The sequence below is a fragment of the Metopolophium dirhodum genome, chromosome 1, assembly GCF_019925205.1.
Source record: "Metopolophium dirhodum isolate CAU chromosome 1, ASM1992520v1, whole genome shotgun sequence".
NCBI lineage: Eukaryota > Metazoa > Arthropoda > Insecta > Hemiptera > Aphididae > Metopolophium > Metopolophium dirhodum.
The window spans coordinates 144640860-144761253 of record NC_083560.1 but is presented as its reverse complement, the minus strand read 5'-3'; the positions used below and the strand labels follow the sequence as shown (position 1 = coordinate 144761253).

The window sequence follows — 120394 nt, the reverse complement described above, 5'->3', positions numbered from 1 at the left end:
TAACTAATCCTTTGGTTGAGGCAAAGCTGATTAACCTTAGTCCGTTATTATTGCTTTCACTATGCATACTTTCTTTTCCTATAGTGTGTCTAAAAGCATGCTCACGCCCTACTTGAGCGTTTTGGTCTCCAACTAGAATTCTTATGTAGCTTCTGGGTATCATGTCGTATACTCATTCTAGCTTATCGTAGAAAGAGTCTTTATAATCATTATCTGCTGTTTCAGTTGGTGCATAACAGTTGATTATTGCTATATTAGAGGTTTTCCCTTCAATTATTATATAGCATAATCGGTCATCAACTGCTTCGAATTTCTTTATTAGTTTTACTAGGGACTCTTTTACAATAAAACCCACTCCGTGTTCGTGTCTTCCATTACTGCTTCCACTATAAAATATTGTCATGTTATCTGATTTTAGATGTCCAGATCCTGGCCATCTCACTTCTTGGAGGGCAACTAAATCTATATAATATTTCTTGACTATACTAGTGATACATTTTAGTGCCCCAGGTTTATATAAAGATCTAATGTTCCATGTTCCAAATCGAAATACTCCAGGTTTTCCAGGCTTAGTTCCATTTTTATTTTCCAAAAGATCTGTCCGAGGCTTAGTAGTAGCAGGTTTCTTAACAATGTTTTTTTACTAGAACGGGTCGTTAGCCCGTCGCTAAACCCCCAACCTGGAGGACCAGACTACCCCAACTAATTAAAGTCAGGGTAGGGCTACTGCAGTGCACTTATTGAAGTACACTGGGCGATGGGAGCGCCAATTTCCCTACGCCGAATTGACAAGGTATTAACGAGGGGATAAGCCCCCCCCCCCCCCCCCGAAAAATTGTATTATTAAGATTATTATATTTTACTGTATTACATAGCCAATTAATTGTAACTAGTGGCGTAGCCAGGAATTTTGTATAGGTGTAGTGGTAACCATACAAATACAATATTATGTCTTTTATTTACACTTTTTATTCTTTTTACTATTCTTGATACAAATTTAAGGTCAACACGGTCAAGGGAGAGAAGGTGTTAAGCCCCCTAAGCCACTGATTGTAAGACGTTAAATAAATATAATAATGAATATAGACAATATTAAACTTTCACATAAATACATTATACATAGGTAATGTATATAATAATACTTAATTATAAACTATATTATCATACATACAACAAAATAAAATAATAATCTATACTACTTTATAAAATTAAGTCGCTTTTTTTTGTCCGGGCTAATCTCCGAAACTACTTATTCAATCGTCGTGCAATTTTTTTTAAATTAAAGAGGACATCACAGAGAAGGTTTAAGGCAAAAAATTAGTCCGATTAAGTTAATAAATAATTAGTTATTATTAATTAAAATAAACGTGTAAATTGTATATACCTATATATATATTATTGTACATATGGTACGGGCCACGGGTTTCCTGCTACCTGCAACCTGACCTTTTTGTTCGTCGAATTGTATTGTGTTTGATATCGGCGGGTGTTCCGAGAAGTTTATACACGTACACCAACAACATGTATATCCAATATTCGTATTAATATCTTAATAATATAAATGTATACTGCTAATAACCGAGGTAGGTATTGTGCGCTCGCGTCGTCTGGCGCCCCCCCACTCACTACTATCCACCGCATTCAATATCAATCATACGCCGATGTTATTTTCAGTCGTTACGTCAAGACAGTTGCCTTCAGTGTGTTACGTAGACTGCATCGCTGTTTGCCAATGTTTTCATTCTATATATTAGTATAGTCTATACTGTATAGATTTCCGTATTTATTTTAAAATCGCCGTACGCTGATATTATTATCGTTGTATGGACTGTGTAATAGTTTTCTATCGTTTTCGGTAGAACACGTCTTTTATCGATTTTGATTTTTATTTTATTAACTGTTGATTGTTGGCTGGTTTAATCATTTAAAGCCGTAATTGATTGTACTATTTATTAAATTATTTACTATTTATTTAATTGATTGTACTACTTTCATTTTTAAAATGCCTCGACGAAAGTTAAACATTGGTCGATCTCAGAATGATGCCAAAAGAAAGCGTGTAGTACGTAGAGAACGACAAACAAATAATGATGATGTTGTTAATGACAGAGGTTCATGGTCGAGAAAAGATTATTCTGCTATGAACTATGTGTTAACGGTGGATTACAAAAATGACCCATCAGTTTTTATAGGAAATCCTACAATAGTTTGCCAGTTTTGTTCTGCTCTGAGATGGAAAGACGAATGCAAAACCTTATGTTGCTCTAATGGCAAAGTAAAATTAGATGATATAATTATACCACCAGAACCATTGAATTCCCTTCTTAATGGAAGTCACACAAAACATAAACAATTCACACGCGAAATTCGTTCTTACAACAATGCTTTCCAAATGACTTCATTCAGAAGCAAGCAGGTAGTTCATAAAGGGTTTATGCCTACCTTTAAAGTACAGGGTCAGGTTTACCACGTTGCCGGCAGTCTTTTTCCACATCATCCTGATGACCATAAATTTTTGCAGATTTATTTTATTTCCGATCCTGATACACAAGTATCAAAACGATGTAACAGAGAGATCCTCGACAGCATATTAATAAGATCCCTACAAGACATGTTAAGTCTTTTAAAACAGCTATTGAAAGCGTTCCTTCTAATGTTACAGACTATAAATTGGTAATTCACTCTAACAAAGTTCCAATCGGTGAACATCGCGGTCGTTACAATGCTCCGTCAACGAGCGAAGTAGCCGTTATAATTACAGGACAACAATTCGACAAAAGAGACATTGTACTGCGATGTCGTGATGACAATCTTCAAATAATTTCTGAATTGCACCGATCCTACGACAGTCTTCAATATCCATTAATGTTCCCCTACGGTGAAGATGGATACTCGATAGATATCCCTCAAGTCGATCTTGTTACTAGAGTTCCTACTAAAAAAAAAAGTTTCATGTATGAACTATTATTGCTATCGCATAATGGAACGCCAGAACAATTCAAATCATTTACTTAGATATGGCATGTTATTTAACCAAGTTGATCAGTATGCCAAAATCGAATCTGAGCGTTTGGCGTTTATAAGACACAATCAAAAGACATTACGTGCTGAAAGTTATATTCATCTACAGGACGCATTGCGCTCAAATGAACAAAGCAATAACATTGGACAATTAGTTATATGGCCATCATGTTTTACGGGGGGACCGAGGTATCTTCATGAAAAAACACAGGATGCAATGACTTACGTAAAAAATTATGGTAAACCAGATTTATTCATCACGATGACATGTAATCCACACTGGCCCGAGATCTTAAATAATATCCATACTAATTCAAAACCTCAAGATAGATACGACATAGTAAATCGAGTTTTTCATTTAAAGGTGCAAAAGCTGTTAACTCTCATTAATAAACATAATATATTTGGCCCTTCACGGTGTTATATGTATACGGTTGAATGGCAAAAGCGTGGGTTACCACATATACACCTTCTTCTTTGGCTTACAAACAAAATCCAACCAGACCAAATTGACAGTGTAATTACAGCTGAAATACCAAATAAAGAAGAAGATCAAGAACTGTATGATATTGTTGTAAAGCACATGATTCATGGACCATGTGGGGCTTTTAACCATAACTCACCATGCATGATTGAGGGGAAATGTTCTAAGAAATTCCCAAAACAATTTCAGAGAAATACCTCTTCTGGTGACGATGGCTATCCAAAGTATAGAAGATTATCACCCGAAGAAGGTGGAAAAATATGTACTATTCCAAATCATGAAATTGACAATAGATGGATTGTACCCTACAACAAACTTTTGCTTAAAGTATTTGATTGTCATATTAATGTAGAATTATGTAGTTCTATAAAGTCGATAAAATATGTAACTAAATATATTAATAAAGGCAGCGACCAAGCTACGTTTAGCGTGCAGTCGAAGTGGACCAATATCAGTCAGGTCGCTACATTTGTAGCTCAGAAGCAATTTGGCGGATTTTATCATTTAGTATACACGAGAGAGCACCAACTGTTATCCATTTCGCAGTTCACTTAGAAAATGGTCAAAGGGTATATTTTTCAGAAAGTAATGTAAGTGATGTTGTTGATAATCCGCGAGATACGACACTAACAGCGTTTTTTAAATTATGCGCAAAAGATGAATTTGCTAAAACGTTGACTTATGATAAAATTCCAAGTTACTATACATGGAATCAGGTTGGTAAAAAGTTTAATCGGCGTAAACAAGGAACTGTGGTGGAAGGGCACCCTGGCGTCAAAAAAACCGATACTCTGGGCAGAGTATATACAATCCATCCTAACAATACCGAGTGTTTTCACTTGAGGATGCTGCTCCATATAGTTAAAGGTCCAACTTCTTTTCAAAGTCTTCGCACAGTGAAAAATTTCATTTATGACACTTTTCAAGGTGCATGCAAAGCGTTGGGTTTATTGGATGACGAGTCTCATTGGGAAAACACGCTATCAGAAGCGTCTATATGTTGTACACCTAAATCACTAAGATGTTTATTTGCTATCATGCTAACGTTTTGTCAAATTACTGATCCTTTGAAGCTTTGGCAAAATTATCGTGAAAGTATGGCCGACGATATACTGCATCGAAAACGACAGGAATTGTCATCAAATGATATTAGTTTTGACCAAAGTATATTTGATGAAGCTTTATTTGAATTAAACAAAGAAGTGGAAGTTTTATCGGGAAAATCTATAGTACATTTTGGTTTTCCCTTACCGATAAACATAAATAGAACAACAATTAATATTGAGTGTTTAAGAGAGAGAAGTTATGATCAACAGCAACTATTACTGTCCGTTCAAAATGAAAATCAATTAAACCGTGAACAAAGAATTGTATATGATTCAGTAATGTCGTCTGTTAACAATAATGAAGGCAAAATATTATTTTTAGATGCTCCTGGGGGCACGGGTAAAACTTTTTTGATAAATTTACTTCTTGCAAAAGTAAGATATGGTGGAAAAATTGATCTTGCGGTAGCGTCATCTGGCATTGCAGCTACGCTATTAGTAGGGGGCCGAACAGCTCATTCTACATTTAAACTTCCTTTGAAATATGATAGTGACGATATTACGAGTGTCTGTAACGTTTCAAAGCAAAGTGGTACTGGTAAATTGATGCAGGACTGTTGTCTAATTATTTGGGACGAAGCGTCAATGTCCCAAAAAACTTCAGTTGAAGCTTTAGATAGAACGATGCGAGACTTGCGTCATAATAATAGTCCTATGGGTGGCTGCACAGTGTTGTTCTCTGGAGACTTCCGTCAGATCTTGCCTGTGGTTACAAGAGGGACAAGAGCTGATGAAGTCAACGCGTCTTTGAAAAGATCCTACTTATGGCCTTATATAAAAATATTAGAATTTAAAACTAATATGAGAGTGCTATGTACAGATCAAGATAATATAAATTTTGTCAAAGATTTACTTTTAATAGGCAAAGGAGAATTTCAAGCAACGAATGATAAAATAAATATTAAAAGTTTCTGTAATTCAGTACCCACTATAACAAAATTGGTTCAAAACGTGTACCCGAACATTTAAAATATATCTTCTAAATCATTGAAATGGTTTCAAGAAAGGGCTATTTTGTCACCAACAAATGAGCAAGTCGACAAAATAAATGATTTGATTTTATCTAGGTTTGACGCTCAATCACAAATGTACTATTCAGTTGATACAGTTTTAGAAAAAGAGGATGCAGTCCATTTCCCAACTGAATTTCTTAACTCTTTAACACCTCCTGGAGTCCCACCACATAAACTGATTTTAAAAATAGGGGCACCTATTATTTTAATGAGAAATTTGAGCCCACCCACACTTTGCAACGGTACAAGACTACAAATCAAAAAATTAAGAAGTTCATTACTCGAGTGCATAATATTAACAGGCTGTGGTAATGGAAAAACTGTTTTAATACCAAGAATACCAATTATACCCTCAGATTTACATTTTAAGTTTAAACGTATTCAATTTCCCGTTAAATTAGCATTTGCAATGACTATAAATAAAGCACAGGGACAAACACGTTGCTGGAATTGACCTAAGCGTTCAATGTTTTTCTCACGGTAAACTATACGTCGCCCTGTCACGTGTGACATCCAAATTTAATTTGTATATTTTTGCCCCTGGTCCAGAAAAAGTTGATAACATTGTTTATAAAGAAATTTTTTAAGTCTTTGAATAATTATCAAAATACTGGCATAATTCATCTTTTGTTCCATCCATAGTTATACCTACAAAATGTACATACACAATTTACATACATCTGAGAAATCTTGCAATAGCGAAGCATTGCCGGATCAGCTAGTATAATATAAAAATAATAATAACAATAGTCAATAAGTATGTCTTAACAATATAAAAATTTTTTTTAATGAAACAATAAAATTACATATTCAACAAATTTGCCATTTTTGTATTCTTTTTGGACAATTCGTTTATTATTTCATTATTGTTTAAATTAACTAAAATATCTTTTTCGACAGACATAATCAAAACTGTTTCCAGTTTAGATTGACTTAAACAATTCCTTAGTCTATTTAAAACATACTTTAATTTTGAAAATGTGGTCTCACATCTTACTTGACTACATGAAAGCGTTAGACATACTTATACGCCATATACAAGTTTCTATATGCATTTGAATGTAAATTATATTTTTGTAGAACTTGGAAGCAACAAATAATGCAATTTTTACAAGCTAAATTTTCATTTAATTTCAAACACAAACTGGTTGAAGATGCTGTATTATTCTCTTCATTTTTATCTTCCTCATTGTTTTCCTGATCATCGTCATCATTTATAGTGATTGTAGCAGAAGCAATGTTTTTCATTTTTGGCTATTTTTCTATAAAATCTTTTAATTCAGACTGTATAGATCCTGGACTTATATTGGAATCAAATTTTCTAAACTTTTTACTAATCCATTCAAAGGCTGTGCTTGGTAAATGATTAGTGAAATATTCTGGAATTAAAAACTGTAAATCATTATAAAGTTGACTATGTGTTTCAAACCGTTTTTTTAAACTTGTTATTATTTGATCATAAATAACATTATATACATTAATATTGAATTTTAGCATTGGGTCTGTCTGAGCCTCATCATCAGCTATTTTTCCCGGCATCTTCTTTTTCTTTTTAATTCTTTTCATGGGAAACTTTTCTTCAATATTGTATTCTAATAATTCTATGTCATCCATTTTACAATTGGCCCATTCAATAAATGTCCTTGTCAAATCTTTAATATGATTAAAGTCTCTGGCTTTAGACTGAAAGTACTAATTGTTGTTTTTACCATGCTAAATGCATGTACAACATTCATTCCTTTTGTCTGTAAATATAATGATAATGGTGTAGTGTATACAACTATTTCTTGAAAAATATGTGCGGTTAGGACAGTTTCATATTTTAAAAGACCATCAATAAAACATTTTGCTTTAAAGCGCACATCTTGAGCAAATCCATTTGATTCATAAATTTCATTTAATGTCTGTATAATTTCAGCATACAAGCATTCATTAGGATTTAAATAGGTACCGAATACTTTAGTTAAGCATCTGTCTTTGGCCCACCAACGTGTATCTCCAATACAAGAAATAAATTTATACTTGCTATTTTCATGTCACTTGTTCACTTCTAAGATATGATTCTCTGACAAACACCGCTATTGAATTAAACAAACCAAATAATGTAGTACTTTCATTGCATACTTGAGTTGTATCAATCATAACAAGATTAAGCAAATGTGCATAACACCATACATGTGCTTGCTCAGGTGATTCTTTATTTAACCATGATGAAAAACCATTGTATTGACCCCGCATATTACTTGCACCATCAGTAGAGCTGCCAATACAGTTTTTAACATCTAAATTAAGATTATTCAATGCTTTACACACAATATCACATAGATTTTTACCTTTCCCGCTTTTACAATCAACAATAGCTAATAGTTTTTCATTTATATCATCAGTCACAAACCTAATAATAATTGCAAGCTGGTCATGCACATTAATATCTTGGGTAGAATCAATTTGTATTGTAAAAAACGGCGCTTTTCTAATATTTTCAGCAATAGTTGTTTTCATTAAAGATCCAATTATTTCTATAATATAATCTACAGTGGTTTTTGATAGAAAAGTTACCAGACCACCAGGTCGGCCTGGTCTAGATACAGTTTGACGATTTTTAGATTTTTGACTTTTGCAAATAGCTCTATCTGTATGTTCTTTAAGAACTGGATCATATTTAGATAAAAGCATAACCATCTCTAAAAAATTCCCGTGGTCTAATCAAGGATAATTTAATGTGTATGCCGCTTCTGCATCCTTGGCACCACGGTAACTTAGACCTCGCTTACCAATTAATTTTATAATATCGATTAGTCTTTCCAAAACCGCCTTGTTTCTTTCAACGTCATATCTCTTTCAACTAGTAAATCTTGAGTTAATGTCAGACATGTTAGAATTAAGTAAAAATGCTTCAAAATTGTTTTCATGATTTTTTGATTTTTCGTGTTCGCTTATTCTAGTATACAAATACTACGTCTAAACGACGAAGCCAAACAACTTATTGTAAACCGATTATCTTCAGCACTAAATGCTAAACAAAATGTACAGAAAAATAAATTGTTAGACTTTGAATAAGTAAGCCACGTTTGTTTGATTGTTAAATTTGTTTCTTTTCGAAAATAAGCCTTCATAGGATGAAACGTGATGCCACTTAATGGTTGTATAGGATGAAAATTAAAAAATGACTGCAAATTTTTTGTTAATGGTTTACTAAAATAATTTAGTGAATCTAAAACGTTATCAGGTGTCTTACTTCTTGTATCCACATCACTTGGATAACTCTAAAGTAATAATATTAATAAACATTATGTGAGATTGAATTTTTATACACTTTTAATTATTAAAAATATTATATAGTTTTACCTGATCAACTATAACTGTTTGGCATATGTTTGTTATGTTAGTATCAAATGAATTATCATTAAGCTCATCAATGTTTGTAGAAAGGCTGGAAGTCTATAAAATATAAATTATAAAAAAATAAATAACTAAATTTACTTGTTCATGTTATTAAAAACATTTAATATATTTACAGAGCTGTACTCAACTACAACGTTATCAGGTGCCGTACTTCTTGTATCCACATCACTTGGATAATTCTAAAGTAATAATTAATAAACATTATGTGAGATTGAAATTTTATACGCTTTTAATTATTAAAAATATTATATAGTTTTACCTGATCAACTATAACTGTTTGGCATAATATTATGTTTGTTATGTTAGTATCAAATGAATTATCATTAAGCTCATCAATGTTTGTAGAAAGGCTGGAAGCCTATAAAATATAAATCATAAAAAAATAAATAACTAAGTTTACTTGTTCATGTTATTAAAAACATTTAATATACTTACAGAGCTATACTCAACTACAACGTTATCAGGTTGCAATGCTTCACTAGATGTCTCAATTAATTCTAATAGTTAAAATAAAAATAATTTTGTATTAATTCAATTTTATTTATATGATTTAATATTTAATAATTAACTTAATAATGCAGTTTTTTTGAAAAATCACCCATGTTAAATTGAAAGTTTAAAAAAGAACAATTACCTTTACTTATTACTTACAAGTTACAAACCTAATTGTATAGTTAATTATAACCTAATTATACAAATTATAAATTTGTAATCATCGTTTTTAATTTAATTTAATCAATTTGCTATTGATTATAAATATAACAAAATATGTATACACCTCCTAATTGAGTAGGTATAAAAATATTTAGTACCTAAGCTAAGATAAGTCATGACAATTATACTGAAAAAAGTATTATCTATGTAATAGGTAACGTTTTTTTTATTATTCTAAAAACGGACATTTTAAATAATTTAAAATGTAAAATTATAAAATATTTAGTTTTTTTGATAGCAAATAAATGATTGGGCATGAATCTAGTTAAATGAACAAACTGCTTGTGCTAAATACTAAAATACTTGTTAAAATGTATTACTATAAATTAATGTAACAAAATTACCTGTCACAACTGTACCTACTATAAAAGTAGGTGAAGTAGCTGCTAATGGTTTTGCAGTTGAAAAACAAATTTTTTTTTGTTTTGGATCATTTCCAGCAGCTATTATGCCAAGTGACCATTTAAGTCTAGCCTTTTCTGCTCCTCCTTTCGGACGTTTTATTGTTTTCTCATAACAATTCATTTTTAATTTGTTCAATTTTACGAGTCAAAAGTAAAACAACACTTATGGATAAGAAATTGGAACTGATGACAAAATAATAAATATTATGGACTATGGTGGTCAATATGTTATCAACAGTCTATTTTTAAACATCGCTAAATGTGTCAGCACAGAATTATTCTGTGGTATCAGTGTAAACATACATTTGGATAATAAGACCTAATAACCGATAAAAATAATAATAATAGACAATAGCTTACACAACTAGCAACTGCCTACTAGATGTATATTGTGGTTTAATGGTTTACATTATGTTTATTGGTTTATTACAATATTATTACATCTTAAGTTGTTACGAACTTATCGTATATTAAACATGAATTTATTTTCACCCGTACTCTGACACGACGGCCCATCGCCCAAAATTTAAGCGGCCCACCGAGATTTTCTCGGTAGCTCGCCTACCCAATCCGGCCCTGGCCTCGTGTCGTTATTTTCCTCATATCGAATGGCCAAACAGTAGCACGCAAATTCTCTTAAAGTGTTTCGACTGCGGACATTATTCCGTCGAGGGCCCTCTTGCAAGTTCCCGTTATGCCAACCGGCCTCGCTGTACGGTAAAAACAGTGGGATCCGAGTGACACGATCCTCGAGAAAGATAATGAATTTTAAGTTAAACCAAAGGTCTGTAGTAGCTGAGAGTTAGTTTATTGAGATACATTTGTGTTGTGTGTACACAATTTGTATAACTCTAAGGTCGGCTATAAAATTGTTATATTAATTATGAAGTATATTATTTACTGTGAAATCAAAACTGTCAAAACTCTATGTAGGAGTTATTTATTTCTATATTTTTATTATTATGATTGTGTTATGTGTATAGCAAGTACCTACATAGTGTTTTGTAGAACCACAAAAGAAAGGTAATATATAAAAAATAAATATAATAATAGTGTGTATCATCACGGAATTTTTAGCCTTATTTATTATAATATTATTCCCCGAACACCTATTGCTAACGTTGTTGACAAGTCAACGCACTTTTATTATTATAACCATTATACTCTTTTTCAAATGAGAACGCACCGGGTCGCGCATCGTTATCAGAGGCGGAACCACAAGCCCCTCCCACAAAATTAGTAATTAATTTCTGATTAGTCGCCAATGATCGGCTACTTTCGACGCCGCCGGGCATACAGAATGTTCAATTATTATTATAATTATTATCTACCGCATCATACTGTTGCACGCCACAGAATATTATTATTTTTATACTCAAATACGTAAACACTTACGGATTATTATTATTCATTATTTATTGATGTATTTCTTATAGTATACATATTGTCGATATTATGGCATCGTGGTAATATGGTATCTATAATAATACCTATCTATTTTAATTCTTAAAACAAAATTATTAAATCGTCCATAGCAGTGTAGTAAGCAAGTTACTACTTAACAATAAAACAAATTACACAGGTACATAATTATACTATACTATAATTTAGATACTGTAATTCGGCATAAATCGGATAATAGAAACGGAGATAAGGGTTCTTTCTGGTTAGTAAATAATATTACACTGGCGCAGTCGAAAAAAGGAGGTTCAAGGAGTTAAAGACGAGGCGAGCAGTCGAAGCGGTGGATTTAAATTTCCAAAGGCGAGTCTAGCAGTCAAGGCGGCTACATTCAACTTCGAAGATCCAGTACCGACGCAGCGGCTACACCACGTCAGCAGCTCCACGGAGGTAACAGTTAAGGTCTGATCAACCAAGGCGACGCCGGAATCAACGAACAATTCAAGACGGGCCAGCAGACAAGCAAGGAAAATGAACACAGCAGTGGCGACAGCATTGTTGTGAGTATATTAATTAAGTGAAGATAGATAATTAAATTAAAATTGTATAGCTTGAAGTGCACGTCTCACGTTGATACATATATGTCAGCGTTAATTTTATACTTGGTGGTGGTGTAAAATATTAGGGAAAAATATTCGAATAAAAATAAATAAAGAAAAAAAAATAGGAAACAAGCTTGGGAAGAACTATATACGTATTTTATGATAGACAGCTGTAGACTGATCTAGGATTTTTATGGTAAATAGACGGCAAGGACCGATCTAAGATTATTTTGTGATAGGCAGCAGGGACTGACCTAATAAATTAAAGTAGACGGCGATAGGCTGATCTAGGAAATTGATGCACGCGCGTAGCATTTTTGAATTATATATGAGAATAATTGATTAAAGTGAAATATTGAATTTTGAATTGAAATATAGAATATAATTGTTGAAAGAAGTTAAGTGATATATATTGAAGAAAAGAGATTTTGAATTAAAAGGCAGTAGATGACCTTGTTAAAGTAATTGACGTCAAATTTTGAAAAGTTTTGAAAAAAAAAAGGAATTAATTATAGGGGGCCCCTAGGATAAGAAATAGTATAACGTTACTAAGAATAAGTTGATAGAATAATTATTAAAAAAAAAAAAAATAAATTGTTAGTGTTTAGATAATTAAATGGTAAAGCGCGTAAATTAGGAAATTAAATCATTTAGAAAAAAATTAGTAATAAGAAAAATAAGGGATAGGAAGTCGAATATTATTGGAGGTATTTACGGAATAGCTAACCGTGGATTGTTTCTTTTTGTTATAATATTCGAGCGTAGTACGAGCGCGTACGCATAAAAACATCGCGGAACATGGCGAGGGAAACGGGTGAGGGGATGCCGTATCGAAATTGAACACGCGTAGCATAGGCGATCGAACGTTTTACGTGTTATTAGATAGGTACTCATCCATATCCAACGTACGACGCGCGTTTACGTAATTTCTTTTTATTATTTGTGCATGATAGTTATTTTATAAGTAATAATTTTTACGTATTATTAATTTTGGTGACGGTAGTTACGTATTATTAGTTTATAAATCAATAATAGTATATACATGTAGAGTAAATACTTTTGGTAATTACTCACGCGGATAGGATATTAATAAATTTAGTAGATATCATTTATTAAAAATTATATATATGTAATGTTTAGATAAATATATGTCAGAATCCGATGGTTCAGATATTGACACTAGTTCTGCGGACAGTTCAATAAAAGTTGAAAAATATAAATCTAGGAAAGAATTATAAGAGGCAATTTTAAAAGACGCTGTAAAGAAAGAATTTTTAGAACAAACTAGGAAACACATAGTTAAAACTGAAAAAACTATTAAGGAAAAGTTAGTAGGAACACATAGTTTAACAGAACAGATAGGTACCGCGCCACGAAAACAAACCGTAGGTCGTTTAGGTACTAGGTACTAGACTCAAGCGTAATTCACGTGCAGTTAGAGTCAGTGGTTAAGAAAAAAATGAGTAAAATAGATTTAGATAAAGCAATTGCTACGATACCTATTTGCACGGGCAAAAAGGACGTAGCCGAATTTATAAATATTTGTGAAATCACAATTAAGGAGACAACGGAAGCAGATATACCGATATTGTTAAAAATAATTACTTCTAAGTTAACAGGAAATGCGTTAGAAGTAACAAAATATCGAAATTTAGAAACATGGGGAGCTATAAAAACAATATTAGAGGGGGCCCCTCTATTCGGACAAAAAGTATCGGAGAGGGCCCTATCAATAGCTTTAAACACGGCACGTATGGCCGAGGGAGAAAGTGTGGCAAAATTCGCTAGTAGAATCGAAGAGTTATATTATAAACTCTGCGCGGCAAGTACGGTAGGTCTATCTCAGGCCGAGGCAGATATAGTGAAAAAACAAACAAAGAAACAGGCAATGATCATATTTATGACAGGGTTACCTCATCACCTATATACAGTACTGAAAAGTCGAAATCCCAGTACATTGGAACAATGTTTCAAAACGGCGATCGATGAGATGCTCGAATATGAGTCAAAAGTAGAAATGGACAAATTGCAGAGACAAATTGGTAATGGAAAACAGGCAGACGTCAATAACGAGGAAAAACGACAAAATGGTGGTAATGCAAATAACGCAGTTAATCGCGGAGGAAACAGTAATTCAAATCAAAGCAATAGAAATAATAATTTCAACGGATATAACAACAGATATGTTAATCACAACAACCGCAATAATTATGGGAATAATAATCAGAGCGGATATGGCTCACACATGGTTAATCGCGGCGGTTATCGAGGCGGAAACGGCTACGGACGGAATTTCAATACCAATAATGTACAACAAAATAATATTAACCGAGGCACCGGATGCTACACTTGTGGCAGATTTAATCACATAGCACGAGATTGCTGGAGCAATCGACCTAATGCGCAACAAAATACGTAAGGTCAGGTGGGGTAAGAGCCTAACGGGGCTAGTGCCTAATTCGGTTATAAAAAATATAATAATTCAATTTTAAAGTTTATTTCATGAAAACTACAGAGTTTAGAAATAATCGAATGTTGTGTTATGTTGGCTACACTGTAAAATATCAAACACAGCAGTCATCACTATCCGAAGAGGTAATCAGTTATTTACTCGTATTTTTTTTAATCGACGATAATTCAGCGGACCTGTTAGTCCATCAAAACTGCTCAGAATTATTTAAAATTAGGTAAGTAAATGTTATTTTATGTTTGTAACATTATTTCATATACAAATTATGCTAATCATTTGATACAAATAAGTATTAGCCGATTATGCACTTCCCACGTACAAAACTTCACATGGAGAATGTGCGACATGATTTACGGGGAAAATGCGACATGCATTGTCGCACTTGACCCATTCATATTTATTTTGAATTCAATGTGGTTTTTTTTATTATTTAGGTTTTAAATGAAAAAATGGTTCGAAACTACGTACGAAAAAGTGACAGAGGAGCTACTTATTCAAAAGAAAATTTATTGTATGCGGTCGAGCAGATAAAGAGTGGATTAATCACAGTAAATGCTGCATCTGAAAAATATGCAATACCTCGACCTACCCTGTATGATCATATTAAGGGAAGACGTGGTATGAAGTCGGAATCAATGGGGCGTCCAACAGCACTGGGAACTGCTACAGAATCCAAGTTGGCTGGTTTACTAAAAGTAATGAACAAATACGGTTATGGACTGAGTCGCAAAGAGGTATTGAATTTAGTAGGAAATTATGTAACTAGTTGTAATATTAAAACTCCTTTTCGTAATGGATATCCTGATGAGGATTGGTGGCTTGGGTTTTCTAAAAGGCAACAACTTAGTATCAAAAAGCCTCAAATTGTTGAACATTCAAGAAAAAAAGCATGTGATCCGTTCATAATTTATGGGTATTTTGATTTATTATGGAAAACATTAGTTGAATTAAATCTTATACACAGACCGGATAGAGTATGGAACTTGGATGAAACGTCTTTTTGTCATGACCCATCAAAAACTAAAATTGTAGGTGGGATAGGGATATCTACTACACGTACTACACATGGCTCAGGTAGAGATAACACTTCAGTGCTAATGGCATGTAGTGCAAGTGGTCAAAAAGGTCCTCAACTTATTATATTTAAAGGCAAAAGTGTATGGGATAAATGGGTAGGAGAAACATCTTTCTTTCCTGGTACTACATTTGCAGCTACCACAAATGGGTGGATGGAAAAAGAAGTTTTTTATAATTATTTTGAAAAAAGCTTCATTAAAAGTACAACATGTGGATTTGAAACTAATTGATACTGCTATAAAAAATAATGTAACAATAATGTTACTTCCACCACATTCAAGCCATTTGTTACAGCCGTTAGACCTAGCTGTTTTTAAATCTATAAAAAATGAATGGGATAAAATATTATGCTCTTGGTGTAGAAATCACCAGGGACAAAAATTGCCTAAGTCAGAGCTTTCTAAAATAATTTGTAATATTTGGACAAAGCTTGATCCACAAATTATAAAAAATGGATTTAGAAAATCTGGGATATATCCAATTAATCGTACTGTTGTTGAACGTTCCAAATTTTACCCTCTGAAGCTTTCCAGATATGATGAAAATTGCCAATCAGACATATTATTACATGACTTGTCTTCGACAAGTTATACAACTACAGCAGAAGAGCCTTCTAAAAGTTATACAACTACATCAGTTAATATCGATACTGCAGAAGAGATTTCTAGAAATTATATAACTACTGATGTAGCAGAAGGGCCTACAGGCTATATTGATATTACAGAATGTTTAAGTGCTGAAAATTCAACTGTTTCCAGTAATAATTCGTTTGAAATACTTTTACTTAGTTCAATGAAACAAGCCACATTTGAAAAACAAACAAAACGAAAAATCACAGGTGGTGCTTCTGTTATTACTTCAGGAGAGGCAGTACAAATCTTAAAAGAAAAAGCAAATTTAAAAAACATCCCAAAACATAAAACTACAAAAAAAAAAATTGAGAAAGAATTTTGTACTGAGGGAGGTATAGATGATGATATTCAAAATATAATAGACATAAATATTGATAACTATAATGAAGATCAGAATTTAATATTATCTGACAATGAATGCAACCTATTAGATGATTTAGAACTAGAAGAACAAGAAATGGCTGAAGAATCTTATTTGCATCGTACAGTAGATAACATAGGTGACTGGATATTGGTGAAGTATATTGTTGGAAACAAGGGGAAAAAAATCAAACACTTTGTTGGCATTATTAAAGATAAGACGGATACTAATCTAATTGTTAAATTTGTGAAATTAAAAAAAGAACTTAAAAATAGCTCAATATTTGTGTATCCCGTTATTGAGGATATTGATAAAAATGTTTTAGTTGATAATATAAGTTGCCGTCTCCCATTACCTAAAGAGGGAAAAGGGGGTGAATTAATATTCATGGTAACATTTAGTCAGTTCAACTTAAAATAATTATTTAACGTAGTAAGTAAGTTACTATTTAACTCAAAAGTCTGAGTATAATTATGGGATATCGTTTTTTTTTAGATATCATTACATTTTATTTGTTATATATTATTTAATAATATAACTCAAAAGTCTGAGTATAGTTAAGGGATATTGTTTATTTTTTAGATGTTATTACATTTTATTAGTTATATATTATTTAATAATGTAATTCAAAAGTCTGAGTATAATTAAAGTAAGTTTTTTTATAGTTTTTTTTTATTTATATATGTTTTATTTATTTTATTTGTTATATATTGTTTAATAAAGTAGGTAACTCAAAAGTCTGAGTATAATTAAGAGATACAATTTTTTTTTTAGATTTTATATTTTTATTTGTTTTATATTATTTAATAAACTAACTCAAAAGTCTGAGTATTGTTAAGAGATCTATGTTTTATTTTTTATTTTTTGTTAAATACTTAAAAAGATTTTATAAAAATTGTTTGTGACTAAAATATGTATGTTTTAAAATACCTATACAGGTTTTAAGTATGTTATTAGTTAACAATTACACTTTTAATACATGTTATTATAACAATCAACACTAAAAAAAAACTAATGGTCTGTCAAATTTTGATAAATTAAAATAATTAAATTCTTTGAACGGAATTTTTTTACAGATTTTCATTAGTTTATGGCACTTGCCCCGGCTAAGGAATAGCTAGTATACAACTGTATAAAAATTACTGATTTTGCTCTTACCCCGGTAGCAGGGAAAGTGCAACATTTTTTTTTTTCATTCAATAATTATTTTTCAACCAAAAAAATTATCAAAACACTTTTTTGAATACAAATTTGAATTCCTGATACGTTCATTAATATATAAAAAAAAAAACAATGTTCCTAAAAAGAATACAGTAAGATATATGTTCCATTAAACTGAGATTTTGCAAAACGGCGTTGCTGTTACCCCACCTGACCTTATAACAATAATCGTGTAAGCGGCACGCGCAATGCGAACAACAACAATAATGTTCGTAGGGACAATAACAATACTCAGGGTGTACTTTGCAGTTACTGCAATAAGATAGGTCATGAAATTTCAAACTGTTATACAAAACAGAAAAACGAAAGAAGCACGTCGGGAAACGCCAACGGACCATCACCAGTGGGAGTCAGATTGGTCCAAGAAATAGTTCAAGACCCACACACAGGATTTTCCACATCACAGCAAAATTAATAGACAACCACATTACTTTAAAATCACCCAGTTTTAATAAGAATCAAATTAAATTATTAGTCGATACTGGGGCGGATCTAAATATAATTAAAATTAATGCATTAAAAGGAAACACTGAAATTAACGAAAACGAAAAAATATATTTGAAAGGTATCAATGAAAAAATAGTTTCTACAATAGGAAAAACAGAAATAGAATTAATAATTAATAATGAAGCATTCGAAACACAATTTTATGTTGTAAACAATATTTTTCCGATTCTGGCAGACGGAATTATTGATAATAAATTTCTAATAGATAATCATGCAGTAATAGACGTCGCTAATAACACGCTAACAATAAATAATAATAAAACCGGAAGCGATAGTGATATCTGTTTTACATTAAAACCGCGCTCAGAAACAAATCGATATACCCGATAAAGAAATGAATAATAAAAATATTTTAATTAATAAACAAGAATTAATACCGGGCGTATATTGCGCGAATATTTACAATCCAGTCAAAAACAACAAAATTACTATAAGCATATTAAATATAATATCTGAAATGACGCAGGAAATAAATGTAGGTCAAGCGCGTAATATTTCATACGACACGGATGTTTTGACAGATAGCGTACGGTGTATAAACACAATTGATACTTTTTTTTTTTTTTTTCAGTTAAATCGAGGACCGGAGGAGGAACCGCGTGAGCATTACTTCCCCTCCGGGAGCATTACTTCCCCTCCGGAGCATTACTTCCCCTCCGGGAGCATTACTTCCCCTCCGGAGCATTACTTCCCCTCCGGGAGCATTACTTCCCCTCCGGGAGCATTACTTCCCCTCCGGAAAGCATTACTTCCCCTCCGGCAAACACAATTGATACTGAACGCTCGCGTCGGGTCAGGGCGTTGATACGTACTGATCATCTTCAAGTTCACGAATATAATTCGATAGTAAAAATATGTGAACATTACGCGGACATTTTCTATTTAGAAGGGGATAATCTTACGTGTACTACGGCAGCAGAACACGTAATAAAAGTTCCTAAGGATTTGAAACCGATTTATAAAAAACCATATCGTTTACCGTTTTCACAACAACCGGAGATAGAAAAACAAATAGGTCAAATGATGAAAGATGAAATCATAGAAAGATCAATGAGTCCGTTTAACGCACCATTAATATTAGTCAAAAAGAAGGAGGACGCCTCGGGGAAACAAAAATTCAGAATAGTTATCGATTTTAGGGCACTTAATGAAGTAACTTTAAATGAATTTCACCCATTACCAAATATAACGGAAATATTAGACCAATTAGGACAATGTCAACTGTTCAGTTTGATAGATTTGAAATCAGGATATTTCCAGGTACCTTTGGCTAAAGAATCAAAAGAACTTACGGCATTTTCAACGGGACAAGGGCATTATCAATTTAAACGATTAGTTATGGGTCTAAGTTCAGCTCCGGCGACATTTCAAAAAATGATGACAAACGTGTTATCAGGGTTAATAGGAATGAAGTGTTTAGTATACCTGGATGACATAATAGTGTATGCTAAAAATTTACAAGACCACAATGAAAAATTAATAGACGTATTCGAGAGATTACGTATACACAATCTAAAAATAGAACCGGACAAATGTAGTTTTTTACAACGGGAATGTTTATTTTTAGGTCATGTAATTAGTGACGAAGGAATCAAACCGGACCAAGCGAAAGTTAAATCTGTAAAAGATTTTCCGGTTCCTAAAAATGTTAAACAAATAAAAAGTTTTTTAGGACTTAGTGGGTATTATAGAAAATTCATAGTAAACTATAGTGCTATTGCTAATCCAACAGTGAAATTATTAAGAAAAGATGTAAAGTTTAATTGGGACGAAGACTGTCAAAAAGCTTTCGATAAATTAAAAGAAATATTGTGTTCAGAACCAATTCTACAATATCCAGATTTTACAAAACAATTTATACTAACGACAGACGCTAGCGGTAGGGCGCTAGGTGAAATATTATCTCAAGGTAAAATAGGATCGGATTTACCAATAGCTTACAGTTCTAGAACTTTAAATAGGGCGGAATGTAATTATTCGGCAACGGAACTGGAATGTTTGGCGATTATATTCGGCGTAAAAACATTTCGACCGTATTTATATGGTAGAAAATTGTTGAGGCCTTTGTCATGGGTATTTAATTTAAAAGACCCATTATCCCGATTGGCAAGGTGGAGACTACAATTGGAGGTATACGAATATGAGATAGTATACAAAATGGGCAAGTTAAACACCAATGTCGACGCGTTATCACGTATGTATAATATTACGGAAATTAAGGACGAAAGTTATGATAATTTTATGCAAAAATTTGAAACAACAGTAATATCTAATAAAGACGTTAAGGAAGTACACGGCGAACAAATAAATAGTCCGTCGGAGTACCACATAGTATCTGAAATCGAAAAAAAAAAAAAAATTAAATGAATGAAAAAAAAAATTTCAAGTTAGGATTAAATTTTTATAAAATAATATGCAAATACTTAAAGGAACATATTAGCATATATTGGCGTAATTAACATGGTGATGGAATAAGAAATATATTAATCTAACTTATTTAAAATATAATTAACATGGTAATGGAAAAATAAAATATAGTACACACCACTATTTTATCATATATATATATTGCACGAAGAAAAAAATATATTGTAATAGATTTTAAGAATTCATGTTATATTAAAATATTATTACACATATTATATTAACACTAAGATAAGATTATTGATGTAAACAAAAACACAAAAAAGAATATATTGTTAATCACATAAGATACTAACCTAGATAATAAGCAAAATATATACTGTAATATTGTGGATTATAATCTGTATTTTGTCAATAATAATTAATATGGTGGAATGTACCATATAATTATAATGATGTATTTAATGTAAAACATAACATGTAAACATGTAATAATTGAATGTAATGTAATAATTGATATATGTAAAATTTGTAATCATAGGAAAGTGCTTGGACTAATGGAGGAAGTTTGAGTTAATTTTTCTCATTTTAGACGATAAAAATCAACTTTTAAAGGGGGAGATGTAGTAAGCAAGTTACTACTTAACAATAAAACAAATTACACAGGTACATAATTATACTATACTATAATTTAGATACTGTAATTCGGCATAAATTGGATAATAGAAACGGAGATAAGGGTTCTTTCTGGTTAGTAAATAATATTACATTTTAATGTCTTGTTTAAGAAACGGATATTAGGAACTCACTGAACCATATAATTGCTCTGTATACGACAAATGTTCAAATATAAAAATATGAAACAATAGAATGATTATTTTTATTACAACGCTGTACACGACGATAGTCATTATAAAAATATTAAAATTATATTAAAAAGATTATTTCAAATTTAATACACAGAATTATACTGGAAGTCATAAAATGCGTGGGCTGGAACGATGTTCACACAAATCACATCCGTGAGCCGAGATACAGTATCTATAGGCAAGGGGTACGGGGAACTTCATATAAAAGGGAGCCCGAATCGGCCTGTTTTCAGACGTGTACTACCACCCATTAGTGCGAGCACCTTCACGCCACTCTGTACAACATTATTTTGGACTTAAAAATTTATCGAACAATATAATAAAATTCACAATAAACAACATCTGTCTTTTATTTATTCATCAACCACGACTTCAACATCAAATATAGTGTCTGCGACCTGCATCTATAATATCTTGGCAGCCACTTATCTACTATTAGTACTACGATAGTAGGTACCAAGCGGCCAAGCATATTACAGCAGTCGTAGCAGGCTGTGGTGCCAGTTCACCACAGGGACTTGTTGAGTCCATCGTATTTACCTATAGCAGAGTAGGGCGTTATTCGAATGAAATTTTATTTAGATGATTATTGAGATAACATTTTATTCGAATAAATAATTAATCGAATACATATTTATTCGAATAATTATCTAGATAAAATTTGGCCCAACTCTGACCTATAGTATAATATATATTGTGTACGTCCGGCGGCGGGCCGCACGAGGTTATTGTGATGAGAATGTACGTTTTGAAATTCGAACATTCATAGCAGGTCGGCGAAGATTTCGTACACATTTTTGGCGATAATATACTTGGTGTGTTATTAATTATTATACAGGGTGATTCAAAATTTATGTTACAGCCATTTTAACATATAAATATTCAAATTAGAGAAAAATATATGATAAAAAAGTTTTTTGATTTAAAAAACATCTATTATGATTTCACAATTTTGTAATTGTTAACAACATTTTAGTGGGGTTTTGGGGGGTCAACTTTATAAATTCAAATAGAAACCTATACTTTTTTTGCAATCATAATGTGGGGGAATTTGTTTAATGAATTTTAGTGAATGAACAACATTGATTAATGCAAAGCTCGATGCTTGAGAGCTATTCAAAGTTTTAGAAATTGCGTTTTAAATGCTTAACCACACAACGCACGCCGACAGGTAGCAAAATAAATGGTGTTCTCATTTATTGCTATCATACGATTCGTATTTCTTCCGCAAACCCGTATATCAGAATAAAATTAATTATAATTATAATTTGTTTGTCAACGTTTAACCCCAAATACCAAATATTTATGCAGGAGTGCAAGGGTTGACCTGGGGTACTCCGTGAACCCAGCCAAAATAATGTTTCGGATCTCTGTTTAAAAAAAATACTTAAATCCATATTAAGTATTGCAAATTATATTTTCCTTAAAAAAAACCCTAGTCTTTAATACATTTTCCACTAGACTTAAAATTGACATTAATTAATAAACTAATAATAGTTTTCCTCGTCATATGAACATTGAACATTTAAAATTGCAATGGATCAAAACGTATAAAATAAAAAATATTTTAATCAATATTTTATTTTGCTGTTACTAATTGATTGAAATACCGTTTATTTATAGTAAAGAAATATGACATCGATAACAATGTTTGATCTTATCGAATAATAGTCTATTTAGTACCTACATACATTCATGTACCCGTTTGGAGATAATCTGTACATTTACAATCCGTATATGTATTTCTTAACCATTGCGTTTTATAAACTCAAACCGATTTCATTCGATTTTATTAGAATTTATACATATTTTCTAATATTTCGTTAGTCTTTAAAAGTTTTTTATTTTCAAAATGTTTGCGGCATATGTTTCCAATAACCCGACTTTTACTGGGTCCGAATTGGATTATTATGGTAGCAGAAGCCGCCGAGTCAATTGTCATTGAAAATGAGGAATTAAAGCAAGTAAGTACCTAGTCTATTATACAGACTACACAGTATTAGTAGTGTTACAGTTAGATGTAAACGAATAATTTAGGATTTAAATTAATTTAACGTTTTTCATCAAAAAATATTTTTTATTACTCGTGAATTAAGGTTTAGTTTTCAGTAGGTAGTTTTTTTTCTATATTATTAACTAGTTTACTCTATTTCTTTACAAAAAATAGTATATATACATAATTATTATGTACATAACCTGACAATATTAAGTCATAAATACAAAAAAAAAACGAACAAAAAATAAATAACAATAAACACTTAAATACACTTGTATTCTTAAAACATTTTTTTTAGAAAAATTATGAACTTATTTCCAAGTCAACTGTATTTTTAAATGAAAATGAGGCATACGCTGAAGAGGTCAGCAAGTTGGAATTGCAAGAAGTTAGTATTTCAAAATAAGTAATTATCTGTGAATTTAAAATACCAAATATGATAACTTTTGTTTACAACAAATACTTTTTATTTTGTTTTTTTTTGTTTATTTTTCAATTAGAAAGAACTTAAAAAAGAAAATTTAGAGTTACGCAATCAAATAAATATATTGGAAAAGAATATAATTTTTGAAAAAGAACAGGTAGTAGTAAGTATTAGTACAAATATACATAATATTATTCAATATGTATGTGAATACAAATACATAAAATTAAATAATAAACATTTAATTTATTTATTTAAATTATAATATGGTTAATTTTCAAATAACTTAGTAACTTCCTATACCTACAACCTGATACCTTTAATTTTTTTTAAGCAGACAAATTATTTGTATAAAAAACACTATCAGATTTATATGTATGTATATTATACATAAGTGTATTTATATGTTTATATGAATAGCATGACACAAATTATTATAACTATGATTTTAACATATATGTATGTATGTAATTTTTAATATTTAAATCTAGTAATTATCACATTTTAAATCCAAATAGAAGCAGTTTTAAATAAATGATTATACAAATATCAGTAGAGTAATAATATGATCTTTATATTCTTTGGTTTTGGCAATAAATCCAATATTTATAGTCAACTGTAATTTTATGTATGTTGTATCTAGGACTCTTTGAAGGACACAAATATCGAACCAATAATAAAAAATTCGATAATCCTAATTAATAAAATGGTCAGCGATAAGATGAACCAAATTGAGGATCAAGTTTGTGCTAAATTTGAAAATTTGAAATTTGGTCGATCATCAACTGTTAATAAGCCAAAAGTTCAAGAACATGTCAAAATTAAATTATTAAATTATAACTCAATAAATAAAAATGTAAATATGCTTATATGTATAGTGTGTTGAATGGTGGTGCCCAGTTCATTCAACATTTGAAGAAATAGTTAAAACGATTAAGCCTGAAACCGAAGATGACATTAAAATAATTCGACGTGCAAAAGCTAGAAATGCATACTGGAAGAAGGGTGGTCAGGTACACAAAAATGTGTAACATACTTAAAAAAAAATATCAAACAAAATATTGAATGTAATTATACGTGTGGTATATTGTATGCATTTTATTTTAGATTCGATGCTGTACAAATGACAGAATGAAAACTAACACCACATTGTACGTGTTACCATCATGTTGGCCAAAAGAAAATGCTGAACAGAATGCTTCTAAAAGTTAGAATAAATACATGCTTGTACAGGTTAAATATTTATATTTAAAAACCATGTTACAGGACAGTTAAGCGTAGATTCAACATCTTCAATAATGAAGCCCATGACCAAAAAAATTACAAATAGTGACCTTTTTGACGTTTTTAACTAACTTGTTAATATTATTTGTTTATTTTAATAAACACATAAATTATGTATCTTTGGCATTTTATATTTTATATTTATAACTAGAATTCTAATTTGCAATTAGAAATTTGTATTATAAATCAAACCTACATTAATACATTATTAAAACTTGTCAGTGGAAAAATGGTAGAAAAACAAATTAATTGTATTAATAGATTTATTTACAATGTATGTTGGAAAGTTATTTTGTCTTATAAATATGTATAAGCAAGTGCTCACATGAAAGTCATATCTAGGTTTTTACAATAGGAGATAATCAATGTAATCATGGTTTATTGAAACAGGGCATTCAATTTGTATGTAGTTACCTGGACATTTGGTTTACACAACTATGTAATACACACATATTATTATCCAAGTTTTAGTATAATTTTTGTAAGAAATGGTTAATTTTTCTTATGAAGAACAAATTGATATAGTTCAAATATTTTATGAGTGTAAAAAAAATAGTAGACATTCTGTGGCAGCATATAGGGAACAGTACCCAGATAGACGTATACCATCACACATGACGTTTAAAAGGTTAGTGGATTCCTTAAGATTTAAAGGTAAATTTCCTGATGGTAAGCATGATCTACAAAAAAAACAAAATACCAAAAACGAAGAAATTGAAAACCAAATATTTATGTATTTTGTCGAAAATCCACATTTTTCAATAAGGGAAGCTTTGGTTTATTTTAATATTTCATACAGTCGTAAACAGAGAATTTTGAAAAAACAAAAATGGCATCCCTTCAAAATTACCTTAGTACAACAACTAAGAGTTGGTGATACTGATAGAAGATTGAGTTTTATTCAATGGCTAATAAATAAAAAAGAATTAGAACCTTTAATATTTAATAGTATACTATGGACTGATGAATCAAAATTCAGGACAAATGGAATCTTGAATCGTCATAATGCTCATTACTGGACCGATGAAAATCCTCACTGGATAAGAGAATCCAAATTTCAAACCTTCCATGGAGTAAATGTTTGGTGTGGGATTATTGGCGATCAATTAATAGGTCCATATTTTTACAGTGGTCAGTATTTTTTTTAATTTTCAATAAAATATTAAAACTGACATGTTATGTAATAGTTATAGTTAACTTTTTGTAATAAACTAATAGGAACACTAACTGCTCAAAAATATCTTGAGTCTCTCCAGAATACACTTCCGGTACTACTAGAAAATGTACCACTAGCAACTTGTCAACATTTATATTTCCAACAAGATGGTTGTCCTGCACACAATGCTTATCTGATTCGACATTATTTAAATGAAATGTTTCCTGGAAAATGGATTGGTACTTATAGCTCTATACCTTGGCCACCTAGAAGTCCAGATCTAACATGTTTAGATTATTTTTTATGGGGATATTTAAAAAATAAGGTAGGTATTCAACATCAGGATTTTGTTGTCATTGTTAAATACACTTGTAATATAAAAAAGTTGATTTAATTCAATTTGTAATGATGCGAGTTGCAGGTTAAAATTATAATTTATGAACCTAATATTACAATTTATGTAGAACAAAACAAAAAATACATTTTAACAAAGACTTAAATATGTATATGTGTTTATATTGAAACATTTAATTTAAAGCAGAGATTGTCATATTTTCTACACATTTTTTAATAATTTATATGTATAATCAAACTATAATTTAGAACTTGTGTAATTGAAAGTATAACACTTCTTTAAATACATAGCATTCTTTTTTTTTTTTAACAAAGGTATATTTAACTCCACCAAGAGACATTATGGGACTTAAGGAGAGAATTATAACTGAATGCAAGAATATTCCACCAGAAGTAATAAAAGAAACCAGTATGAATAACTTCCAAAAAAGATTAAATATATGTTTTAATCAAAGAGGAAGACAATTTGAACACTTATTATAAATACATAGTAATTTATATTATGTAAAAATAAATTGTACAACAAATCGTTATTCTTAACATTATCTTACTTGTGTGAATAGACCATATACGATCTTAGAAAATAACCGAACAATGGACTTTAATTTAATATTAACTTATCAAAGATAATGAACACATCGATAATTGATATCTTTAGTAGATTTCGGCCAAATTTCCATAATGCTAATTATAACAAAATTCGGGTAAGACCAAAACTAATAAAAAATATCAAAAATGAACATATCCAAAATCCTAGATAAGATCATACAAATTAAAGTACATTTTTAATAATTCTATAATACAATATATAAAGAGGGCTAGAGATTTTTAGTATTTAAGAAACTATTAATTGTTGCTCTAAAATCTATATTTTTGTAAATGTCTTTAATCTTGACTATTTTACTTATTAATTTTAAGAGTTAAATTATAATTATCATTTAAAAAACATTGATTTTTACTATACAATATAAGCTTTTCATATATCTTTTATCATGACTTCAGTCTTTATTACTATCTTTATTACTTATTATTTTTTTTTATTGAGTGTTAGATTAGGTATGAGATGAAATTGTTTGAACATCAAAGTTAAACAAAAAATATTAGTATTAAAAAAAAAAAAAACTCTTAGCCCTACTTATAAGAAATAGTTATTATAATAATGCTTCAATATTTAGTTACACATTTCAAATATATAAAATTAATTATCAATTAAAATTTTGTCAAAGGTAAAAGTAAGTTATCTTGATTTGATTGAACCTGCCCATTATTATGAAATTTTGTTTTTCCCATATAATGTTGAAGAAAAATTTGTATCACATTCACCAGTCTAACATGTTCAAGGTGTCTTTCCAAATCATTTGTTTGCAATTGTAGGTTTTGTGTGTGAGAATTTTATTTTGATTAGTTAACTTTAAATTTACTAGCTAAATATAAAAAATTTAAAAAAAGTATTAAAAATTTAACTAAGTTTTTAATTAAAAATGTTCATACATACTTATTTTATTCTATTGTCAATCCATAATTAATATATCATGAAAATAAAGTATTATTATTTTTCATTATATCAATGCATATTTTGAAAATTTGTGTTGAAGCTTGCTAATTGAAATCTGGGTTATATTTGTATTGAAATGTAGAATCCCCAGAATTTGAATAGGAAATATTAAAATAATAATTCTTATAGACAGTGTCCAAGATGTCTGTTGTCTTGGGTGTTTGTATTGTATTGTATTATTATGTAGCTTGATTATGTTATTTTTCAATGAATATTGTATAATAAAACACTCATACTTGCTTCACTGGTATTTTTTTCTATAACTGTGTTTGCTTGTAAATAACCAGAAACCTATCACTCTTTATGAAGTGTTGTTTCTTCTGTAAAACTGTGCAAGTGACACATTTTCTCCGCAAGCAACAGACAATTTAAGTGATCCATATGTATAGGTACAATATTTATATAAAAATTGTATTTTATCCAGAATAACAGATTCGACTAAAAGAAAAACAGATTATAAAGCATAAGGTTATAATCTTAGTAAATATTCATTGATTTTTAACTGCTCAATTTCAAGGAAACTTACCAAAAATGTTGCAAAAGTTTAATTATAGCATATTTTAAATTGGATTATTTACAAATGAAATACTTTAAAAATTACAGTATTATAAAAAACGCATTTCCACATATTATTTATTAAATATATTTTCAAATTCAAATTTAAGTCATACGGAATGCGAATATGCGATGGTGAGTCTTATACAATATACAATATTAAATATTTGAATACTTATCAGTTATCATATTATATTAGAATTTAGAATACAACAATGAAACAGTTTAAGGTTAGCTTTATAGTGTGACCAGTGACCACAGAATTAATTTAATTTAATTTATTTTGCGGTATCACTGTGTGAAGCTATATCAAAAGGTAATAAGCATAGATATTATAAGCCGTGGGTTCTGTGGTAATCGCTGCCACTCGTAGGTACTTATCGATATTCGAAACGAACAATATTCTGCTTATCGGTCAATGGTCATTACTCATTATAAGTTATATTAAGGATATCACCTTTTGAGTATGATTATTGCTTACGAGGTGGTTGACGATTGATAGTGCAGTGGTTTATCTCTTTTTTCTATGAATAGGTTAACGGGTATGACAGTAGTTGTAAACGAGTTGATAGTAGTGACACTATTAGCTACCTACTTGTTGGCATGGGGTCAATTTATTGCAATTTCTAAAATGTGTAAATAGCTCTCAAGCATAGAGCTTTGCATTAATTAATGTTGTTTATTCACTAAAATTCATTAAAAAAATTCCCCCACATTATGATTGCAAAAAAAGTATAGGTTTCTATTTGAATTTATAAAGTTGACCCCCCAAAACCCCCCTAAAATGTTGTTAACAATTACAAAATTGTGAAATCATAATAGATGTTTTTTAAATCAAAAAACTTTTTTATCATACATTTTTCTCTAATTTGAATATTTATATGTTAAAATGGCTGTAACATAAATTTTGAATCACCATGTATATATACACACACACACCTATTATACCTAATATATAATATACCATGTATATCAACTCATATACAGGGTGATTCTTTTATCAAACAACACTCATTATTTGAAAAAGTATTGACTTTTTTCAAAATTTTTTTTTTTCAAAATTGTAGATTTATGCTGTTCTAGAATTGAATATTTTTTTTATATTTTTCACCCTTATATTTATTAGGTAAACCACTATCAACTTTTGATTTTCAAATGGTAACCTATACTTAAAATTTCATAATTGAATAAAACTATTTTTTTCATTAATTATTACGTTCAAATTTTCATTTTTCGTTAATCCGTTGATGAGATATTGTTTCTCAAAGTTGGGTGGTTTTGGGAGGTAGTTATTGTGTGTAAATGTGTTATACCTCGTCAGTAGATATTATCTCTACTAGGATTTTTCTGTCCCAGGGTTAAAAGATATTACACTTTTCAAATCAGTTCATAAAGTACTTAGAGCCCCTAAATGTATTTTATTATGCCGATTTTTCAGGGAGTCACACAGTTTTACCCCACGAAGGTGATTGCGGCACTGGTCATTGGTCGTAATAATTATTATCAATTATAAAGACCAAAAGTTATAAGTAATAAATTCGATATCGTTCGACCCAAGATATAGCGGTGATTATCTTTGTACCTGATAGCTGATACCTACATACAATAACAGACGATCATATTATTGGGTATACGTATACCTAGCTAATAATTATTAGACTGCTTCTGTTTGTAGATTTGATCACGATTTAATCTCTATTCTATGCCGACTACAACACACCATAGAGTAACATACGGAAATACAGAATTATTTTAGTCCATAAGTTGTCCATGGTTTATCACTCTTATAATCTAAGACCGTGATCATTACAACTGTCTATCATAAAGAAAATACAGTGTTACCAGTATGTGTATTTACAAAATAAAAAGTAGCAGTAACTTACTGTTAATTTATGTCACAAATAAAATCCTGTTTTTGTTACTCAATTAGACAGTCTGTACTACAGTTGCAACAACTAGATTACTGATAATAAAACTTCTAAAATTATTAAAAATCTGTATTTCAATGATAAATGTATACAATAACAATTAATAATAAATGTACAAATTATGATATAATGGACCATAATATTAACAATAAATTAACTTAATTTTTTTTTTATACATATTTTAATAATATACATATAACTGTGTATAGCTTTGGTAGATTTAACTAATACAAAATAATGTTTTAATTATTATTATACATTTAATATTTATATTTTCTACTGTTTACCATATGGATACTATAAACATGTAAATACCAGAATACCTATGAGGATTTAATATTTTTAATAATAATGTTTTTTTTTTTGAACAAATCAAATATTGTACCTCTTCTTATATAAAATATCATTTAGGCACATGCACATCGAATAAAGAAGTTTGACAAGTACATAACACTAGGGTCTGTGAGAATTTAACATTTTAACTTTTTTTATAGTCCCGAAGAATCAAGATAAAAATTAATTTTACACATAATATAACACTAATTGTACAGTGGTATTAAAATTACAATTTATTACAAATCTGGAAATACAATACCAACATAAATTTAAATAATATTTTCAACAAGTTAACATTATATAATACCTAATAAATATAACTGAACTAATTTAATATTAGGTATAAACAACTTTTTTTTATGTTTACAATTTCAATTTAATGCATTTACAATTCCAAATCAAATATTAGTATAATATAAATAATTCGCCATAGGTCACTTCAATAGTTGTAATATACTTGGTAGGACTAGGTCTTTTTGACCAATCACATGAATTTAATCAATAGGTAGGTATTTAAATAATAATGATATACATGCAAATACATAAGGCACTAATAAACTTAAATAATTATAAAAAAAATCATATTCTCAATGTCATGAACAGGGTTTGAGACCATTGTCACAGAAGGGTCTTTAGCACGCCAAGCTCTAATTTAGCACCCCTTGTTTTTTTAGATTTAACTATCATTATGCTATCAATTTAATGTTTTTAAAATATGAAATATTATAGCACCCCACATTTTAGAGTGTTCTTTTTAACACATTTTAAATTTTTTAATGTATATTTTCTACTTTAATATGATGCAAGTGATAACCACTAACAAAAACTAGGGAGAGAATTAATTTTGATTATTTAAATGTTTGATTTGATGATTTTAGGTTCTGTTTAGCCCTTAACCCTGTTCACGACCGAATTTCTCACATTTTATACTGATATTATCGTGAACCATTAAACAATTTTACTTTAATAAGCCCAGGACTATGAAAAATCTATTTCAAAATGATGATACAGTTTAATCAAAATGTTCGTTTTGCAGTTATGCAAAATATGAGTAAAGATAAAACATGTATTCAAAAAATTAAAACAAACTTTTCAATCACCCCAGACTTAGTAAAATTTAAAAATGGTGTTAATAATATTCTTATTTGAATTTAGTACTAATTATTATTTAATGACAACACCAATCATTGACAAAAGTAATTAAGTATTTATCATTATACAATGTAATACTAATATCATTAAAAAAAATATATGTATATTAATAATAATACATTTATATTTTTTTAAATACTTTACATTGAGCATTTATACTATTGTTAACGTAATAACTGAAAAATAATTATAAATCACATACCTATTTTATTTTTTTTTAAATTCTTTATTTGATTTACACAATCTACATATTATATTGTGTGTATTAAACACAACATACATTATTTTATCTTTTGATTTGTAATGATTGATGTTGTCACCTCATTTAAATTAATTAAAATATCATACAAAGTACAAAACATTAACATTCACAACATTTTTAGTTTCAATACACATCATTTGTAATATGTATGCACTTAGTCCAGCTACATTTTTCCCACTTCTTTGCAATTGTCTTGAATATCTAAAAAATTGAATTTTCAATATAATAATTTAATAATATTACAATTAAAAATATTTATACATACTTTATTTTGTTCTGTAGTCTGTTGAAATATTTAAATCCAATATGTGAAAAATTATTTTTATTTTTCACAGTTACCATTTTAAAATGTAATTAAACATAGCAGTATGAATATAATTTTAACATACAGGATCTTCTGAATTGTGTGTCATAGGTAGCTGATTCCATTATGGCATATTTAAATTAGGTAAAATGACCTATGTGAAACTGATTTTGAATCATCACATATTATGTAGATAAATAATTTTCTATTCACTTTTAGTTTAGGAACTAAAAAGTGGAGATTTTGATATAACATTTGTAGAGTAGGTATAGACTTTCATGAAAAACCCAGTGTCCAGCTGAGTATTGTAATGACTAATTTTAAATAATATGGAAATATTATCACAATATTTCTGTGTTGTCATATTATGCCACTTCATTGTATAACAACTCATGTATTATCCAGTAAGTACCAGTGTTCCTTGGTTAGGTATACATTTGAACAAAAATAGTGTATTATGTATAAATGATTAAACTGAAATCAAAATGTCTAAAGTTAATGACATACTCATTGTATTATTTATTTTAATTTTGACCACTACCAACTAGTAAAACTTAGTACTTACCAATAAATTGTACAAATGTAATCACCAAGCATCTAATTCAAGTGTAATAAGTAAATTTAGGTACTTATATGATTGATAAAGTATTAAATTATTAAATAAAATACGTAAAATACAATATGTGGTGAATAAGACAATAATTATATTATATTATACAAGAACTAATAGGTATTTCAAAAATAAAATACCTACGACCACGAGTCACGATTAAATTAGGTCCGAGTTATTATCTTAACCATTTGTCTACTAACGGATTGTTATGTGATTAACGCTAACCCAGTATAAGGTATACTTCCATATCATGTAACCACGGAACCACGATATCAGCGCAGAGCACGATAAACATAGTAGATGATAGTAGGTACTATCTAGTATCTGTTATTACCTAATCGCAAATCCACCATAGATATTATAAGATATATGCGCATATCAGTCTAATCACTAATCAGACAACAATCACGTATCGTTGTGTCCGTTGTCACAAATTGTCGGTACTCCATACTTAATAGGTATTTAATGGGGTCGAGGGAATTACACGCGAGTATGCGCAAGTGACACTAATGGTCCAATTACTTAAAATATGACATTATGACAATAAGTTATCAATTATCATTACCTTGGGTTCGAACGATATAGGATTTAAAACTTTTAACTTCTGGTTTTTATAATCGATAAGAATTATTATGACCAGTGACGAAATCACCTTTAGTGGGGCGAACGGCGGACACCCAGCCAAATGGATATTATACAATACATTTAGGGGCACAACTCAACCTTACTGCACCTACTTGAATTGATTTTAAAATGTAATATCTTTTAACCCTGGGACAGAAAAATCCTAGTAGAGATAATATCTACTGACGAGGTATAACACATTTACACACAATAACTACCTCCCAAAACCACCCAACTTTGAGGAACAATATCTCATCAACGGATTAACGAAAAATGAAAATTTGAACGTAATAATTAATGAAAAAAATAGTTTTATTCAATTATGAAATTTTAAGTATAGGTTACCATTTGAAAATCAAAAGTTGATAGTGGTTTACCTAATAAATATAAGGGTGAAAAATATAAAAAAAATATTCAATTCTAGAACAGCATAAATCTACAATTTTGAAAAAAAAAAATTTTGAAAAAAGTCAATACTTTTTCAAATAATGAGTGTTGTTTGATAAAAGAATCACCCTGTATAATACGCATTTATATAAGTACGACACTAATCGTACCTATATAATATTGAATTTAAAAATTTTTTTTTGGCTCTTCATGATTGTATAATTATTAGATATGTATTTAAATTAATCAAACGGTTTATTAAAGGACTATCCAAGGGAAAATTAAAAAAAAATATTATTACGAAATATTGTAGAATGAAAACAATTAGGAATTTTGGTAAAAATAGTTTTTGATTGCTTCGCTCCGTTCGGTTCTCATCGTCATTTTAAAATGACGCGTGACGTCACAGGTTCCATTGGTCGGCCGCCCGCCTATTGCAATACACGTATTTCTTCGACGCATTGTTAGTCATTTATTTATATATTAACTTATAATACTCATAATGAAAAGCGGTTTTCATATTACAAAACCTTAGATATTTTCCTACAACCTGATACTATCATCCTATTGAAATAATAAATATTAAACGTAGAAAACGTATATTTTATCCATAATTTATACATATTTTCGTTTGTTCATACTTCATAGTATTATACATATTATACCAACACAAACAATAACAATACAATCGCAGTTTATGGGTTTTCCTAAATACAACAGCAGACTACGTTTCGACTAAATTCGTTTTATTTTGTTATCTGTAATCATTAATCAATAGTATTACAATTTGTTACATATTATTAGGCACTTTGTGTCTTCGCATTCATTATCTTACGTCAAACGTGCGTTCTAAAATGTCTTTAAAACCATATAGTTTTGAGCCAAATGTTAGTGACATTGATAGTTTTGAACCAAATTATTCTGTATCTTTATGTTTACCAAATGTTCAGGGAAGAGCCCAAGTAGAAGTAAATGAGTGGTGTAATTGTGAAAATTGTGCAAAAATGTCGAACGATTTAGAATGCATGTGTTGTTCAGAATTTGATAACGTAAAACAATTATTGGATTCAAAAAAATGTGTTACTGCTACTGCTTCCTTTGAAAAAATTATTTTAGATGAAGAAATATTGAATATTACTCGCCAACAGATGATTATGAAAACTAAAAATAAATTGAAGAAAAAGCAGTTGAGCGCGTTAGAAGTACCGAATAAAACATGGAGATATATTTGTTATGTTCAGTTTACTCATTGGGTTAATTCATGGACTTCATTGGGAAAAGGTATATTTAAATTAAAATGTACCTATACATACAAAAATATACTAACTAAATTATATATTATAGCCTATTGTAGGGTAGGTAGTTACATTTAGTACAATAACCAAGTTTAAATATTTTTAGGAGTCAGAGTTGTCATTCCTGCATGTGTCATAAACAAAATAAGAAATAAATACCCGGAAAAAGATGGACTGTATGTTGGTTTCAAAAAATCAAATACATATTTACCCTCGTAATTGTATATATTTATTGTAATTTTTTTTATTATTTTCAATAAATAATCATTCTAAGTACAATAAATTCTTATTCAACCTTAAAAATTATATATGGTTAATAATTATGATAATAATAATAATAATAATAGTTAATAATAATTAATAATAATAATATTTAATTAATAATTTCATGATTTAAACAAAAAGGTCAAAATCATCAGTAATTTATTTTTATGACACTTTTTTATTTTTGAAACCTTGAATACTTTTTCAATCTCATTTCATCAACATTTGGCTTTGGTATTGAAACTATATTGGTCGGAATTCGCAAATTGTCATCGATTGTACTTGTTTCTGTATTTAAATTATTAACTGTTCTTGCATTAATTTTGATATTTTCAATTATAATTTGTCGCCAATTGTTTGATGGATTTTTGTAACGATTTTTTAATGTGTAACGGCCGATTGGCTTTGAAAAAACCAATTTATCTCCTATGAGTGTTTTGTTTACATTATAATTGTGATCGAGAATGGCAATTATCGAACGTAAATACATTCCATTAAACTTGAGATGTATTCTTTTGGGCATATATTTCAAGCGAACGTTATGGTAGGACTCCAAGCGACCAGTATGTACAAAATGTTTTGCGTGTTGTAAATCTTTTAACAAATCTTTAGCCATAATAATTTTTTTTAACGCAAAGTAAGACTCACTATTAGGATGTATCCAAAGCTTTTTTTTTAAGTCTTCATCGTTTAACTTTTCGTGTTCACATTTTTTTGTTTTGTCATTATCTTCCCATTCGTGCACATTACTAATGTGGTTAAGAACTGAAGTGAATTTTTCAACGAGTAATGATCCGTCACCGTTACAAGTTTGAGAGGACCACCATAAATGGTTATTTATGCTCGTTTTCCATAAATATGCATCTGGATATTTTTTGTCAAGTCCTTTCAATCTTTTCGACAAACTCTTAGACAAATGCCATACATCAAATTCATGTTCAATTTGAGGATATTTTGTACGTAAAAAATATCGAATACCTCTATGTCGATCCGTTAGAAATAGTTCTATATTACAATTTTCTTCTTCAATTAATTTATCGATTAACGATTCGCAAGCTTTTCGTTCCAAATCCCCAGAACCCATACCTTTTTGGACTAAATTAAAATCAATTATTTTACTGCTATGTAAGTCCATTACTGAGTAAGTGCAATATTTTGCGCAGAAACCCGGGGAATCAAATTGCCCAACTCCGGCCAACCAAATATTTTTTTCAGAATTTTTAATTTCATTTAAATTGTCTTTTCGGTGTTCACGCCACATATCATTAATAACTGGGCCTGTATGTAATTTAGTAATAAAGTCGTATGTTGTACGTGAAAAAAAAGCTAGATTTATTGATCGACAAAAAACTGACATTTGAGCGAATAAAATTCCCGAAAGCGTTAAAGCAGCTCCAATTACAATATTCCCTTCTGGGCGTTTTCCAGTCTTTTTTTGAGAAGTCCATTGAACAGTATGGCCCTCTTCGCAAACTGTAGTAACAGACAAAAATGTTCCTTGGATATAATGTTTCATAGATATATTTCTTGTTGAACATTCTTGACAGTGTTTAAACAAACATAAAATATTTTCCCAAAAAATTATAAAACAAGCATCGTCGTCAATGTTTGGTTTTGAAATTAATTCATTATCGTCAACACATGAATCAATATCATCTTCATCACTTTCTTCTTCACTGATATCTTCATGTAATTCAAATGACAATTCGTTATTAGTCTTTAGTAAATATTGAGCAACACTTTCGCTACCTAAATCACATTGGACACCAATATCATTAACATTATTTTCATGTTCTTGAATAAAATCTATAGAATTGTAACTTAAGTCAAAAGAATGTTCATTTTGCGATTCCAAACTGTTTAGTTCATCTTTAGATTTTTTGACTGGTGTGCTTGATTTGAATGAAGTTGATGTGAATTGATTTTCTCTTTTTCTATTCTGTCTTTCACATCTACTTGTAGATTGTAAGGTAAGAGTAGGGTCGTCAGATTTTGTTTTGTAAATGGTAGGGAAAACATTAGATTTTAATCTGATCACTACCTTTGTGTCTGGCATAAGTTGCTTACGTAATATATCAGACTCGTTGAAATCATCACTTTTAAAATAAGACGAACAAATTCTATTGTTTTTTCCTGGTATAAAATTTTTACGTTTACAAAAATTTACCCATACCTTATATCTTTGTGGAGATTTTTCACGCTTTGGAAACCTATAAAAATGAATTGTTTCTTTGTGGCTATAACACGTACAACCGAAAAAACTGAACACAACATTTTAAGTTTAACAATAATTATTATAAAAAGAAAAACGAAAACGAACTATATAATAATTTTCTGCTGTCGAATACGGGTTACACTACGAAGTAAATCGACGACTGATGTCTGATAAATGATAATGAACCGAAAAATATATTTATAAAAATTGTATTGGTGTACGCCGTACGGACAATACAAGTTTATTATAAAATAATAATAACTAAGATAAGGTGGCAGTCAAAACATTGGAAAGTGGTAGATATTATTTAACATGACGGGCTGGTGAAATAATTGTAAAATAGAAACAAACGAAAAGACGTATAAATTAAATGTTTTTTATCTTTAATAGTATAATATTTATTATTTCAATAGGATGTTAGACTCATGTTGTAGGAATATATCTAAGGTTTTGTAATATGAAAACGGCTTTTCATTATGAGTATTATATGTTAATATACAAATAAATGAATAAAGACGCGTCGAGGAAATGCGTGTATTGAAATAGGCGGACGGCCGACCGATGGAACCTGTGACGTCACGCGTCATTTTAAAACGACGATAACAATTAAACGGAGTGACGGATAATATTTTTAACGGCACCCAATTTTTAATTATACCAAATACTAAAGATTTAGCTTTTATCTATTTTTTCCTTGGATGGTCCTTTAAATTGATTTCGATCAGATAGGTAGTTAGTTTATAATTGTATATCACTTACAACAAAAAAACATTTAAACATTTTTTTTTTATATATATAAATGTATATAAATATATATACTTCATTATTTTATTTGATTATATTATACACAGAAACACATGTGTAAAATGATCAGTCGTTTGCCTTTCCCTGTTGGATTTTTCGGCCCTGTTGTGAGGCCTCGAACAAATGCATCATGGCACGATTTGACGGTTTTGTCTACCCATGTTTTGTTGGTACATTCTCCTGCATTGACCCACGTTTCGTCCAGGTAGTACACGTGTCTCCCTTCTTCCCGGTATTTCTTTATATCCTCCAAGTAATGTTGACGCCATACAACTATTTCGTCTCTTTCGACGAGAGCACTATTGCGGCTTCGTTTGGTGTATTCGAAATCCATGGTTTTTAAAAGACGATATAAATTGGTTTCTGATACATACGGTAAACTATCGTCGTCCTTAATATCTGCGTATATTTTGGCCAATGTAGGAATGGTTTTGTTGTACCAAAAAGAATGTACATGACGACGCACAGTGTTACGATGTAAATCATCGAAATCGTCTTTAAACGATTTCTTACATCGTTTTATGTTTGGAGACATCACAGTCTTTGAGGTATTGTACTCACTAATAGTGTTTGAAATTGTTCTTTGCCCAATGCCTAGGCGTTTGGAAAGAACTATCCGACATTCCCTAATAGTGATTTTCGGATTGTTTTTCAACTCCATTTTGTACGCATTGATAATCATCACTTTTTGACTTGATGAAACAAACTGGAATAAATAAATGTATGATAATAATATTATTGTATACATTGCAAATAACATATACACTATTCTAATCACCTGGAGTTTCGTCTTGTTTGAAAGCATACTGTTCGTATACTCCAAACGACTTTAATGCACTAGAAAATGCGGCCTGGGATTTAGCGATGGATAGCGAAGACAATAAAAATTTCATGTCCAACGATGTATTTACTGGGTTACAAAAAAATATTACTTAATTGTAATCAGCAACTGATTTTAAATCACGCATCTAGCGATCTTGATGCGATATACGTTGTTGGTGAGGGTGCGACTGCAACCGTTGATAAGAATAAAAAAATTTAAATTGAACTTACTAAGGTGACTTGGAAGATGCCTATTATCGAAGTCAGTGATAAAGAAAAATTAAGACTGATAAAAGTAATGGATTCACGTAGAACACTATCGTGTGCGTTCAGAACTTGGGACCTGTGCGAATATCCGATACTTCCTAGAAATACATCTCATTCGTGGACGGTAAAGTCTAGTCTGCTAGAAAAACCGAGATTTGTACTGTTTGGCAGTCCTGTAAAGAATACTTTTAAAAAGTACTTGAGTAAATACTCAAATACATTTTTTTTTAAGTATTTAAGATACTTCTCAAATACTTTAATTGTATAGTATTCCAAATACTACTCAAATACTTTGAAAAAGTATTTGGAATACTTTTCAAATACTTTTGGTTTTTAAAGTGGGTTTCTAATTATTATAATATAGACACATAGGTAGTAGGTTTATAATCATTTTTATCTATTATTTATTAAACAAATGTTTATTACATTTCAAAAACATAATGTGTTCAAAATTTTCATCGGTCATACTGCTTCTCTTTTTGGTCATGGTAGCTCCACCCACACTAAATACCCGCTCTACTGAAGCACTGCTTGGCAGTGGAGTATTGAATTTAATGAAGACCTATTTTAATTATGTAAATGTTAATATTAAAAAGTAAATACTAATACTAAAAATCAATGAATAATACCTATAAAAAAAATATTACAAACATTAAAAAGTCAGTAATTCTTACTTTTTTAATTGTTGGTAAAAGATTTAAACTGTTTATATCTTTGGTCGGTGATGTTCCCAAATATTGATCCATTTCTTTATTTAAAATAGTGTCATAATGACAGTCATCATCAAAGGTTTGAGACCAAAACTGAAAAAAATTAGAAGAAGGATCTTCCACATTCTTTTCAACCGTTTCAATCTCAAATGTATTATCTTCAATTTGTTTGGCCATCTCATTGAACTCATCTAAACATGCCTTTTTAAAATATCCTACAGCCAACTGTTTTTTTACTTCATCTTTTATCCAAGCTGTCTTAAATGAAGGGTGGCTTAAAGCAGCTATGATAAGAAATTTATCATTCAACAAATCATCAAACCTTTTATTAATGCCTAAAATAGTAAAATGAAATTATAATTACAATTTTTTAAATATGTTTAAATTATAGATACTATCTATAGTATCAATGTATCATTATGATTTAACTATAATATTTTTAATTGTTTACCATCTAATATGGCAACCAAAGTACCAAGTACCCAAAGAACATGTTATTTTCACCTTGCAATATATCCAAACTAATTGATAAAGGTTCCATAACTATCTGGTAATTAGTCAAAAAATCAATATCATTACGATTGAATCTAGATTAAACAAAACAATAATTAGTTAATGAAATTCGAATAATGCCATTTTTATAACTACCATAATTATAAAGAAAAAGTAACGTTTACCTCACTATGACCAGTTCATCCATTAATAGCCTGAATTTTGATTCATTCAGCTTTAATAATTTGTTAAGACATACTACAGCATCAAAGAGAGAATTCCAACGAGTGGCGTTGGGTGTTTTTAAGTATCTACCACAACATTTTTTTATGGCATCAGCTGACTTGGTTGACCGTCCTTGTGTGTTCCAAAGAGCATAACACTTGGAAAATGTACACCTAGATTGCTTTTTATAACTTCCATCCAACAAAGCTTTTTTTAAATCCTAAAAATAATATACAAGTAGGTATAAATGTATAATGTACAACATAAATTATAATAAATAAAAATAAAGATTATTAAGTACTGTGGTTGAAATTAAATTCAATGTATGAGCTGAACATCTATGATGTCTAGGTAAAGAGTAAGGTAAACTTTTATCTTCTATGTCTGTACCATTCACCAACATGTTTAAATCTATTGCTTCTACTTGATTGGTTTCATCATCCTCATTATTTTCAAGAATACATTGGTTTTCATTACCATCCATATCATCATTAAATAAATTACCATATACTCTAAAATTTGTATGAAATCTATATTAATCTGTTTAATTAAGATAATTATATTTAAGAACATTTTTTAAACTCACTTAAAGCTCTTAACAAAATTAGACCCATTGTCCGTAGTAGAGAAATCAATTTTGTCTGTAATATCAAATGTGACATACACACTATCCATCGCTTTTGCTAAAACTTCATATGTATGAATACCTTGAAGTCGCTTAATAGCTAGTAAACAAGTAGTTCTGGATAAGTCGTCATTAATCCATGATGCTGTAATACCTATGTATGACCTAAAAATGTATATATTGTAAAATTATTAAATTTCAAATAATATGTGAAATAATAAAATAAAAATAATAATAAAATACTTTTTAAAAATTGACCACGCATCTGCTGTAGTAGCAATATGATAACAATTTGACATATCTGTCTTGATTTGATTCATTAATGACATATTCAATTTCAATTCGTTTCATCAGGGTTGGTCTTGACATTAATTTCTTATTTGGAAAACCTCTCTCTATAATTTCTTTCAGAATAGGATTTTCAATTATAGAGAAAGGTATACCAGCACTAACTATAAAACGCTGTAAAAGCTGATATAAAGTACCTAAAACAAAATAAAATAAAATTGAACTAATAGAAGCTTAATATTTTAGTTTACAGTTAACGACCAAATCCACTTTAATTTAATAATTATTTAAAAAAATATTATTTTTTTGTTTGTTAACATAAAATATTATAAAACGATACTTGCCTTGGCTAGTAAAATTTTTATTCATAAAATCATCAACACAAGGCTGAGTTTTCACGTCTAATGTTTTGTTGCACAATTTAATTTTCTTGTGAGAATTTTCATTTTCAATTGTATTTATATCATCAATTTTTTTCAAAATTTGCAAATGCTTACTCTATATTTTAACGTGCATACAAATAAATATTATGACAGATTGAATATGTAAATACTTAATAATTTAATTATAATGTTTTAAAATATTAACGGTCAAACTAATAAAATAATTAAAAACAGATAAATTAATAATTATTAGGTAATTAAAAACGTATATTTTTTTATACGTATCTGCTAATTGGACATCTGGTATGTAATATATTAAATACTATCATCAATTAATAATAATAATTTATTGAGTATATAAATTATTTATATGCTAGGTATAGATATGTAGGTACTTACATTTAAATGTTTTCGTAAGTTCGAGTTTGATCGTGTATCAACTTTAAGAACTTTGGTACCCACACAGATCAAGCATTTAATTTCAAGTTTTTTGTAAAAAAACTTATCGTCTATTATTCGTAGCACTTTAAAATATTTGGAGTAATTAGGCCATGGTAAACAAAAATTTAGCAGAGAAATAGTGGAAATAGATGCATTATGCGGTTCCGCTGCACTTTCATCATCACCATTACTCATATTAGAAGTTAGAACTAAAAGTAATTAGTTTATATTTATGTAGGTAATTTAGTAATTATAAATTTATAAATTAGGTACTTCACTTGATTTCAACACTAAAAACTTAAAATTACACTTTCAACAGAGAGACAGAAACATTGTACACTACTGTCTACTACACAAGTCTTTAAATTAATTAATTAATAAATAAAACCAAAACGTTGCAGGCTTACAGGCTGCAGCTATATAGTGGACTAATCTATATTATTCGGTATTCCCGTAATCCAGCATAGCCATTAAGGCAGGCATTGTATCTGATATTATCGACAGTTATCTAATAGTTTAAAGGGAATATTGTTATTCAATAACTATTTTTAGAAATCTGGTTTTCACAAACCTTCGGGCTTCGGCGAACACAGAGATACAGAATATTAAATAAAACTATTATTTTATTATTGTAGACTGTAGTTGACAATAATATTTTTCCAACCAATTATTTCGAATAAAAATAAAATGTTCGAAATAAAAAACCAAAGTATTCAATACCAAAAAGTATTGAATACAAAAAAAAGTATTTAAAATACCATTCAAAATACTTCATGCTGAAAGTATTTAAAAAGTTATTCAATACTTAAAAAAGTATTTGAATACTTTTACTCAAATACTTTTACTCAAATACTTTACAGGACTGCTGTTTGGGTTACAAACAGATCGATTTATTTTTTTATTTTACACAAAAATGATGTACAAAAAATTAAAATAGTTGTCGCTTAACTTTGCGAACCGGTGTTGGATGCACGATGAATGTTGATGGTGGTGGCGTAATAAATTGAGATGGTGATAGTGCCATGAAAATATCTGGTCCGTCGTTTTCGTTGACCGATTGTTGATTAGAAATATCGTCGGGTGTCTGTGGGCCGTCAATATCATCTAGCGACTAAAGAAATAAATATTAAATAATGTTTTTATTTTAAAAATATGATTATATAAATTACATATGATGGTCTGGCTCCGAGTGTTGGTATGTAATCGAATCTTCGTGAATGCCGAATATGCTCGGTGGTAACATAGGAGGATCTACATTCTGCGACTAAAATAAACTTGTATTAAATATTTAAATAATAATTATATGAAGTGTATATTACCTTGGGCTTAGTGTTCGCCTGTGTAGGGTTAATCCCCTTTAAACATTCTCTGAACGACCTATCCTCTTCAGCTCCCTATAAATAATATGATTTAATAACATTTAATACTTAAATATTTTAATTATAAATTACCCGTGACTGTGAAGGATCATCTTCATCATAGCACGGAGACATACTCGAGTATACCACGGGTTCAACGAAAAATTAAAATAATTTTAAAAAAAATGTATTGTATTGTATTTTAACGAGTAAATAAGTTTTTAAAGACTTACCTCTGGTGAGTTTTCTCCGTACAAAGATTGCGCCCAACGTTCGGTTAATTGAATAGTTGCATTTATTTTGAGTTGACTGATGAAATTCATGTCTTCTTTAGGAGTGGATCCAATAATTTTATTGTCGCTTAAATTTTTGATAAAAATGATCATTTCTTCATTTGTTTTTGGAGGCGATTTCACATTGGTAAATTCCTGGTCTAAATAATTAGCAATAGTCTCAAACTGCTTTAAGACGACTGGTCGTATGATGGTCGACTTTCGAACGACTGTTTCGAAAATACTCCATTCTAAATATTGTAATTTCATTAAATCTGTACGATTTAGCAATACTTGACACCCGGCTTGTGTTTTTGATTCGATAACAAGCATGTTTTCCCCTTGATACACCATACTAGACAGAGAAATAATTTCTGTTTCCAGAAATAAATTTCGCTTGTATTTTTGTGGTGGGTTGAGTATAAAAGATAAAATGTTCCCCATAAGTGAGAATATACGTCGTAGAAAATCAGCTGGAATATTTACATATCGCGAAGGAGTAATTACTTGTACTATGGTGCTTAAGTCATCTGTAGGATCGAGCCCTACATTCAAAAATTTACGGCCTGTGAAGTTGAGGATGAAATTGCTGCAGTCAATCAGATCCGCGGGCGATGCTGGAGGCACATAAGTGAACGTCTTCTTTTTGTATAACGCAGCGTTGTCTTTGATTGATCCAGTCATGTTTACACACTTTTTAAAATAAAACTTTCAACATTTTTAAAAACGGCAGCGAATGAGCGAACGTGTATAATCGTTTAAGGCAGTAAACGGACTAAACGACTGCCGGCTCTTTCAGCCATGGGTCTCTAGACGTTGTATAAGTGGGGGCATTCCTGTTTTGAGTACGCATGCGTGGGTCAAACCGGGTGGGTTCAGAGGGACTGAATTCATTTTATTGTATTAATGTAACGTGTACATTGAATATTATTTGATGGGGGAACATCGGTCACGTTCAATAAATTACTAATGTCATAAAGGGTATCTGCCGTCAAAGGATGACCCATATAACGATAATCCTTTAAAAAAGAGACGACTACAGTCGTACATACTTATAACGGAAAATGATGGTGGTAGATGTTAACTGGGTGCCGAAAGATATTAATATGATTACACTAAACCTAATGTTAAATTTGATACTACATATAATATTTTATATTTATATTTTTATTTAACTAGTTAATTGAGTGAAAATAACTATAATAATTAATATATGTTTAAGAATTCAGGTATATTATAATCAATAAAATTAACTTACTTCTGTATTTATTTTGTCCCTTTTTTCATACACCGATTTCAAAAAATTTTCCATTTTTTCATAGGCAAACCAACTTGGTTTAAATACGTGGTCCGTACCTGCGCCTGATTTGTTGCTGGCCTTTTTTTTTGCCAAAAGTGGTCGAAATGTTGACATTAGCGATTCTTTTTTTTTCTTCAGCTCTTTGATGTCTACTGGTATGCTCATTGAGTCTTTTATTTTTTTCCATGAATCAAAAACTATATCACGATTTCTATGTAATTGATCTTTCGGATTCCAAATCGCAATTTCTTTTTCATAGAGATCTAAAAACTCGATTGTCAATTTGTTTGGCCACTCCACATTATAAACAATTTTTTATTTATCAAACTATTTCTAGTGAATAAAATAAATCACAGAACAATAATAAGGACGTAGGCACACACTGCTCGCACTAGATATGGTCAACGACTGATTAATGAAGATATTTTGTTTTAATAAAACAATGATTTGTTTGTTTAGGAAGTAAGGAAAAACGTAAATACACATATAATTAATTAACACATTTTTTAACTTCAATAAAATGTTTAACTTTTTTTAACTCGCACGGCCAGCTTCTACAAAATAACATGTTCTATACCACAATTATATAATAATTTTACGTATACAGATTATTATTTATATATTTATATTATTTATTTTAGTAAAAAAAAATTTCAAAAAACTCGCACGGCCAGTCAAACACCAGTCACCATGTAGTGCCATGTCGTGTGGGAGCAAACGCCAAGTTGAATGCAAACATTGGTGGTCCTTTGACTTGTGTCAGGTTTACCGACAATCCACCGGTACGAGCCAGTAACCAACAATTGCACTCGTGAAGCCTCCCATACGACTGGCGTAATGTCACCAGTGACAAATGTTGGCCAAGTACACCAGTCGTGTGGGACAGTCTTTAGCCATTGCTCATTGGCCATTTGTGCTAGAAGACGACTGAATTAAATACATTTTCTTTGCAGTTTGCAATATCGTATTATACTATTATATACCTTATACCTACTCAGTGCCGTAGACAGAAATTTTATATGGGTGGGAGGGGGGTTATTATAATAATAACATGTTATTTATTTATTTATTTATGTATAAACGGGCTAAGAGCTCAATAGTACAACACAATTTGTAGTAATGAAAATTAATATTATAACAAAAAATAGGTAAACGCCAAACAATACCACGGCGATTATATACAAATAAAAATAAAACAATAATTAAACAAAGGTAAAAACAGTAATAAGTAATAACAGACTAAGTATTAAAAAAAAAAAAAACAACAATAAAATAGAACTTACTAAGAGAAGCATAGGTGCTCATTACAAATGCGCATCATACGATGGATTGGATTATTTCTACCATAGTTGGTGCTGTGTTATAGTAAATTAAGAAAAAATAACACATTATTTATATTTTTATATCTTTATTTTGATAGTGTCTTTATAATATTAGATCTATTATTCTCTTTTTTTTTTGATAGTTCGTCCAGTACTTCTTCCGGTGTTATTTAAATAAGTCGATAGTAGCTCAAAAGCACTAATCCATTTAAACGATCCTGTTTTAGAGTAGTGTTTAATTAATAAAATGAAATTAAATATATATAATTATAATATACTTCTTTCATCCTATTTCTGAGATCTTTACTCTTTTTAAACTGGAAAAAGTTCTTTCTGGCGTGGCAGTAGAGACTGGCAGTGTGCACAAAATTTTTAACAGTATAAATATATTTGGAAATATTATAGGATCACAATGCTTAATAGCATCTAATGCATTTGATTTAATCACTTCATCACTACCAGCCGCTCCACAATTGCTCTGTTGTTTCCAAATTTGTAGCTCACAGATTGCCGTAGTTAAATCAATTTGTGGTAGATAAAAAGAAACCAGAGTCTCAAAATCCCTCAAATTAAAATATAAGTCACACTTTGTTATAAAATAAACAAAACAAAATAATACATAATAATATTATGTTATTATAAGTATAAAAAAACATAATAATATTAATAGGAACCATAGACATATATAAACAACTAGATAGCCGACTTCGGTTTATCTTTGAAGGCAAAATCGCCATATGCCTAAACGGCAATGTCTACATTTTTATGTGATAACAGTTTTTGATAACAACAAAAATGCGGTTCCAACTTCCAACTCAGACCTCAGTAGAAATAGTAATTTATAGTAAATTGTATGACAAATAATAGTTATTATATGTCACCAAATTCTATACATATGTATGTATTTATGTATGTGTATGTATGTATGTATTTATGTATGTTTGTTTGTTTGTACGTAAGTGCGTATGTAGGTAGGTATTTATAGATGTGATAACTGATAACATAGATATTGTTATGGATTTTACGCACAACACAAAATAAACGTACGCACCAAATTTAAGATTAAAATAATTAATGTATTTTTTATTAAAATTGGTAGTAAAAATCTTAAGTATAGCTACAAACTGTTAATCGAACACTCGTAATTCTACGACTGACTGACTCCCTGTGTGTTGTCGTGACGGTGCCCCGTCTCACATAAAAAACCCTTATTCAGCGGTTCCCACGGTAGCAGCGTCTTACAACACACACTCTGCATTATGATTGTCTATATATGTTGTTAACATATATAGATATATAAAAAAATAAAATATGTACTAATCAGGGGTTCTTAACACCCCCCAGACTAAATGAGACACGGGGGTCCAATGACCACAGTGTTTCACTTAAATGTTTAAGTTTCTGCAAAGTTTCGAATTTTCTGTTATTTGGGGGTCAGTTCAGTTTGACAAAAAAATAATAAAATATTAAAAGGAAAAAAAATAATAAAAGTAAGAAAAATAAATTACACTGTGTGTCTTCCTGAATACCATTAGGTTTTTCATGCTTCTGGTATTTCAGGGTTGTATATTTTTTCTTAAACTAAAACTTAATATACTAGTTGTTAATATTGTTAGTATTACAATAATATAAATGACAATAACGTGAATGTTAATGTTGAAAATTAATGAAGGTTCAGCTAGGGTATGTGAAAGTTCATTTAACTCAACTGCTTTATTAGTCAGTTGGTTCAAATTTTGAATTAGGATTTTATTAGTGAGGTTTTGAGGAATAATTGTTTTGACTATATCTGCCAATGTGTGTAACGGTTCATTCTTAGAATTTTCTGGTATAATATCTGAATGACTATCCCTACTAGCTTTGTTATTAGAAAATAATATAGAGTTTCTGAGATTAATTTTACAAAATGGGGGTATAGTTATTCTACCTACGCCCTCAATTTCTATCTTGGAATTTTCTGTTGGATTTGTGCAAGTGATGGTACCTACTTCCCGTTGGGTATAATAGATCCATGAATTAGTTTGCACTAACTGATGCCATATAGGGGCTTTTAATGAAACGAATTTGAATTTGCAATAGTCTGGATTAAATTGATTATTCACTAGTAATGAAACTACACATACATCTGATTCTGCACAATGCTGTACATGTTGATTACCTCTACAAACTTTATAGGGCTTTAATGTTGTACATTCTTCCCACTTTGCGTTATCTAAAGCAATAAAATTTTCGTTGTCTCTGCTTACACCTAAATAATCTATTTCAGGGTCGACTAAGAAAATGGTTTGTTCACTGTGGGGTATGGGTAAAGGTATAGGGTGGTATATACTATATTCCTCACTGGTAATTAGTGGGATTTCTATGACGTAGATAAGATAGTTGTCTTTCAAGAATATGTTTTTTTCAGAGATTCGGAGGATTTCATTAAGAGATTCTATATTAACTTCCAATGGAAAAGTATTTCCAATCGGCAAGTCTACCTTAATTTCGAGAAGTTCTTTAATAATGTGCTGTGGAGTAAAGACACTAGTGTGAATTTTTCCATCTAATGCTGTATTTATTATGGAGATAAGGTTCTGGGTTTCATAAGCGTACTTGTTTAAAACTAGTTCAAATAGTAATGATTGTTCTAATACTTTGGTTCGGAATGCCAATTTATTAAGGTTTTGGATAGTAAGATTTGTTTGTACTTGTAGGTACTGGAGGTTTTGTTCTACTTTTTGTTGTTGAAGTTCTAATTGTTGTGTAGAGTTATTTACTTCTGCTTGTAAGAATCTGATCTTTTCCGGAATATTGCTTTTGCTAGGTACTTTGCTTCGATTTAGTTCTGTTATTTGATTTATAATGAATTCAACATCAATCTTTGAGCATACACCATACAGAACGTTAGCCATACGCCTGAATGTCTGCCCCAATCCCCGTCGAACTCTATTATCATCATTATTAATGGCTAACATAAGACTTCTGTGATTAGCTTCGATCTCGTTTAAATAGGGCAAAGTTGCTCTAGAAAATTGTTGTATAAACAGAGAGCAAATCTCCTCAATTTCCACATTACCAAGTCTGTTCTTCATATTTTCACAAATGGTCGTGGTTGCTTGATAGTGAGCCATGATGACATGGTATTTTGAAATTAGTAATTGTACATCTAAGGAGATTACCAATTCCCAACTTACATGTGACAATCTGGTTACTCCACGTGACTCATAATAGATCCCTTGTTGGCTCTTGAATGACGTTAGATTAAATACTTGGTGGTGATTTCTTTGGTCCGAATCGTTGATGGAAGGTTCCGTGACGCTTATTGAAATTATGCTGAGTCTGAAACATAGTTATGTTCTTTCATGAAATTGTTTTAGAAGGTTCCGGTGTACCTTTACAGGTTTGGTTTTCTTAAGTATCGTGACATTTGGTGAATCTGGTTGGATTTCTACGATGGGGTAAGGACCTAACCATTTTGGAGCTAGTTTTCCCTTACGGGCTTTGTCTTGTACTAGGACCCTATCTACTTCTGCAAGGTTTAGAGGTGCTATTGATTTGTCATAACGCTCTTTAGATTTGTGTTTGCTTTCTAATAGCTCTGCTCTCGCTAATTTATGAGCTTCCTGCATTTGTTTCTTCATCTCAAAGTAATAGTCCTCATAGTTGTATTGAGGTTCAGGATCTCGTGTGAATGAATGAGGAACTGTTATCTCATTACCATAAACTAATTGGTATGGTTGAAATTTGGTTGCAGTATGTACTGTTGAATTATGACAAAACATCGCGAATGGAACATAAGTGTCCCAGTTTTGAGGATCTTTGTCAACGAAACTGCGGAAGTAGTCTCCTAATGTTCTGTGGCTACGCTCTAAAGACCCATTACTTTGTGGATGGTATGGAGTGGTCGAAGTTTGTTTGATCTTAAGAAGTTGACATACTTCTTTGAATACATGCCTCAGGAATTCCGTGCCACAGTCTGTGACAAGACTTTTCGGAAGTCCATGTAAGCACACAAATTGGGTTACAAAAATGGTATGCTACAGTGTTTGCTTCATGGTTTATCATAGGTACTGCCCATGCGAATTTAGAAAGGTCATCTTGAAGAGTGAAGATGAATATTCCCTTTATGAGATTTAGGAAATGGTCCTACAATATCCATCAAGATTTTCTCAAAGGGTCTGGAAGAGGTTGTGGTTATAACCATCGGTTCCTTTACTGATCGATTTGGTATTTTCTGACGTTGGCAAGTTTCACAGGAAAGGATATATGCTTTGATCATCTGTCTCATTCCCTTCCAATGATGCTGCTGCAATATTCTTTGATATGTCCGATTTATTCCTTGATGTCCCCCCAAAGGAGTCTCGTGGAATTCTCTAATGATTCGTAACTGGTCTTCTTTCGATAACTGTTCTTGTGTTACGATTTTTATTTCTATTTCCGAATTTCGGAACGTGTAGTAGAGCATGCTCCGGACGGTTTCCAATTTGATACCGTCTCGATTTATCACTAAACGCGGACAAGCGAGTCGAGTTACTTTCCGCTCGTGGCAAATTTTCTTGAGATTCTGTAGACTCTGAAAAATATCTTCGCAGGTCGGTTTTTGCCAGAACTATTCTTTAGTAATGAGGTAGAATATGTTTTAGGGATGCTACCTCGGTAACCTTTTTCTGTAGTCTACGTAGCTGTGCCAGGTTGCCAAATTTTCTTCTTATTTGTACAGCTATTCCGTGTGTCATCTCGAAATCCGCCGAAACGCAACATGCCAGGGAAATGCTAGGATCCATTTCAAATATATTTCCTGATACTTCGCTAATTTTTTTAGTTGGTTTCTTAAGACTTGAATCTGCTTGCAGAAATTCCTGATAATTTTCGGTGATTTGTATTTCTATAGAAGAACTAGCTTGATGAGAGCTGTGATCGTTCTGAGGTTCTGAAGTTTTTAATGGTTCTGTATTGTCTGGATGTTTTGAGTTCTTTGCGGCCTTTGATGATCTGGTGACGATTTGATTTATCCGACTTAAAGCATCTGCATTTGTGTTATTAGTGCCAGGTTTGTAATGAATGGTGTATTGGTGTTCTTCCAATTTTAAACGCCACCGCGTTAGCCGTGAACTGTGGTCCTTTAGGTTAAACAGCCACACCAATGCTCGATGGTCCGTTATAATATTAAACTGTTGACCAAAAAGGTACGGGCGAAAAGTTTTAACTCCCCATACTATGCTGGCTAATTCCTTTTCAGTGGTATTATAGTTTATCTCAGCTTTATTTAATGTTCTGGATGCATAAGCAATGGGTAGGTCCTTCCCAATTGGACCTTCAGAAAGTACACAACCAATTGCGTAGTTGCTAGCATCACAAGTGAGATTGAAGGGTCTGGTGAAGTCTGGATACTGAAGGATTGGATAATTTATTAGAAGGTTTTTCAGTTTTTCGAATGACTGTTGACATAGATCACTCCACTTGAATAGCACATCCCTCTTAAGTAACGAAGTTAGTGGTTTAGCGATCTGTCCATAATTTTGTATGAAACGCCCTGTAATACCCAGAGAGTCCCAAGAACGATTTGATACCTTTTACGTTTTGGGGTACTGGAAAATTCTGAACACATTCAACTAATTTCGGGTCAGGCTTAACGCCTTCGTCAGTAATTTGGTGTCCTAAATAAGTGACCTCTTTCCTCAAAAATTCACATTTCAAGGGCTGTAGTTTTAGATTGAATTGTCTGAGCCTTTCCAAAATTTCTGTAAGTTTTTGTGAATGATCTGGGAGGTCCTTAGCATAAATAATGATGTCATCAAGGTATACGAACGCTTTTAACCCATTCAGGCCGGAAAGTACCTTGTTCATCATCCTTTGAAATGTTCCGGGAGCACCCTTTAGACCAAACGGCATCCGCAAAAATTCAAAATGGCCTTTATCCGTAGAGAAAGCTGTCTTCTCGCGATCGGCCGGGTTCATTGGCACCTGATGATATCCTTGGGCCAAATCGAGTGTACTGTAGTATTTGGACTTGCCTAACTGATCCAAGATGTCCGTGATATTGGGAAGTGGAAAAGCATCTCCCACTGTAACTTGATTTAGTCGTCGAAAGTCAACGCATACTCGATATTTCACTACTCCGTTAACATCCGGTTTCTTCGGAACCACCAAAAGAGGAGCATTCCACGGAGAGTCACTAAGGGCAATTACACCTTCTCGCTCTAAAGTCTCCATTTGTTCTGTTATTTCTTGTCGATGTCGCTGGGGTAGTCGGTATGGTTTTTCATGAATTGGGTGAACGGCTTCAGAAGTCTTGATTTCGTGAGTAATGGCGGTTGTTGCGGTAATTTTATCCCCTTCCAATTGAAACACATCAGAGTATTCCTCACAAACAGTAATTAATGAGGATTTTTCTTCTGAGTTTAAACGGCAGGTTCGCAGGGCTGAATGTAAGAGAGATATTCTGGTCCCATCAACACAAGGTTCCGTATTTTCCGAAATTTGTGATAAGTGCACATTAGCTTCGTTGAAATCTTCGTGCTCGAGTTGCCCTAGTTGAGGGATTTGTAATTGAACTTCATTGTCTGTTGGATTAATAAAGGGAACGTATATAAGATGATTTCTCACTGTGGTAACACAATTTCCACAGGTGAGGGCATTGGTAATGCTTTGGCTTAAAATTAAAATGTTTGAACCCTCTGTTTTATTGGGAGCTGGAATGGCAACGAGAATTTCTGTTCTTGGTAGTATGGTTAAATTCACAAGAGGAGGGAGGATTAATTCCTTTGACTGGTAGTTGATTATAGTTCCATGTCCGATAATAAATGGTTTGCCTAAGATTCCTTCATTTGGTACTGGGAAATCAGATTTAACAACTTGGAATTCAACGCTTCTTTTTTCACTTCCAATTTGGAGTTCGATAGTGACGGATCCTAGAGTCGTCACAAAATTATCTGTTATTCCTTTGAGTTCGTACACGGTATGGTCGTATACTATTACTTCATCGCGCAATGATGAGAGTTTGATTAAATTTAAGTCACTGCCAGAGTCGATTAAAAATTTGCTGTTTGCTGGAATGGTCTGAGGGTTTTGAAACTGTACATGATCCTGTTCAATTTCTGGCGAGCCGTATTATTTAAGATATTTCTGCGAATGAGATTGCGGCTGTTTTCAGGCTTCCTGCCGGGCGCCCGCCGTCGGCACTCGACTGTGTAGAGTTTTTTGAATTGTGTGAGGTAGTAGCTGGAGATTCTGCGGATCGCTTTGAATTTACGTATTTTAGTTTCCTGCGTTCCTCCTTGGTGTGACCTGGTTTCTTGCAGTAACGACAAGTAATTGTATTAACGATCGCCTTTTGGGCGTTTTGAGGTGTCTGACCATTATTTGGCTTCACTTGGAGAGACCTGCAGTCTCTGGCCCAATGTCCCATTTTTCCGCAATGGAAACAAGGGGTACTAGGTTTCTTTGTAAGTGTTTTCCCATTGTTTTGTTTAGCAGACGGTTCATAGAAACGCTTGGACTCGTCGTGCGATTTTCTCACCCTTTCTTCTTCTCTTGCAGCTTGAATCGCTTTGTCAAGAGTTGGTGGATTCCGAGCCTTTATGAAGTCTTTCAGTTTTCCCAATCCTTCTATAAAGACTTGAATGGTCTGTGCTTTCAAACTGTCCTCCAATGCTGTGGCGACTTCTACTGATTTTCCGTTTGTTTCCTGTTCTAATATGAGAGTCTGTAAGGCCTCAATACGCGATGAATATGTCATTACGTCCTCATCTCCTTTCTGTTTGATAGAATACAGTTCTAAATATAAATGTGGCGTAGTTCGCTGGGGTTCTAGTGACGTTTTTAGGGTATCCTTGAGCTCAGTCCAGGATTGAATCGAACGAAATTTTACTGCGGCCCGGGCCTTTCCCGTAAGCCGAATAATAATGCCTTGGAGCAGTCGCTGCTTAGCTTTCTCATTGGCACACATAATCGCGAACTCACATGTTTCTAGGAACAGCTCGAGATCTTCTTGATTTTCCCCACTGAATGTCGATGGTAATAACTTCAAGGCTGCTTCTAGTCCGATGGTGTCCACGGATTTCCCAGATTGTGATAGGAGTTCTTGTGGGTTGTTCTGTGTTGAAGTGTTTGTCAGTGGATTTTCGGTCTGTCGGGAATTTCCTGTTTCGAGGTTGTTTGGTTGTAGAAGGGATCCGTCATCGGTCATCGTGATGGTCTGATCTAAAATATTTGTATGCAAGGTATGGTTCGTATGAACAAGCACGCTATCTACGGCAGCTAAGGTTTGGTTAACGTTTTGCAACAACGTCTCGTTAAATTCTATGATTTCATTGGTCTGGTTGATAAAAAGATTATCCCCCGAAATTTCCGCAACAGGTCGTTCGGATTCTGGAATTTGTGGATTTGCAAACCTAACAGGGAGACTGAGACGTGGAGCAGGGAGAGGGTCCTCGAAAGTTTCCTCTCTATCTTCCAATTCAGGGGTAGGGGTCCTACTATTAGTATCTCCCGGATCACTCATCAACTAAGTGTTACACAATAACGATTTATGCAAACTACTACTACTGTTGTTAACAGTTAAAATAAATTATTAAATGTTATCACTACTAGGTTTGATGACAATAATAATAATAATAAAAAAAAATAAAAAAAAAATTTTTCAATAACTAATTTAAATTGTTAGTATGTTAGTAAATGTTCTGTTACTCACAACACCGCAAACTGTATTGATGCCGCCATGAGTGTTGTCATTGGAAATGTGTGTTGTTGAAAGAGTCTGGATAAGTCGGGTTGGCTCTGAGTGTTGCTAGTGAAAAGAATTATAAACGACGTAAATCCTCTTCGACAGCTCTTGTTGAATGGACGTTCGCTTGCCCCGAAACTGCTGGCGCGAGGACCACTACAGGTAGTGGGTTTCAATTATTGCTCCGTTATTGTTATTGTTGTTGTAAACAATGTTATCAATAGTCTTATCAATTTTGATAACTCTTATCAATATTGATAACAATATCGATTGTGCCTATCGATTTTGATGTTGACTATCGATTTCGATTTTGACTATCGATTTCGATTTTGACTATCGATTTCGATTTTGACTATCGATTTCGATTTTGATGTCTTACCGTTGCTCGAACTGGTTCGACTGATGTCGGCTTCGGGCGGCGCACCAATGCCACGCCCAAGAATTTGCTTACGCCGATGGTAATAATAATAATAATAATATTATTTACGTAATTTTCAGGAATGTTCTGTAGAATGTCTGAATGTTAAAGGTCTGAATGTCTGAGTTGATCTGGAGTGTTTGAATTTTCTGCGGCTCGTATTTGAGTACATAGACGCAGTGCGCGATTTACTTAGCTATTTAAACACTTAAAACAAATTTTACTTTAAGCGTAACACCGGAATCTACGGATCCCACCGCTGCCACCAAAAATGTTATGGATTTTACGCACAACACAAAATAAACGTACGCACCAATTTAAGATTAAAATAATTAATGTATTTTGTATTAAAATTGGTAGTAAAAATCTTAAGTATAGCTACAAACTGTTAATCAAACACTCGTAATTCTACGACTGACTGACTCCCTGTGTGTTGTCGTGACGGTGCCCCGTCTCACATAAAAAACCCTTATTCAGCGGTTCCCGCGGTAGCAGCGTCTTACGACACACACTCTGCATTATGATTGTCTATATATGTTGTTAACATATATAGATATATAAAAAATAAAATATGTACTAATCAGGGGTTCTTAACAATATGATAACGCGGTGGCGGGCTCGCACGCGTTCGCGGCGGCCCTTTGTAAGGTATAGTTGGGGTGGTGGGGGGGGGGAATTATACATCTCGTACGTATGCGAACGATTGTCGTAAACACAAGTTAAATGAGATAGAATATACCTTTTAAACATAAGCGAGGAAGTTGTGCAGTGGTGTGGTTGTCGTTTGGGTTCGAATCCCGGTTCGGCAAAAAAATTTTTAAATTATTTTCCGCGGCTAATTGATAGGGAAGAGTGGCGGGGGGAAATCGTATAAGTGCGTGATTGATGGTTTGTGGGTATATGAAGAGCGGGGTAGCGGGGGGAATGCAGAGGTGTAGAGATGTATAGATGTATGCGGGGTGTAGAGTTGTATATTGGATGTGCAAACGGGTTTCGCGGGATGTGCTAGCAGGATGCGGTTCCAGAAATCTCTTTTTTACCCTACTACTACCAAAAATACTTTATATTGAAAATATTTAAAAAAAGTATTTATAAATAAATACTAAATAAATTTGTAAATAACTTAGTTTAATATTTTAAAAAAATGTCCAACTTACTTTTATTTCATCTTTTAGGATTTGAACTAAAGCACTGCAAACTTCGTGTACTATAGATGAAATAATCTGTTTTGATACCTTAAATAGGTAAGACAAACTTACAAAGCTATCTCCCGAAGCTAAAAACCGTAATATTATGGCCAATCTTTCCTGGGCTGGAATAGCTTTCCTCATATTTGTGTCTTTTTTTGTGATGAGAGGCCCTATTTTATTAATCGAGTTCTCAAAATCACTTGCATACATCCTACAAAAATTTTCGAATTTTCCCGATGGTTCTTTATTTAAATCATTCAGCATATTTGTAGCACTATACCTACGAGAAAAGTTTTAATACAAATATTAACAATTTTTATAAATATGTACTTTTAATTTTTCTAGGTACATGATTTTATTTTTTATTTATAAATATTAATATAATTGACTTACCTCTCACGACTTTGAAGAATAGAAACCATCCACCATCTTCTTTTACGTTTTTCTCTTTTGTCTTTTTTTTTAACGAGTACGCACAGCTCAAAGCAATATAGCTTGCAACAGCAACGACCTTCTTCTGTTCGGGATCCATTTCGAACTGACTTATTTAATTTAATTCACTGATGAGAGAACTTGATAAACGTATATGAACTGGTCAACTATACAATCCATGTGGAAGTATATACAATTGCCATGGCAAGTGTACCAGCGCTGGGCATTGATAAATATTAAATAAATATTAATGAATACTTGTGAATATACACCAGTCGTGTAGGAGCAAAGACCAATGTTGGTCATATATCACCAGTGACAAATATTGGCCAAGTACACCAGTCGTGTGGGACCGCCTTAATAACTAATAAGTCGTAGAAAAAAAATGTCAACAACGAAGCGATGAATACTGTGCATAATAATAATCTTGTTTCGTATCTTGAACTATTCTATGAATAGTATATCTATGTAAGTGGGTATTGAATGTTCAACGATGTGTCACCGAAAATCTATATTTATAATATTTTATTATTATATTTTTATACTCATTGGTCTCTAAACATTCGCCACATACCCGCATGCACTATTATTATTTATTTCCCTAGTTCACATTCTACTGGCTTGTCGCGGGGTATTTACAAAAAATAACGCGTTGCCATAAATTCTATTGTACCATAGGATTTTCCTTTGAACTATCTACCATATTCCAATATAATATTTTTTTCAAACGCATACAAATTACAAATATTACAATTAAGTAATACATTTCATTACTAAAATAAAATAATAATATGTTCATAAATGATAAATACATATTACGTATTATTATATTTAGTGTACCGAAAAAAATATTTGGGTACCTATGAAGTCAGTAAGTCACACATCCAGACATTATTACGAATTGTGAAATTATATCTATAACAATAACCGGGAAATATTAGAAAAAGAAAAAAGTATAAGTTTAGTGATGACGGAATTTCAAAATAATGAAATTAATAGACTTTTATATGTAGAAAAGTTGGCATACATGTCATTGCCGACAACAAAATAAACAAAACTACATTTTTGTAAAGAGTTTTATTTTATGATTCTTATTCACAGTGTCACCTTCTACAATATTTATATGTTTTATTGTAATGTAACAAAATCACGATCCTCCAGTTGAAAAGTAAGTTATTTATTCGGATATACCCCTCTAAGAGATGGCATGCAATTCGGGCAGACCCCTCCAAGAGACGGCATGCAATTCGGACAGACCCCTCCAAGAGACGGCATGCAATTCGGACGACCCGATTTATATTTATTTTTTTGGCATGCAATTCGGATGCACCGTTATTTATGTACCTATAAAACAATATATTTTATTCTCATCTTGAAAATAATCATAAAATAATAAAAAAGTAATAATTGTTTTCTTTTTTAACGTACATCTTGTACCAACTACTAATATAAATAAAAACAAAATAACTTAAATAAAATAAATAAATAAACCTTTTCAAACACAAAACAATTCTTATATAGAATTAAACACTGTGATGCATGCCTATATCCTCATAATCAGTAGGAGAAAACGAACTTTGTGGTGGTTGAGAATGGCTCGAAGGGGTGTGTACAGTTTGAGTAACACTTGGATGAAAACTTTGTACCGGAAATTGGTTTAGTGAAGGAGTATGAGAGTTAGAAAAATAAAAGTTGTTAGGGTAGTTGAACTGTTGTATGTTTGAATATTGTGGATGATCGCTGGAAGGATTTAAAATGTGTCTTACTGATTGCATGAATAAAATCTTAAAATCTAATTTTTGACTATCGTTCATTTTTTTGAAATCTGATAGGAATGATAATAAAAATGCTTAGGCTCGGAGGAACTTGTAGGCTCAGGAGTACTTTTATGCTCAGGAGTAGTTGTATTTATATTGTCTAGTGAATCATTTATTTGTACAAAGTTATCTTCTTCGGAAACATTAGAAGCATTATCTGTCTGGACTGTCCCAACGATAGTCGACGGTGTAGAAATATTGCCTGTTGTTCTAGAAATGTAATAATTATGTCAATTTAAAGTTAATTGTTTATATCAAAAAAAAAAAAGAGAATTATATTGTACTTACAGTCTTTTTTTTTAAGCTGGTTGTTAAAAAGTAAGGACATCTGCATAGGCGTATTTTCTAGAGAACTTTGATGCACTGCCACTAATAGTATTTTTTTGTTGATTAATATCTCGACCCTAATTGTCTTTGATGTTTTTCCATTTTTTTTTGATTTCATCAATTAAAAGTAAGAAGTATAAATATAATATGTATTTCCATGGAAAAATGTATTGTGTATGAGTCTACGATACAGTAAGAGGATTTATTAAAAATATTTCGTTTATAAAAATACTTAGATCATATGATATGACGTTTCAAAAATCTTAAATATCGTATTTTTGGCGAATAAGAAATGTAGACTTATAGCATCTAACATCATTTATTTAAATTTAAATATCTAATTTCGTCCAAATTTGAAATTAATGTTCATAAAAATCAACAGTGTAAATATATTTTTTTTATATTTTTAGATTCTGAGCGGAGCGAGTATTGTATCGATTTTACAATGTTATGTTTTTTTTTGTGTCTGTCACAACGTTTTAGTAAAAATGCTCCGATTTTTTTCATCATCTTCATTTCTGATATGAAAGAGAATATGTTGGTACTTTAACACATTGACGGACAGTGAGGATTGTCAAAAATAAGTTAAAGCATGCCTAAATAAATCAATGTTTTAGTACTGCTATAGCAGTACTGTCCCATTACATCGAATTGTATGTATTATATATATTATTATAGTGCATACGTTATAACTTATAATACAAACAACACGTTTATAATTATTATGATGGAAACGCCGTACGGTATAAATATAATTATCAATAGAAGTAACGTGATAATATTTAATATCTATTTATAACATCATAATTATAGAAAAATAATATTATATCGGCCTTATTTTGTCAGAGTCGGAATTACCGGAAAGTAAGACTAGACTGACAAAAAATTGTAAAATCAATATATATTTTTAAATTTTTCCAGTGATTAAATGCAACTTTATATACAAACATCGTTTAATTATTTGTGTTCAAGCTATATAATTAAAGTGGTTTGTATTATACAATTACAGGTATTTGTCAACCGGAACAAATTTTGTAGCACTGCAGTTCGAATTTTTACTTGGACAAAGTAGTATAAGTAGTATAGTTCGAGAAACGTGCCAATCTTTATGGGAGACCTTACAACCCCAAGAAATGCCAGAACCTAACCCCAACCAATGGCTAGATATAGCCAACAAATTTTATTTAAAAACCACCTTCCCAAACTGCATTGGAGCAGTCGACGGGAAGCATATCCGTTGTGTTAATCCAAATAATGCAGGGTCACTATTTTTTAACAACAAAAAATATTTTTCCATTGTGCTAATGGCTGTAGTGGACGCTGATTATTGTTTTATTACTATTGATGTCAGTACATATGGTAAAGACAGTGACACTCCAATTTTCAAAGAAAGTCCATTCGGAAAAAAACTCTACTCTGAACAGTTGAATTTACCAGCACCTACTTGCTTACCTAATACAAACAACAGTCCACAGTCTTACGTCATTATTGGGGATGAAGCATTTGGTTTACATAGAAATCTTTTGAGGCCATACCCCGGGCGACGTCTTACATTTAAACGAAAAATATTTAACTACCGCCTATCCAGAGCTCGAAGATACGTTGAATGTGCGTTTGGTATATTGGCAAACAAATGGAGGGTTTTAAATAGTGCTATGTTAGTTGAACCTAATTTTGCGGACGATGTGGTAAAAGCGTGCTGTATTTTAGACAATTATGTCAGACGTAGGGATGGGTATGTAGGTAGTATATGTAGGTTCTATCCCAGTTTTTACAATTACAGGGAGATTAAAAAACGGTTATCCTCGACTTTTCCCCTTGAACGATCAGATTTGTGGGTGCTTACTATCCCAGTTTTTTACTGTTCCAGGGAGATTTAAAAACGTGTATCCACGACTTTCCCGCTTGGACGATCAGATTTTTGGCTGATTTCTATCCCAGTTTATACTGTTTAATTTTTTCAATTCAAATTTTACTCAGTTTCACAACAAGTGATTATTATTATTTTTTTCCCATACAAATATATTTACCCACACAGCAATTTTAAAATATATAAATTTTCACAATATTTGAAAAAGGTTTTAATGCCAATATTTGTTTCAAAATATTGTGCAAATATTTTGTAAATATTTGATCCACAAATATTTTCACCCAAATATGATGAACGTATTTTGAAAACATTATACACCAAATATTTTAAAACAGTGTTCCATTAGTAGTATGATTTGGGGAGTTCTGACCGCTGACCCTTCTGACCCTTCCGACCCGCTGACTCTTCTGACCCTTCTGACCCCTCTGACCCTCTGACCATCGCGTACGTATATTATATTTACCTTTGAAAAAAAAACGACAAAAAAACATTTCGCTGGACCGGGGATCGAATCCGAGTCCTATCACTTACCAGACGATTACATTACCATACCACCTACACTTACGATCATATTATCTTACCCCAGTTAACACAAGCATAACCTTTACGGGGTAACCTCGCTTACGTGCGTAGCGCATGCACACCGTAAAATTTCTGACCGCTGCATCTCGCATACGTGTGTATGGGTACAACCATAATATCACTCACCTGACTAACACAATATAATATTATTTCATCGGCGCGTGCGTTCAACAGTCACCTCACCAATAGGTACATATAATTTATACCTTGCATATAATATAATAGAAATGTACTAACCTAACCGTTGTACACGTATATTTTCAATCGCTCTGAAAAATTGTTGTGAGTTTAAGTGTTAAACATGGCTGGATCAATCAAAGTCAACGCTGAGTTATATAAAAAGAAGACGTTTACTTATGTGCCACCTACACCGCCTGCGGATCTCATCGACTGCAGTAATTTTATGCTTGACTTCACCGACCGTAAGTTTTTGAATGTAGGACTTGATCCTACGGACGAAGTCAACACCGTAGTGCAAATAATCACACCATCGCGGTATATTACTATGCCAGCCGACTTTCTAAGACGTATATTTTCCCTGATGGGGAATATATTGTCGTTTATTTTGGATCAACCGCAAAAATATATGCGAAATTTATTTTTGGAAACCGAAATTATTTCGCTATCTAGTATGGTGTATTGAGGGGAAATTATGCTTGTCATTGAATCAAAAACACAAGTTGAATGTCGGGTATTGCTAAATAGGATGGATTTAATGAAATTGCAATATTTAGAATGGTGTATTATCGAAACAGTCGTTCGAAAGTCAACCATCATACGACCACTTGTCTTAAAACAGTTTGTGATTATGGGTAATTATTTGGACCAGGAATTTACCAAAGTTGATTCTCCACCAAAGACACCCGAAGAAATGATCGTTTTTATCAAAAATTTAAGTGATGATAAAATTATTGGATCCACTCCTAAAGAACACATGAATTTCATCAGTCAGCTCAAAATACTTGCAACTTCTCAATTAGCTGAACAATGGGCACAGCGATGGGGCGGGGAAATGTCATCCGAGGTAATTTAACCTATCATTTATATCGCTTGTAAAACAAAATATTTATTGTATTTTGTTATTTTATAGTTGTTCGCTGAATCCGAGGTTAGTCTCATTTCACCCCCGAGATATTCAAGTATGGGTCCATTGCACGAAGACCTTTCAGAAGCAAGGGTAATTTATAATTTATAAATTTAAAAATGATACAATTAATAATTATAATAATTATTTAGGTAGCTGACAAGGAATGTGATATCGATAAATTTTTAACGTAAATCAACCCTACACAGGCACCTACATGGGCACCAGCTCGGAAAACAAAACCATCGGTAAATTTCACATTTGATTTTTATAATAAATATATATTAACAAATTATTATTTGTACAGCCTATTGATGATCCTGACAGTCCACCGACGACGAACATAGACACTCTTCCCACATCGTTTGAATCTGACGATTTGGCGCATTACGCTCCATGGTCAAAACCCAGATATATACCTACGTCAGCGAGCTTACCAGTTGATGAGAACGATGGTCCATCATCGTTCAACGTTTCGATTCAATCACCTACACCATCGGTATCTTTTTTTGACAAGCCCGCGAAAATAATAAATAAGCGGAATGCAAAACGAAAACTGTTTGATTAATATTGTTTAATAATTTTGTGGAAAATAAAAAACAAGCGTGATATTTAAAATCAAGTTTTTTTATTTATTAGAAAATAAGGTAATGATTACATGGTATATATATAAAAAAAAAAAAAAAATTACAAGATATGAAAATAATTACAAGGTATTTACAATTTTCTAACATCGCCGCTAAACGGATTATAAGTTATAATCTGATCATGTAGTATTAAACAATAGGCTGCAGTCTTTTCTGGAATAACTGTACCCATTTCAAATTCAATTCGTAGGTCTGCGGTCGATGATTTGACGTTGTCGTTCTGGTGTGACAAATCAACAACGATGATTGGAACATAATTTTGGAAAATATGTTTTGATAATAATGGTTCGCTGTAGTCTCTCTCATAATACGATTTTTGAAAGTCTGTATAGGCCTTATACAATATACTAGTTGTATTATTTTTAAAATCAGCGTGAAAGTCTTCATATGGGAACACTTCAGAATTTAAGTGAACCTTAAGATTTTTTAGTTGACAGTGATCGAATCGACCAGCATCGTTTTCGATATTTTTTTTTCGATCTGTTTGTAATCCAAACATCACAAATCTCGGCTTTTCGAGCAAGCTGCTAGACTTTACCGTCCACGAATGAGAAGTATTTCTAGGGAGCACAGGATATTCACAGAGATCCCAGGTTCTGAACGCACACGACAGTGTTCTATGCGAATCTATTACCTTTAGCAACCTTAATTTTTCTCTATCACTGACTTTGATAATAGGCATCTTCCAAGTCACTTTAGTAAGTTCAATTGTAATTTTTTTATTTTTTTCAACGGATGCCCATTACTGCGGCGTTCGATTTAAGTCAGTGTGCACAACCGATTGTGTTCTCACCGTGGAGCCCCCCTGCATTACGAGACTCACCCTTCAGATATTCAGAGATGGTAAGTTTTTAAATAAAATTATTACTTTAGACTCAATATAATATAAAATAATACATTTTATTTAGACTCAACCCGAAGATATTGGATACTTTTCCTACCAAGAGTTGCAGATTCAAAATAATAATTGGAACAGGGTATTATCACCATCTGCAACGCCTTCTCCACCACAGATGCATGAAAGGCTTCGTTCGTTGTCACCGAGACCAAACGCGCTGAATCTGATAGACGGTATGACATTTTCTCCTTCACCTCCACAACAATCTCAGATGGATGAATGGCTTCGTTTGTTAACATCTATACATTTGGATGCTTTACCCGATATGTTTCAACCTACAACATCGGAAACATACGCGTTGAATGTGATAGGTGGCGTAGCATTTTCTCCTTCGCTGTCACGACAACCTCAGATGGATGAATGGCTTCATTCGTTGTCACCATTTTCACCAAGTATGTTAAACATAGTACTAACCTAACTAATTTTTTTTTAAAACTAAATTAAATATATTTTATATTTTTAAATATATTTTGTTTTTAAAATAAATATATTATAAATGCAATGTTGGCTCGATATTTATATATAGTAGTAGTAATTTTGTAAGTAATATATGGTTACATTTCTATTATATTATATGCAAGGTATAGATTATATGTACCTATTGGTGAGGTGACTGTTGAACGCACGCGCCGATGAAATAATATTATATTGTGTTAGTCAGGTGAGTGATATTATGGTTGTACCCATACACACGTATGCGAGATGCAGCGGTCAGAAATTTTACGGTGTGCATGCGCTACGCACGTAAGCGAGGTTACCCCGTAAAGGTTATGCTTGTGTTAACTGGGGTAAGATAATATGATCGTAAGTGTAGGTGGTATGGTAATGTAATCGTCTGGTAAGCGATAGGACTCGGATTCGATCCCCGGTCCAGCGAAATGTTTTTTTGTCGTTTTTTTCAAAGGTAAATATAATATACGTACGCGATGGTCAGAGGGTTAAAGGGGTCAGAAGGGTCAGAGGGTTAGAAAGGGTAAGCGGTAGTGATGGGTGAAAATAACAGGAACAGTTATTTGTAACAGTTATCAGACGAGTAGCAATAACAAGCTGTTACTTGGAAGAAAAAATAACAGTTACTGAGTTACCGGTTTTCTTCTTTTAGAAAACATCGATTTTAATTTTAATTTGTGTTCTCGGTTATCGTTATTCGTTAATTGTTTTTAATAACAGTTAGTAGTTACCATCGGAATAACAGTCCGTTCCGTTGTTACTTAGTTAATAGTTATAAACAGTATATAATATATACCTACGTTTTAATTGCGCATGTATCAAATTAAAATAATTATCAACCAAGAAATTTATTTTAACAAAGGATGTATATGCTACACTACACTACTACAGTATCTACCTATGAAGTATAAATAATGAAAAGGAAATTGGAAAAGTAATGGTAATAAAAATATCAAAATTTATTTTATTAAAATATTTAACACATAGGTAATATTATTTAATTAGTATAAATTATTTAAGTTTAGTGATACTGATACTACTGTCACTGCTTACAGTACTACAAAATAACATTAATATTACTATAGGTATATTATAATTTTCTTTTATTTAATGATGTCTAATTAGTAATTTGATACTTATTCAAATTCAATATAAAACAATTCAAGCTATTTAACCTTTATGAATATAAATTATAAACACTTGTTTACTACATTTATAATGTAATAAAATACATTTTACCTTTTACATAAAGTATTTTTTATATAAAAATACAATATTGTTTAAATTATTTTAAATTATAATGAAGAAATAACAACATATGAACTTTCTCACTTTTTAGACGACAGCGCCGATCATTTAGCACAGGGGTCGGCAAGTAATTTCTATTGGAGTCCTAAAGATTAAAATAATAAATCAATGAGGTCCAGTGAAAAAAATCTTTTTCAAATCTTTATATAATAAAAATAGCAGTATAAAAATAAAAATAATTATTCAGTTATTACAATTAATTTATATTAATAATTACAAAATTAAAAGTATGAAAAAAAATATATTTATTACAGTAAATTATTTAATGCGAAAAATTGCATTTATTTTCCTTAGCCAGCTTTTTGAAATCGGGAACTCGTGGAGAACAGCTTATGCGCAATGTGTCCTCAAGGTGAGAGTCTGTTAATTTTGTCCGATATTTGTTTTTCAAAAAATTAATTTTTGAAAACGATGCCTCACAAATGTATGTCGAACCAAACAAATATAAATTAAATTAAATAAATGTCTGTATTAATAATAATACTATTACAGAAAATAACATAATGAAGATGAAGTACAATATTTTGACAGGGTCCATAGTCTTGCCTTCCGCGGTCCGGATCCGGACCGCGGTCCGCCAGTTGCCGATCCCTGATTTAGCACTAAACCTGCACTTGAAAATATCCTTTCACAGGGAACTGATGTACCTAAATGACATAAACTATTTTTGGCCAATATATTTAGATTAGGGTAGTTATAGCTTTGGTCTTTCCACCATTTAAGCGGATCTTCGTTTCTGGATATAACTGCATCATCCAAGTAGCGTTGAACTTCGACTATTGCTCTTGACTTTGCAGTCCCCAATGGTGAAAATCTTGCCACATTACGATCAATTTCACTCCAAATTGATAATTCTTCAGATTCGGGTACTGGATCCGGCTGTATATTTACATTTGATTGACTCTGTGGTTCTTTATCTCGAATAATTTGTGCTATATTTTCAATGATTTCATTTTTTATTGGATTCATATTCATGAAAGGCAGGTGTTTAAATCGGGGATCTAAGAATGTACACTTAGAAAGTGTCATACTTTTTTCACAGTTCTTAAAACCATCCCTTGCATCCATATTACTCAGTAACTTTTTAGCTACAAGCAATGCTCTTGGGGACAAATTAATTTTTATTAAACTATTGCACACTTTGTATAACCCCTGGACTATAACAATTACAAGTGAAGCTGTCATATATTTTTGTCCACTTATTGCTTTTGTAGCCTCTGCGAAAGGTTTTAATATTTTAATTAGATCTTGTAAAATGGTCCAGTCTTCGGGTCTCAAAGTATCAGGAGCATTATCCAATAAACCTAATGTACCTCTAATTGATGTTTGCATCTCAACAAATCTATCTATCATGTAGTAGGTAGAGTTCCACCGAGTTTGTACATCTTGAATAAGCTTCTTTGGATCTTTTATACCGTTATTTATTTGGTAAGTTTTAAATACATTATTAGCTACAGTGCTTTTTCTGAAATGTGATACTATGCTTTTAACACTGTCTATTAGGTCATTTTCAAGAACAAGGGCTGACTATACTATTAAGTTCAATGTATGAGCAAAGCATCCCATATTTTTAAAAGATAATGAATTGAGGGCATTTTTAATATTGGAAGCGTTATCGGAGACCGCGAATGTAATTTTGTCGTTTAAACTCCAAGAAACCAATACTTGTTTGATTGCTTGGCTCAAATTAACTCCAGTATGGTTCAAGTTAAAAGAACGACACTCTAAAAGTATAGACTTTAATATAAACTCGGAGTCAATGAAATGAATGGTGATTGCCATAAAACTTTCATTGTTCCTGGATGTCCAGCAGTCAGTGGTCAAACAAGCACTCTCGAAGGTAGATACCAACTCTTTCATTTCTCCTAAACATCTCTCATACATGGCCGGAATATGGACTTTTGATATCGTGTTACGGTTAGGCAGTTCATAACTAGGATTCAACGCTTTTACAAATTCAATAAAGCCCGAATCTTCAACAACTTTAAAAGGTTGAAAATCTTTTACAAAAAGTTTTAAAAGTACTTGATCGATTTTTTTTTTAGCATCTACTGATAATTTTTTTGGCAAATAATTTGAAACAGATGTTTGTTTACGTTTGCGGACTGAAGAATTTGAAGCTTGGATCAAGGAGAAAGCATTTGATGAAGATGGTGTAGGGATTTGGTCAGATACATCAGAAGTAGATGTTGATGGTAATATTGCAGAGGAACATGATGCAACTGGTGCGGGATCATCAATTTGTTCACCTTCATTACGATTCTAGAATTAATTAATTCAAAATATGATAAATATTCAAATTTAAAAATTTAAATAGTTGATAGAGTATCTATACAATTTGTATCTTAATCAGTTTTTAATTTAATTTCATAAAATATTGTACATTAATTGGATTATATTTTAAATAAATGTAAATATGTATAATATTGGTAATAAAAAGATGTCAAAATATTAAAATGCACTAATGTATCAAATTATACTTTTAATAACTATACATGATAAACTAGTGGCTTAAAGTTAAAATTTTTTAATATGTTATTAAATTATTTAAATATAATAATTAAATTTATTCAGTGACTAATTAAAAATATTTGATTTTATTAGGTACTTACATTCAAAGTATTTATCGGCAAGTTGATTCCATGACAAGTGGATAAATGTTTACGAAGATTTGTCAAATTAGACTTATAAGAATATTTCTTTTGACATGTATCGCATTTAGCAATATATTTTAATTGGTCAAAAATAGTGAAATATCCCCAAATACTACTTGTGCGTCTATCCATAATCCATATTTTTAAATAATGTTACAATTTTTTGACACTTTAAAAAATTAGTTCACTAGGACAATACTGGCAATAGAATTGAGCAGTAATGTGCAAGAAATCAGAAATCTGAATGAATTATGTATGACAGATACAGACTATAATACTAAAATATTTTACTGCAAGATGGGACACATTTATTCCAGGAATAAACCTGCATAATCTTGTTTGTAATATCTTGCCTGCCACTACAGCTAGGCTTATAGTACTAAACAGATATAATATTTTAACTAGGATCTCATGTTTACTTTACTTCACTGCTATAAATAATATAACAGCCAAAACTAAGCCTCAAATATTTGTTATATTCTAATGAAGTGGTAATTTTAATAATATGAATCAATAAAAATAAATAAATACACAATTTTAATACTCAAAAATATATTTATTTATTAATTAATAATAACATATAAGCATTATATAATATAATAATAATTAACATAAGCCATAAACTATAATATAATATAGTACTATATAATCATAAAATAAAATTTAAAATAGTAAAAAAAAACTAAGTCAAATAGGGAAATGTTTTTTTATTTTTAAGGAATAATTATGAAACGAAGTTAAATTTACAATGGCAATTTAAAATTAATTAAACTAAATACCGCATAATTGACAAATTACTATATAAATAAAGGTATTAAATTATTTAACTAACTCCCTACTGAAATTAAGCAAATATATAATATAAATAAATTTAAATTAGCAATTAAAAATATGTACATGCGTTCGTTTGACTAGTGTCTCATTATCATTATTATTGTACATTTATTTTGATTTGTTTAGTTATAGATATTATTAATAGGTTATTATTTTTTATTACGTTTAAAAATTAAATTAAAGCTATACTTGTAAACTGTGTAAAAATATAAATAATTATGTAAAATACTCCCTACTCCCGCCACAAGCTTTGCTTACAGGGAGTAGGTATCAACTTAATATAGGAATATATAAATATTATATAATATGTATGTAGTATATAGTAAGTTGAAATAAATAAATACTAAATATCCATATACAATTAAATTATGTACCTATTCACTATCAATTAGTAGAGACGAAAGGTCCCTAATCCCTATGCACACTTAACATAATGTGTACCGTAAAAGGGGGTGAGTAGGGTCATGGAAGTGAATCGGGTCAGTGTTTTGTATTTTTCTTATTTAATGTGATAACAAATAAAATAATAATGATATCAATAATGTTAATGTGTCTTTGGAAACTAGAGACGCATTACAAAATTATAGATATGTCACAATCATATGGTATGATTTTTTTCTATTATCAGTAGATAGTGCAATCTGAACCTTATCATGTGTTGAATTTCCATAGCTTAACAAACTTTATGTGGAAATCGCAGATCAAAGTAAGTACAGTGCTTGGAATAAGTTTTTTAAGTTACTTAAACATATTTTGAACTCGAAAATATTTCTTTCGTTCAAATATAATAGATATTTATATTATTTTTAAAAATCTAAAAAAAAAAAAACAAAAAAAAATTTGTTTTTGGGGTGAATAGGGTCAGTGTGTATATATTAATTGGTACCTATAGATTTCTTCCTACGTACGTAATATATTTTTGTTTTTGCTGGATTTTTTTTTGTTTGGATTCAAATGTGTAGGTTGTTATAGGTAGAACATAACAATATATGTGTTTAAACAATTATATAGTGTATATGTCTAAACAACAAGTTATTTTTGTTGTTTTTTGTTTTAGAAATGCCTCGCGAATATATACCCGATCCTAGAAGCAAACGACATCAATGGCATGAACCTAGATACACCAGTGGACATTGAAATGATAGTTAATGAGGCCAAAGAAGATCAACAAAGCTCAAGCTCAAATTTAATTAATGTGGGCCAAATGTCTAATATTATTATAAAAATAATATCAAAGAAGGCACATGGGTCGTGGTTAAGTATGGTGAAACTAAGAAATTATATTTTGTTAAAATCATACAAATATTACAAAAAGGTGAACTTTATGAAGGGTCATTTACCAGATCCAGTAACTTCTCAAGTAGCTACAACGATGAAACCAAAGAACCTATATATATATATATTTCCAGATATCATTGACTTCTACACATTTAAGCTAGATGATATTGTAATGATAGTTCCTCCACCAAAGAGTCTGCGCAGGGGTCGAATGCAATTTACTGTGAAACTATGTGATATTTTAAACAGTATATAATACCTAGGTAGTAAAAAGTTACCTATGTTAAGTTTTATTTTATTTTATTTTATTTAGTATTTAAAAATGTCATTACCTATCTAAAGTAAATTTAAATACTGGATTGTTATAGGTATTACATATCTACCTACTTATTAATTGTTTAAGAATTGTACCTATTAATTTGTTAAGTTTGATTAAAAACAGATTTGAATTCAAGGACTGAATAAAATGTTAAATTAGTATTAGGTATAAAAAAGAAAATATTATTATGCGTGATAAATAACGCGTTTAAGAAAATTCTTTAAAAAGCCAGTGTTGTTTATTTTTATTTTTTATATGAAGGTGCTTACTTCTTTTGTTAAAAATATATTATTACCTGCCTATTGCTTAAATATTGTATTATTAATTCAAAAATTAAAGAACTGTATTCATTAATTTAAACTTCAATTGTGTTTTTTTTTTATTTTTACTACTTTCAACTATTTTTCACTGATCAATACATTTCATAGGTATAACTTAACATTTTTAAAAATTTATATTTCTGACCCTATTAACCTCTGGGACAGTGTGAATAGGTTTTTAGAGCAAAATAATCATGTGACCATATTCACCCCATAGTGGGTATGAATAGGGTCACATTTTTAAAAAAATATATAAAAAAATCCGGTTATGGGAATATATTTTTTTATAATAAATTATATTGGGAGACATCTTACCTTTCATTAAAAAAAAAAATAATGAACCTATGTTTAAAACTCTAAGAGATATTCTCAAAAAACCTTTAAAATTGACCCTATTCACCCCCTTTTACGGTACTAAGTTCGAATACGTTGATTTTTAAACTTAAAAAATACGATACATAAGATGGTTAGGTATTTTGACTTAAGAACCAAAGCCTCCAATCGGCTATCAATAACATTGCCCTTTAATTAGTTAAATTATTACTAGGGAATAGCTATTTTATTTATTTATTTTTTATTTATTTATTTATTTATTAATTATAAACGGGCGTGAGCCCATGATACAGATATGTATGGTGTAATGTTGACAAAAATTACATACTAATTTTAAGTGTGGAACATCGGTACTCCTTACATGAGTTATATATAAAAACAAAATAAAAGATAATAGTATAATACTATGGAAGAAATGACGGGTCCTCATTGGCTAATTTCATCATACGGTTTATTGGCTCGTTTTGTAAATATTTTGTAGGACAATGAGGAAAAAAAAAAGTATGTGTGTTGCGGGTGCACTTAACAGGAACTTTAAAGTTAATTAGTGCAAGGAGTGAAGGGGAGTCAACAGATCCCGATAAGATTTTATTAAGAAAAGCAAGAGCATGCGAGCGGCGACGGTCAGCTAAGGAAGATAAGTTCATGAGACGGAGTAGAGGAGTATAATCATGAGGGGGGTAGTTAACATTCAATTTGTGCTTCATATAGCATAAGAATTTACGCTGAACACGTTCGAGTTGAATACAGGCATCAGCAGTTTGAGGATCCCATACAATAGAGCCATATTCAACGATTGGGCGTACAACTGCACAATAGATGGATTTGAGAGAGCTGGTGAGTTTAAATTCACCAGATATTCTTTTAAAAAAACCCAAAACCTTGAGAGCTTTGCAAGTAATTTTATCGATGTGGGCACGAGGAGAAAGAGAGGAAGTAAATGTAAAACCAAGATCACAAATGCTAGAATCAACGGGAATTAAACAAGAGCCATTCAAAACGTAGGAGTAAGTGATAGGAGAGCGACTTCTGGTGAATATCATTGACCGGCATTTATTAACATTTAATGTAAGACCAAGAGTTTCTGCCCAGGCAGAGAATCTATTAAGATCATCCTGGAGTTTGAGACAATCATCGACCGTGTAGATCTTAAGGAAAAACTTCATGTCATCAGCAAAACAGAGTAGTTGGCTGTGTTTAAGGGAGGTACAAGCACTATTAACGAACAAAGAGAAAAGAAGGGGTGATAGATGTCCACCTTGGGGGACACCAGAGGTAGATAAAAATATGTCAGATTTTGTATTGAACATATTAACCCATTGCGGTCTATTTAATAAGAATGAATTAAACCAAGATAGGATAGGATCGCCAAAACCAGAAGCACGAAGTATAGAGATAAGAACCTCATGATTAACTGAATCAAACGCCTTAGCAAAGTCGGTATAAACAACATCAACTTGAGATCCTTCTTTAAAAGAACCGTGTATGTAATTGGAAAAGTTAAGGTTACAAGTAACCGTAGATCTGCCTGGGCGAAAACCGTGCTGTTCGTTGGCTAAAATCATGTTAACTGAAGGCTGGATTGAGTCTAGGACTAAGGACTCAAAAATTTTAGACATATGTCCTAGAATTGAAATTGGTCTATAATTTGTGACTAGTGATGGGTTGCCTGATTTTAAAATGGGAGTAATAGAGCCGATTTTCCACATGTCAGGAAATGTACTTTCATCAAGGGATCTTCGAAATAGAGACCAAAGAGGATTGAAAATAACATATCTTATTCTGTAGAGGAAATCCCCTGGTATTCCATCGGGTCCTAAAGAAAACACATTTTTCAGACTGTTGAGCTTGAGGAGAACATCATTAGGGGTGAAGTAACAGTTGTTTGGTAAGTCGTAAAATGGTAAGTCTAAAGACTGGAGGTTTGGAATAATTGATTTTGAAGAGTAGACAGAACTAAAATGTTTAGAAAATAAATTTACACTTTCCTGAATACAAGAACTATCGACACCATCGAAGGAAACTATGTTCGGAACAGCGTTGTGAGAACGATTCCTACGTACAAAATCCCAGAATTTCTTGGGATTCAAGGATAAAGATTTTTCTGACTGTTCAACAAACGTTTTGTGACATTTTTTAGACATGTATTTGCATTTTGAACGGAGTAGAGAAAAGACTCTATAATCAGCAGGATCAAATGTAGATTTAAACATAGCATGAGCTTTATTTTTACGATAAACTAAGGTTTTGAGATCTTTAGATACCCAGGAAGGAAAAGTTGATTTATAAAAGTGGGACAGAGGGACGAACCTCAAAATTGAACTGTGAAGAGAATCAGTGAAGGTATTAACCGAAGTATTTAGATCAAGGTTGGATAGAGTAGAGACCCAATCGTAGGAAGACAGAAAATGTATAATACAATTGTAATCCGCCTATTTGAAGTTGTGAAAGGAATGCGAGTTATTTAACGTAGTAGAGGTAGAGATATTATGTAGCGAAATATTAAGAGGTGGGTGATAAGGATCAGGCGGAACAAACGGTTCAAGAGATTCACAAACTATAGCGGAATCGGTGTTACAACAAATTAGATCAAGAATGGAACCTTTAGAGTTTAAAACAGAATTTTTTTGGTAGAACCCATTGAAGGCAAGTAGTTCAGGAACACAAGGCACACGAAGAGGGGAGGAAGAAGTATAAGTAAGGCCATGTGAATCATTAGACCAGGAAATATCAGGCAAGTTGTAATCACCACAGAGTAAGAACGTGTGTTCAGGATGTTGTTGATATATAGTTTCCAATAAGGACATACAATTTTCAAATAAAAAAGGTGGACTAAGAGGAGGAAAATAAGCAGCATTAATTATGAACCTATAGGACCCAACAGAGAGCATTACAAATAAGTGCTCGACGTTAATTTCGTGAACAGCAATTAATTTGGAAGATAAATCTTTTCTCATCCCAATGAGAACTCCGCCACCCCTTAAACAATTGCTAGTATTAGAACATCTATCATATCTGTAAATATTATAATTGGTAAGACCAAGTTCACTATCAGCAAAAGAATCGGTAAACCAAGTTTCAGTTAATACAAAAAAATCATAATTTATACAGGCTACATTACATTTAAAATTTAAAATTTTCGTCCGGAGACCACGGCAGTTCTGGTAAAAACCAGAGACAGACTTGCTAGCTGATGAATGAGTTAAGGGTTGTTGAATGTGGGCCTCTGGTTGAAATTTCCATTCCTAGGATTGCTAAACACGACCTTCGGGAGACCATTTATATGAACAATCTGCAGTCCAACTTCGCTATCCTGAGACCTACGCTCAAGTTCAGAGTGGCAGTTACGCAGTAGGGTACGTTGAAGTAGAGTCTTATCTTTTACAATTCGGAAGTTTGGCGGAAAGTTAGTACCCTTTTTCTTTACCTCATAATAGATAGCTAGTAATTTAGAAGCGCATTCTTTAGATTCAAAAATTATTTTCAAGGGACGAGGGTTGTTAGCCTGAGCTTTACCCAGACGAACCATTTTGTATTGAGCAGGAAGATTGCCTATAAGAGGAATTACAATACTCTCAAAAGTTGATTTGTCATCAGTGATACGTTGAGTGTTGGATTCAGCGGAAGACTCAGGAACACTGTATACCAATAAATTAGTAGAGCATCTTTCTCGTTCAAACGTTTCCTGGAATACTTGTGATACAACAGTGGATGAAAAGGCAGGAGAATCCAAGGATTCCAGCCTCAGGACTTTATCCTTTAGAAAAACCACTTCATCCTTAAGAATGTTATTTTCAGCTTTGAGTTCCGCAAGAAGAGAGGACAGTTGAATTATGTCATTTTTCAGCTCTTTAAATTGATTGTCTTGCGTCAATGACAGTTTTTTAAAAGAATCAGAAAACTCAGTTCGAAAGGATAATAACGTAGTCATGATATCATTGTTGGATGGAGAACTGCTAGCAGGTGAAGAGGCAACATTAGGAGAAGCGACAGCCAGTAATTTAGCGCCACTGCGAGTGGTTGTTTTTGGATTACTCATGACACAATTGGATACAACCAGTTTAACAGTAATGCAAAGTCGGTTGCATACACGGCCAGTAGGCGAGAGTTAATGTAGTTTGGTACCTTGCGTTAAAGTCTCCAAGACAGGAAAAAAATAAACAGCTGATCCAAGTAGACGGTGATAATTTGATAGTGTGAAATCGCCAAAGTGATAACGGATACAACAATAATTGGTACTCACGGTCCAAGCCACAGGAAAAATGCGACCAAAAAGTGGAATCCTTGGATGAAACTGGACTGAAACACCAACAACGCACTTTGAAAATATTATACACTAAATATTTTAAAATATTATTCCATTCGATGTTTTTATAAATGCTTAAAATTGTTGGTAGTGATAACGCACGCGTGACCTAGCAGAAATTTAAAAAAAAACGTACCTAATACCTATGAACCTATTATATGCCTATGTTCTACTTTTACCCAATCGATAAACTATAAACATGTAGGTTAGGGTGGTCCTTAATTTTAAACTTTCAAACTTTTTATTGAGCACCCCCAAATTTTGTTCATTACTATAAGAAAATAATTTGGGTTAAATTTGGTGATGATAACTGACTGTAGGTACGTAGGTACGTAGGACTGTAGGTACGATACATTATTGAGACTGTCCAATTCGTACGATAAGATAAAATGAATAACCTATAATATATAATAAAATATAACAACCTATATAGAGATACTGTATATTTATACCTAAAGGTATAGTATATTAATATATAATATTATATATTATTATATATATACTGTATAAGGTACTACGTATTTTAATGTTTTACGATTTTTTTATATGCACGTTATTTTATTCATTAAAACTTATAATAATAGGGTAGTGTATATAATTGTGTACCCATTATATATCTAATATATACCTATAAATTATATAATTTATTATTTCAACTAATAATGAGCGAGTTGCGAATATTATTCAATTTGATCAGACAAGAGAGACATCATAATATTAGTATTATATACCTATTAGGATCACAGTAAAAGATAAACGTAATAATTATATAATAAAATAATTTTTTGTAAGTACCTACCTAGTAGGTACCTACCTACCTATAGGTAAACATATTATAAAGTAGTTACCTATTGAATTTTATTTTGTATTTGGAAGTATTAATTCTAAAATTATATATATTTCTCTGTGAGCATGGTATTTATATGCTTTATTCATAATAAAATGGTATTTATATAATCTATTATATTATATAAATGCAGAAAAGTAGCGTGTCGACGAGGCGTATTTTTTAACCCTAAGGCCAAAAGTCACTGCAGGCTACAGTGGTGGAAATATTTGGTAATAGAACTTGTTTAAGTCATGTATCTTAATCTTACAAAAAGACTAACACCACGTTTTTAATTTTTGGTTCATTTCCCAATTTTATAGATAGTTTTTTGTGTTTCCTGAACATTATGAAAAATGGACGTATCTGGTTTTTGCACCGGGGCCTTCAATTGAATTTACATATATATTGTACCTACATATTTTGTACACATATAAAACATACATAATATATAGTGTACCTACCTATAGACATAATAATAATGTATAATTTAGGTTTAAATATAATTATATGGCTACATAATTCATAATTATTATTTATTTGATATATTGTTTTTCTGAGTGGTAAGAATCTATATGCCTATAATAACATATAGTAGCTATATTATATTATATTAATAAGAATTTGAATCTTGTATTAAAATTGTATTATCTATTCCTAGGTTATTTATATATAATTATTAAATTTGTATTATATTTATTTTATTTGTTTAATAAGACTATAGTTTATTATATTTTAATTATATATGTACTTATCTCTTTCTTTTTCATATATATTTTTGTTTCATCTCTATTGATCATAAAGTATTCCATTGCTTTGGCATTATAAAACATTATACTTGAATATTCATACTACCAGTAACATAATTTATATTTCTTAAATTAGAAAATTAAATATATTATGTATGAATAGTAATTATATATTATATAGTATAATTATATATTATAAACCTAGTATAATATATTATAGGCTTTCAAATATTTAACTAGGTACATAAAATGAATGCAGCTAGCAGTTATCGAACAGAGCGGAGAAAAATACAACAAGAGATGGAAATATTAGAAAATTTACTTGATGTAAATTTGTCAAATAGTTTAGAACCTCAATTTAATATTTCTCCAATTCAAGAAACGACCCAAGAAATTATTACTTTCAATAAAAGTGAAATTGATAATTTTGCTTCCAATAATTTGTATTCCTCAAAAAAGATCCCTCCAGAAGATGCAAGAGAAGACGGTGCATTGTGTTATAAGGATTTGCCTTCAAATACTTCAATAAATTATATTATTCCTAATGAAATGAATTATAGCAATGCAGTTTTATATGTTAATAAAGATGACATCAAAAAATCTCTTGGTGAGTGGGCCGTTGATTGTAATGTTCCTCAAAGCACAGTAAACAGGCTTTTGAGTGTCTTAAAATATAAAGCACAACTTACATACCTACCAAAAGATTGTCGAACATTATTAAAATCAACATCTACAAAGGTTTTAAATATAAGAGAAGTAAAACCAGGAATATACTACCACTTTGGCATAAAAAAAGGTATCCAAAGATATTCATCGATTTTGTCTACTAATGAACAAATAAAGATTGCTAGGAAGTAGGAATATACTATGGAAATGAAAAACCACAAGACAGTAACGATTTCCTTTTAGACTTCATTACAGAAATCATAGATTTATCAATGAATGGGATCGTTATTAACAATGAAGTAAAAAAAGTTAAAATTAAACTAATGTGCTGTGATGCACCAGCGAAATCATTCGTACTACGTGTAAAGGGTCATTCTGGTTTTTTTTCTTGTACACAGCGTGATTACATAAACAACCGTGTTTGTTTTCCTTACGACAAAAATGGAAGTATGAAAAGATTACATCAAGACTATGTACAAATGAAGTATGAAGAGCACCACATATCATCTACCATATCATGTGTTACATTAATACCAGATACTGATATTGTACATTTATTTCCTCTTGACTATATGCATTTAGTTTGTTTAGGGGTCACAAAAAAATTTATAAGTCTCTGGTTAAATACAGGGCCAACCAATGTTCGTTTACCAAGCTTGAAAATAAAAAACATAACATCTTCACTTAATAAGATAAAAAAATGTATAACAAATGATTTTGCACGAAAGCCAAGAGCAATTGAAGAATTTAAACGATATAAGGCAACAGAATTTCGTCAGTTTCTTCTGTATACTGGTCCTATAGTATTAAAAAATATTCTCCCTGATGACTGCTATCAACATTTCATGGTATTTAGTGTAGCTTTAAGAATTCTTTTGATTTCCGAACAAAGTTCTAAATATTTATGTTATGCCCAAAAACTTTTGGAGTACTTTGTAGAGCGATTTCAACAAATATATAGATGTCACTTTATATCCCATAATATCCATGGTTTACCTCACTTAGTTGATGACTATCATCTGCATGGACCACTTGACAATTGTAGCGCATTCACCTTTGAAAACTATATGAAGGAATTAAAGGGAATGCTTCGGAAGCATGAAACACCATTGCAGCAAATTGTTAGACGATACGAAGAGCGTTGCAATAATGAAAATATTGAAGTTATTGAACCCTCGCAATTCACATTTAGAGTTAATGGCCCCGATTGTTTTATCCTTTCAAATAGTGAAGATATTGTTCGTATTACTAAAATTAGTTCAAAAACTGACACCATAGTTGGTCAGAAATTTGAAAATAAAATAGATTTTTTTTTAAAGCCTATATGTTCTTCAAAACTTAATATATACAAAATTAAAAATTTAAGTGAAAATAATAAATTATGGAAAATATCGGATATTAAAACTAAAATGGTTGTTTTTGAAATAGAAAATGAACTTATAGCCATACCATTATTAAGATAAATATTATTTTTGTTTAGCAAAAATTAAGTTTGTAAAAAATGTTCACTCTTAAATTTGACAAAATATTTTTATTTTAATATGTTTTATAGTTTTATAGTTTTATATTCAATCAAATAAATTGTTTATTCATTTGATTCTTAATTTTTAGATTTTAAGATTTTAGAATTACCTGTATTTGAAAAAAATTAAGATACTTAAGTATAATATACTTAGGTACATAATAAGTAAATAATTATATATGTAAGAAATTAATACAGGCTATTAGCTATTGGCTTCAATTAGGTATAGCTGGTATACAGTATTGAACTGTTTTGTTGCTAATGTTGGCTGTAATTGTAACTTAAAGAAAACATTTAAAACCATAAATGGTAAATAATAGGACGTTTTTAATATATGTTGCTATACACTATGTATGAATAAATTATTTGATTGTATTTTCAAAATTAATTTTAGAACGGTTGTTTTAGTAAAATGTGGACTGTTGTTTGCTTCGAAGACAACAGCATAGCAGCTGTACCTCAATTTTGGTTTGAGAGAGGAGTATGCGCATGGCCCAAAAAATCACCGAGAAAATGTATAGAGCGACGCATAAAACCAAACGAAGTGGATTTTCAATACTTAAAAGCAAAAATTATTAAAAATAACATCAGTATGAAATAAAATACTTATTTATTTTATTGAAATTTGATGATTTAAATAATTTTATTAACTATATGATTATGATTTGAACTTTTTTTAGGCAGTCTTATTGATGCCCGTTCATTTGCTAAAGATAATTCTGAGGTTTCTTCAAATGAAATTTATGTGTTTGAAGAAAATAAAAAAAATAGAAACAAAAGTATTCAACGATCAAGTGCTGGTTCATCTAAGGAATTCATTGTTCCTAAACTTCCAACGGTTTCTTCTGATGGTAACTATAATAGCTATTTAATAATATAATATATTATCATAGGTTCCTTTAATAATATTAAATTTCATAAAACCGGTTTTTAAAGTTAAAATCAGTTAATTCATTCAATAATGAATATATATATATATAATTTAATTATAGCATTTTAATGTATTAATTATAGTGATATTATGTGTTATTAAAAAATGTAGTATTCCTATTATTGTAATTTTATATATTCTCGTATTCAATATAAAGTCACTAAAACGTGAAATGCATATTTCAGAATCTGAAGATGAAGAAAATCCAGGCAATTCATGTTATCCAGATGCATCATCATTATCCCAAACTGATGAACTATTCGCCAATAATAGTCCATCAAACTCTGTTGAATCTAACACTAAAAAAAAAATATTTCAAGATCAAATTCAGAAATTGATGAAGTACAGGAGTTTGTTAGTAACAAGAAATTAAAAGTTACTCGTGACACAAGTTCTGAAACGCCTAGGTGCCTATCTTATGGCTCTACTCCAAATAATAATAACTGTGAAAATGAAAGTGATCAAGGTATTATAATATATATGTTTTTGTTACAGTAAAATAACTAAAAACCTAATACTACTAAAAGTATTAATGCATAGGCATTTTATTTATACCTTATAAATGTTTATTTACTTTCCAGCTTTTAAAAAAATTGTAACCAGAAGCTTAACTTGCATGAAATATGAAATTGAGGTAGTTCAAAAACGATTAGATTCTATGGTTACTTTAATAGAGAAAATTCATGATAAAATTGAAAATCCATCTATATCTTCATTAAACCTTCATAATGTAATAAGTGATATGGAAATAATTAGTATTGACAACAATGAGTCTTTAGATGTTGTGGAAGAACGATTGACTAACGATAAACCATTCAGAACTCAAATGGTAAATATTGAATGATTTTTTTTAAGTTAATTGACAATTATTAGTTCCAGAAATATTTATATTAATTTAAATGTTAAAGGTATCAGCATTAACACGTCTTATGGGAGATACCATATCAGAAACTGTGCGTAGAATAATGCAAAAGATCTTCACAGACAAATTTCTCTCCAATTATTCATACATTGGTCATAAGGGAAAATTAAAATTATCTAATCTACAAAGCTGTACTATAATATTTGGTAAATACTTTAAAAAAAATTATTTAAGACTACATATTTTATTTATTTACTTTAAATATTTTTATTTGTATTGTTTGTTATTTAGATGCAGTTCATAAAATGAAAAAATATCGTGATATACCTTTTAAAGATATTGAAAAACCTATAAAATTGTGGATGGCTCAAGTATCAGAACGCATAAAAAAAAGAAATGAAAAGAATACAACGGACAAAAGTGGATAATAATGTGACTTAACAAATAATTTTGCATTTAAGTAAATTAAATTATAATTTCAACTATATATATTTTGTTTTTTTAAATATTTTTATATGAACTGATTATTATATAGCTAGGAAAGCCATACGTATACCTAATATACTTATATATATATTTTTTAAACAATTTATTATTAACTGATTATATAGCTAAGAAAGCCACATTTCTATTTTTAATATAATATACATTTATTATTATATAGCTAGGAAAGCCATACATACCTACACCTAATATAATTTTGTACTTGTATATATATTTTTTTAAACAATTAATTATTAACTGATTATATAGCTAAGAAAGCCACATTTCTATTTTTAATATTAGGTATATACATTTATTATTATATTGCTAGGAAAGCCATACGTATACCTAATATAATTTTATACTTTTTTTTTTTAACTTTTTTGTCTATGTTGAAGAAAACATTGTAATAAACTATTATAATTAACTAGTTACATAATATTAGTATATTATAGTATTTGCAAATTATGTATTTACACGCAGTATTTAATTTGATTTTAATATACATTTTATTAGAACTATAACACAATTTTTTGAAATCTAATTCCTGTTTTGTACTAAAAAATTATATAGCAAATTGTAAGAAGTGTAAAAATTAAAAATATTATATTATAACATCGTCACAATATTGGAGTTGATTGTTTTTACAATATAGAAGAACAATATTATCATAATTACCTCCATATAATGTTATTACAACATTAAACTGAATATTTTTACAATCACCACAAATAACATATTGAAAACATGATGACATAGTATTTTGTGCCAGTGTTCTAATGTTAATTTCTTAACTGCAACGTTAGCACAGTGTCCAATTTCCTGTGAAATATCTGTTTTGATTAACATTGAAAACAATTTATTCTCACGAACACCGACTGCAATTACACGATTATCCATTTTAAATGTACAACCTTTACTGTCTGTCACCATTGTAATTCCTTTATCAAGGCATGCCCCACAAGAAAATAAATTTACTTTTATATCAGGTACATATAAAACATTTTCTAAGTGGCCCTTTATCCACTTATTGTTAACATAAGTATGAATATTTATGTTACCTTTTCCGACTGCCATAATGTGCTTACCATCCCCAATACGTACAGGCGAATGCACATCAAAATTTTTATAATCTACGAACCACTCTTTCCAATTTGTCATGTGGTCGCTCGCACCTGAGTCCACATACCATTTGTCTGAGTCGTCGATTCCTTCAATTTTTCTATGTACACCAATAAGCGCCAAACCGGAAGTTAATTTCTTTTCTTCTTGTTCCCTTTTGAATATCCTGCAGTCCCTTTTCCAGTGTCCTGGTTTTTTACAGTGGTTGCATTTTCCTGGTTTTGTATTATCATTTTTGTTCCCGTATTTTTTGTTCTTAATATACTTGCCTTTGTTTGCAGTCAAAGCAATACTTTCAGCACCATCGTTACGGACCTCCTGTCCTTGCACTTGTCGTGTTTCTTCCGCCATCAATCGAGTGGTTAACTGTTCTAGCGTTCTATTTGTACTATTCATTGAGTCCCATGCACTGTAGAAGTGCCTATAGCTATCAGGTAATGTCATCAAAATTGTTGTAATCAACATTGATTCTGAGATAGGTTCTCCCAATTGTTTTAGTTGTCTACTTAGATTTTCTAGTTTCGAAATATGACCGGCTATATTGTCCTTAGGATCCATTGTATAACGATAGAATTTTTGTTGTACTATTGTTATGCTTGTGTCCGACATCTGTTCGTACACACTAAGTAATTTGTTCCACATACCATTTGCTGTGTCACAGTTCATAATGTATTGTAGAGGTTGTTCATCTAGCGAAGTGACGATACATATTTGAGCCTTATTATCTGCCCTTTTCCATATTGAAAAATCAACACTATGCCTTTTTCTCGCTTCATCTTCAGTTTCATTACCGATTTTTGCTAAAATTGGTTTCTTTGATTTTCCTGTTACTACATCAAATTTTTTAGCTGCATTCGTGATAACCTTAATTTGAAATTTCCACATGTCCCAATTTGATGCATCTTTGAGTTTGTTGATTTTATATTGTTCGTTTTCCATATTTAAACAAAACGTACTTCGCGAATTATTATTGCTGTACACTGTCTGTACACAAAAAACACGCAATTCGTTAATCAATTATTATTTTACTAATTATTCACGACTTTAATATAAAGACCTTACTCTGGGCCCATAACCTGTTGAAGTACACCGATATACAGAAGTTAAAAGGTAAATAATAATATAATCGGATATATATATAATATAATAATAAGTATAATGATACGATGTACAATAGTGTTACCAGGCGTAATATAAATCAACGACTAACTATGTATACCCGGCTACATTACGCAGGTCATATATGCTGTAGTATATAAAAATGTATAGTCAGCGTCTGATGAACTACAGTGTGAATATATTACTTATACACTACATTATATAGGGTGTATGTTTATAATTCTAACAGAATTAAACACAAATATGCTAATACTTACTTCTCATTTTAATATTTTAATTTTTGTGTAAAATAAAAACAACCGTGATAATTAAAAACAGGCTGTAACAATTATAAATATAATAATATAACATATTTATATGTTTCATAACACTTATGTATATAATACGAACTCTACCTTATGTACGATTAACTGCTGATCGATACTTTAATATTAAAACAAACACACACACATAATTGCAAGGGTTATGACCAACACACACCATGGATTAGTAAAGCAGTTCACTATACACTTCATATCTCAATACACACTACGACTATGTATGACTACGATACAGTCACATATTATAATAGAACATAGCTTAGGTATATTATATTTGCGAGTATTATTATTATTTGTCAGTGCTTAGTAGACAATAAACCATAATTATAACTGAAATGGAATCCTAGTAATTTAAATATATTATTTAAGATTCTGATATCTACATATCTGCCCCTAACCTATGGTATTTATATCTATAGGATCCTACGATTTTCCCTGAATATATTATATTTAACTGCTCATCCCCCCGATCATGATACAAAGTTTTTTTATTTATTGGTAATAAATAATAATGCTACATAAGGTTACACCACAGCCGCACAGTGGGAGGAATACGAGTTCTAGCCGGCCAAAATGTATAACATCAAAAAATTAACAAAATTAATGCATTAAATATTGGTTAATATAGTGTGTTTGATTTATTATTTTTAGAATACATTTTTTTTAGTTAATACAAAACAAATCTTAAAAACTCTTCAATATTATATCTAAGTAATACATTTTAAAATTAAGTCTAGTCACTACTACTTTCAGCTTCTTCTTCGTTAGACTCTTTATCTTTGGAGTTTTCAATATTCAATAAATGTATTGCTTCCGGAGGTAATTCAGTTGATGATACTTTACTCTGAGGTCTTAACCCTGTTATTACTGGGTCAGATGTTATCAAAAGAAAGTTAAATAAATCTGTATTTGTGTTAACGCGCGACGATTTTCTTGTATGGTGTTCTCGCAATCGTATATAGTCTTTGTTCCGTGACTCTTGAGCTTCCTCAGATAACTGTCCAATAGGAACAAGGGCATATTTGATTGCTAAAGAGCCATGTATCAAAATTTTGTGTAGGCTTGGAGGCATTTATATGCCATTTATATGCAACCAATTATATAACTTTACATACAGTTTTGCAGTTTCTCTAGCATACTCATCAAATCTTTCGTAATTTATTTCATGACCACTAGAAATCACTGTTAATATAATTGAAAATTTATGGATTAAACGAACATCAACTCCTGTAATCTCAGAGACTCTTTCCGGGTTCTTAAAAAATCTTCGAGCAACATTCCCCGTATTTGATGTGCCCATACCCTGAACTACTCTGTCAACTTTTAAACCTAATTCTTCCCAAATACGAGATTGTATTTCTTTCTTTTTTTCTGAAATTAAAATTTTTTGTACAGCAGTTGTCCTTTTTGTCGTTGGAGCCGATTCCAATTTATATGCAATATGTAAAATGCACTCTAAAAATTTTATCCAGGCTTGTAATGTGGATAAACCGTACTTAAAATTATCTTCATTGATTTTAAATTTGTGCATTTGGTCTAAATTGTTCATACTTGTAGGATTGCATTTACAAATAAAACAAACTTGGCTTGAAGATCCAGTTAAAGTGTTTATTACCTTGCCATCAATCATTGTCATTACCATTGTATAATTAATAGACACAACATTATTATTTATATTTAATTTGAGGGGTTTTAGTTCTGTAATTTCTTTTTCCACTTTTTCTACTTCATTTTTTGTTGTTTCTACCGTCTCTTTATTATACATAAATTGTATTGGTCTACAATAGCGTGTAGACGAAGGTGTTGGATTTTTCCATAAAATTGTATTTTCTTTTGAAATTGTTGTGGTCCCTGTAAGTCGCAATGGGACCAAAGAAAATAAAAAAACACTTGCGTCTGTTATATTTTGACCATTGAAAGTTTGGTGGTACTCACTATGACCAGAACTCCCATCACAACCCCACTTACATAACAAATTTAAATCGGTATAAACTTCTAGATTTTCAATATTATTAAAGTCAAGCGTTTCACATAATCTAGTCAGTGTATGATCTAACAAATGTTGAAGTGGGACAGAAGCTTTTTCTTCACTAATTTCTATGCCTTCAGGGTAACATCTTTCTTTTGCCAAACGAATGCGATCATAAGAAGGATAAATATTAGCTCCACGTTGTTTGGCCCCAAGTCTAGTTTTATGATATGCATCTTTCGTCATGCGTGTATCAACAATAAATGCTAGAGCCTCATCTTCGGTATAAGGCATAACAGTTTTAGAATAATTTTTACACATTTTTTTAATTTTAATTGCTCTACACGGAGAGTACTCAGTTACTTGTGACAATATGTGAGCAGCTGTACGCTTACCTTCAGAGTACAATGTACTTTTCGTAGCACTAATTAATGTCTCACTTGTTATCGTTTTCCTTAAATGTTCGGTTTCTCTACGTTTTGAACGTTCCCATAAATCAATAAATAATTTACGTGGCCTACCGCGACTTGTTGTTGGCTGGTAGACCATTTCATTCTTTGTTTTTATTGGAATGTTGAAATCTAATTGCAGCCAGATTTTATTTTTAACTAAAAATTTTGACATACACCGATTAGATGCTTTCCATTTTTTATTTACTGAACTACAAAATCCTTCAATTTTCCCCTTAACGCATTTTTCAAAGTCCTCATAAGAATCCCACTCTTCGCCTATTTTACTATACAAATACATGGTCAACGTATTGCGAACCTCACAAGAACTTGTATGGAAAGCAGATTCAGAATTTTTGAATACTTCAAATAAACAATTATTTTTAACTCTTTTTCCAGTGTCAGTTTTACCTTTAAGAAAAAACAAAAAGTTATTGTAATTAAAATCGTAATTCAAAAAGGGGCAAGTGTGAGCAACTTTCCGATATAGTATTATAAAGAAAATATAATTATGTATAATATAAAAATAACGGCAACCTCTAAGAGCTCCTAAATAATTGTTATACTCTATTATTTAGAATGAAAGTATAATTTCTTTAATTGTATGATATATATTCATATTTTTTTATTTTAACTAATGATATAAATACGAATTAATACACTTACCTAGTACTATATGTTGATCCATTTTTGATTTAGAAAACTAGAAAACTACTTCTGTTCATATAAAATATCGAAAAACTGAAAAATATAATATACGCGCACACCATGTGGTAGACTGAAATTCATAAGTCTTTATGAATCATACCTACATTTATCGGCTCATTAGTTAATGATTATCGCATATTGCAGTATATTTGTTATCTTAAGATAAGTGGCAATAGATATTGAAGTTTATAGTCGCTGATTACGAAACTAAAATTTACTATTTTTGACCAGCTAAAAGTTTGATTACTCCCACTGTGAGCCGTCTCAATCAACATTCGCCAAACACCCCGCACCAGCACCATAACACTTATGTATATAATACGAACTCTACCTTATGTACGATTGACTGCTGATCGATACATTAATATTAAAACACGCACATAATTACAAGGGCTATGACCAACACACACCATGGATTAGTAAAGCAGTTCACTTTACATTTCATATCTCAATACACACTACGACTATGTATGACTACGATACAGTCACATATTATAATAGAACATAGCTTAGGTATATTATATTTGCGAGTATTATTATTATTTGTCAGTGCTTAGTAGACAATAAACCATAATTATAACTGAAATGGAATCCTAGTAATTTAAATATATTATTTAAGATTCTGATATCTACATATCTGCCCCTAACCTATGGTATTTATATCTATAGGATCCAACGATTCTCCCTGAATATATTATATTTAACTGCTCGTCCCCCGATCATGATACAAAGTTTTTTTATTTATTGGTAATAATGCTACATAAGGTTACACCACAGCCGTCTCAATCAACATTCGCCAAACACCCCGCACCAGCACCTACGCAATGTGAGACGTAGATTATTCTAATATTTATAGGAAATTAAATAATTTATATGAAACAAAAAGACATGATATATAAAAAGTATTTTCAATTATTAAAATAACATTAAGGTTTACAATAAATATTTACAAGGTTCTTACTTATCCATTAAATGGATTATAAAATTGTATCATTATCTGAGTAACATATATTTCTCGGTATTTCAACATCTTCTAGGTAATAATATATAAAAACGTATATGATGCCTCATCCATATTATATATCCAACGGTATATTAATTTTCATATCTCCTTTATACTTTCGAACCAACGGATACATTATGTATCAAACAACGTCTTGATCAATTGTTATGTAATACATCTGAGAAAAACAACTTTCATCAAGACTAGTCATGCATCGACATGTTTGTATGCTAATAAAACCTTAACTATTGTTAATCAATAATTGATATATTTTAAGAACGCATGAGAAAATCATACATGTAAAAGCCATATCACTTGTGTAATATTTATTTTTTACATTATATATCACACCTTGATCACTAATTCTTAATCATTACCTATCACTTATTCTTTATCCCTTGATCCTCTGATCTCGTGTTCTATATTGTTCATACCTGTGCATGAGAAAACACATACACGAACGCGCATACAACAACTTACATATTATCAATAACCTGACCGACATATATATATATATATTAATTCATGCATGTACACAGGAAAAACACACACCATTACCAGTCACAGTCACCACCAACAAAACCCTTCCGACTCGAGCAAAACATATTTTTTCACGCTTACATATGAAAAAACGCATGTGTGCTTGCACATCAACAACTTACATATCACTCAAGTGACCGATGCGTATATTTTATCAGCACATACGTACAACAGTCATATCACTTGAGGGGCTATATTTTAGCCGAAAATATTAAATCCGACAGTATTATAGCCGACAGATATTACGGCCGACAGTATTTTAGCCAACAAATATTACGACCGACAGTATTTTAGCCGACAAATATTACAGCCGACAGTATTTTAGCCGACAAGTATTACGGCCGAAAAATATTTGCATCGAACCGTATTTTAGCCGACAAATATTTACGCAGAACCATATTTTAGCCAACAAATATTCGTGATAAGATATTATAGTTGAAAATATAAAATGATAAAGACCTGGGTTGAAAGACGGCGGCATAAAATGTGTTGCCAACATTTAATTTCTTAAAATTATATTTTTGTATGTGAGGTTTCATCATTGTTCCACTGAATGATAATTATTATATTATTTGATAATAATTATATTTTATTTAAACTATATACCACGATTTAAGATAATATACTATATATACTGTATATCTTAAATCGTGCTATATACCCATAGATAATAAAGATATCTTTATTATCTATGTATATACCACGGTTGTCGGGTTGTGGCTGCAACAGAATTACAGATTTTGAGAACAGAGAGACATAAATTTCTCGAATATTTAAAAATTAAATAACAGCGTTTTCAACATACAAATACAAAAATCTTAATATAAAATATCTAAAAACCTAACTACTGCTAATAAATTATAACTACAAGTTAGCAATACTAACTTAAAAATAAATAAATTAATATAATAATTTATTGCTTAAGTTGTATACTACCGACGTACCTACCTAATACCTATTGGTTGTAACATCTTATAATACGTGTTTTGGGTATGACATTTAATTTTAAACTTTTAATTGAATTCTGATTGTATCAAATTTGTGATATTTGTGTTTTTAGACGGCTTATTATGCATAGATTACTATTACCACTACACTACCACCACACTCATTTGCAGGCCGTACTTCAAAATATTTTTAATATCACAAAAATATTGAGTTATAATGACACAGCCCACAAGTGTAGAACAAATTGGAAATGTATCTCTCATACAGATTTTTTACTGCTACTAAAATAAACATTATTATTTATATGTAATATTATACCTACTCAGCAACCTAATATTTTATAATTGGCAAGAAGACATACATTTGCACCACTAAACACATTATCTTTCTTGAATTACTGTTAGAAGCAATCATAATAAAATAAACCACTAAGTTTATAGTTTAAGTTAATTTTATTAAAAATATTATCAATTTCTTGTGTTAAATTAACAAAATTGTTTTAATACTACTTATATTAATTAAACAAACAAATCTGAATTATTTCAGTACACACTATGCTATGTTAATAACTATCAGGCACAGCATTAGAACTTTTTTGCAGGGGGTTCTGAGTGGTTCAGATACATTTTGTACATGAACAAAAACAGACTGGTTTTTTCATAAGATACAGTGATTACTAAAATGGTCTATGGTCGAAATACGTGCGATCATTTTTTCGCCCGTAATCGGAGTAGCAAAAAGTTGAAAAATACATTAAGTGATTATTCGTATAACCAGACGTTTTCTTATAGTATACGTCTGTATAACATTTTAAGTAATAAATATTTTGAACTTTTTTTCGCATTTATTTTAGTAGGCGTGTAGCTCATTATTTATTATTATAAATCGATAGGTATATAAGAATAACAAATTAAAACCTATAAAATAATAGGTCAATACACTCTAATATATATATTTGAGCAAACAACACAACATTGGATATACATTTTGAAGTACTAGTACCTTCAATATGGGTTGTATCGTCTTGTAATCTTTGAGGCTCAATGCAGTTAATTAAAGACGATTGGGACGTACATAGGAATTTCCACAAATAGTCTGTTGTCAATTTTATTGTACCTATTACTTATAATATATTATTATTGTCGAGTGAAATATTATTATATAATTATGTTTACGTAGCATAATATTCACTATTCAGTCATCAGCGTACCGTTATCGTGTTCGTAGCGCAGTGCGTACATTAAAATTGTATTAATTCGATAGCTTTTAACGTTGTTATAAAGAAGTGTATTATGGATACAAAAAATAAAACCAGTGGTGCATTTAAGCGAAAACAGAGAAAACAAAGAGAAGAAATGAAACAAAAGTTGCCGAAAATGGATAAATTTTTAACTAAAACTAAATGTGATATAAGTACTGTTAGTACTGAAACGGAAAATGTTGACTCATCAGTATCGAATGAAAAATTGACAACACCCACGATAAAAGAACCTTTGGTCTCCGAATTATTTAAAATGTCCAATGACTTAGGTAATTTTATACACAAAAAATTAAATGATACTGAAAAACGACTTATTTTTGATATGGGACCATTAAAACCTTCAGGACCATTTCCAAAAGACCCTCATCAGGGCAACAGGAGTTTTTCTGAATCATATTATATTTTTCAAACTAAATATGGACCAGTTAACCGTTTTTGGCTATGTTATTCCCCATTGCTAGATGCAACCTATTGTCAACCGTGTTGGTTGTTTTCTTTGCAAAGAAGTACTTGGTGTACGGGTCTTCGAGACTGGAAGCACTTATCAGAAAGAATTAAGGAACATGGTTTTTCGAAAAACCATATTGAGGCATGTGCTGTATACGAAATGTGGCAAAAAAATATAAATATTGACAAAGATCTTGAAAATCAAATTCGTAAAGAAGCATCATTTTGGAGAATGGTTCTTCAAAGGTTATTTGATATTATAATTACTCTTGCAACTAATTCTTTGGCATTAAGAGGACATCGGGAGGATTTAAGTCTAGAAGGATATCACGGCAATTTTTTATCAGTTGTACAACTTGTCTCCAGATATGATCAAGTCCTAAATCAAGTTTTGGAAATGCCAAAAGGTAATGAAATGTTTTTAAATATTAATCATTTTAATTAACTGTAGTTATTTTTATTTATAGGATCAACGAGATATCTCAGTCCAACCGTTCAAAATGAAATGATTGAGTGTATAGGTAATACACTTGAAGGCCATTTGTTGGAAAACATTCGAGCATCGCCATTTTTCGCTATTATTATGAATACCACGCAAGATATAGCAAAAGTAGATCAGCTGAGCATTGTTGTAAGGTACGCAGCAATATCCAGGTCTGAAAATGGGCAGCCAGTTGATATAAAAGTAAAAGAAGTGTTTCTTGGTTTTTATGCTGTCACTAAGCATAGTGCTGTAGATTTAGTTAAACAGGTGATTACATTATTTTCCCATAAAAATCTTGATTTAAAAAAGTGTGTAGGCCAAGGTTATGATGGGGCAAGTGTAATGAGTGGTAGGTATAATAGCGTACAAAAGCATATTAAGGATATTCAACCAAACGCTGAGTATGTACATTGTGCCAGTCATAATTTAAATTTAGTAATAAACGATGCTGTTCGCGGTTGTATGGAAATACAGCATTTTTTCGTTACTTTACAAGAGCTGTATAACTTTTTGGGAAACAGTATTAAGCGCTGGGATCTGTTATCAAAATTTACAAGCGAATCTGAAGTCACTTTGAAAAAATTAAATCCGACAAGATGGTCTAGTAGGATAAATACAATAACTGCAGTTAAACTCCGGTTTTTTGATATTATTAAATGTCTATCTGAAATAGCTCTTAACTCAAAAAATGTTGACGAACGCAATGAAGCAGATAATATTAAAAAAAAATTGTTTAAATTTGAATTTGTGTTGCTTTGTGAATTCATGTACCATGTTTTAAACAACATAAATTATGCATCCAAAATTTTACAAAAAGTTGATATTGATTTGGATCAAGCAAGTAACGTTTTAGAAGAGACTAAAGACAAATTGAAAATTTACAGAAATGACTTTGAATCATTTTACAATAAGGCCACAGAAACTGCAAAAAAATATGATATTGATCTTTATTTTCAAGTAAAACGGCAAAGTAAAATTAAAAAACACTTTGACGAATTAGCTTCTGATCACCGATTTGGTAACAGAAAAGAGATATTTAAAATAACCATTTTTAATAATATATTGGACATAATTATCACTCAATTAAATACACGTTTTATTGGTATGAGTAAAGTCAACAAAATATTTGATTTTTTAACTCCAAAAGTATTACGTAGTATTGACGAAAGAACTCTGTTGCAAAAATGTGATCAGTTTCAAAGCAAGTATTCAGATGTAATAGGACCAAATTTTTCGCTCCAGTTTCTCAATGTTTACCATCGAACTTTTCCTGAATTAACTGAGACGTGTAATGTTTACCAGTTATGCAAGGATATAATAACCAAATTCGGAGTGATGGAATGTGATATAACAGAAGTGTTCATGGCAATTTTACTATTTTATACCATTCCTGTAACTTCAGCAGGAGCTGAAAGATCCTTCAGCAAACTAAAAATAATTAAAAATTATCTTAGAAATAGTACCGGACAAGATCGACTCAAATATTTATCATTGATTGCAGTTGAAAACAAAGCAGCTTCAAAATTGGATTTAAGTGAAGTGATAGATCAATTTGCTAATATTAAAGCTCGTAAAAGATTATAAATTTGATTTGATAGCCTTTATTTTATTTTATTTGATTAGATAGAATTAATAAATTAATAATGATAAAATGTTAATATTTAAAATTTGTTTTAGTAATTAAATGGATTTCCTTTTTATTTTGAGTATCAATTTATTATGTGTTTATTTAATAAACACATAATAATAAACTTTATTATTTTCATTAATGGTATTATAGAGGTATTTATATTTTAAACAACAATGTAACGTATAATGTGGTCTTTCCTATATACAGAATTAAGGGGCCTAATTTATTAATTGCCCCGGGGCCCATTCCCATCTTGTTACGCCACTGCCTAGTTAATAATTGAGATAAAAAAACTATTACTGGCTATCAAATGATCTAGGTACGCTTCTGCTTCGGTCCTTGAAGGTTTCATAACGATAGAACTTATATTGAATGATTTAGGTTTTCAATATAATACGAAATTGAAAAACCTATCTAAAAGCTTAAATCCTTCAATAAAAGTCCTATCGTTATGAAACCTTCGAGGATCGAAGCAGAAGCGTACCTAGATCATTTGATAGCCAGTAATAGTTTTTTTATCTCAATTATTAAGTAGGTAAATAAAGTGTTCAATATTTGAATTATTCAAAAAAAAAATTGGCGAGAAATTTTGTTTTTCTAATTTCTCAAACTTAAACACGATACACGGTTTTTTTGAGAACATAAATTTGATCTAGAGGTGTCACTGCATTGAGCCTCGAAGATTACAAGACGATACAATCAATCTACATGCTATTTTAACTGAATATGGACATTTTGTATACACCATATTATAATGTTCAAAATATTTATTGAAGAGTTGGAATATACCAATTATATTTTTTAGTCCATAATTGACAAATGTACAACATAGCAAAAACTGTTTTGCGTGGGTAAGAACCGAAAAAGAGAACTTTGGCTGTGTAATATCGATTTTATTTATTCGTTATCGGTTAGGTTATTAAAGTTTGAAAAATAAAGGATTTTGAAACAATAAGAACTTTTTTCGTATAAGTGATATCGAAAAAATAAAAACGATATTGCACAGCTAAAGTTCTCCTTTTCACGTGGTGAAAATTTCGTTTCTTAGTTATGTAACTTTCTCGGTTTATTCCCCGTGCCAACACGTTTTTGAGTAAGACAGAGACAACACAATATGCGGGTACGACGTCTAGACGTCTAGACTACTTTCGAAGTAATTAAATAATTATAATGTACAAGATGTTATGATTTGTATTTTTATAATTGTATTCCTCAAAATCGTTCAACTAGCGGCGTTTTTACTTATGACGGCAGTGTTATACAACAGTATTTGTATTCAGTGTATTCAACCTAAATATTGATTCATCGTAATTTGTTTCTACATTTTTGTACTTGTCATTTGATCATTTAAATACAATTCCATTTTACTTGATCATTTTTATTTAAATAAAATTTATTAAAATTATTTTACCTTGCTTTGCTTGCTTGTTTGTTTTATTTTTTTTTTTTGAATTGGAACACGAAGGATTTCACTATAAAATAAATAAAACTCGTGGAGGTAAACGGTAAGTCAAGATCAAATTTTCATTATTTTTTTTTTTATTAAAAAATTACAGTTATACATAACAAATGGTTAGTTAAAATGTTGTCCCTAACATAATTATTACAGTTACTATATCTGTGCTACACCTAATGTGTACTGCAAAGGCACAGCTATACAAATGGAAAATGGCACTATTATAGCTAAAAAATCTCACACTCATGAAGCTCATGGTCCAATGTTTAATGAGCAAGAAGTTATTAAACGTTTTAGGAGCACTTTGATTGAAAGATCAAAGACAGAGACTACGCCTCTAAAAGTTATATATGATGAAGAAATAGTTAGGTATGGGTGATTTATAATGTATTTTAAAATTGTTAAATGCAAACAATATTTTTATGAAACATAAATTTGATAGGAATCCGGATGCGGCTTTAGTGTATAGTTGGCCTACAGCGGAGTCTTCCATTCGGCAGTCGCGAAGAAGTGTTTGTCCAGCAGTACCATCCACATTACGCGAGTTAGGGGAATACTTGGATATGAATACTGATAGGTAAGATTATATATTAATAAAATTAAAAATTATTGATTGTTGTAATTTAAATATCTCATTTACAGGTATCAATGCAACTATAATTTTTACCAGGAATGGATAGTGGACAATGATGGAAAGTATAGCGTGATGTTTACGTTCCAAGAAATCATTAGTGCTGTAGTGCATCAGGGGGCCACGGAACTACACGCTGATGCAACGTTCAAAGTAGTGCCGTCAATGCCTCATTGTAGACAACTGTTTATGTTGCATTTGATCCTGCAAAATCACGTAAAAAATAATTATTAATTACCATTCATTTAAATTTATAAATTACAAATATTAAACTACCTACATGCATTTGTCTAGTCTGTTCCTGTATGCTTTGTATTGATGGAAGTAAAGACTGAGGCTGCATATAGGAAAGTTTTGGAAAGATTTTCTCGTAAATTTCCCGAAGTCAGACCATTGACAATCACGATTGACTTCGAAACTGCACTCCGCAACGTCTTCTCTGATGTATACCCTGAAGCGACAGTATCTTCGTGTTGGTTTCATTTTGTACAGGTTTGACATTTTTCTTGTTTCATTTATTTTATTTTAACATTCCCCATTAATTATAATTAAAGTAATTTATTATTAAAAATAAATTATTTAGAGTTTGCTGAAAAATATAAAGAAGATGGGCTACTCAAACCACGTACAACAGCACAGAGAAGCTAAAATGTGCTTGAGAATGTGTGCAGTATTAGCACTATTGCCTGCTCATCAGATCGAGCAGGGTTTTCAAGACATAAAAATGCATGCCCAAAATAATAGTGTTTTGATACCGAGATTTTTTACATATTTTACCAGGTAAATTGAGTATAATAATACACATGAGTTATATGTTTTATTATCATTGGAGAATAAAATGTTCTCAATACAACCTAATAGTTTCAATTTTATAGTTTTTGGCTAACTCGCAAAGGCCCAGAGTCTTTTTCGGTTTACAACCAACCACGCCGAACGAACAATAATGTGGAAAGTTTCCATTCGAATCTTAAACAGACTTTTCAAGTGTCACACCCAAATTTGTGGAGAATGTTGGGTAAGTTTTTTTTGATTTATTTTTCATATAAAAAAAAATATTGTTTATCATGGGGATACAAAATATAAATAGTATAAATCTCTTCAATTTCTGTTAGAATCTGAAAATAAATAAAAATTGGCTTTCATTAATAATAGTCAAGTCTTAGAATTATATATATTTCTAGTAACCCAGAAATAGCTATATACTTATAATATGTATTATGTATCCATGACCCATGTACCTAGGTTATAAGACATTTTACTTTATTTAATAATTTAGTAACTATATTTTGTGCATACTATTTGGCAGGATTGTAGAGCATATAAATCTAACACCTAACCTATGAATAGTAATTGTTAGTTTAAGACCAATGACTAAAATCGTAAATGTATGTAGATGTAGATTAATTAATATTACTAAATTACAATGAATGTCCTTTGGAAATAAATAACTGAAATCAAATTTTGTGTACGCCTAGATCACTTGAAAAATATATCCATTAAGCAGCATATTGTGATTAATCAATTGGCAGCAGGAATGGCTACAACACGAAACACAAAATTCAAATTTATTTTAAATAGCTTGCGTATAAAGCATGCAACAGCTCTACTTGCTACAGGAGCAATAACAATAAAAGAATTTTTGCTCCAGTGCTCACACTGTGTGGATGGATATCTCACCAGAGAACTAAATTGGCATGATGCTACCGATGGTTATTATTAATGGACAATAATTGTTTGAAAGTTTTGTTTATTGAGGTACGATGCATTCGTATTTAAATTGGGCCACTACAATATCAATCTTGATATTATAATATTTATTTGATTATTTGCAGTTCGATTTCGTTATATTCCAAATACTATCAAAAACGAATTCTTAAGGTGCATATAACTGTGTTTTACCCTATATATTATATTATTAATAATTTTAGATATATATATATATATATATATTTAACATTTATAAATTATGTATGTGTATTGTGTCACATAAAAATGCTTCTTAAAAGTTATGAGAATGAAGGTGAAGTAGACCCAGGATACAATTTACTAGCATAAGTAATAACACCATTAGGAGCCACTACAATAAGTCCTTTCAATGTATTTTAATGTTTATATGAACTATACTTCCGTCAATTTTTGGTCCAGTAGTGGTTTAGGAATATTGAATGAAATTTCAGTACAGTCTAATGTTATTCTACAATTTTTAAAATTATTGAAACCTTCTGGCAAGCAATAATTTTGGTTGAAGTTAACATACAAAATGCCATGAATAACACTAATTAATGTTAAAATAGTACTACCAACAATGGATTCACTAGTTTTAAATCTGGCTAAGCTAAATTCAATCTTAATTGTATTAAAATCATGAGAATTTGGTCTTTAAGACAGAATTTTTCAACTTTCCAGCTATAAAAATAACTAAAATTAATTTTTGAACATAAATCAATAATTGTATCAAACATAGATTTAAGTACTAATAGTAGAATTCAAACAATATGTTATTAGATTCAAGAGAATGGTAACCAAAAGGATGATTTCTTAGGAAGGATTCTTCTTTTTTTAAATCTTCAATTTCTTTTTGAATTAAATACATTTCTGCTTGATGAGTTACACTGGTTTTGGATGTTTTAATATTTGTTTCTGTTTCAATAATATTTCATTTTCCTGTGAAAATTATGTATTTTTTACTTTTTTACGCCTTAAAACAGAAGTAGAATTTTAGTTTTTAATACCAATATAATTGTAATTTAACAACACAAATATGCAAGTATCATATAATTATGGCTGTAGCCCAGAGTTGCCCGGCATAGTATTCTCGGCCGATACGCCAGGCACCTCTGAGGCTTAGTACATTTTACATCGAACTTCGGCCAAACATTTCGTCTTTTTTACACTTACCATCGTGTAGAGTTAGATGCTGGGATGATTTTGATATTTTTTCTGCTCTCTGCAAACCAATATTTAAGGTAGTTTTGGGCGTGGAAGTGAACTGCAGGTGCGGGGTACCGAATGTTACGTAATCGGTATTGCTCGCGCTGACGATGTACAATGACGGGTGAAAAACCACTGAACAAAAGAATAAAACAATATAATAATACATACTATAATCATATACAAATAATTAATTAATTTCATAATATAAAATAATTATGTTCCGGGGGAAGCGGAAATTACGTAAACTCCGCCCTTTGGAAAACCGCAAACATTAATTATTATTTAGTATAAGTAATCAAAATATATATAATAGTATACAATATCATAATAGTATAATATAATATTATTTTATATTTATTATTTATATTAATAAAAATAATTATAATAATTTTAATAAAAAGTTATTTGTATTGTTCTCCTCTCCCTCTACCACTATGAATTGGATTAAATTATGTATATCTGTGAATCTTGTAAGTATCTGTAAATATTATTATTATTATTGTCTTATTATATTATTATTACTATAATCATATTCAAATACAAATAATTAATTTTATAATACATATAGTACAATAGCTGCTACGATCGCTGGGGAACAGACAACAGTAGCCACATTCACATACCGTACAAAAGGAAATTGATATCACAGATATAAAATAGTAGATAGCATGGAGGGTGAACGCTATCGAATTTTCCAGCAACTCAAATACATTAACTTAGTGCAGCACTGTGTATGACCGTAAGAGTAGTTTCTTTTTTGTAAAAATGTATTAAATACTGTAAAAAACAAATAAAAGTAATAGTTTATAAAATGTAAATTTATCCTAATCGTTAAAAAAATATTTAAACAGTCACATTTAACCTATAGAGTATAGACTATAGGTAATACGATGATATACTAGTGTACCTATATTGTTTAATTGTATTTTAGATGTATGAGTGTAACACATAATTACATACCTAAACTTCAGATTTATGAACTCAAAAATCAATAATTATAACATGTTTTAAATAATAAAAACAAAAACGTATTGTATATTGTTGAATAACATAATAATATTATGTATTAAAACAATGTAAACTTAAATAATTCAGCCTTATGAATTCAAATAATAAAATAATTTTGCATAAAATAGTTAAATACTTCAGTTAATGGCAAAGATTTATTTTATTAAGACCTAATTTAATTATTTTTTTTTCATTTCAGATCAATAAGAACCGATGTACTGAATAATTTAAATTTTTTTTCCACTTTCAATTAATTAAAAATCATCACAATCAAAATTTACAAAATTATATTCAAACATCAACTTCAAAATCTCCTTCATCAACAGTAACATTTTCTGGTTCAACATTACAATTTTAAAATTAAATTTCAGCTATAAAAAAAATACATACAGGAACATTATCCATAAAATACTACTTTTTTTTATTTACCTATCTGTTAGCATATATTTTCCAAAATGGCAGCCTCCGTACACGTATGAATCATTCTTGCAGATGGATGTGATTGAGTCTTCATATATTGAGTACAACATATAAGTGTAATGTTCCACACTACCCAAGGGGTCTTACAAATAAGCGCGTTTTTTTTATTAAGGTGGTTTCGCCTGTAGCCATAATCCATCGAACTGTTTTCACAATTCATTGATTGTTATGCTGTAAAATAAAAAAAAAGAAATTATAATATTTCAAGTACATCAAATTATCTAAGTTTTAATTTATTACCTCCTCTTTTTTGTGCCTTGATTAGCTCCATGGATTGCAGAATTCCGCAGGACAATGTTCACACTTAAATGCCATGACCTTTGCATGTGAATTTAAATGGTATCGTAGGGTTTATATTGCACTTGCTTACCACCATCACTTGCTTGTATAGTTTGTGATTACAACTGCCATGCAGCATAGTGTAAGAAAAACTTTTTATAGTTCACAAATTCAAATAATTTATATAATTGTTTTTTGTCTTCTGTTTCAGTTACCAACAACACTGTGGAAAAACACCACGATATTGCATTACAATCCAGCGGTTATCAGATTAAGTTTTTTTTTTGATAACAACAAAATGATAACGGCGGTGGTGGTCTAATCGACTGCGTATAGACAGACCCATCGCGATCATAGATAAAACAAAAAAAAAAAAACATGATATTGACGATTGAAATTGATAAGATTGTTGTTTCTTATAAATTATAATTGTATAAATTGTCATTTCACTCTTGCACTCCTCACTCTTTTTTCTACATAGTTCGGTAGTCGAAGAATGTATAGTATTATAATAACGAATATGTATGCGACTACATCGAACATTGACTTACAACAGTGTCTGAGATCGACGGATGGTGTTTCCACTAAGTCTTGGTACTTGGTACTACCGCTTTCAAAAAGGTATCCCTCGACTCTAAATGATTTACTCTATACCCCCAAACAGTTTTAAGTCCCCTGGTAAACGAATTGGACTTGTGGTGGTGGCTAAACGAGCGTTTGAGCCCTGTAATCCTGCACCAATATACCGTTTTCTGGACAACTCGACCTCACCACCACTTTATGCTAATATTGTAAGTATCATTTGGGGGTATAGAGTAAGTCATTTAGAGTCGAGGGATATCGTATTCAAAACAGTACTACCAAATTTGGATTTTTAACAATTGTTTTTCATACAAATACAGTTTTATAAAAAAAGCTTTTTTGTTTCAGGTACACATAATGACCTCAAATGTTGACACCTCACTGATGAGCCAATAACATGAACGTCATAAACTTTTGTCACTATCCTAGATGTACACAGCTATACTTGTAACAAGTAATTTGAAATTAATGTACTTACTAACAAATTATACCTAAATGTTTTTTTTTTGCTATTTTGTAGAGTCCATCGCTACATTTCCATCATTGTAAAAAGGTGTGATGCAGGTATATACTTACAGGATATAAACAAAAGTGACATCGAGCAGCATAAAGTCACACAGCCAACTGGGATAGACTCAATTAATATAAACAAAAGTGATGATCAGAATAGTGACGACGACGATGATGATGATGATAGCAGTGATTGTACAAATGATAATGGTAATAACAATGCTTACTGTATATTTTATTTTTATGGAAGCATCATTTGGATTTTTTTCATTTTGTCATGATTTTAAAAAATCAAATATAATATTCGTTAATATATTACGTAGCGGGCTGATTTTAGTTGGTGTGTGTGTAATCCTGCACCAATATACCATTTTCTGGACAACTCGACCTCACCACCACTTTATGCTAATATTGTAAGTATCATTTGGGGGTATAGAGTAAGTCATTTAGAGTCGAGGGATATCGTATTCAAAACAGTACTACCAAATTTGGATTTTTAACAATTGTTTTTCATACAAATACAGTTTTATAAAAAAAGCTTTTTTGTTTCAGGTACACATAATGACCTCAAATGTTGACACCTCACTGATGAGCCAATAACATGAACGTCATAAACTTTTGTCACTATCCTAGATGTACACAGCTATACTTGTAACAAGTAATTTGAAATTAATGTACTTACTAACAAATTATACCTAAATGTTTTTTTTTTGCTATTTTGTAGAGTCCATTGCTACATTTCCATCATTGTAAAAAGGTGTGATGCAGGTATATACTTACAGGATATAAACAAAAGTGACATCGAGCAGCATAAAGTCACACAGCCAACTGGGATAGACTCAATTAATATAAACAAAAGTGATGATCAGAATAGTGACGACGACGATGATGATGATGATAGCAGTGATTGTACAAATGATAATGGTAATAACAATGCTTACTGTATATTTTATTTTTATGGAAGCATCATTTGGATTTTTTTCATTTTGTCATGATTTTAAAAAATCAAATATAATATTCGTTAATATATGTACGTAGCGGGCTGATTTTAGTTGGTGTGTGTGTGTTATGTGTGTTATGTGTTGGTATTTCGTGTTGATCGTTTGTTGTTATTTTAAGTAGTTCCTCAAAAGTTAATGTTGTGTCTTGTACTTGATGTGTTGTTAGAAGTATGTCTAAATGTTGTTTGTAAGTTTTTAAATTTTGTTTGTATGCTGTGTGTATGTCTGTTGTCGTGTTGTTCAGTGTCAATGTCAATGAGTTTAAAAAAGATGAGATAAATTTAGTTTTTCTGAGAAATTTGTTGAACGTGTATTCTTTGTTGATGTATGGTGGTTTATGAGGTGTGTTTTTCCACAGTGTTGTTGGTAACTGAAACCGAAGACAAAAAACAATTATATAAATTATTTGAATTTGTGAACTATAAAAAGTTTTTCTTACACTATGCTGCATGGCAGTTGTTATATACTCTTCTTGTGTTATGTTGATGATTCTATTGATGGTAGTGTCATAGTGTTTCGAAAAAAGTGATTTAATTTTTGGTAGATTTTCAATATGATATGTGGTTTTTTTATGAATTTGATGGGTGGATATATATTTTTGATTTATTAAACTATTAATGGTGAATTTGAAATTTGTTTTAGTGGTGAATGGATGATTGCACATGGTCATGACAATTTTTACATGGTTGAAAAGTGTATTAAGCTGAAATTAATAGTTAGATATGTGAATAATGTATTTAAATGTGTAAAATGAAAACAAAAAAAAATGTTTTAATAGGAATATAAATACTTACAGTGTGATTGGAAGGGCTTTTAGAAAATGAAAAATACAAGTAGGTGCATGCTAATATTAATGTTTCATTATAATTATCGACAGGAGGTAGGCGAAACATAGCCATACACTCCTTGTCGATAATTATATTGTGTGCCGAATGATTTTCTCCTGGACATCTGTAATGTTAAAATATTATGTTAAAAGTATACCAATATACGAGGTGTGACAGACATAACTGGCTTTTGGAATACATTTTCTTGTAATAATTCATAATTTTTATTTTTGATTCTAAGAGTGAATTACAAATGTCTTAGATTTAATCGGAATACTGGTCTCAACACTTACCCCATTTGCAAATTCACATCATCCACAGTATGGTAAAATTTCCACCAGGTGTCCAGGCTAAAAATAAAGGATTGGAAGTCCAAATCCAACATACACAACATACGGTGGTGAATGGTCTCCGTCGCATTCACCACCATATGAGACCATTTCACTATGCCTTCAATTGATGACTGAAATCTGGCGATGTACCTCACCACCATTTCAGTCTTCATCAGCCAGATCTTTTGATCGAGAAGCGTACAAATTGCATCACTGAAAAATAAAAAAAATAGTTAATAAGAAGTTTGTAAATAACCTATGAACCATTTCACTCACTTTTTTGGATGTACATTCAAATTGTACATTAAATGTTGATTGAGGCTGTGGTTTAATGCCAGAGCCGTACTCATATCCAATTTAGATGAGTGATTACATAGGGGAGGAGGCTGAGGTTGAAAAAAGTCTTTAAAAAATGGGTCTAAATATGAGGTTTCCGGATTAATTGGTAACGATTTTTGTAAAGAAATAAATTTTGAGTGACATTGTACCGAACCACTTTGGAATAATTTAACTGTAGATTTAATTTGATTTGAAATAAATTTTTTCCCCAATTTTTTGCTGAAAGTTTTATTGACGAATTTTGAAGCTAAAGATTTTAATTTTATGTATTCCCCCCCTAAAATTGTTTCTTCCTCATTCTCCTCCACTATGTAATCGATTGCCTTTCTAATATTTGTATACCTTGATGGCGCCTGTAAAAAATGTATTATTGTATATAATATATTGTATATGTATATAAATTTTTTTTTTACCTACTTCAGTGTTAGCGTATACGTGGAATTGAATGTCACCAAGGTTGTTCTTGATAAAAGAATTAAGATTTTCAACACTATCGACCCTGCAGTCAAAACTTTTCACGAACCACAATAGTGATTCGCTACTCTGTGTTACCCCGCCTTTCGGTATTGCCGCTGCGAGCAGCTTAACCATGTTCTATAAGATTTATACGTCAAAAAAATAACAAAACACCAATGCTGTTAAAAAAATAAAACATTTATACCTCATTTGTCAAATGTTTTCTTTTATTTAATGACACTGTTGATGTTTGGCAATGCGTTTTCATATGATATATAAGCGATGACTCGTAAATAAACGACTTTTTGCAAAATGGGCAGTCTATCATTAAGAAATTGTATTTTTTTTCCGTAACCGCATAGTTCCTTTCTATCGGAGTGTTTTTAAAAACTATAAAAAAAATATTAAAAAAAAATAGTTATTCTTGGTTTAAATATGTAATTTTGTCCAAATTTGAATTTAAAATTTCCACTTTGAACAGTCACCAAAAATACAATTCTTGTACCAACTTTTATAAGTAGCATATCTATCGATTGGTATACACGTCGGCTAATTCGGTGTAACAGTCACATAATTAACAACTAAGAATTACGATGTCCATGAAATATTACTTTCCACCACTAGCCTACCTATGCTAAACTATAACTTTGAAAAATTATTAAAAAAAAACCGACGTAGGTAAAGAAACCCTTTGTATATTACAAAACTACACCGATAATAGCATAATATTGATACAAAAAAAAAAAAAACAAGTGGCACTCAAGGACTGCCGCTATAAAGCTATTGCATATTAAATAAATAAGAAGTTAATATAATTTGTAATTTTTTTATTCTAATTATTCTAAGTTATGCTTGGTCAAAAATACGGTTCACCGCGCGGAGCAGAGAAAAAAAAAAAAAAAATAAAAAAAAAACATACACCATTGTAAAACCAATATACTAATAAAATAATAAACTAATTAAATACTTACAGTTGTTGACTTGCATGTCGTCCTGACGGTAAGGTGGCAGAGATGAGAAAAATGCCGACGTCGTGACAGTAATCTCGTAGAGAAGCGTATGAATTGCGTTCTTCAATTCAAGATCTTGTTATTGCACCGTCTCTCTGTCTATTTCCACGGATGCGTGTCTCCATATATTACCACGAATATATTAGATGTCAGACGATTTAACAAATAGATTAGTGAGAATTATTACGTCGGATTATTAGTCCCGTGCGTTCCCCTTAAAAATAAAAGGAGAGGTACGCTAAAGTTTCTGAAAAATTAGTTGGTGTACTCCGTCCCCCTGCGTCCCCCCCAAGTCGAAACTTTCGCTCACCTATTAAAATACACGTGTGAGCATACAAATTAATATACCGAGGTACTGCTAAAGCATAATACACTATTATACACTCACATTATTATATTAATATAAATAAAATGCCGGGCGAACGTAATTTGCACTATGCCGGTAGATATCTATAGGTTTATAAGTCATTAAAAATCTAAATATTGTACTACGCCTTACCAAAGCACATCACTGGCTTCGTTAGGATGTCCCCTTTTTGGGAAATGCATTTTGGATACTTACAATTTGCATAAAGTGGTGGTGAGGTCGAGTTGTCAAACGATAGGCACGCCCGCAGATAAGTAACTCACTAGGTGCAGAATAATTTTAGTGACACTATATGATGTGGGGGGCTTTGCCCCTCCCCCCCACACCTCCCCGCATTCCCTAACACTAATTTAATGATATCTTTATGATGAATTTTTAAAAATATAAGGATTCATAATTTATATTGATTAACCTTCCTTTAATATAAATTGGTTATTAATTGTAATTGTAATAACTCCTAAGTACATTCACAGAATAGAAGACTACCTCCTCTTTCAAAGGACGTATTTTTTATAGCTGTAGGGTGGATAGTTATTTTTAAATAATTTTGCAAAGCTATAGTTTAGCATACGGTTGCCGCATGATTTCACGAATTCGGACCTGCTGCGGTAATCATCTCCTCATCACCAACCAATTCAAATGTTATCCCTAAAAACGTTTTCACAGAATAGAAGACAACTTCCTCTTTCCAAGGACGTATTTTTTATAGCTGTAGTGTGGATGGTTATTTTTAAATAATTTTGCAAAGCTATAGTTTAGCATACGGTTGCCGCATGATGTCAAGTAAGTCAAAAGTTTTCAACGGGGGGGGGGGGTACCCCCTCGATTTTCTTACGAAAAACCACAACTACCCCGATCGAGACCAGCACTCACGACGTTGTTCGGGGACCTTAAGCAAGTGTATTGCCAAAGTTATAAAACGTTGATACTATTATATCGTAGTGTAGACATATCCGCGTATAGTTATACACAGAATTGACGTTTATTCGTACTTGCTGCGGTAATGCGCTTCCTGTCGCCATCCATCACGATTGTTAACCTCCTAAGTACATTCACAGAATAGAAGACTACCTCCTCTTTCAAAGGACGTATTTTTTATAGCTGTAGGGTGGATGGTTATTTTTAAATAATTTTGCAAAGCTATAGTTTAGCATGCGGTTGCCGCATGATGTCATAAATTCGGACTTGCTGCGGTAATCATCTCCTCATCGCCAACCAATTCAAATGTTATCCCTAAAAACGTTTTCACAGAATAGAAGACTACCTCCTCTTTCAAAGGACGTATTTTTTATAGCTGTAGGGTGGATGGTTATTTTTAAATAATTTTGCAAAGCTATAGTTTAGCATACGGTTGCCGCATGATGTCACGAAGTCGGACCTGCTGCGGTAATCATCTCCTCATCACCAACCAATTCAAATGTTATCCCTAAAAACGTTTTCACAGAATAGAAGACTACCTCCTCTTTCAAAGGACGTATTTGTTATAGCTGTAGGGTGGATGGTTATTTTTAAATAATTTTGCAAAGCTATAGTTTATCATACGGTTGCCGCATGATGTCGATAATTCGGACCTGCTGCGGTAATCATCTCCTCATCACCAACCAATTTAAATGTTATCCATAAAAACGTTTTCACAGAATAGAAGACTACCTCCTCTTTCCAAGGACGTATTTTTTATAGCTGTAGGGTGGATAGTTATTTTTAAATAATTTTGCAAAGCTATAGTTTAGCATACGGTTGCCGCATGATTTCACGAATTCGGACCTGCTGCGGTAATCATCTCCTCATCACCAACCAATTCAAATGTTATCCCTAAAAACGTTTTCACAGAATAGAAGACAACTTCCTCTTTCCAAGGACGTATTTTTTATAGCTGTAGTGTGGATGGTTATTTTTAAATAATTTTGCAAAGCTATAGTTTAGCATACGGTTGCCGCATGATGTCAAGTAAGTCAAAAGTTTTCAACGGGGGGGGGGGGGGGGGGGTACCCCCTCGATTTTCTTACGAAAAACCACAACTACCCCGATCGAGACCAGCACTCACGACGTTGTTCGGGGACCTTAAGCAAGTGTATTGCCAAAGTTATAAAACGTTGATACTATTATATCGTAGTGTAGACATATCCGCGTATAGTTATACACAGAATTGACGTTTATTCGTACTTGCTGCGGTAATGCGCTTCCTGTCGCCATCCATCACGATTGTTAACCTCCTAAGTACATTCACAGAATAGAAGACTACCTCCTCTTTCAAAGGACGTATTTTTTATAGCTGTAGGGTGGATGGTTATTTTTAAATAATTTTGCAAAGCTATAGTTTAGCATGCGGTTGCCGCATGATGTCATAAATTCGGACTTGCTGCGGTAATCATCTCCTCATCGCCAACCAATTCAAATGTTATCCCTAAAAACGTTTTCACAGAATAGAAGACTACCTCCTCTTTCAAAGGACGTATTTTTTATAGCTGTAGGGTGGATGGTTATTTTTAAATAATTTTGCAAAGCTATAGTTTAGCATACGGTTGCCGCATGATGTCGATAATTCGGACCTGCTGCGGTAATCATCTCCTCATCACCAACCAATTCAAATGTTATCCATAAAAACGTTTTCACAGAATAGAAGACTACCTCCTCTTTCCAAGGACGTATTTTTTATAGCTGTAGGGTGGATGGTTATTTTTAAATAATTTTGCAAAGCTATAGTTTAGCATACGGTTGCCGCATGATGTCATAAATTCGGACTTTCTGCGGTAATCATCTCCTCATCGCCATCCATCACGATTGTTAACCTCCTAAGTACATTCACAGAATAGAAGACTACCTCCTCTTTCCATGGACGTATCTTTTATAGCTGTAGGGTGGATGGTTATTTTTAAATAATTTTGCAAAGCTATAGTTTAGCATACGGTTGCCGCATGATGTCACGAAGTCGGACCTGCTGCGGTAATCATCTCCTCATCACCAACCAATTCAAATGTTATCCCTAAAAACGTTTTCACAGAATAGAAGACTACCTCCTCTTTCAAAGGACGTATTTTTTATAGCTGTAGGGTGGATAGTTATTTTTGAATAATTTTGCAAAGCTATAGTTTAGCATACGGTTGCCGCATGATGTCATAAATTCGGACTTTCTGCGGTAATCATCTCCTCATCGCCAACCAATTCAAATGTTATCCCTAAAAACGTTTTCACAGAATAGAAGACTACCTCCTCTTTCAAAGGACGTATTTGTTATAGCTGTAGGGTGGATGGTTATTTTTAAATAATTTTGCAAAGCTATAGTTTATCATACGGTTGCCGCATGATGTCGATAATTCGGACCTGCTGCGGTAATCATCTCCTCATCACCAACCAATTCAAATGTTATCCATAAAAACGTTTTCACAGAATAGAAGACTACCTCCTCTTTCCAAGGACGTATTTTTTATAGCTGTAGGGTGGATGGTTATTTTTAAATAATTTTGCAAAGCTATAGTTTATCATACGGTTGCCGCATGATGTCGATAATTCGGACCTGCTGCGGTAATCATCTCCTCATCACCAACCAATTCAAATGTTATCCATAAAAACGTTTTCACAGAATAGAAGACTACCTCCTCTTTCCAAGGACGTATTTTTTATAGCTGTAGGGTGGATGGTTATTTTTAAATAATTTTGCAAAGCTATAGTTTAGCATACGGTTGCCGCATGATGTCATAAATTCGGACTTTCTGCGGTAATCATCTCCTCATCGCCATCCATCACGATTGTTAACCTCCTAAGTACATTCACAGAATAGAAGACTACCTCCTCTTTCCATGGACGTATCTTTTATAGCTGTAGGGTGGATGGTTATTTTTAAATAATTTTGCAAAGCTATAGTTTATCATACGGTTGCCGCATGATGTCGATAATTCGGACCTGCTGCGGTAATCATCTCCTCATCACCAACCAATTCAAATGTTATCCATAAAAACGTTTTCACAGAATAGAAGACTACCTCCTCTTTCCAAGGACGTATTTTTTATAGCTGTAGGGTGGATGGTTATTTTTAAATAATTTTGCAAAGCTATAGTTTAGCATACGGTTGCCGCATGATGTCATAAATTCGGACTTTCTGCGGTAATCATCTCCTCATCGCCAACCAATTCAAATGTTATCCCTAAAAACGTTTTCACAGAATAGAAGACTACCTCCTCTTTCAAAGGACGTATTTGTTATAGCTGTAGGGTGGATGGTTATTTTTAAATAATTTTGCAAAGCTATAGTTTATCATACGGTTGCCGCATGATGTCGATAATTCGGACCTGCTGCGGTAATCATCTCCTCATCACCAACCAATTCAAATGTTATCCATAAAAACGTTTTCACAGAATAGAAGACTACCTCCTCTTTCCAAGGACGTATTTTTTATAGCTGTAGGGTGGATGGTTATTTTTAAATAATTTTGCAAAGCTATAGTTTAGCATGCTGTTGCCGCATGATGTCATAAATTCGGACTTGCTGCGGTAATCATCTCCTCATCGCCAACCAATTCAAATGTTATCCCTAAAAACGTTTTCACAGAATAGAAGACTACCTCCTCTTTCAAAGGACGTATTTTTTATAGCTGTAGGGTGGATGGTTATTTTTAAATAATTTTGCAAAGCTATAGTTTATCATACGGTTGCCGCATGATGTCGATAATTCGGACCTGCTGCGGTAATCATCTCCTCATCGCCAACCAATTCAAATGTTATCCCTAAAAACGTTTTCACAGAATAGAAGACTACCTCCTCTTTCAAAGGACGTAATTTTTATAGCTGTAGTGTGGATGGTTATTTTTAAATAATTTTGCAAAGCTATAGTTTAGCATACGGTTGCCGCATGATGTCAAGTAAGTCAAAAGTTTTCAACGGGGGGGGGGTACCCCCTCGATTTTCTTACGAAAAACCACAACTACCCCGATCGAGACCAGCACTCACGACGTTGTTCGGGGACCTTAAGCAAGTGTATTGCCAAAGTTATAAAACGTTGATACTATTATATCGTAGTGTAGACATATCCGCGTATAGTTATACACAGAATTGACGTTTATTCGTACTTGCTGCGGTAATGCGCTTCCTGTCGCCATCCATCACGATTGTTAACCTCCTAAGTACATTTACAGAATAGAAGACTACCTCCTCTTTCAAAGGACGTATTTTTTATAGCTGTAGGGTGGATAGTTATTTTTGAATAATTTTGCAAAGCTATAGTTTAGCATACGGTTGCCGCATGATGTCGATAATTCGGACCTGCTGCGGTAATCATCTCCTCATCACCAACCAATTCAAATGTTATCCATAAAAACGTTTTCACAAAATAGAAGACTACCTCCTCTTTCCAAGGACGTATTTTTTATAGCTGTAAGGTGGATGGTTATTTTTAAATAATTTTGCAAAGCTATAGTTTAGCATACGGTTGCCGCATGATGTCATAAATTCGGACTTTCTGCGGTAATCATCTCCTCATCGCCAACCAATTCAAATGTTATCCCTAAAAACGTTTTCACAGAATAGAAGACTACCTCCTCTTTCAAAGGACGTATTTGTTATAGCTGTAGGGTGGATGGTTATTTTTAAATAATTTTGCAAAGCTATAGTTTATCATACGGTTGCCGCATGATGTCGATAATTCGGACCTGCTGCGGTAATCATCTCCTCATCACCAACCAATTCAAATGTTATCCATAAAAACGTTTTCACAGAATAGAAGACTACCTCCTCTTTCCAAGGACGTATTTTTTATAGCTGTAGGGTGGATGGTTATTTTTAAATAATTTTGCAAAGCTATAGTTTATCATACGGTTGCCGCATGATGTCGATAATTCGGACCTGCTGCGGTAATCATCTCCTCATCGCCAACCAATTCAAATGTTATCCCTAAAAACGTTTTCACAGAATAGAAGACTACCTCCTCTTTCAAAGGACGTATTTTTTATAGCTGTAGGGTGGATGGTTATTTTTAAATAATTTTGCAAAGCTATAGTTTATCATACGGTTGCCGCATGATGTCGATAATTCGGACCTGCTGCGGTAATCATCTCCTCATCGCCAACCAATTCAAATGTTATCCCTAAAAACGTTTTCACAGAATAGAAGACTACCTCCTCTTTCCAAGGACGTATTTGTTATAGCTGTAGGGTGGATGGTTATTTTTAAATAATTTTGCAAAGCTATAGTTTATCATACGGTTGCCGCATGATGTCGAGTAAGTCAAAAGTTTTCAACGGGGGGGGGGTACCCCCTCGATTTTTTTACGAAAAACCACGACTACCCCGATGGAGACCAGCACTCACGACGTTGTTCGGGGACCTTAAGTAAGTGTATTGCCAAAGTTATAAAACGTTGATACTATTATATCGTAGTGTAGACATATCCGCGTATAGTTATACACAGAATTGACGTTTATTCGTACTTGCTGCGGTAATGCGCTTCCTGTCGCCATCCATCACGATTGTTAACCTCCTAAGTACATTCACAGAATAGAAGACTACCTCCTCTTTCAAAGGACGTATTTTTTATAGCTGTAGGGTGGATGGTTATTTTTAAATAATTTTGCAAAGCTATAGTTTATCATACGGTTGCCGCATGATGTCGATAATTCGGACCTGCTGCGGTAATCATCTCCTCATCACCAACCAATTCAAATGTTATCCATAAAAACGTTTTCACAGAATAGAAGACTACCTCCTCTTTCCAAGGACGTATTTTTTATAGCTGTAGGGTGGATGGTTATTTTTAAATAATTTTGCAAAGCTATAGTTTAGCATACGGTTGCCGCATGATGTCATAAATTCGGACTTTCTGCGGTAATCATCTCCTCATCGCCATCCATCACGATTGTTAACCTCCTAAGTACATTCACAGAATAGAAGACTACCTCCTCTTTCCATGGACGTATCTTTTATAGCTGTAGGGTGGATGGTTATTTTTAAATAATTTTGCAAAGCTATAGTTTAGCATACGGTTGCCGCATGATGTCAAGTAAGTCAAAAGTTTTCAACGGGGGGGGTACCCCCTCGATTTTCTTACGAAAAACCACAACTACCCCGATCGAGACCAGCACTCACGACGTTGTTCGGGGACCTTAAGCAAGTGTATTGCCAAAGTTATAAAACGTTGATACTATTATATCGTAGTGTAGACATATCCGCGTATAGTTATACACAGAATTGACGTTTATTCGTACTTGCTGCGGTAATGCGCTTCCTGTCGCCATCCATCACGATTGTTAACCTCCTAAGTACATTCACAGAATAGAAGACTACCTCCTCTTTCAAAGGACGTATTTTTTATAGCTGTAGGGTGGATATTTATTTTTGAATAATTTTGCAAAGCTATAGTTTAGCATACGGTTGCCGCATGATGTCGATAATTCGGACCTGCTTCGGTAATCATCTCCTCATCACCAACCAATTCAAATGTTATCCATAAAAACGTTTTCACAAAATAGAAGACTACCTCCTCTTTCCAAGGACGTATTTTTTATAGCTGTAAGGTGGATGGTTATTTTTAAATAATTTTGCAAAGCTATAGTTTAGCATACGGTTGCCGCATGATGTCATAAATTCGGACTTTCTGCGGTAATCATCTCCTCATCGCCAACCAATTCAAATGTTATCCCTAAAAACGTTTTCACAGAATAGAAGACTACCTCCTCTTTCAAAGGACGTATTTGTTATAGCTGTAGGGTGGATGGTTATTTTTAAATAATTTTGCAAAGCTATAGTTTATCATACGGTTGCCGCATGATGTCGATAATTCGGACCTGCTGCGGTAATCATCTCCTCATCACCAACCAATTCAAATGTTATCCATAAAAACGTTTTCACAGAATAGAAGACTACCTCCTCTTTCCAAGGACGTATTTGTTATAGCTGTAGGGTGGATGGTTATTTTTAAATAATTTTGCAAAGCTATAGTTTATCATACGGTTGCCGCATGATGTCGATAATTCGGACCTGCTGCGGTAATCATCTCCTCATCGCCAACCAATTCAAATGTTATCCCTAAAAACGTTTTCACAGAATAGAAGACTACCTCCTCTTTCCAAGGACGTAATTTTTATAGCTGTAGTGTGGATGGTTATTTTTAAATAATTTTGCAAAGCTATAGTTTAGCATACGGTTGCCGCATGATGTCAAGTAAGTCAAAAGTTTTCAACGGGGGGGGGGGGTACCCCCTCGATTTTCTTACGAAAAACCACAACTACCCCGATCGAGACCAGCACTCACGACGTTGTTCGGGGACCTTAAGCAAGTGTATTGCCAAAGTTATAAAACGTTGATACTATTATATCGTAGTGTAGACATATCCGCGTATAGTTATACACAGAATTGACGTTTATTCGTACTTGCTGCGGTAATGCGCTTCCTGTCGCCATCCATCACGATTGTTAACCTCCTAAGTACATTCACAGAATAGAAGACTACCTCCTCTTTCAAAGGACGTATTTTTTATAGCTGTAGGGTGGATATTTATTTTTGAATAATTTTGCAAAGCTATAGTTTAGCATACGGTTGCCGCATGATGTCGATAATTCGGACCTGCTTCGGTAATCATCTCCTCATCACCAACCAATTCAAATGTTATCCATAAAAACGTTTTCACAAAATAGAAGACTACCTCCTCTTTCCAAGGACGTATTTTTTATAGCTGTAAGGTGGATGGTTATTTTTAAATAATTTTGCAAAGCTATAGTTTAGCATACGGTTGCCGCATGATGTCATAAATTCGGACTTTCTGCGGTAATCATCTCCTCATCGCCAACCAATTCAAATGTTATCCCTAAAAACGTTTTCACAGAATAGAAGACTACCTCCTCTTTCAAAGGACGTATTTGTTATAGCTGTAGGGTGGATGGTTATTTTTAAATAATTTTGCAAAGCTATAGTTTATCATACGGTTGCCGCATGATGTCGATAATTCGGACCTGCTGCGGTAATCATCTCCTCATCACCAACCAATTCAAATGTTATCCATAAAAACGTTTTCACAGAATAGAAGACTACCTCCTCTTTCCAAGGACGTATTTGTTATAGCTGTAGGGTGGATGGTTATTTTTAAATAATTTTGCAAAGCTATAGTTTATCATACGGTTGCCGCATGATGTCGATAATTCGGACCTGCTGCGGTAATCATCTCCTCATCGCCAACCAATTCAAATGTTATCCCTAAAAACGTTTTCACAGAATAGAAGACTACCTCCTCTTTCCAAGGACGTAATTTTTATAGCTGTAGTGTGGATGGTTATTTTTAAATAATTTTGCAAAGCTATAGTTTAGCATACGGTTGCCGCATGATGTCAAGTAAGTCAAAAGTTTTCAACGGGGGGGGGGGGGTACCCCCTCGATTTTCTTACGAAAAACCACAACTACCCCGATCGAGACCAGCACTCACGACGTTGTTCGGGGACCTTAAGCAAGTGTATTGCCAAAGTTATAAAACGTTGATACTATTATATCGTAGTGTAGACATATCCGCGTATAGTTATACACAGAATTGACGTTTATTCGTACTTGCTGCGGTAATGCGCTTCCTGTCGCCATCCATCACGATTGTTAACCTCCTAAGTACATTCACAGAATAGAAGACTACCTCCTCTTTCAAAGGACGTATTTTTTATAGCTGTAGGGTGGATAGTTATTTTTGAATAATTTTGCAAAGCTATAGTTTAGCATACGGTTGCCGCATGATGTCGATAATTCGGACCTGCTGCGGTAATCATCTCCTCATCACCAACCAATTCAAATGTTATCCATAAAAACGTTTTCACAAAATAGAAGACTACCTCCTCTTTCAAAGGACGTATTTTTTATAGCTGTAGGGTGGATAGTTATTTTTGAATAATTTTGCAAAGCTATAGTTTAGCATACGGTTGCCGCATGATGTCATAAATTCGGACTTTCTGCGGTAATCATCTCCTCATCGCCAACCAATTCAAATGTTATCCCTAAAAACGTTTTCACAGAATAGAAGACTACCTCCTCTTTCAAAGGACGTATTTTTTATAGCTGTAGGGTGGATGGTTATTTTTAAATAATTTTGCAAAGCTATAGTTTATCATAATGTTGCCGCATGATGTCGATAATTCGGACCTGCTGCGGTAATCATCTCCTCATCGCCAACCAATTCAAATGTTATCCCTAAAAACGTTTTCACAGAATAGAAGACTACCTCCTCTTTCCAAGGACGTATTTGTTATAGCTGTAGGGTGGATAGTTATTTTTAAATAATTTTGCAAAGCTATAGTTTATCATACGGTTGCCGCATGATGTCGATAATTCGGACCTGCTGCGGTAATCATCTCCTCATCACCAACCAATTCAAATGTTATCCATAAAAACGTTTTCACAAAATAGAAGACTACCTCCTCTTTCCAAGGACGTATTTTTTATAACTGTAGGGTGGATGGTTATTTTTAAATAATTTTGCAAAGCTATAGTTTAGCATACGGTTGCCGCATGATGTCATAAATTCGGACTTTCTGCGGTAATCATCTCCTCATCGCCAACCAATTCAAATGTTATCCCTAAAAACGTTTTCACAGAATAGAAGACTACCTCCTCTTTCAAAGGACGTATTTTTTATAGCTGTAGGGTGGATAGTTATTTTTGAATAATTTTGCAAAGCTATAGTTTAGCATACGGTTGCCGCATGATGTCATAAATTCGGACTTTCTGCGGTAATCATCTCCTCATCGCCAACCAATTCAAATGTTATCCCTAAAAACGTTTTCACAGAATAGAAGACTACCTCCTCTTTCAAAGGACGTATTTTTTATAGCTGTAGGGTGGATGGTTATTTTTAAATAATTTTGCAAAGCTATAGTTTAGCATACGGTTGCCGCATGATGTCATAAATTCGGACTTTCTGCGGTAATCATCTCCTCATCGCCAACCAATTCAAATGTTATCCCTAAAAACGTTTTCACAGAATAGAAGACTACCTCCTCTTTCAAAGGACGTATTTGTTATAGCTGTAGGGTGGATGGTTATTTTTAAATAATTTTGCAAAGCTATAGTTTATCATACGGTTGCCGCATGATGTCGATAATTCGGACCTGCTGCGGTAATCATCTCCTCATCACCAACCAATTCAAATGTTATCCCTAAAAACGTTTTCACAGAATAGAAGACTACCTCCTCTTTCAAAGGACGTATTTTTTATAGCTGTAGGGTGGATAGTTATTTTTGAATAATTTTGCAAAGCTATAGTTTATCATACGGTTGCCGCATGATGTCGATAATTCGGACCTGCTGCGGTAATCATCTCCTCATCGCCAACCAATTCAAATGTTATCCCTAAAAACGTTTTCACAGAATAGAAGACTACCTCCTCTTTCAAAGGACGTATTTTTTATAGCTGTAGGGTGGATGGTTATTTTTAAATAATTTTGCAAAGCTATAGTTTATCATACGGTTGCCGCATGATGTCGAGTAAGTCAAAAGTTTTCAACGGGGGGGGGGTACCCCCTCGATTTTTTTATGAAAAACCACGACTACCCCGATGGAGACCAGCACTCACGACGTTGTTCGGGGACCTTAAGTAAGTGTATTGCCAAAGTTATAAAACGTTGATACTATTATATCGTAGTGTAGACATATCCGCGTATAGTTATACACAGAATTGACGTTTATTCGTACTTGCTGCGGTAATGCGCTTCCTGTCGCCATCCATCACGATTGTTAACCTCCTAAGTACATTCACAGAATAGAAGACTACCTCCTCTTTCCAAGGACGTATTTTTTATAGCTGTAGGGTGGATGGTTATTTTTAAATAATTTTATAATTCCCAAGTCTCTAGGACGGCCGTCCGGCAGCTAAGTATGATATTTACCGCCGGGATAAATCGTGATTTTAAGCTACGCTTACAATATCTAGTATAATAATAATAATAATATTAATTACATGGAGTTATTGGTATTTCGTATTACCCCCTTTTACGGTACCCATAGAGATTTCACGGAAACTGATATCTTGGGCAGGCAGACGAAATACCAATAACTCCATGTAGTTAATATTATTATTATTATTATTATACTAGATATTGTAGCCGTAGCTTAAAATCACGATTCATTCGCTTTTCCAACGGTGTTGAGTGTTGTGCGTTTTGTTGTCATCAATTAAATTTTTTCACATCCTTAAAATGGCAGACAATCAGGAAGTTGTAACTGAATATTTAGACTTCTTGGACGACGAGTTGCGGGAGAACCTTTACCATCGCCGTGTGCAACATCTTATTGATGAAAACGGTCAAAGACTACTGGTTTGTATAGACGACCTTCGTAACTATTTACCACGTAGATGTGCACAATTATTGTATAATTTTATTGAAGAGGAGGTAGCTTTTAAAAAAGCGTTAAAAATATTCGTCACCAAACTGAATGAAAACTATGGAAACAAATACGAAGTATTTTTTGTTGGGTTCTATGGAGCTTTTGGTGGCAACCATGTGACACCAAGAACTTTAAGATGTAAGTTTATAGGTAGGTTGGTGTGCCTAGAGGGGGTAGTGTCTCGGATGTCGAATGTTGAAAATGTACTGGTGAAAAGTGTACACTACTGCCCTGCTACTAAGCAGATGCACGAGCATAGGCACGCCGACTACACTTCCCCGAATTACGCGTTTACGGCAAATACATCAAGCATCAGATACCCAACTAGAGATGATGACGGTAATCTGCTTGAAACAGAGTTTGGG

At 31.6% G+C, this 120394-nt stretch overlaps 15 protein-coding genes, 1 long non-coding RNA gene and 2 pseudogenes across 16 annotated transcripts in view; 11 read left to right on the top strand and 7 right to left on the bottom strand.

Annotated features, from left to right (window-relative positions):
• Nucleotides 1–3022: 3022 nt before the first annotated feature.
• Nucleotides 3023–4060, top strand: LOC132933113 (uncharacterized). The gene has a single exon (XM_060999440.1). The coding sequence runs from the start codon at nt 3023–3025 to the stop codon at nt 4058–4060; it is 1038 nt and encodes a 345-aa protein (XP_060855423.1).
• Nucleotides 4061–4350: 290 nt separating this feature from the next.
• On the top strand, nt 4351–5580 carry LOC132933112 (uncharacterized). Its single transcript, XM_060999439.1, has one exon. The coding sequence runs from the start codon at nt 4351–4353 to the stop codon at nt 5578–5580; it is 1230 nt and encodes a 409-aa protein (XP_060855422.1).
• Nucleotides 5581–5697: 117 nt separating this feature from the next.
• LOC132933111 (uncharacterized) lies at nt 5698–6078 on the top strand. Its single transcript, XM_060999438.1, has one exon. The coding sequence runs from the start codon at nt 5698–5700 to the stop codon at nt 6076–6078; it is 381 nt and encodes a 126-aa protein (XP_060855421.1).
• Nucleotides 6079–13903: 7825 nt separating this feature from the next.
• LOC132933109 (uncharacterized protein DDB_G0289917-like) lies at nt 13904–14569 on the top strand. The gene has a single exon (XM_060999437.1). The coding sequence runs from the start codon at nt 13904–13906 to the stop codon at nt 14567–14569; it is 666 nt and encodes a 221-aa protein (XP_060855420.1).
• Nucleotides 14570–15955: 1386 nt separating this feature from the next.
• LOC132933108 (uncharacterized) lies at nt 15956–17110 on the top strand. The gene has a single exon (XM_060999436.1). It carries the CDS (start codon nt 15956–15958, stop codon nt 17108–17110), a length of 1155 nt encoding a protein of 384 aa, XP_060855419.1.
• Nucleotides 17111–32573: 15463 nt separating this feature from the next.
• On the bottom strand, nt 32574–33726 carry LOC132935876 (uncharacterized). Its single transcript, XR_009663357.1, has 3 exons — nt 33523–33726; nt 32919–33431; nt 32574–32854 (listed from the first exon to the last, which is right to left on the bottom strand). It is a non-coding gene; the product is annotated as an uncharacterized LOC132935876 (long non-coding RNA).
• A 1859-nt stretch (nt 33727–35585) lies between these two features.
• On the top strand, nt 35586–36080 carry LOC132933106 (uncharacterized; the record flags this gene model as incomplete). Its single annotated transcript, XM_060999435.1, has 2 exons — nt 35586–35862; nt 35983–36080. Coding segments are annotated over exons 1-2 (375 nt in total), but the record flags the coding sequence as incomplete, so codon positions are not given.
• An 8260-nt stretch (nt 36081–44340) lies between these two features.
• Nucleotides 44341–44929, bottom strand: LOC132933105 (uncharacterized; annotated as a pseudogene).
• Nucleotides 44930–44935: 6 nt separating this feature from the next.
• LOC132950197 (uncharacterized) lies at nt 44936–45726 on the bottom strand. Its single transcript, XM_061021491.1, has 2 exons — nt 45003–45726; nt 44936–44955 (listed from the first exon to the last, which is right to left on the bottom strand). Exons 1-2 carry the CDS (start codon nt 45724–45726, stop codon nt 44936–44938), a joined length of 744 nt encoding a protein of 247 aa, XP_060877474.1.
• A 3494-nt stretch (nt 45727–49220) lies between these two features.
• On the bottom strand, nt 49221–50777 carry LOC132934250 (uncharacterized). Its single transcript, XM_061000538.1, has one exon. It carries the CDS (start codon nt 50775–50777, stop codon nt 49221–49223), a length of 1557 nt encoding a protein of 518 aa, XP_060856521.1.
• An 11082-nt stretch (nt 50778–61859) lies between these two features.
• On the top strand, nt 61860–62435 carry LOC132933104 (uncharacterized). Its single transcript, XM_060999434.1, has one exon. It carries the CDS (start codon nt 61860–61862, stop codon nt 62433–62435), a length of 576 nt encoding a protein of 191 aa, XP_060855417.1.
• Nucleotides 62436–63308: 873 nt separating this feature from the next.
• Nucleotides 63309–64659, top strand: LOC132933103 (uncharacterized; annotated as a pseudogene).
• Nucleotides 64660–64808: 149 nt separating this feature from the next.
• Nucleotides 64809–65420, bottom strand: LOC132933102 (uncharacterized). Its single transcript, XM_060999431.1, has one exon. It carries the CDS (start codon nt 65418–65420, stop codon nt 64809–64811), a length of 612 nt encoding a protein of 203 aa, XP_060855414.1.
• Nucleotides 65421–67880: 2460 nt separating this feature from the next.
• Nucleotides 67881–68726, bottom strand: LOC132933101 (E3 SUMO-protein ligase ZBED1-like). The gene has a single exon (XM_060999430.1). It carries the CDS (start codon nt 68724–68726, stop codon nt 67881–67883), a length of 846 nt encoding a protein of 281 aa, XP_060855413.1.
• Nucleotides 68727–93523: 24797 nt separating this feature from the next.
• Nucleotides 93524–97312, top strand: LOC132933099 (zinc finger MYM-type protein 1-like). Its single transcript, XM_060999429.1, has 4 exons — nt 93524–93770; nt 93831–94688; nt 94848–95417; nt 97125–97312. Exons 1-4 carry the CDS (start codon nt 93524–93526, stop codon nt 97310–97312), a joined length of 1863 nt encoding a protein of 620 aa, XP_060855412.1.
• A 43-nt stretch (nt 97313–97355) lies between these two features.
• LOC132933098 (uncharacterized) lies at nt 97356–104110 on the top strand. Its single transcript, XM_060999428.1, has 9 exons — nt 97356–97510; nt 97576–97780; nt 97859–98056; nt 98148–98344; nt 98440–98579; nt 99040–99273; nt 102477–102540; nt 103368–103567; nt 104082–104110. The coding sequence occupies exons 1-9, from the start codon at nt 97356–97358 to the stop codon at nt 104108–104110; spliced, it is 1422 nt and encodes a 473-aa protein (XP_060855411.1).
• Nucleotides 104111–104362: 252 nt separating this feature from the next.
• Nucleotides 104363–105028, bottom strand: LOC132936752 (uncharacterized). Its single transcript, XM_061003511.1, has one exon. The coding sequence runs from the start codon at nt 105026–105028 to the stop codon at nt 104363–104365; it is 666 nt and encodes a 221-aa protein (XP_060859494.1).
• A 14811-nt stretch (nt 105029–119839) lies between these two features.
• LOC132933097 (DNA replication licensing factor Mcm3-like) overlaps nt 119840–120394 on the top strand; it is a 1041-nt gene continuing 486 nt past the window's right edge. The window contains exon 1 of the mRNA XM_060999427.1: nt 119840–120394. This exon is cut by the window's right edge and continues 486 nt beyond it. Within this exon, the coding sequence (XP_060855410.1) occupies nt 119840–120394 (555 nt within the window).

Excerpts from the sequence above, each read along its gene's own strand:
- LOC132933113 (XM_060999440.1), top strand. The coding sequence starts at position 3,023 with ATGTTATTTAACCAAGTTGATCAGTATGCCAAAATCGAATCTGAGCGT.
- LOC132933112 (XM_060999439.1), top strand. The coding sequence starts at position 4,351 with ATGCTGCTCCATATAGTTAAAGGTCCAACTTCTTTTCAAAGTCTTCGC.
- LOC132933111 (XM_060999438.1), top strand. The coding sequence starts at position 5,698 with ATGTACTATTCAGTTGATACAGTTTTAGAAAAAGAGGATGCAGTCCAT.
- LOC132933109 (XM_060999437.1), top strand. The coding sequence starts at position 13,904 with ATGGCCGAGGGAGAAAGTGTGGCAAAATTCGCTAGTAGAATCGAAGAG.
- LOC132933108 (XM_060999436.1), top strand. The coding sequence starts at position 15,956 with ATGTTACTTCCACCACATTCAAGCCATTTGTTACAGCCGTTAGACCTA.
- LOC132950197 (XM_061021491.1), bottom strand. The coding sequence starts at position 45,726 with ATGACTGGATCAATCAAAGACAACGCTGCGTTATACAAAAAGAAGACG. Across the intron at positions 44,956-45,002 it reads CGGAGAAAACTCACCAGAGG|TTTTTTTAAAATTATTTTAA; the intron begins TAAGTCTTTAAA and ends AATACAATACAT.
- LOC132934250 (XM_061000538.1), bottom strand. The coding sequence starts at position 50,777 with ATGGCTCACTATCAAGCAACCACGACCATTTGTGAAAATATGAAGAAC.
- LOC132933104 (XM_060999434.1), top strand. The coding sequence starts at position 61,860 with ATGGCTGTAGTGGACGCTGATTATTGTTTTATTACTATTGATGTCAGT.
- LOC132933102 (XM_060999431.1), bottom strand. The coding sequence starts at position 65,420 with ATGCCTATTATCAAAGTCAGTGATAGAGAAAAATTAAGGTTGCTAAAG.
- LOC132933101 (XM_060999430.1), bottom strand. The coding sequence starts at position 68,726 with ATGCAAACATCAATTAGAGGTACATTAGGTTTATTGGATAATGCTCCT.
- LOC132933099 (XM_060999429.1), top strand. The coding sequence starts at position 93,524 with ATGTGGCAAAAAAATATAAATATTGACAAAGATCTTGAAAATCAAATT. Across the intron at positions 94,689-94,847 it reads TATTGATTTGGATCAAGCAA|CTTCTGATCACCGATTTGGT; the intron begins GTAACGTTTTAG and ends TTGACGAATTAG. Across the intron at positions 95,418-97,124 it reads ATTTGCTAATATTAAAGCTC|GCACAGCTATACAAATGGAA; the intron begins GTAAAAGATTAT and ends TGTACTGCAAAG.
- LOC132933098 (XM_060999428.1), top strand. The coding sequence starts at position 97,356 with ATGAAACATAAATTTGATAGGAATCCGGATGCGGCTTTAGTGTATAGT. Across the intron at positions 98,057-98,147 it reads GTTGGTTTCATTTTGTACAG|AGTTTGCTGAAAAATATAAA; the intron begins GTTTGACATTTT and ends TAAATTATTTAG. Across the intron at positions 102,541-103,367 it reads TCCAGCGGTTATCAGATTAA|AGTCCATCGCTACATTTCCA; the intron begins GTTTTTTTTTTG and ends GCTATTTTGTAG.
- LOC132936752 (XM_061003511.1), bottom strand. The coding sequence starts at position 105,028 with ATGACCATGTGCAATCATCCATTCACCACTAAAACAAATTTCAAATTC.